This window comes from Cucumis sativus, chromosome 5, assembly GCF_000004075.3.
Source record: "Cucumis sativus cultivar 9930 chromosome 5, Cucumber_9930_V3, whole genome shotgun sequence".
Taxonomy (NCBI): domain Eukaryota; kingdom Viridiplantae; phylum Streptophyta; class Magnoliopsida; order Cucurbitales; family Cucurbitaceae; genus Cucumis; species Cucumis sativus.
In genome coordinates, this window is record NC_026659.2 from 11144826 (window position 1) to 11289004 (window position 144179).

General features: G+C 32.3%; 3 protein-coding genes and 5 long non-coding RNA genes across 10 annotated transcripts; 2 read left to right on the plus strand and 6 right to left on the minus strand.

The window, feature by feature from the left end:
• Positions 1 to 742: 742 nt before the first annotated feature.
• LOC101214585 (SNF1-related protein kinase catalytic subunit alpha KIN10-like) lies at positions 743 to 22066 on the minus strand. Of its 3 annotated transcripts, none has more exons than XM_004149584.3 (10): positions 22028 to 22066; positions 21738 to 21944; positions 19685 to 20052; positions 9031 to 9162; positions 8302 to 8487; positions 4225 to 4314; positions 3381 to 3470; positions 1912 to 2028; positions 1575 to 1784; positions 743 to 1133 (listed from the first exon to the last, which is right to left on the minus strand). In XM_004149584.3, exons 2-10 carry the CDS (start codon positions 21931 to 21933, stop codon positions 1020 to 1022), a joined length of 1503 nt encoding a protein of 500 aa, XP_004149632.1. In that variant the 5' UTR covers positions 21934 to 21944; positions 22028 to 22066; the 3' UTR covers positions 743 to 1019. The 3 variants fall into 3 exon arrangements, with proteins under 3 accessions (XP_004149632.1, XP_031741194.1, XP_031741193.1); XM_031885334.1 differs by having other exon boundaries at positions 3387 to 3470; positions 21738 to 21951; positions 22028 to 22064; XM_031885333.1 differs by having other exon boundaries at positions 21738 to 21951; positions 22028 to 22064.
• An 8838-nt stretch (positions 22067 to 30904) lies between these two features.
• On the minus strand, positions 30905 to 60082 carry LOC101212902 (acetolactate synthase small subunit 2, chloroplastic). The gene is made up of 12 exons (XM_004149579.3): positions 59699 to 60082; positions 49428 to 49641; positions 49225 to 49308; positions 49023 to 49091; positions 43448 to 43531; positions 40010 to 40165; positions 33973 to 34059; positions 33506 to 33610; positions 33260 to 33382; positions 32585 to 32737; positions 31492 to 31557; positions 30905 to 31412 (listed from the first exon to the last, which is right to left on the minus strand). The coding sequence occupies exons 1-12, from the start codon at positions 59941 to 59943 to the stop codon at positions 31329 to 31331; spliced, it is 1470 nt and encodes a 489-aa protein (XP_004149627.1). The 5' UTR covers positions 59944 to 60082; the 3' UTR covers positions 30905 to 31328.
• Positions 60083 to 66069: 5987 nt separating this feature from the next.
• Positions 66070 to 67700, plus strand: LOC105435396. Its single transcript, XR_969396.2, has 3 exons — positions 66070 to 66223; positions 66636 to 66749; positions 67392 to 67700. It is a non-coding gene; the product is annotated as an uncharacterized LOC105435396 (long non-coding RNA).
• Positions 66427 to 71418, minus strand: LOC116403684. Its single transcript, XR_004216484.1, has 2 exons — positions 70796 to 71418; positions 66427 to 67812 (listed from the first exon to the last, which is right to left on the minus strand). It is a non-coding gene; the product is annotated as an uncharacterized LOC116403684 (long non-coding RNA).
• Positions 71419 to 79319: 7901 nt separating this feature from the next.
• Positions 79320 to 85547, minus strand: LOC101213139 (LRR receptor-like serine/threonine-protein kinase ERL1). The gene is made up of 27 exons (XM_004149580.3): positions 85277 to 85547; positions 84838 to 84976; positions 84616 to 84687; positions 84447 to 84518; positions 84296 to 84367; positions 84138 to 84209; positions 83930 to 84001; positions 83761 to 83832; positions 83596 to 83667; positions 83432 to 83500; positions 83253 to 83324; positions 83074 to 83145; positions 82905 to 82976; positions 82749 to 82820; positions 82544 to 82615; positions 82384 to 82455; positions 82238 to 82309; positions 82054 to 82125; positions 81914 to 81985; positions 81750 to 81821; positions 81575 to 81646; positions 81425 to 81496; positions 81261 to 81334; positions 81062 to 81184; positions 80640 to 80978; positions 80157 to 80527; positions 79320 to 80057 (listed from the first exon to the last, which is right to left on the minus strand). Exons 1-27 carry the CDS (start codon positions 85395 to 85397, stop codon positions 79677 to 79679), a joined length of 2985 nt encoding a protein of 994 aa, XP_004149628.2. The 5' UTR covers positions 85398 to 85547; the 3' UTR covers positions 79320 to 79676.
• A 24057-nt stretch (positions 85548 to 109604) lies between these two features.
• LOC105435397 lies at positions 109605 to 111500 on the minus strand. Its single transcript, XR_969397.2, has 3 exons — positions 111012 to 111500; positions 110697 to 110744; positions 109605 to 109833 (listed from the first exon to the last, which is right to left on the minus strand). It is a non-coding gene; the product is annotated as an uncharacterized LOC105435397 (long non-coding RNA).
• A 3947-nt stretch (positions 111501 to 115447) lies between these two features.
• On the plus strand, positions 115448 to 119818 carry LOC116403725. The gene is made up of 6 exons (XR_004216556.1): positions 115448 to 115663; positions 116081 to 116313; positions 117124 to 117190; positions 118328 to 118432; positions 119497 to 119574; positions 119767 to 119818. It is a non-coding gene; the product is annotated as an uncharacterized LOC116403725 (long non-coding RNA).
• A 6503-nt stretch (positions 119819 to 126321) lies between these two features.
• On the minus strand, positions 126322 to 129042 carry LOC116403743. The gene is made up of 4 exons (XR_004216577.1): positions 128545 to 129042; positions 128409 to 128457; positions 126989 to 127321; positions 126322 to 126871 (listed from the first exon to the last, which is right to left on the minus strand). It is a non-coding gene; the product is annotated as an uncharacterized LOC116403743 (long non-coding RNA).
• Positions 129043 to 144179: the final 15137 nt, after the last annotated feature.

Consider the following 144179-nt stretch of genomic DNA (forward strand, 5'->3'; position numbering starts at 1 on the left):
TATAAAAAAGAACTTTCATATATTCTCCTTCTAAAAGGATATTTTTAAAAAGTGAGATTCCTTGATTCGTGAAAAAGATACTATTTTGCTGGTTATATATTTCTTTAAACAGTTGTTGGTAAAGCTCTCTTTAAGCAACCAATATCATTTTCATTGTCCACATCTATCTTTCTCCTTATTATAAACAAAGAGTTTCTTTTCTGGTAAGTTCATTACCTTTTTAGACCAATGTGATGGATGCGATAAAGAGATTTAAAGAAGATTAAGTAAGACACATGACCATGGTCAATTACTTCATGGAGAGCCTGTTTATATCTTCATTAGATTCGAATAAAATTTAGGGGCTAATTATTTTTAGTTTGCATAAAATAGCTAAAAAGAATACTAGTTCTAGGGAGAATGACTTTTAAATTGTTGAAAGTATTATACTCGTTTGAATCTTAATAAAATCTACTATCTAAGCTAAAAGCTTTTGAGTTTTACCGAGCTGGGCTAACAAATTTTATGTGTTATTTTTCTTATTGTTTCCTTAGCACTATTCCACTAATTTTTAACTAAAGTAACACTAAGGGAAAAATCCTACTATTTTACTTTTTCATATATAGAGAGCATCAACATGAGGGGACTCAACCCTTATCTGAACTTATACTAAATCCACTAGTCACTTGAATCATTCTAATATGAGAAGAAAGAGATGAGTATTGCTAGATCGTAAAATTAAACCTCTTAACTAACTTATCCAGGGTCATAATATGCCAAATTTATTATGTTTCATAGGCCACATCTTCGCTAAACAAGAAATTCACCATTAAGGCACATCGAATCCAGGTGAGATATTATTTTGGTGCCCATTTGATGGAACCATAGTAACAACACCTAAGTTACAAGTTAAAGTCGCACGCACTACATAATTGATCTCCATTGAAGGTATTTATACATATATTTTTCTGTAACTTTAAATTTCAGTCTAGATCCATAATTGAACTGGAAGGGGACAAGAAACTAAACAATTTCATAACTTAAACCACTCGAAGTTGGGAAATGAAGGTGGCACAAAGGTTCAAGAACAAAAACTGAGGGCCTTGAATCCTTTGCAGATCAAGTAGATACCTTTCTTCTTGTACTTTATATAGCTGTGTTATAACAAAGAGACAAAAATGCAAAGGTTATCATCATAATTGTTTCAATATCTTACCTTAAAAGCCAACCTTTCCTTCTAGGCTTCGCTACCTTCTTCAAGTCGATCTATCTATATATAGTATACATGGATGGCTAAACTTAACTAAGTTTATCTAAATTCAAATTTTACACATAAATATATATATATATATATATATATAAGATGGTTTCTATTAGTTATTTATGTTGACAATATTTAATTTTAATAAAATGATTTGTTTATCAATGTAACAAATACCTAGCTAGCTAGACATGCAACAGAAAAACCAAACTGAAAAGATAGGTAAGAGCTTGTGAGAAGAGATCAAGAAAAGTATTTGTATGATAACGTTTGTGTCATGATATAATGAATAATTTTAATATATACTATGAGAATTAAGTGAGGATGGATGTACCTGAACTTCAAATTTGACCACATTTTGCAATATACTGAGATGATTAACCTCCAACATGATTGAATGATTAGGCATGTGTTGGTGATGTGTTGAAGTATCAGATGTTAGCTTACATTTCATATTGTAATCTCCAATCTTCTTCCAACACACATTCAATTCTTGCAACACTTTAAGCACTTTCATCATTATATCACGTGGATGGGCTTTAGCCTATCAAATTAAAAGCAATATATAATCAATTTTGTGTTTATATAAGTAGCTTTTGTTTTAATTTAGAAACATACTACGATGTAAATTAATATGGTATTAACTTCGTAATTGTTGTGGAAACACAAACCTGTAATCCAAGAGCCCATTTTCCATTATTAGGAATTTGAGGTGTAACAGCAACAGCTTGATTATGCATTATAGGAATTTTGGGGCCAACAATTGGATTCTTCATATGCTTAGGTTCCTAAACAATAACGACACTGCAGTTTGAGGCTCACACTTCAAAATCACAAGTAAATTTTGCCAAACATATAGGATAAAATAATAATCTTTCCTATTTCAATTTTGTTTCTATATTTTTTTGTAAAGCTAAACACTTTGTTGGCCTCTCAGGTTTAAGCTAATAGGTTTTTGAAGATACTAATTGATTTCTATTTAATTTTCATGTATATAAGATTATAAAATAAACAGAACAGACATATATATATCTATGCAAAATCTATTCTAACATATTCAACTATCAACCAATTTTTCTTAGAAACATATGTACTATTAAAAAACAAATGTCATACTTGGAACGTATGTTTGGTTGAAGGAGTAGAAATTACGAGACTCCTTTGTTTGTTTAAAGAGTTAATGGACTCCACAACTAAAAAGATAAATCAATGTATGCGTTTTTATTAAATTCTTACGACGTAGACCTAGAACTAAATAACTATCCATATATCAAATAATTTCAACCTTTATCCTAGCTATTCAAATCAAATTGAAATATCAAAAAATATATAGAAAATAACTTTAAAATTTTTAATTTTCCAAAGAAAATGAGGAAACATATAGCGTGGACGGAACTTTTGAAAAACCTAATGCTCAAAATTGTTTTGAGATAATGTGAACAAGAATTCATAACATTTAAAAGTTATTAAGGGTTTGCATTATCACTTAGATTTGAATTCTATCTTCAAGGAAATTTCATCTAGTAATGTTTTTTATTTTAACAATGCTAATGCTGTTTGGAAGGCATTGCAAGAATGTTAACAAAGGAAAAGTAGGTCTCACATGATTTCAATTATGTAAACTTACATGAATATAATTGGACTCGTATCCTTAAGTGTTTTATAATAGCTTTTTTTTTTTGTTTTTCTTGTTTGTGTTTTCTTTTCAAAATTTATTGACTTCAATGACTCATTTGTGCAACTTGGTACTTAGTTACTTCTAAAGGCGGAGCCTAATTCCTTCCACATTGACATAGTCATTGCCTTCTAGCCAAGCTTAAGAGGTAGAGTAGTGTTGTGTCCGTACTTTTTCTTTAAGCCTCTTAATTAACTATTTACATCAAAACTACTCCGAATGTTACTTGTTCGGGACAAGTTCTCTTCATCAACGATTGCTAAAGAGGGGCTTAAATTATGACATGACTTGTATAGTTGTGTGGTGTTGGAAATAAACTTTACGAGGTTGAAGGTAGTTTGAAAGACAAATTAAAGTAAGAAGATCAGGAGGCTACTTGACAAGCTTTCTTAGTTAATAAAAGCTATGTTACGTATTTAATATATGTTAATGAAGTCAAAACAATAATTAAATCAAAATTGATACCCTTACAGTTGATTCCTGAATCTCAGCACCAAGATAGCCATTGGAAATAGGGAATTGATTGCCCAATAGCAAATAATACGTCACAGTTCCCTAAAACAATGTGAAACTAATCATTACTTCGAATATTACAAAATTATAGCAACTAAATCTTTTACAAATTAAATTATTCAAAAAATGAGAACTAGTAGTAAACTATGGTAGAAAAATTACATTCTAAACAAGAGGATGTTGTCAATCTAATATCATACCGTACTATATATTTTGTTTAGTTTAAACAAAAAATTATAAGGTGGACGATCAAATCATTGACTTTTATAATGATAGTTAGTGTCTGCTCACTTGTCCACTAACTTATGCACCCATTAATCAAACAATAATATAATAATAGTTATAATTTTGTTATAATTATTAAAACGAATGATTTATGTCATCTAGAATATTGCATGTGTTCAATTTTTTTACAAAAGTAAAAAATTATGTGTGCTTTCTTTCTTTAAATTAACACAGGTTTATATATAAGAAAATTAAATACTACTAATTGCTAAAACCATGCATACACAATAAAAGATATCACAAATTCATCAACATCAAATCAACTCTGCTAACTACAAGAATATTCTTAATCCATACTTTGTTGTAGGAAGAGGAAGATGCCATTGTTCAGCACTTTCATTAAATATTATTCACATTTAGATGTCGGACAAGATCAAACATAATCATTTAATAAAAGTTTCAAACAGCTCTTGTGGTTGAGATTCATAATTTATTTATCTATTTTAATATGCATGATTAGTCACAATAATCATATATATATGTTGAGTTTTTTTTATTAAAAGAAAAATACCTCATTTTGGCTTTTGCTATGAAGAGATTCAATCAACTTATTCTTGCTAAATCCCATCATAACTACTTTTTGAAGAACATCCTCATCGATCTGCAAGAAACAATAAAAATACAACTTTAGGCAATAACACAAACTATGTTGAGAAGGGATAAATTTATTAAATAAACTCAACATCTTCAAATAAGTAGTATAATATATTATAAATCCTCATGTAATAAGGCTAAAAATAACTAAATCATTATTATGCATATTTATTTCAACAAAAGATTAATGCAAACAACTTAAGAAATAATAATTTTGTTGGAAACGTGGATAAGTTGTCTTAAGGTTATTAAACACATTAGAAAACTAACATTAAAGATAATGAAATAAATCTAATGTCAAAATAGAGCACAGAATTTGGTAATTTAGGGTATGTTTGTATTTTTTTTTTTGAAAAGAAGACAAAGTGCTCAGTAGTACATTTAAGGAAACCCATCATAGAAATCCTAGAGCACTATCAAAACACTGGATTTTATTAATGAGAATCAAAGCGGGATTACATGTAGGGCTGGAGGTGAGCCTAAGAGAAAAGCTCTTAGATGGGCAAAGTTTTGAAATTGAGAGCTATAGTGCTAGGCTTGTAATCTTTGAAAATAGGGTGCCTACTACACCAAAGGCCTAATAAATAACAAGTTTTCCCATGAATTTAATGTACTCTTTGGTTTATATTGTTGAAGATCCGGTTGTTTCTTTCAATCCAAATGCACCAAAGGAGGGCCACTCCTGCATTAAAGATGATGATGTTTCTCTTGTTTGTTGGCTTAATCCGACAAGGGATTTGACATCATTTTCAGCAACGTTATAACCAGTTTTCCTGTGCAACATGCTCCAAAGGATCTTGGCTGATTTGCATTGAACTAGAAGATGGTCTCAATTTTCATCACTTGAGTTCCATATAGTACACACCAATTTTGATTGAGGCATGTGTTTGGTAGCCTTTTTTGGAGGACTTCCATTGTGTTTAAGCCTTCATGAATAATGGACAACAAGAAGAACTCCCATTTCTTGGAGATTACTGATTTCCGCAAATTTTTGTAGAGTTGGTCATCAAATCCACTGTTGTTGCTTTGAGGGTAAGTGAACATAGCCTCTTCGATCGAGGCCGTAGTGAATTGTTTATCCCCTTTCAGCCTCCAATAAAGGTTTGCTCATGCCCTTACTTTCACAAGGAATTAGTAGGGATGTTTTGATTTGATTCCAAATGAGGGCCTTTTGATCATTTAAAGGTCTTCTAGGAGATATATGTTCCAATCTCCTCTATTGTTTTCCCAAACTTCCTTGACAGATGCACTTTTCATTTGTGAGAGAGAAAATAGTCTTCTATAGTGAGTGAATAAAGGGCCACTGTAGTTCCATTTCCTGTGACAAAAAGATAAGAGTTCACCATTGTTCACCTCCCAAGTGTAATGGTTTTCAAACCAACTGAGCCATTTTGTGATTGAACACCATGGGGATTTAGAGCTGCTGAATTTTCCTTCAGTTGAGATTGTACCGAGATGTGAACCTTTATATTTTGCCCGAATGATTTTTCTCCATAGGGCATTTGGTTTGGTTTGAAATCTCTAGATTCATTTGCAATGGAGGGCAAAGTTAGCATCTCTCAAATTTGTGATCCTAACCCACTCTTTTCTTTTGGTGTTGTGACCTTTGACCAACTAATAAGATGAGAACTAGTGGTTTCATTGTTTCCTTTTCAAAGAAAGTTTCTCCAATGTTTTTCAATAGTTTTGTATACCGTCACTGGAGCTTTGAAAACTTAGAGTTCACAAGTGCTAAGTGGAAATGCTATAGAGGGATGATTTTATGAGCGTGAGCTCTTTTAGGAAATGTGAGAATACTTCCAGTTATTGAGCTTTTTATGGACTTTCTCCTCTACATTTTCCTAAAAGGCTTTTGCTTGAGGTTTACCTCCTAATATAACAGTCAAATAATTATAATTACATTGTACTTATACGTAAACCACAACCAAAAAAAGAAAACAACAACAACAAGTTAGCTTGCTTTTAAATATAAACAGTGAAAAATAGGAATTAGACCCATCAAAATTTGCAGCGTCCATAGAAAGAAAAAAGATGAAGAATTATAATAACATTGGGTTTTCCAATTAAGGAAAATATAATCTATAAGATTTGCATCTCTGGAGACAATGTGTAGGACATTTCGAGAGACGACCAGCAGAATAACTCATAGAACCAAAGCTAAACAATCTTAAACAAATATAGTCTTAGGAAAGAATGTAAACAATCTTTTTAAAAATCCAACTTGGGAGAATTTGGGAAGAAGAATTTTACTAGAACTTTTCTAAGAAAATTGGAAGAATTTTCCTTGGGATGGTTTTAGAGAGAATTTACAGAGAGTTTGTTCTATGGGGGCTCTCACAACCCTTGTTTATAAAAACTCCATTATCGTTACTCATAATCTGCAAGCACTTAATCTTATTTCTTTTGTTCAGGATTTTCATTAAGTTAGAGAACAACTAAATTTAGATGTAACAACTTAAAGTGTGACTGATCGTGTAGTTGAAGTGCTTGAGAAGAAATAAGTGTTTAATGTTTTAAGTATATTGAAATCGTAATGATATTTTAATTTAGGGAGTGGTTATGACATGAGGTTAATGTTGGAAACAAATGTCAATCGTTGTTGTGTCGTGATGAATCACTACTTTCAAAGTAAAATTTAGTACAACCTCGATACTAAATCGCACATGTCGGTTGCTTTTCAAAGTTAACACAACTTTCCAACTCAAGTGTGCACTCGCTGGAATAAGGAATGAAATTTAAAAAAAGAAAAAAAATCTAAAAGAAAATCAAAAGTTTAAGAAAGAGGAGAAGAACTCACCTAACACCAAAATCTTTTTCACAAATATATATAGAAAAAGAAAAACGATTCTAGATCTAAATGTACGTTTTAGTCTATAATAGTTAGTATATTAAAAACATAACATTATAACCATAAAGTTGTTACAATACTTGTAATCATCAAAATAATAATAATTATTATTATTATTATCATATTTTTAATTAAAACTTTAACAATAAATCATTACAATCAGTTGGTCAGCCCATCTCAGTGTGTGCCAAAAAAAAGCGGGATGACTATAGTCACTAATGAGGAAAATCAACTAATTCCAACAATGACTATGACGAGTGGAAAATTTGCATGGACTACCGCAAGCTGAATGCAACAAGTAAGAAGGACCTCTTCCCCGGTCTTTCATTGATCAATGCTAGATTGACTTGCAGGAAACAAATATTATTACTTTCTTGATAGATATTCTAGACGGTCGGCCAAATCAAGTTACCACATTGAGTTGTCCTTGTATATTTAATGTTGATGATCTCAAGCCTTATTTTGCTCCCAATGACTTCTAGGTGGCTTCCTACTCGCCATCTCGTGGTCAAGTCTAATTTAATTTAATGGGGTGGAATATAGTGTAGTGTGAGGCCTTATTTTTGTAACTAGTTAATAAAGTTAGGTAGTTAGCGAGTTAGTGAGCTAGTTTGTTTGTTATAACATTCTCTCACATTCTTGTAATCACTTACATTATAATTAAATCTCATCTCCTGTCGGGAGGAGGACAATCATTTTATTTAAAATTAGAGTTTTGGTATTACACCAAAAACTATAAAAAGACAAGACTTAAACAGTCTTCCAAAAAAAATCGTAGAGACGATAAAACTGTAAAATACTAAAATTATATTAGAATTATTAAATAAAGCATAAATAATAATTTAATGTCTTGTACAACTCATATCAAATGCTAAAACTACTATAAGCTAAGCATAACGTTGACTTTAGGGTTTCTATAATTGTGTTTATTGGTATATATATACTAACTTTTAAATTTAATAAGCCTTCTTAATAATATTTTCATAAACCTAATCTTCCTCAATTTTAAAATGATTTGAGTTCATTTATGTATTATTCTACATATATTAAACCAATATTTAAAGTTGTTGAACAAATATCAACACGAATAGCAGTATTTATATCGGAAAGTATATATAGAGAGAGAAGCAAAATAAGGTAACTAACCTGTTCAAGTTGACGTATAGTAGAAAGTGGTTTGACAGCTAAATATCGAGGAAGATGAGATTGAAACCATGGATGTTGGCGAATTTGTGTTATGCTTATTCTTCTAAGTGGATCAACTACAAGCATACTTGAGATCAAGTTACTTGCCTCAGCTGATAAATAACTTGGAAGCTTATACACTCCATTCTACGAAAAATGAATAACATCAAAGAAATACTCAAACCTTGACTCCTTCTAACCAATATATTTTAATAAAAACGTATGTCATTAGCTCATAAATAATGCACATATATTATTCATTTATAACTGTTACTATTTAATAGTAGAGATCTATATCACTGATTGAAGTTTTTAGTCTATCAAGATGTATTAATGATATGTTAATTAGCGAGTACGTGATCAATTCCCACCACTATATATCTTTCTAAATAGCAATAAAAAAGCAACTATGATTTAATCAAGAAAAGTACTTGATATATATATATATATACTCACAGTTGATGGTATTTATTTTGATAATAAAATGTAAATATATATGAAAAAGAAAAGGGTAAAAGAAGTGAAAAGATGATGTCAGGAATTCCAGGAGATGGATGTTATGTATACATTAATGCAAAACAAATACAGTAATTGAGATGTGTGTATCGAATGGCATCCTACACATTTTATGTTGATAAATTAAAGATTTACCCTTTTTGTGTTTTTATGTTGATGGAAATTAAGATTTACCTTTATTTTCTGAACAAGAATATGAATGTTTTCATTATCGAAAGGAAGAGAACCACATAAAATAGCGTACAATATAACCCCACAGCTCCATACGTCTACTTCAGGCCCTGCGTATAATTTTCCAGAAATAACCTATAAAATGGTAAGAAAAAAAAAAGGGAAATTGTTATAATATAATCTTCATTATAACTTCTTTAAACTATATATTTTACCATTCTTATTTGTGGTTTTTTTTCAAGTTCAATTTAAGGAAGTTTTGAGTTGGAAATTAGAAAAAGAAGTATATTTCAAAAGCTTCATCCTTCGTATGGGTATGCAAAAATGACCATAGCTTAATTCAAGATTTTAATTTTATGGTCCTTTTTGTTGAAATCCGGACTAAAACGAAAACTTTCCTAGAAAAGTATTTTTTAAGCAAAACACTTTTTTTTTTTTTTCAAATTGTCCTTTAATCAATAATTTCTTTCAGTTGCGTTTTATCTAAAATTGATTTTAGTTCACAATTTTTTTTCTTTCTCATAAGTAACTATTGATCAATTCATCTACAGTCACCATTTTAGACCATAGTTTCTAGCCTGTTTGTTTTAGAACAATATTAATTCAATTTAATTTTCAAGAGGTTGTCAAGTTTATGTTTTTGTTTTTCTTTTCGGTATCTTGTTCTCTATATTCTCGTTTCTTGTCTTTTTCCCTTTTTTTAGAACAAAATACGGAATTATGTTTGATAACTATTTCCATTTCCTATTTTTTGAGAAAAATAAAATGAAACATAATTTTTTTTATAATTATCTTTTCTCTAGTTCGTTGTATTATTTTTTCTAATTTTTTTTTATTTTTTTTAGTTTAAATATTATTTTATTAAGTTAATTTTCAAAAATATAAGATAACATCAAAATATTTATGGTCCATATAACAAAATAAAAAAAGTCATGATATTTTTACAACTTTTTGGTTTGACGGGAATAATGTGAACGATTTTTCACTCTTTTTCTTCTTCTTTGAAATTTATTCATCTCCTCTTCATATTATTATTTCTTCATTTTACAATATTATAATTATTTATGTAAATATTTACTATTTTCTTTTCCAGAATTTCTTCCTTCTTCGTTTTTTTTTTTTTTTTCCTTCTTGGTACAAGATAAAAAATGATATTGGTACATAATCTAAAAGATTGTGTACCATTATCTAAACAATCAATTGTCTATCCTAAACAAATAGAGATAGACCAATATCGCTAATAGATTGGTTAGATTTGGTACAAGATCATTTAGACTGAGTACAAGATCGTTTACACTAGATATAAGGGTACAAGATTATTTAGTGTAGGTACAAGGAAATTGTAAGGCCCTGATCGCTTACCACCAGTGATAAGGATAATGCGCTAAGACTGGTGAAACACGTTTTGTGAAAGGATTATGTGGAGAGAGTTACATGGTGGACAAGTTGAACCACTTCACCCAGAAATAGTGATGTGACCCATATGTCAGTAGGTCGGCGATTGATTGGACCAAACCACCCAATCATAATTCAGGATAAGGTGTTGACAAAGGCATGTGACATTTTGGGATTGGACCACTTCTTGCCACTGACAAGAGAAATCATTCTGGCATGAAAAAACTCACTGAAGAGATCTATCAATAGAGAAATTCAGGTCATTTGAAGTTGCTTTTACCCTGAATTTATCGAGAAAGAACTGGAAAAATATCCAAGGATTCAAGACGCAGAACGAACTCATTTCTGACAAGGATTCTGAGAAGTGTAAGAGAGACTTTTGGCTGAGGAAACTGGCTAAGAGCTAGTCGACAGTGACTGTGAGTGGTTCTACTTATTAAAAAAAATCTCAAATGTATTTAAATCCTTAAACCTATTTCTATGAAAACAACGATGATGTGAAGTTCCTTTAGCTTTGAAATTTTCAAAATGCATGATACGTGAATGAACTGAAAAACTAGAATGAAGAAACAAACTACTTATGCGGTATAGTTAGTGAACTTTCAACAAAAATATATGTTTTGAAAAGCAATTCATCTGAACTTTATATGGTGATATGACATAACATGTGACATGTGACCTAGGACATTTATGATGTTGGTATTATTCAGAAGATGGAAATGCTTATGTGATGTTAAAACTAAAATGAAAATATCTATGTACCCTATGTGATATAATGTTTTATCCTTGTTGTGTGATCTATGATAAGATGCTCTATTCTTGCTGCATGATCTTGAATAAAATGTTTTATTCTTGATGTGTGATATGGAATAGAATGCCCCATTCATTATGTGCTATCTTAAATGAGATGTCTTTTGCTTGTTGTGTGATCCAGCATTGAAAGATGCATTATAAGAAAATTGATGGTACTTGCCAATGCGTTGAGATTTCTCTGCACGGCTATAACCTAGCAAAAAAGTATGGTAAACACTTAAGCGAAGAAGGGTACACAAAAACGTAATTGAATATGCAGAACGAATATGTGGGATAAACATCTAGTATTCGAAAGGGCATATGACGCGATAAACTTTGAAATAGTTGATTCACATTCTACTATAAAAGCCTATCCTGACAAATGGTTATGTGGGGTTAAGGCAAAGCTTGATTTATCAAAGTACTTGACAAAAGATCCCACTCACTAAACGTTTTCGTCTAACACTTCAAATGTTTTTTCTTATTTTTCCTCCCCCTAGGTAGTGAAGGATATCCGACGTTGACCTTGTTGTTTTGATTTGATCGCCTATCGTGCCTCCTTAATCGCATCATTTTGGTAGTGACCACTTTTATCTCACATAATATGTAGAAACTAGGCGAGAAAAGTCAAGTCATTGTTTTGAGTATGTATTTCGTTTCTTTTAAAAGACTTGTGTACTAAGAATCAAATGTATCCTTGCGATTCATTATCAATGAAGTTTTCTTGTTTTATTCAAGTTCAAATTTCGGGTTTAAATTTTATGGTTTAAGAAGCTGTTCCACTTACTAGGTGTATAGTGTACTATCTCACAGGAGATGCTCATTGAGTGACTAGGCAACACGCCTCCGCTTGGTCGTTTAGGTTGGGTATAAGGGAACAAGACCATTTAGACTTGCTACAAGATCGTTTATACTTGCTACAAGATCATTTAAACTTGGTACGAGATCGTTTAGATTAGATACAAGGGTACAAGATCATTTAGACTTAGTACAAGGGTACAAGATCGTTTAGACTTGTTAAGAGATCGTTTAGTTTTGCTATGAGATCGTTTAGACTGGTTACGAGATTGTTTAGGCTAAGTACAAGATCGTTTAAACTGGGTACAAGGGTACAAGATCGTTTAGACTACTTATTAGGAAATTGTCTAGACTTATTACGAAATTGTTTAGACTGGATACAAAATCATTTTTTCACGTATGTGTAACCAATTAATCGCGGGGTATTTTTGTTATTTCACGTTATGAGTTTGTGAGATTTTTCCTTTTTTACAATTGTTCTATACAGTGTAAATATTTTTGTGTTTTTTTCTATTCTTGAAAAAACCTCATTTAATTGTTTAAAAAATAACCAATACATAGAATTCATTAAAATATGAAGAAAAAAAACTAATTATAAAACATTAATATTATCACATACAAATAAAACCCACACCAAAATGGATGACTATATTACAATCATTTTTATTAATCATATGGTCTTAAAATTTGATTTGAAATATTATTTCTCATTCAATTTATCTCTCTTAAACGTTTGTGATTTCAAATTCAACTCAAATATATATATATATATATAAAAGGTAAACTGCTAACTAATTTCCATGATACTAAATAATAAATTAAAATTTAAAATAACATATAAACATATCTATTGCCAAATTTAAAATTTGAAATTTGAAATTTGAAATTTAGAATTTAGAAAATTGTAGGCTTTCAATATCTTCAGTCGAACAGGTGGGAAAAATCACATCTCTTCATCTATTACAAAATTGAAATTGAAATTTTAAATTTATTTGATTTTTCAAAAAGTGATTTTCTAAAAAAAATTCTAATTGTTTTATTATTTAAATTAATAATCTAAGTAATTAATAGTAAAATAATAATAATAATAAATCAAATCCTAATCAATCCAATTGAATTAATTTGAATCTCTATTAGAATTTTCTTATATTTAAATCTTATTTAAATACCACTTATTTCTCAAAAACTTGTTAAATTTTGTTTAAACTATTCAAATTTTCGATCACCCTGTTCTATATTTTTTTGTACCATAATGAGCTAGTAGAGGGACCTAGTGAACCTATAGATCATGGTCTCCAACGATTCGAGATTAACTGACTAAACTCTTTTAGACCAAGCTAGTCAACGTTCATTAACTAACAAATCATTCCACTAAAGTTCCGTAGTTGTACTCCCCTCATTATAGATATGTTTATATCACCTGATATAACCATGATTAGTAAGTTAACCCTTCACAGGTTGTTCGTAATCTCAATTGGGTCAATTTATCATTTTACCCTTGAGATTACTTCTTATTCCTTAAGTTTCACTGATCCTCTAATGAACAATTGGTTTAAGGTCTAACCTATAAATTGAATATCTCTCTGGCCAATGAAAGGTTGGGCCCCTTGTTCAAAACTTGAATTTAGTGCATAAAGGAACAACCTATCTACTGACTCTAATGAAGTCAGAAGTGAATTTCATCTTGCACATTATGTCCCCAGCTATCCATCTGATCTTATCCCTGAAATGAGAGGCTTATTGAGCCAGCACTGATTAGTTTCCCTCACCTATCCAGATCTAAGGATAATTCTGTATGAACAAGAGTTCATGGTTATGACCTTACTTGAACAAAATTTGTTCTATAGGTTGTACATTTGTGTCTTTGAGTTCTAAGGAGTTCATGGTTAGCTCAGGATTAAGGTTAAGTTATCTAGGTCATTAAATTAAAAGAAAGTCAATTTTAAAACTCCAATGGTATTAAAATGTAAAAAGTGAATATTTGATGGTCTGGTCTTATGCAAACTATTTACATAGGATGCTCTCATTTTCATGTCTCTACATGAACGATTCAGGATCACATCGTTTGTAATAACTACGAAGCAAGTCGAATCCACAGTATTACCAAAATAAGATGTCCAACCTTATTCATATACTATAGACCGTTTAGGCTATGAACTTGATTTTGATCCACATTTATGTCTCTACATAAAGCTCAAGTCTATAAGATAGCCTTGGGACCTTAGTTTATTAGATTCAAGATTATAGTATTCTATTTTACTAATAAATAATTCAATAATTAGATTACTGAATATAATTTACAAACTACGAGTTTTAGGACATAAATTCCAACATATTGCACTTGAGTTCTTATATTACATCTTTTTCTAGAGTTGTGTTATTTTTTTTCGCATAAATTTTAAGTGAGGTTTGGGTCAGCAGGTATGGTTGAGAGGAGAAGGATATCAATTGACTTCACGCTACCTCTAGGATCAAGAGGGGGTGGTCTGGAAGGGGGTGTGGCAGCTTGCTATCAGACGAGTAAGTTTCTTGGGAACCTTAAGAACAAAGGTTTAAGTTATGTTCTAGATAATCTAATACCAGTTTAGAGTATGAGTCAGAAAGTTTAGTATTGTGCATATGAGTTAGTGGTATCTATAACATGTCTCATGAGTTGATGGGTTATAGGAGTCATACTTCAACGACGTAGTAGATAACATAAACGGAATCTGAACGAGGCTCGAGATTCTATCGAAAGACAGTCTGGGAGGAAATCTAGTACCACAAGAGTACATATTGTGGCCACGGATGAACAATACTTTAAGTTTTCCCAAACGTTTATGAGAACAATGTGATCAACACCTTGTGATCTTGAAAATAAATATGGTATTCAAAAAACTTAAGAGTTTAGGGGCCACAATGTTTGAAGGTTCAACGAATCCAGCAGATGCTGAGTTATGGTTGATGATGTTGGACAAGTGTTTCAAAGTCATGGATTGTTACAAAGAGCGGGAGGTTAATTTGGCCACCTTTCTATTTCTAAAAGAAGTAGAGAGTTGGTGGAAGACTTTCAAAAGCATTTTCGAGGATAAGTACTATCCTAGTACTTATTTTGAGATAAAGAGAGATGAGTTTTTAAGTTTGGAGCAACGAATCTTTATGTGGCTAAACATGAAAGGAAATTTCCTAAACTTTCTAGGTATGCAGAAGTGTTAATGGCATTTGAAGGTGATCAATGTCGAATTCAATAAATTCTTACTCCTATTACTTTAACAGAAACATGGACTAACTTCTCTCAGTTAGTTGAAACAACATTACAAGTTGAGTAGAGTTTCTTGAAAACCAAACCAGCGGTGGAACTAAGTCAAAGAATTTCTATAACTGGTAACTTCAAATGACAAGTGCAACGATGGTTTACACATGGTGTGTCAAGTAAACGAGAGTTTAAAACCCGATATGATGAATAGACTTCTGGACAAATACAAGAAGTGTTTATCTAAGACAGTCATCTAAAACAATATTGGTACCTCAAATAGAAAAGGAATCAACAACAAGTAACCGTGATAGACGTCCTTGTGAAGATTGTGGTAGATTTCACAAAGAACCATGTTTAGTAAGGACAAAAGGATGTCACTACTGCAGAAAACTAGCACACTTAATGAGATAGTGTCCTGAACTAAGGAAAAATTTGTAAGGAAATCAAAAGGAGGAATCTCAATCAGTAAATCAGCTGAGAACTATAATGACTACGGGGTGTAGAACCCAGTGATACGAAACAAAATGGCGTAGGGGGATGACCTCGACAATAAGGTAATGCTTTTGTAATAATGTAGTAAGAGGCAGAGCATGCACAAGAAGTAATTATTACTGGCAAGGTTCTTATTTAAATAATCTTATGTATTCCTTCATTTAGAACATGCTAGAATGAAACATGTATTTGGGTTAAGTTGGATATGAGGTTATAATTCTTACTTGAGAACTAGATGAGGAGTAAGTATCCAACATTGTTTGGGTTAAGGTTTACTAAATTTCAAAGTATCCAACATTGTTTGGGTTAAGGTTTACTAAATTTCAAGGATGAAATTTCTTAAGGGGAAAAGAAATTATAAACCCTAGATCCAAGAATTCCTAAGTTTTCTAAGGAACTTAAGAGGTGAATAGAGGCCGTGTTTAGTTGGAGAAACACGATTTAAGTTTGGTGTTGCAAGAAAACTTAGAAAGGAATTTTACTAAGGTTGATGGTTACTAAATGTTATGCAAGGTGTCATTATTTTGGTAATTATAAGTTAAAATGACAAACGTTAATTGTCATCGTAGCCCAGGTAGGCTTAAGAAATGTTTAAGATTTGACCAAGTGTTGGCTAAGCTTGTTGCTTATTTCTAGGTGACCAAAGCTCGGGATTGGGCTAGAAGAGGTAGTCTTATGTGGCAAGTGTCAAAATAACCTCCTAAGACATTGAGGTAGGTGGCTCAAGATCATGCCAAGTGTTTTTGGAGTAGGCGATCAACTAGGTCTAAAAACCTCCAAAGATAAAACAATGCTAGGCAAGCTACTCCATACGGCTAAGGGCATGCTAGATGAGGCCTGTTTTGGTAGACAAGATTGGCTAGGTGAGGCAGAGGGTGCTAGAAAAGCAAGCTAGGAATTTTGAAAGTATCAAGAACCTCTAAATAGGTTATCTTGATGCCAAGCCTTCCCACGCAATTAGATGAGCCATGCGGCCAACACAAGCCACGCAAGTTGGGCTATACAACATGATAAAACATGCGAGGAAAAAGGGCTAGGCAATATGAACTTTCCAAATAACTTCTAAAGACAAGAGGTTGGTCGGCCATGCGTATGCTACGCGATTTAGGCAAAAGGTGAAGTAAAGTACAAGTGGCATGACATGAAAAACATCTAGGTTTTGCCAAGTAGGAAATGTAACTTGAGCAGCATGAGGTGGAAAGTGACAGGTATGATGTATAGGAAGTGAGAAGGTGTTAATAAGTAGCATGCAAGAACTTATATATAAAGGGAACTTTAGATGATTGGTGCTCATAATCCACTCCTGTCAATTGGGTAATTGAATTGAAAACTCTCATAAATTAAGTATAGTATCTAGGAAATGACTGCCAAGAAGGGAAGACGCCAAGAAGGGAAGACGTCAAGAAGGAAGGCATTGAACTGAAGAAAACCACAAAGGTCAATTTAGAAGGAAAACTGAGTAGTGTTGATTATATTTAAGCTACATAACTCAATACTTGGAGTGTTTGGCTGAAATTTTGAGGTAAGCTACTTCGAAAGTTTCTAAACACGTTTGTAGAAGAAAGTTTCTTTATTTCAGTTCTAGATTTTAAGTTATTAAGCTCCAAAGGCGAATAAATTTTCTAGTCGAAAATCAAGTATCTAGGCAAGGCCAAGGGTGGGTTGAGTGCCAAGATGACAGTGTGAGATGGGCATGGAAACTGGGCAAGAGAGGTTATTTAAGTTTCAGAGCATGCAAGAAGCATGTCCACAAGACAACCAAGTGATATGAGGAGTGCGCCTAGGCCATACAGGGTGCCATGTGCATGCAAACAAAGGACGTCACATGAAACACATGGCTTGAGCACGGCGAGGCATTCCAACACTTTCGAGGTTAGCAAGCGGTCAGGCCCCTGAGCCTGCACGTTCGTGTGCAGCCTGCCTCCATGCCATGTACACCAGTAGTGCCAAAAAGCTAAATTTTTTGCCTTTTTTAATATTTTTTGAAATTTAAAGCAAAGTTTGGATATTCTCTGGACCTAAGGGATTGATTTGGATTTAAATATAATTATTTCAAGTTAAGAGAAGATTGAATAATTTTATAGGCCAAGAATCTAGCTCTTATTTGTGAATGACAAAATGTATTTCAAATAAGGTTTTCTATGTGAATTTATTAGCCAAATGTTTTAACATGCTTGAATTTAATATGATCTACAAGCTATTTCTAAAGCCTGTCATTTAAATAAAGCATTATCAAGCTTGAATTGTTCAAGTGTACTTTGGTTAGCAAGAGGAAATGAGTTTATAAAGGTTGTAACAAGGCTTGGTTTATGGTTTTAGATATTGTTTTCAAAGCCTATTATTTTAAACATGTTTTAGTCTATATCAAGTTATCTTGTTACTACTACAATTTTATGAGATAGGATATTAGGCACCAAGAAATTTTGAGATAGAAACATCTATCTTTAAGGATTTGAGGTAGGGACGTCTATCTCTAAGGTGGAGTTGGGGATGTCTATCTTTGAGGGATCGATAGTATCAATCTTACTCTGCTATCTAAGGCAAAGGATTATGTTGGATTTGGTATTTATTAACTCTACCATCTACTAAGGATTTGATATCTAGTACAGATGAGAAAAAGCCTAAGATTTAAAAATTATTTGTATAAATGCTTTACTAAGTTTATTTTCTTGAAACATTTTATAGTTCTACATTGGTTTCTAAAACCTAGTCACTCACTAGCTGGTTTTTTAGCTCACCATTTCAAAATTGTTTACCACTTTCTTGGTAGAACTTATGTTCACAAGGCTTGAAACAATGTCGTCAATTCTGCTAGTGGATCCCGTCTTTTCTTCAGTATGTTGTTTAGGTCATATGTACTTTTATGTACATACAGTCATGTAAACATGTCTAAGTTATGGTGAGTATTATGTTGTGGGAAGGGAGGGTTTGTTCTTGTACTAACTATGAAATTTATGGTTTGTATTAATAGTCTATATAAAACTTATCTTGAAAATATGTTGCACTTGAGTTCCTATGCTACATCTTTTCCTAGAGTTGTGTTATTTGCTTTCGCATGAATTTTAAGTGAGATTAGGGTCAACAAGTATCGTTGAGAGGAGCACGATATCGGTTACATCACGCCATCTCTCGAATCAAAAGGAGGTGTTCTGGAAGAGAGTGTGACAGAAACTATCTTTCATAGTTTCTTATTGTTACCCAATTTTTAGAAATGTTTCTTAAATTTTGAAAACGAGAAACAAAAATTGTTATCAAACACGCTTGTGTCTTAAAAAGTAAAAAACAAAAACAGGAAACATGAACGTTATCAAACAAGCTCTTAGTTTCTTAGACTTGGAAGTATATATTTGTTTAGTTCATCAAATTTAACTACATAATAGTAGGCTTTTCAATTTTCAATTTTCGATACTAGGATGATGTGTTCAAAACTATTAAAATGAATTAATATATAAAATTTAATTTGATGTATAATAAAATCCTACTGTTTGAATTTTACATGGAGTAGAACCGTGTTTTTTCTAAAAATTAAAATTAAAATTAAAGAAATTTGAAAGCAACATTAAAAGGAAAAAAAAAAATCTTTGACTCTAAACTTTTGGAATTGGATCAACGACTTTAGTTTTCAACGTCAAAATGTTCATAAACTCAATAATTTTCAATAAAATAAGGTTAACCATTAAATACATTCTCGTCAAAATTCATGCATTAAGGAAAAAAAACCTACCCCATCCATTTTTCTTTAAAACAATTTGATATTATATATTAATTGGTATTCACGAGACCTTCCTCCCTAGAGATGAAGGGTTTCAATCCCCACTATAATTATTATACAGAAAGAAAGAGTCACAGACACTTGTACGTACCAAGAATTAATAAAAAGTTAGAATGAAAGAATAAAGCCAGTTTGATGCCAATTACGATGAAATGGTGAAGAAATATGGTTACCTCTGGTGCAGCATAGTTAGGACTCCCACAACTAGTTTTGAAGAAATGGCCATCATACATGACACTGCTAAAACCAAAATCAGCAATCTTGACATTGAAATTTGAGTCCAAAAGCACATTCTCAGGCTTTAGATCTCTGTGAACGATCATATTTCTATGGCAGTGCTCCACTCCACTTATTATCTGTTGAAAAATTCTGCGAGCTTCATCTTCTTTTAGCCTACCCTTCTCCACAATATAATCAAACAGTTCTCCACATTTCACATATTCCATCACTACATATGTATCAGTTGGTGTCTCGATAACCTCATATAGTTGTACTATGTGTGGATGCTTTAACAACTTCATTATTTTTATTTCTCTTCTAACTGCATGCATGCATCAATTTTATTAACATTAACGTAAATATAAATACATATACTTTCAGTTTCAGAATACATGTAATTTCATGAATGAAAAAGAAAATACTTTTTCAAATTAACACATTATTATTCTATATGTTTTTTTTTTACTTCAAACTGTGGTGAGGAATCAGCCTTCAATTTCTTTAAAAAGTAATCACCACTCATTCATGAAAAGAAATGAGTGTAGATTATAGTTTTGGTCATCAAATTTTTTTTGGTTTTGTACTTAATTTGCCCCACACTTCAATCTGAAAATTCTTCTACCTCGGCAAACATTACAGAAATTATTTATTTATCTTCAAATGGGAGCTTTGACTCTCACTTACTGTGTGTAATGATTAACTATATACTTTTATACAAAATTGGAAATGAGAGTGTGTGGTTAAATTTTAAAACGCGAAAAGAATTAAAGGTCTGAACCGTCTACAAATATATTATTTCAAAAAAAAAAAAAAATTATAAGAGATTTTCCAAAAATAAAAACAAAATATTTAATAAAACTAAAAGATAAAATTCACTAGGATCCATAAAATTTTTGTCAATTTTTTTTAAAATATATAAAATTAAAATTAATAAATTAATATTTGTGATGAGATATAGTTTTTAATGGTGATTTGACTTTCCAATAAATTTTCAGAATCTTCTTAGTTATATGCTTTTATTGACGTTGTGGGATAAGTTAAGTTAAGACATTTTAAATGAAACTTGCCAATTTAGACCATACTTAATTCAACAAAAATTACGATTAAAAGATATAATTGCTAAAAATATTTACAAAATATAATAAAATTTTATATTTTATTAATTATAAAAAGTTGCTATACTTTTTCTATTTGCATACCATTTTTAAATACTAATAAAAGTTTATTTAAAATTTAAAATTTTATTATATTTTAAAATATGAACATGCTCCAATATTCAATTCAGGTTTTCAGTACTGATCCTTTTAGAATTCATAGTCTAATTCTAGCCCCAAGATCATATCTTTAGATTAAGAGAAAAAACCATTTACTTCATACATTCTATATAACCTTGTGGTGTGTTCTCTTCTTTTTGCATTTTTTCTGCTCTAGTTGATAAATAATAATTAATTAGTATGTGCGTATACTACACCAACAAAAACAATAGGTAGTTCAAATCTCCATACCTCAATTTTATATTTTATCTTTCAGTAGTTTATTTTTATTTTTGAAAAGAAACAAAAAAAATATTAAATAAGTTTAGAAGGGAAAATAGTATAAAAATACTAATTAGCAATAAATTAAACCCTAATTTTGTTTATCGGTATTACTCTCTCTCTTCTTGTTGTTCATAACTATTATTCTTCTTTTCAATCCAAGTGTAGCTTCGATTTTAAGCTATTCAGCCACAAAATCCTTCTCTACAACACACACTACTTCACGCACAACTTTTTCTATACCTTTTCTTATAGACTTTCTATTCAGTTTTCAAAAACAAAAAACAAAAAGAGTAAAAGGTTTTTAAAAACTTGTGTTTTTGTTAGAAATTGACAAATGTTTCTTTGAAATTGATGAAACCCAGAGTAGACAAATATGGATGAACTAATATTACGAAAAAAAGTTATGGAATATATAGGATGTATGGGATAAATGAAAATAGGAAAAAGATGAGAAGAAAAGAAAATGGACCTTTATGTTCAAGACCCATTTTAGCAATTTTGTGATGATTGAGAATCTTGATGGCAACTTGATGTCCAGTTAATTTATGTATTGCAGCTTTAACTTTTGCTGTTGAACCAACTCCAAGAATTTTCCCGACCTTGTAGTTTTTCAGAAACACCTCAATACTTCTCTCTTCATATTTGGATTTACCCTTCTTCTCCATTTAATTAATTCCTATAAACTAGCAGAAACAGCATCATCAATTTATAAGATCGACCATGTTAAGAAATTTAAAGAAGAAAGAAAGAAAATGGAACCTGTGTGGTAGTAGTAGAGAAAATTAAGGGAGTCCCAAGTCCAACTATGAGAAAAACTCAGCGGATTGTTATTTATTAGTTAGGGACTTTTAAGGGTAATTTGGGTAATTCATATTTGATGAAAAAGAGAAATACATTGACATTTTTATTTTCTTTTTATTTATTACTTTGTTTTTATACCAAGAAAATGATTTTTATTCAAAGTAATTATTCTATCAATCCTTTGCACTTTAACCTTACTCTAATTTTGTATTTTATTGAGCCTTGTTTTCCATCGTTATCATCTTTCTTCTTTGTCATGAAAAGTCAAATAATCACGGTTTGTTTACCAACACAATAATCTCAAAATTAGGAATACTTTAATACTAGATTTCGAGATGGAATATACATATATATTCTATTCATTCTCTTTTTTTCTTTCTTCTTTCTAATTTATTCATTTTCTTGTTCGGATTTCTTCAACTCCTCGACCAAAATTTCTTTCTTCTTTTTCTTCCTCTTCTCTTTCTTTCTTACAACTCCTCTTCTAAAATATCAAGATCGTTTAATGATTGCTTACTTATCCAATACGATCATTTAACATGGTGTGTTATTTCTCATTGTTAAAAAGAAATACACGATCGATCAAACATAATTTTCTACACGATCGCAATCTTGTATCATGATCGTTTAGAAGAAGAATTACATGAAACATTTTTTCCATCGTTAAAAAAAACTACAGGAACGTGTACCATTGCTTACACGATTGCATATCATGATTGTTTAGAAGAACAATTAGACAATAGGGTATTTTTGGTATTTTTCATTGTGGTCGTGTGAGTTTTATTATATTTTAAAAATTATTATTTTCTTTGGTTCCTTATATATTTTTTTAAAAATCTCTATCACTTGCATGTATAAAAGATATCATACCATTTTTTAGTTTGGCCAAAATGAATAATTGAGTTAATAATAATAATAATAAAGAATAATACTATATTTATTAATTAAAGGTTTTACTTTATTTTAAGTTTAAAAATATGAAAGTATGAAAACATAAAATTGAATTTCCAAAAGAGTTTATAAAAACACATATTTGCTCGTAGTAAATTTATGGTGACACAATTTCATACTACGATTGTCAAAATTATAATATTAACAAACAAAGTTACACGGAAACGTGTTTGTGACTCATTCATGATGATGAGTAACCATGATTTTCTAATAAACACGAAATATATATATATATAAGAAAAAGTTAGCTTTCAAACATTACTCTTGAAGAGGCCTTGTCTACGTGTCATGAAAGTCAATTAAAATAACATCGTTAATTATTATGCCCGCTAGTTGCAAAAAGAAAATAGAAAAAAAGAAGAGTAGATTATAATAGATAGATTGATGTTATATATTTAAAATAATTTTTTTTAGAAGCCTTGTTACCTAAAATAATTTATCTAGAAAATGAGTAAATTTAAGACCAAAATTTTGTCCAACACAATTTTATTAAACTGCTTTGACTAATAATGTTTAAAAATATTTTATGCTTAATGTATCAGTTGACCCATTAAGTAAATTGGTTCGGTATAAAATTGAGACACTAAGAGAATGTTAGGTATACATTTTCAAGTGTCTAATTTAAAATATAAATGGAAGTTTTTGACATCTATTCAAAATAGTTTTTAAACTGTATTTATACATTTTTCATCAAAAGAGTTTAAGTAAAAATAAATTTTTTGAAAACATCTTTTTTTGTTAAGTCAATCCAAACTAGTTTAATTTATCATGCATATATACATGCATTTATATAAGTATGTATATTTAATTAAGAATTTAGATTTTCAGTAAAATATATATTAATTATTTGGTTTTGTATAAATAATTAATACGAAAAGATAAAGTTAATTATATGTTGGAATATAATTATAATGGTCGAAAAAATAAGATAGTTATTAATGACAGATGATTGATGTTGATAAGTGGGAAGAGAATCATAGTATATATATTATATTATATTATGTATATTGTAAAAGGAAAATAAAATAGTAATGATAGATATTATTATTATTATTTAGGTTTATAAATGAATGGAATGGGTAAATTCAAAACAAAAGATAAATAAAAAAGGTGGTAGAACTCTTCTTCTTTTAAGATAACCCTAGCCGTCAACTCTCCACGAGATTGGAGATGTCCAAGCTGTACCATCGTTCCACTCCTATTTGGCATACTGTTGATTTCCCTTTGTTTGATGTTGCGTTTCATGATCGGATTGTGGTGAGTTTGATGAGTTTTTAGATGGATTTTTGAAATACTAATTAAGGTTCCAAAGTTAGTTTATTTTTTGAATTAATTTAAATTTTTTCTACGGAAGACTTTTTGGATCTAATTTGTGGACATCCCTCCCGGCTGCAAATTAGTTTTTATTCCTTATTTGGATAAGCAAATTGGAGAATTAAAGTTGGATGGTAATTGATAATTTTATTAGATAAGATTATTAATTAAATATGTTATGTCTAGGTTGGATTGAGAATTATTTTGCAAAAAGAGTTAACTCTAAGCTTAAAGTAAGTGATTCTTCGACTAGATACCCTTAAATTGGACACTAATAAATAAATAATTATTCTTTCTAATTATGGTACCATATAAGCATGCTATTGTATGTTGGAATAATTTTCGTGTTATGTTAAAGGACATTATTTACTTTGAGAAACTGTGGACTATGATATTATGATATTATGCTAAGGCCTATTGATTAAAGATGTCCATTTAACCGAACAGAGAATCTCCAAATATACTGGGAATGGGGGAGGGAGTTGAGATTTTTTTTTTCTCGTTGACACTGGCCCCGTCCCGTCCCGCCCCACCCCTAAACCCTAAAAATATATTAAATATATATGTAAATATATATGTAAAAGATAAAAGAAAAACATATTTTGATATTCTTTCATTTTCTTCTTTTCTCTATTCCATTTCTTCATTTTTTTTCTTAATTCTAATTTTTATGTTGTCTATGTATATATTATGCCTTAAAACAAATATATTGTTGTGTCTTAAAGATGTAATTGAAGACTTTGTTAGAATATTTATGGATTCATGTTTGATTTTTTTTTAATGAATTTTAAAATTTTATGGATAGAAATTTTAAAAGTATCTTCTAATAATTGAATTTTTATTTTTATAAACAAAGAACTAGAAATTGACATTTTAATAGTTTTAAATAAGAAAATTGATAATATTCTATCGAAAATAAAAAAAAAACATTAAAATATTTTCACGCGGGAAACCCAATCCCCACGCAATCCCAATGGGAAAATTGGCGGGGATGGGGAATGAGATAGGGAGTAGGGACGAAAATGGGGAGTGACATCCTCAACCTCGCGTCGTGAACATCTCTACTATTGATTGATGAATGCATACTAAGATTACCAGTGAATTTTAAATCTTTTGACAAGCTATGTACATCTTATGTTTTGTTTTCCTTCTAGATCACTATCTACACCATGAAAAACGTGTTTTGGGATCACTACTGTAATGACTCGACTCTTCCTACTAAGCTAAAAAATGTATTTTCTTGAAAAGAGAAAAACTAACATTTTTATGAAACTAATATCAAATGTATTCAGAAGACGTAGTATTTGCAAATTAAAAATTTAACTAAAATTGTCAAAAATAAAATACTGAAAAACTGATACATAGACGCAGAAGGAGAATTGTGTACCCATATGACATGTCATGAGCCCTTCTTGTCGCTCACTAGCTTTTCACTTCATTTATCTTTGCATGAAATGTTAAACATAGAAAAATTATAAGTATATAAAATATACCTAGTAAATGACCTACTACTAGTCTCGTTAGGTGTCTGTTAACTTTTCATTAGGATCCCGTGAGGAGGTACCCAAAACTATCATGTTCCTGAAGAAACACACGCAATCTAGTGATCCTAAAGGAACACTCTCATATGTCGGTGAATACGAAGGAACACCTATGATATCGAGTTGTAGTGATTCCGTCGAACTACTCATATACATGATAGGACATAATGATGTTCAACGCATTGTTGTAAATCTATAAAAGGTGGTTATCTTGAGGGACAACCATGTAGGTACAACCCAAAGTCAAAGTTAATAGAAAACTACCGTATCAATATTAGTCGTCAACTACACCACATTATGCATCTTAGCTACATCAATGTATAATAAAAAATATATGCATCTTAAATTCATGTTTGAAGGTCTTATAGTAGAATCTCTAAATAAGAGACTAGCTTAAAAATGCATTCCCTAAAAGTTAAGCTTTCCAAAATCAATAACTTTATTATTAAATTTAACTTGAATAAAAAATTTAAATTATTTAAGACAAAAAAGACGGAGAAAAAGATGCGAACGAGCGGCACAGGGGACGACTTGGCTTCGTCTGGGTAGAAGGAGACGGACGCCGATGAGGTTGCAGCGATGTGGAGCTCAGTGGCAATAGTGGCAGCGCTAGGGTGAATGGTCAAGGAAGAAGGAAGATGAGTTTTTTTTTTCTTTTTACTTTGCACCAATGAGGATTGAGAGGAAAACTATTTAAATTAATAATAATTATTATAAGAATTATTATTTTCCTTTTCCTTTACCTTTTACCTTTGATAAAAAAAAAAAAAAAAAAAAAAAAAAAAAAAAAATCTTTCTTCATTTACCTAAATAAATTAAATCATCTCTCTCCAATTAATTGTTTATCGAATCAACTTTTTATATTCCTCCCTAAATAAGTAGGAGAATTTTTAAAAAGAACAAATTTTTACAAAATATTTACAATCTATAGCAAAATTTTTAAATTTTATCATTAAGAGTCAATGATATGCTATAGTAGTCTATTAGTGACTATAATAGATAGAATCCAAAATTTTATTATAACTCGTAAATATTTTAATTTATTTTGCTACTTTTAAAAATGTTTCAAATAAATATTCATTTACTATAGTTATATTTTATCACAATATAATTATTTTCCTCTTTTCTCCTTTAATAAAATATTTTATTCAAATAGTTATATTTAACAAATACTTAAATCTTTTCTCTCTCTTCCATCACATCACATCTTTTCTCCCAAAATACAATTATTCTTTCCTTAGATAATCATATTTTCATAAATAACAAAATTATTCACTTTCATAAATAATTATATATACTTATATATAATTAACCAAAATTCTCTAAAATCCATCAATTTAAATATCACCCAACACAGATTTGCTCTAAGCTAAGCATACTTAACTTTGGAGTTTCTATGATCGAGCTTGTTGGTACATGTTTTGTCATCACTCACATACATCTTAGAAAAATACAAAGTCGAGTCATTTCAACATGTTTTGTCCTCACTTACATGCATCTTAAAAAAATTCTTAAGAGGTCACCCAACATAGAATTGTTTCAAGCTAAGCACGCTTAACTTTGAAGTTTCTATGATCGAGCCACCAAAAAGGAAGGTGCACCTTGTTGGTATAGGTATTAACTCTATTAAGTTTTTCTTAACATGACTTTCATGTTCTTAGGATCCCTCTCATTCAGATGTGATACTGGTTCAATCATATCTCCCTCCTAATCTTGGGCGTTATAAAGAGACCATAATAAATAGAGTTAAGAAGATCTATAAGACCAAGAAGATCAACTATTTCTGATGACTATGTGGTTTATTTGCATCAGTCAAAATTTGACTTAAGTATTGATAATGATCTGGTTTCATTTTCACGAGCCATTAAAAGAGATAATTATGCCAAATGGTTAGATTCCATGAAAGAAGAGTTAAAATCTATAAATGATAATGAAGTCTAGGATCTTGTAGAATTGCCTAAAGAAAATAAAAGAGTTGGGTGTAAATGAGTCTTTAAAACCAAACGTGACTCAAAATCGAACGATACAAGACTACACTTGTTGCCAAAGGTTATACTAAAAAAGATGACATTGACTACAAAGAAACCTTTTCTCCTATCATAAAAAAGAACTCATTAAGAATTATTATGGCTTTAGTAGACATTGAGCTTCATCAAATGGATGTGAAAACTGCCTTTCTAAATGAGAATTTAGATGAAGAAGTGTTCATGGATCAACCGGAAGGTTTTATGATTGAAGGAAAGGAACATATGGTGTGTAAATTAAATAGGTCAGTATATGGACTTAAACAAGCTTCCAAACAATGGTATCTTAAGTTCAATGATACTATCGCATCTTTTGGTTTTAAAAAAAATATCATTGATCGATGTATATGCCTAAAGACCAGTGGGAGTAAGTTTATAATTCTTGTTATATATATTGATGACATCTTGCTTTCTACGAATGACTTGGGTTTGTTATGTCAAAACAAATAATTTCTCTCTAAAATTTTTGAAATGAAGGAGATGGGTGAGGCATCCTATGTGATTGAAATTGAAATATTATGTGATCGAACACATAGATTGTTAGGATTGTCTTAAAAAGCATATATTAATAAAGTTTTAGAGAAATTTAAAATGGACAAATGCTCTTCAAGTGTAGTCCAATTTATAAGAGAGATAAGTTTAGTCTCATGTAATGTCCACAAAATGAATTGGAACGAAATTAGATGGAAACCACTCGTTATGCATCTATTATTAGAGACTTATTCTGTGCACAGACTTGCACTAGACCAAACAACAGTTTTGTTATGGGTGTGCTAAGCATGTATCAAAGTAATCCAGGAATGGATAACTGGAAAGTTGCAAAGAAAGTTTTAAACTATCTTCAAGGAACAAAAGATTATATGCTTACTTACAAGAGATTTGATCATCTTGAGGTGATTGGATATCCAGATTAAGATTTTATCGGATGTATGGATACACGAAAATCCACTTTTGACTATTTGTTCCTATTAGTTGAATGAGCAATTTCATGGAAAAGTGCAAAGTAGTCTATTATAGCTGCATCCACTATGGAAGCTAAATTTGTAACATGCTTTAAGGCTACAATTCATGGTTTATGGCAGCAGAACTTTATCTCAGGACTTGGAATTGTCGACCGTATTGCCAAGTCGCTGAGAATTTATTGTGATAATTCTCCAGCAGTTTTCTTCTAAAAAGACGACAAGTATTCTAAAGGTGCTAAACACATGGAATCAAAATATTTTGTCGTTAAGGAAAAAGTTCAGAAACAAAGGGTGTCATTCGAACACATTAGCACTAAACTTATGATTGCGGATCCATTGACTAAAGGATTGTCACCAAAGATGTTCAATGTTCATGTTGACCGACCACTATTGAAATCAAGATTATGTTATTTGATACTCTAAGCTCATTTACTTATCATTTCTAATTTTATCTCATGGTTCTATTCTTATGATTAGTATATACATAAATTAATTATATTAAACAGGACATTGTTTTTTATAAAGACACTTATTGTTGAACCATTATTGATTATCTTTATTATAGATCATGTTAATAGAAGAACTACTTCAGTAATATATGGAAGAGAGTACGTTAATGCAATGATAACTACATGATTCTTTAATAGTTTTTTTTTACTTGATATGATATGTTATGAAGTTCAATTTTACGCATTATGCCTATGAACATATATGATAAATTATGTCAATGAGCCAAGTGAGAGATTGTTAATTTTTTTTTTAAATATGATATTATTAATGTGGCTAATGTATTATATCATATTTTATCTTTTCCGGACCTATTATTTTATTAGGTCCATTAGGTAAAAAGATAATATCCTAATTAAACACCGGGTGGTGTCTATAAATAGAACTTTAGGAATTGATTCTCTCACTCGCTCATTAAATAGTTCATTCTTTCAATCAAAAAATCTAATTAAAATCTAAAAGAAGGCAAGTGAGAGAAACATAATTCCTCAAAAAGACTATTAATGGATCAATGTATGTTATTATTTATCTAAATTTAATTTGTAAAATCATCTAGTTCAAATATCTTGACACTTATTGTTATATATAATGTTAGGATTTTATTGTATAATCATGAATTAAAGTTTACATATTGATTATAAAGTTCAGGTTTACGGATTTAATTTCGTTGGTTGTGATTTGATTGAATCTTTAATCATTTTCTTTTCTAACGACATTACTCTTATCTCGATGAACAAATTGGCAACGATTTTAGAAAATTTTAGTAATAGATTTCAAACTTTGGTCAAAACCTTCAATTCTAAAAATATAAAAAGTAAAAAAGAGATTGTACATCAAGAAGAGGAGTTTCAACAGCAAAAAGTTCCAAGAAGAGAAGAAATGATTGAAGGTTTAATTTAGAGCCCATTTATATGTTTTGATAGAGAACTTGATGTTAGATTTATTTTACTTTTTGTTTTAATTTAGTTTTAGTTATTTTTCCTAACTTTTTAGTGATCTGAACAAAAGTTTTATTTATTTGTTTAATTATTATTATTATCCTTATCATTATAAATTATTTTAAAATAAAACATTTACATCAATAATAAAATGTTTCGTATGTAGTAATAAATCTAAAGTGAACATAGTAGAAGGATATGTATGTAGGCATACTTTGAATAGACTCAAATTACAAATAAAGTGACCAATTTCATTTGAAAAAGAGACCTCTTCCTCTTTAATAACACAAAATGTCAAAACTCTATAAAGTTGCATGATTCTAACACTACGACACTTTCCCAACTAAAAAAACTGCGTTTACTAATTGGAAATATATATTTATATTTATATATATGGAATCTCGTTTTTGTTAAAATATAAAGCCGTTCAAAAAACTTTGTTTAAAAATAATAGATCAATGTTTTGATAATTCAGAGTACTATGCTACATTTTTTTTTTCAAAATATAATATGATCATAGTTTTTTAGAGGTATTAAATAAATGTGTTGGTTGGAGAATTGGATCTTGACCTTGAAGTTTATCACCATACTAATTAAGTTACGTTCAACAAATAGTGGAGATTTACTATATTAGAATTTTAGAAAATAAATAAAATATTAACAAACAAGATAAATAAAATAGTTCTGTCTGATCTCAAAAGAGAAAAAAATGTGCAAAACTTAGATCCCACGTGGTGAAAATTACTTAAACATCAAAATATCAAATAAATAAGTGAGACATCAATGGTTTCAACAAAAACTAAACATTTCTCACACCATAACTACGATGTTGACATGAATTTCTACTGCTTTAGTGACCTCCAAATAACATTTGGCAGAAGGGCCTCCGAGTATCTTCAACAAAACCATGCAGAGACTCTTTTCTTTTTCGTACTGTTCTTATATACACAGATCTTGCATTCCATCCACAACGATATTTGTTGCATAAGAGTCCAATGTTTTGTGCGCCTCACCCCTCAGCCTTAAAGAGGAAATGAGTATCCACGAAGATATTTTGAGTCTACTCCTGATTCACGCACCAACGCTACTCGTCCCGTTCTCGCTACCTGTAATGAACACTCAGAAAATTATGTACCTACGAACTCAAAATGATAGGGTGAGTTCACTTGGATCTTCTTTACAAACCTCACAAATGCCATAAGGCTCTAACAACCTCTGGAGTGCAACCATCTTATGCAAATCTCCAGTAAGCTGAAATGAGTATCAAGTAGATTCGTTACTACAAAGTGTTGCTTTACAATACACACCATTTACTTTATTAGATCAAATTTTGCCTTAAAAACCATGTTTGGTTGAATTGAAATATGAAGTAAAATTACACGTTGGAAAACTGACAACATCTACAACATGGTCCTATTCTTCTAGAACTGTTTTGAATATTTTCTTGTTTGTGTTTGAGAATTTTGATCTCACTTTTTATTTCATCTACTATGCTTTGTATTTCAATTTAAATATTTTTGTGATTAGATTTGAGGAACTTTGGGAGTATAAGAGTCTTTTTTTAATATCAACAATTACAGGTCAATCGGCTGGCTAACACATCTAATAACCTAATCACAGTACATCTAATAGCCAAATCATACTATATCTAGGAACCAAGAAGCCTCCTAAGAGATTAAATCTAAAGTAGATGGCCACCATAGTTTGGAGCTATTCTGTCTAAGTTCTTGACTTTTTTTTTGGTCCCAATGACCACCACCTCGACTCACCCACCAAAGATTCGTAGAAATTAAGTTGTGTCGGTCAAAGCCAACTCAACGTGATAACCATTTGATTTTTAGATGTTGGTTTTTAAAAATTAAGCTTACAAATACTACCTCCATCTACTTTCTACCAAAAAAAATCTATTTTTGTTTTCAAAATTTGACTGAGAATTTCTTAAGTGCTACCTTAAGAAATGTAATAACCATAGTATATAAAAATTGAGAGGAAACAAGGATAAATTTTTAAAATAAAATAAAACTCAAAACAAAATTGTTATCAACTAGGACATAAACAATTTACTAATTCGATTTTAAAAAATGTATAAATTTTATCTCTAAATTGGATGGTGGAAGTAATTCAAACCCTTCGGGTAAAATAAGAACAGCCCCCACATTCAAACCGCCCTTTTTACCATTCGCAAGAACTTGTTTCAGTTGCATATCATAAGGAATTCGAACAACTGAAACTCAAAACTAGTTGACTCACAGAACATGTCAGTTTAAGAATTATCTACCTCTAGTGTAATCGTATGGTCGGAGACATCAACTGCCTTGGCCCTAAATATTTGGGCAATATCAAGAACATCACGCCTAGCAGAAGGATTTGCAGCAATTTTAATCAGCATCAGCTCCCGCTCTGAAAACGGAATGTGGGTCAGATCCCGAACCTACAGAGGAGTAACCAACGACCGATTAGATTTGGACTGTTAAGCATAAGCTCACTAACCTATCTTATTTATCTTTCTCTAACAGGAAATAACTATTCAAATGGGATTCAAAAGGACAAGTAGTTGAAAACATCAACGTTGGTAACTACATAAAATTTCAAGAGGATATGATGAAAGGCAATTTTGCAGAGGACAATTTCTTATAAGCAAGGCAAAAAACAAAAGATTAAATCTCCTTATAATTGGGATAGAAGAAAGAGATGGAACACAATAACATCAGAATTTCTCCAAAGCTCTAGCCTCTAAGCATGAGTATGGCTTAAAACATATAGATCTTGCAAGCAAAATACAAACAAGAATAAGATCGTTCGAATCATGTATCAATGCAGCAAAATTCTAAATCTGATCGCAACCTATAGAGCCAGTATTCTGAAATAACCTGAGGAGAAATCTGCACTCAATGGGTGTAAATATGGGTACAACCGCGCAATGAGTTTGGGGGAAAAAGTTGTGATAATTTACCTCATGAACATCGGCCAGCCTATAAAGATGCTGTACTAACTTGTAGATTGATTCATCTGTACCGGGAACAACCGTTGTTATGCGTGAAATGCCCTCCGCTTCTGCATGACCAACAGCTAAACTCTGATAGCAAGGGATTCGTCAGATTTGATTAAAAGAATCCTAGGTGGAAATATAAAAAGAAATACAATTCTGCTATACTCAAAACAGCAATACAATTGAAAGGGGTGAGAATTTTAAATAAACCTGAATATTATATCCCCTTCTTGCAAAAAGTCCGGTGATAATATAAAGAACCCCTGGAGAATCATTTACTAGCATAGATAAAGTATGTGAACGAAGACCATCCACCTGCAATTTGTAGGGGTTAAATGTTTCCAGTAAGATGAGCTAAAAACATTTAAATTTCAATGTGGCAAACAGACACCGCAGAACTCCCTCAAACTAAGACAACATACAAATTCCACTATAATGCTTATAGTGGTTTCAAATAAAAGCAGGAGCCCTTAAACTATGCTAAGAAAAGGCAAATTAGGATCTTGCACCCTACCAAATTAGTAATTGTGAACAGTAAATAATGTCACTTGGTCTAACACGAGACTTTCCAAGTGGTCACTCAACATATATAAATAATATAACTACCACTACCTAGACGTTAAGAAGAATGAATCACATGAATAATTTTGAAACATAGAAGGCTGATTTTTTCTTACATCTTCGTCATTGAGAACTCCCCAGTGAGCATCAAGAACTGGTTTGATAGTAAAGTCATCTGACTGCTCCACAGGATATACATCACCCTTCACAGTTCATAGAGAAAAGAAAACATTACTCTTAAAAGTTTACTTCCTCATATCTGTAATAGACATACAGAGAATAACATAGCGACCTGATAGAAATTTTCTTTTAACAAAGAAAGAGAAATAGCCAAACCTATTAAATAGGTAAATTTAAGTTGTTTTATATACTTTTTTTAAAGAAACGAGCCTCATCATTGAGAAAATGGATAGGCAGTACAGATAGATAAAGTTTGGGTAAAGTTTCCATGTACAACAAGAATCAAACACTAACATATATTGGACATTGTCTTAAATGCTTTGTTGATGGTTTACCGCTCCAAGGGCATTTTAGTATTTTACTTTACCCTTAAGTTTATTTCCTTTTTTGTACTATGACTTGCAAGAGCCTATAAAGTTGTTTTCTTTTGTAACTTTCATTGTGTTAAAATAATAAAAGAGTCCCTATCATGGTGTTTTTCCCTTGTTCTAGGGTTTTCAATGTAAACTTTGTGTTTTCTTTTCTACCGTTCAACATAGTATCAAAGCATGGTAACCAAACCCTAGCTACCACTGGCGAAAAGCAACCGGTGCAATATAACCTTAGTTTTCCACCAATCTTGCTTTAGCCACAGCTACCGCTGCCAAAGTTGCTGTAGCCGCTAATTTTTTCCACTGTCGTCACTGCCACTGCTGTCCAACCGCTATTGATCGTTATCTTCAATCCTTGCATATTTGTCCAATTCTAGCACCGCCACAACCTTTAGTGAGTCATCCACCTACTACAAAGGTAAACTCTCTGTCGTGGCAATAAGCTTCTTGCAGCAACCAGATCAGTTTCCTCATCATGCGTCGCCTGGTTCAGTTGGTTTATCCTCGGTAATGGTACAATAACAGTTGGCTAATCTTCAAAAAGTTTTCAGCAACAAATCGTTGCTCTTGAGGAAACTGTAGGTGCTTCCACAAACCTAAATTCCAATATAATGAATTCTTGCATTCCTTCCGGTCTACTGATGTATCCAGAGAATCTGGTGACCTCTTTCCCTACTTTAACTACTATAAACTATTTGTCTGGCTCTGAAAATTCCAAACGGTTAATTGCCGAAAAAAGTTGAACGGTCAAAATTATTTTTCCTGGTCTGAGCCCATTAAAATGATTCTTGAGGGGCATCACAAGCTCGGATATCTAACTATGAGATACTGAGACTTAGACCAGAGGATCCTCAAAAGTGCATTTGGAAAGAAAAAGACTCTCTGCTTCGATAGAGTGTAGTAGGATGGAACCTCATCTACGAAAACTGTTGTTCTATGTTGCGACTACTCGAGATATCTGAAATGCAGTTTAGAAATTATATTCCAAAAGACACAGTGTCATCTTTACACTCTGCTTAAACAGCTCATGAGGGCAAATAGAGGACAATGGGTGTCACTTCATACTTGAACAAATTGTCCATAATCTGACAGGAGATGAATCTGTGTCATGAAATTACCTGTGGTTGTCTGTGTGAAGGTTTTCAGTATTCCAAGATTGAGGAAGTTGATCATGTTTATGATTTCCTAGCTGGTTTGAACTCCAAATTCGATGTAGTGTGAGGCTGTATATTGAGATAGAGGCCTATACCTTCTTGCATGGAAATGTGTTTTGAGGTGCTTTTAGAGGAAGATAGTCAATGTTATGAACATCATGACTGTATCTGCTACCAATTTTGCTATTTTAGTGCAAAATTATCTAGTTCTGATAATGATAAGCAAAATGGGAAACAGACCTCGATGTGTGAACATTGCAAGAAACCCTAGCATACGGAAGAACAATGCCGGAAGTTTCATGGTAAACCACCAAATGACATAAGACACCCTCCAAATGACCAGCCCAACCCTAGTCGAGTTCTTATGAGTGTCAATGAATGCCGCAAACAACAACCTTAGGTGAATTATGAAAGTGACCCTAGTGTCTCGTCCTTCGAGGCTGTTGTTCAATCAGGTACCTCTTAATCCTCAAGTCTCCTCAACATGAATGGTAAGAAACCATGGTTACTTGATTCATGGGCTACAAATCATTTGACTGGCTCCTATGATAATTTTCTATCACATCTTTCAAGTGCTGGTAATGAAAAGATTTGGATTGCAAATGGGTCCTTTGTTCCTATTGCGAGTAAGGGTAATATATCTCCCTTGGATGATTTAACTTTACAAATGTGATGCATGTACCGAAAATATCTTACAATTTACAATCTATAAGATAACTTAAGATGATTGTCAAGTTGCTTTCTCACTAGATAATGATTTTTTGAGAAATTAAGCTCAGGGAAGACAATTGGCACTACCCAACACAATAAGGAGCTCTATCTCCTTGACGATGATGCTCTCTTTGGGGATTGTTATAGGACTAGTTTGTTGTTTTCTTATTTTTCAACTTCAGAAAAAGATCATATATCGTGGCATTTTCGCCTTGGTCATCCAAATTTTCAATATATGAAATATTTATTTCCACGTTCATTTAATAAGGTTGGAGTTGGTTATTTCTTCTTTTGTTTGTATTTTCATTGTATTTAAGATTTTTTTTTTCTCATTTGCATTTTCCTAACTTGTATCGGGTATTTCTTCTATTAAAAGAAACCCTTTTCTTTCAAAGAGAAATAAGAGAAAACTCCTTTTTATGCAAGGTATCAAAGCAGTGAAACCCTAAAAACCCTATTTTTCTCAAAAACTAAAAAACCCTACTTTGTACCGCCACCGCTGACTTCCAATGTCACGCGCAATTCCACAACGCGTCCTGACCTTTGCGATGTGGCACAAATGCGATTTGAGCACAAATACCTTTTTATGCAAGGTATCAAAGCAGTGAAACCCTAAAAACCCTATTTTTCTCAAAAACTAAAAAACCCTACTTTGTACCGCCACCGCTGACCTCCAATGTCACGCGTTGTGGAATCCTGACCTTTGCGATGTGGCACAAATGCGATTTGAGCATTCCAGACACCTCAATCATGAAATGCCAGAACACTCACTCTTATCCTTGAACCTTCGCTTTATCGCCTAGTTCCAACTTGAACCCTTTACTACTAAGTGATAAAAAAATTCACAACGTAAGATAACAAACACAGACTTCTTTTATTGCTTGATTAATATGTGTTCCAATACATAATACATGTTTTCTTTACAACCAAGACTGCAAGCCTTCAACACCTAGCACAGGTTCTTCAAGCTTAAACCTAGAATGCCTGGCTAACACCTCAACGTGTAGCAGCTCGCCTTACCTTCCTCAACTAAGCCTCAATGCCTTGTAACCCGGGTAAGGAAAACTTAAACCATAAGTCAAATACTTAGTGAGTGATGTTTTTAGAAATACATTTTGGGGCATACAACATGTAAATACATTTTCAATAATAGGCTCTCAACGGCTCATTTAAAATCATGAATCACATGTTAACTTTCTTATTCCTTTCACCAAGAACATGAACCATTCTCACGCATAGACTACTATGATAACGCATTATCATCATCATCCCCTGAGAATTTATCGGTTCATTTCCCATTGCTCAAACTGTTAACTCAATGCATTGGTCAACTTCTCTTCATCATGTGTTTGTAAACCCCATGGTGGCCTTGACTCATTGTGTGCACATAATAGATAGCTCATTGATAGGAATAACAGCTAATGGTTTCTCGCATACACAACATTCAATAATCAATCAAAACTTTAACTCAAAACATAACTTAAAAGCTTTCTCAAGAAATCATGCTTCTCACAAACATTAACATGAAATACAACATTACAAGACAACATGAAACTTAGAAGGAAAGCTTTAAAATCTATATTCATCTTTGAAGAAAATCACTCACAACACACTGTCGCTTCTTTCTTAGAACGCCTAACACCTTCTCACCTCGTGACTTTTTCAATAGAAAAACCCCTATGTAATTTCTCTTAACAAAATCTCAGAGTAACATTCCTTTTTTTCAGACCTTTCAATCCTATATATACTAATACCTTGGATTAGTCACTTCTTAAGCTTCCTTAACTCGCCAGCTCCTACTTGAAGTGCTACACATGTCAGTTTAATAATTCTCCTAGCCATACTTGTGTAACCTTGACACGTAGCCCAATTAAGCACAATTAGGAAATTTCCTAAAAAATTCCTAACTCTTCTCGCCTGGCTTCATCTCACGTTACAATTAAAACACCAAGCTTAATCTTGAATTCTTGATCATAATCTCCTTCATCGCGTTGCCTAGCTTCAACGCGAACCACCAGAACGCGTTCAAAACTCTTATCTTCCACTGATAATCAAAACTCTTACTTCAAAATGACCCTTCTATTCCAGACTTGGCTCTCACATCCAACCTCGAATCTCTGATCGACATCGCTCGTCTTTCAAAGCTCGTCGGCAACCACTTCTCCATTGAAATCGTTGCCGAGATCTGTCGTGTCAAGCCACCGCCGCCTTCAAATTCTCTTCATTATTATTTTTCTAGTTTCTTTTCTTTCCAGAACTTGTGTTTTTTCCTCTTTAGTTTGTTTTCTTCCAGTGATATGGCAGACACCAAGCCCACTACCGCTACAATCTTAGACAGAAGTGTTTGGATATTTATTGGACAAGGAAAGATTGGTTACATAACTGGAGAAAAACTTCTCCTAGCCCAATTGATCCTTCATTTGCCGAGTGGGATGTTGAAAAGGTCTCCAAGTAAAGGTTTGATGTTCAAGAAAACTGAAAGAAAATGCATTGAGGCTTATATCAACTTTGATTGAGCAGGATCAAAAATCTACCTCTAGGTATTGTACCTTTATGTGGGGTAACCTAGTTACTTGGAAACGTAAGAAGCAAAATGTTGTTACTAGAAGCAGTGCTAAAGCTAAATACAGAGCTGAGTACGAGTTTGGAAATCTGTGAAGAAATCTGGTTGAAGAAAGTTGTCTGATTTTCACCAAGATTGTGTTTTACCAATGAATCTCTATTGTAATAATAAGGCGGCTACAAGCATAACCAATAATCGTGTACAACATGATAGAATGAAACATATGGAGATTGACAGACACTTTATAAAAGAGAAACTGGAAAATGACAGTATCTGTATTCTATATATTCCATCTTGTCAACAAGTTGCTCATGTTGGCAGCTAAAGGGTTACTTAGGCCAAGTTTAGACCGGTGTGTTAGCAAGTTGGGTCTAGTTGACATCTATGCTCCAACTTGAGGGAGAGTATGGGAAATAAGGAGCTTTGTTCATAGATTATAGCCTTAAAGGTATTTTAATATTTTACCTTACCCTAAGTTTATTTCCTTTTTTGTATCAGGGTTTGCTAGAGCATATAAAGTTGTCTTCTTTTGTAACTTTCATTGTGTGTGAAAATAATAAAAGAGACTATCATGGTTTTTTCTTCCTGATCTAAAGTTTTTCACTTAAACCTTGGGTTCTCTTTTCTACTGTTTAACAAAACAAATTGGGTACATGTTGAGCACTTGCTACATACAATTGGGATGTATAGAACACTTTGAAACAACCATAAATTCAACATTGGTTGGATACTACAAGATTTCAAAAAATTATTTGCTTTTTGGCAAAATAAATATAAACATAAAAAGGAGTATTGGTGAAAATAATAAATTTGGGATTGAAAAACCAAAAACTTGTTTCTGTTGGCGAGTAAAAATCAAATGCCTCTAGTAGGCGGATCCAAACTCATAATTGAAAATACACACACATACATATACACTTAGATTTATCTTGTTGAAAGTTATAACATATTTGTTGGTTATAAATAAGATTTACTTGTAAAATTATCTAATCCGTTTGATTATAAATACACACATCCAAACTCATACAAGAAGGCTTTTTACCTTACAATAAAGTAGGCATACAAAATATTCTAATCCGTTTGATTCTAGAATACTAAATCGTACTTTCAATATAGAATATGCAATGAGATATCTCTGGTCAGGACAAAAACCAGAATTTAGGAAACCACTTACTGATGAATTGGATTCACTCAGTTCACTGTTGTATACTTTATTTTCAATTCCCATGGAAGCATTAGCAGGCCTCTTTTCTTCAAGATCTGGATAAGAAGCTGCAGAGTATCGCCAAAATGGAGCAGATGCACCTAGCTTTTCTCTCCTTAAAGCAATCTACATGTTGAAATAGAGTTTCCATTGTTATTGATCCATAATTTTTTTTTTTTTTTTCAAACGGAGACAAGCCTCTTTATTAAAAATAAATGGGACTAATGCTCAAAGTACAAGAGTAAAATAAGAAAAAGATAAAGCCAACCAGACAAACTAAACAAAGATGAACCCAGACAATACAAAACAATCTCTTCTATTTATCAAGTTTGGCTTGTACCTTATTGATCACTGGTTACCAAAAAGAGACTTGTTTTGGGTACCCCCCACCCCCCAAAGGTTAAACGTTCAGCCTTACAATGCAAACTCGCAGCTGTGGCAACTAGTCATTTTCATCGATACTAATACAGCACAAAGTCAATTTGTCCCAATTCACCTTCTGAGCTAAGCACCACTCTTTTTTTTTAAAAGGAGACAACCCCATTTATTAGTAAACAATAAGAAAAAAGCTCATAGTACAAGAGTATTATACAATGAGCAAACAAAACAAAACCAAAAAGGATCAAGACGTGCACCTGGATATCTCAACTAGGTTGACACCCCTTAACTCCCACATCATATCCAAACAAAATAGAGGAATTTTTTGAGAAGCTTGGCTTTGAGACGAACAAAGTGTGAAAATCCCATTCAGAATTTAAGACAATCAAATCTACCTTCATCTTTCAAAATTTTGTTAATACTTGCTAAGTCAATCGGATTTGAGAAATCCTTGATAAAAAGGGCATTTTGAACGATTGAAGGTCCTTCCATAACTTCAATATCACCTAAGATTAAGATAGAAATTTCCACGAGATTCATTCTCCAATTCAATTGTTGCCAAAATAAATCTATTGAAAGTAGAGACAAAACACACAAATTATTTTCTAATGATTCACAAAGGTAGAGGGGGAGATTTTATAGGCAACACAAGCCTAATTAGAAGAATTAAATATTAGGGCAAAGTAAATCTTAACTACCCATGGGCTTTCATAACGACCTAAGCCCATTATTTCTAACAAAATGCCCATTATTTCTAACAAAATCCACTGAGGTTTTTCCTTACTAATTTTGGCTTTCAATACAATAATCATATTCATTGTGTCTAAGAATATGCTCTCGAGTCCATCGAAATAATTCCCAATTGCAACAAAAGCATCCTTTTTCCAATAAACAAGCAGTAAATTATCGATGGATAACCATCCTCCAAACCCTTGAATAACTTCTAGTTTGCCATGTTTAAAATTGTTCCATTTTTCAAATAGAATATGGAAAGGCCCAAAACACTGCTATTTACCAAGATTCTCAATCAAATTGTCAAAATTCCCTCGGTAAGATAGATTAAGGCCTTGTCTGCAAATAAAGGGTTGATGCAGATTTTGGTTTACAAGTGTTCCTCCAAAATTTTAACGATATCCTTTGAGTCACTATAAACAAATAGCCGGGAAATGATCCATAGACGGTTGAAATCTTCCACAATAACCTCGTTATTTTTGTGAACCCAAAAAGAAGAGCTCTGATTATTCAAATGATGGAAATTTTATGGCCTTGAGAAAGTGCTCTGTTGTGCTGCCGTCCAAACAGAGGCTCAACGAGACTGCTCTTCTAGCTTCAGAACCAAGGAGGCTTTATCTGCAAAAAATGAACTTCAAAACCGTTAAGGAAGTTAGGCTGGAAGATAACGGCTCAAAAACCGATTCTTATAATCCAAATTTGATAAGAATCTTTCCGACAGCGAGAAAGGACAACCACCCCTCTTTATCAACCCCTGAAGAAACTTGAATGGTTGAGCTTCCACCTGAAGCTGGCCAGAAGTTGCAGCATAAGACCCAATCGCTTTCGGATCTAAACTTTGGAAGTTTCATTCTCTCACGGTCTAACTCACCAAATTTATAAAAGAAACGATCTTTAGGACCCCTGACTAGTTCTACAATCACGTCAAAAAACCTGTTCAGATGGGCTACTGAGATGACTAGAGAACACTGAGCCTTCACATCTTCCACGTGAATGTGTTTATTACCCAACCAGACATAAAAATGCGAATGAAGAATTTTACAGCTTGCTACTTCCATTAAAATGTAGATAGGCAGCAGAGGACAAGGACTCCAGAGAAAAAATGGGAGGTGAGGCCAGACAATAGAAGAGGAAAGGAAGAGACAGGAGAAATTGTCGGAAAGAAGCAGAAGTTCAAAAGAGAAGATGACGAAGAAGGAGAGAGCTGAAAGGAGGTTTAAAACAAGATGCATAATTTTATTCGATCAGAGCAACGAACACTACCAAAAATTAGCAGCAGCCTACAAAACTCAACTGCTGCTTCATCTTTCAAAACTTTATTAATTCTTGCTAAGTCAATTGGATTCAACAAATCCTTGATAAAAAGCACATTTTGAACGACTGAAGGTTCTTCCATAAGTTCAATATCACCAAAATTAAGATAGAAGTTTCCATGAGATTCATTCTTCGATTCAACTATTGCCGGTAAATTCCCAGAGGTTTTGCCTTACTTTAATTTTGGCTTTCGATACAATAATCATATTCAATGTGCCGTTTTTTGAATATGAATATTCCTTTAGAATCTGATCTTAACACCCTATTTCAGACAAAGCAGACTTAATTACTGAGAAACGGGCCTTGTTATCACCCTCACAAACTCAACACTGTGAAATTCCAGATCACTTGAATTCAATTGTTGAGAAATGTGGAATTATTTTGGTTTGAGTACATAATCTAGACTTGATCTTGTTTTATCAGCCAATTATTTTTTAATTTTGTTTTAGTGGATCACGATAGGTTTGACAAATGCTTCTATTATTCTGACCCTCTAAAGTCCTTATGAAATATTCTGGTTCTAGTCACTCACTCAAGAATTAAGGAAAACTTAGGAGGCATGTGTTTTCAACAATTCTCGCTGGGCATAAGAGAGGTCTCCATTCGGAAAAGATTTTTAAAGTTTATCGCTTTCTTGTGATTGAAAGATTCCAGCAAAGCTTCCCGGTCACAGAACTATTTTTTTCCTCTAATCAGACTTGAAGCTGCATGGTTGTTTGCTCTCCCATGGCGTTTCCACCCCATCCATTTTGAAATTTTTAGTCTGAAATTTTCAACTGATTTTGGGCTTCTTGTTCAAAGATTTTTAAGTTTGCTTTGCTCTCAGTTTTCTATTGTTTGCTGAGGGTTTTGATTGTTTGGATCACTGTACTTTTGTTTGTGATTGTGCTTTGAGCATTAGTCACATTTATTAATACCTTTAATAAAGAGGCTTGTCACTGTCTCAAAAAACAAAATTAAAAAATTTAAGATTAAGTTACTGACCTTTCCAGTTCTAGCAATTTCTCTAATTCCAAATTTGCTTAAATTTCTTTGGAAAGCAACCATCTTCCCTGGATCCCCAGTTACCTACACAAAAGAAATAGCTTTAAAACAATAGAAATATTAAGGCCTCAAAAAAGGGGGAAAGAAAGGCAAATCAGGGATATAATTGATATATGTTGATTATTTCCTTTATTGTAAATATTTTCATTTTATTTAAGATATATTTGTATATTTCTATTTTCGTACTTTGTATTGGGTATTTATTCTATTCAAGAAAACTCTTCTTTATCTAAGAAAAATAAGAGAGAATAACAAATTTTACACATGCTATCAGAGAGGAAATAGCAATAAAACCCTGAAAACCCTATTTTTTAAAAAACTAAAAAATACCCTAGTTTGTGTTGTCATCGCCACTGCAAACCCCTGTCTAGTCTGCTGCCACCTCTGGTCACTCAGGGCTTGTCAGACGTCACATCTCTGCCAGAATCTAAAACCACCAAAGCAATCATCCTTCTTCGCTCGTTTTCAGCCCACAAGTGGTGCCGGGTTTTGGCTCGGATTTTGCTTCCATCCACAGGCCAATCACATCTAAGCAACCACCGATGTATTCGCCATCTTTAGCCGTATTCTGCTGTCGGTCGTCGTTCTCTGATTGTCACCGCTGGATTTCACCTCTTTCTCTTGTTTCTCTTTCCAGATCTACCTCTTTTCTCTTGAGTTGTGTTTTTTCAGCAATATGTCAAACACTAAGTCCATTGCCACTAAAGTCTTAGACAACCGCACCCTAGCCTATAGTCCCACTATCCAAATAACTACCATTAGACTTAATGGGGATAACTTTCTTTGTTGGTCCCGAGGTGTTCGGATGTATATTTTTGGATAAAGGAAGATTGGTTACATTACTTTGTTGGACCCTTCATTTGGGTGGGACACTGAAAGCTCCATGGTTATGATTTGGCTAGTAAATTCCATAGTTGAAGACATCAACTGAAACTACATGTGCTACCCTTCAGTCAAGGAATTATAGGATAGTGTTACTGAGATGTATTTCAATTAAGGCAATCAGTCACAAGTATTTGAGTGGGATCTTAAACTAAGTCACAAGTATTTGAGTTGGATCTTAAACTAGGTGATACACGGTTGATTATTTCCTTTATTGTTAATATTTTCATTGTATTTAAGATATATTTCTGTGTTTATTTTTTTCCTTATTTGTATTTTCCCACCTTGCATTGAGTATTTCTTCTATTTAAGGAAAGAAAATGAAATAAGATAACACCTTTGTTTTAAAGCGGAAACAAGCCTACTTATAAAGACTACAAAAACCCTAGTTGACCCACCCGCAGCCGCCGTCACTTGTCAACTCTTCCTTGTTCGTGGTCGTCGCTGATCCTTCAAATCCTCGCCCGGCATTGCATCTCTATCGGAGTCATCGCCAAAGCTTGTCTGAAGGAGTTGTTTTTTGCATAAGGTTAGCTCTGTCCATCGGCTGGTCAAGTCTACAGCCAAGGTCATTGGTTCGCCATAGTCCCTGTTGTTTCTTCTTTTATTTTTGGTGATTTCTTTCCAAATCTTCTGTTTTTCTCTTTGGGTTGGTGTTTTTTAAGCAATATGCAGACACTAAGTCCATTACCACTAAAGTTTTAGACAATTTGCCTAGCCAACAATCCCACTGTCCAAATAACTACCATTTGACTTCATGGGGATAACTTTATTCATTGATTCCAAAGTGTTCAGAAAGGTATTAACAAGGCTTTTGAAAAGGAGAAATCCTCTCTCCTCTCTCCTCTCTCCTCCCTCCTCCCTCCTCCCTCCTCCTACATCCATCTTTTCAACAATTTGTCTACCTTGTCACGACCATACTTAGGTCTAAACATTACTTCTCACATCACTACACCCCGCGACTAACCTTCGACTTTTGTCGCGTGCTTCTTCCTCGCCAACTAAGTCCCATCACGTCGCTTTCTTTAACGCGATAGCACTTGGACTTTGAACATTCTTCCTCACAGAATGCCTTTATTTTATACTTGGTCAAACTTACCCTTCTGGCAGAGCTCTTGACAAGGACTCCCATTTGGATGAGGGCCTCACATAAACAGTCTCCTAGGGCCTGCTTTGAACATTTTGAAAAAACAATCACGAGCTATGGATTTAGTCAAAGTCAAGTCGATCATGATATGTTCTATAACCATCCACAGATTGCAATCGTTCAGACGAGTGTTGACCTCCACATTCTTCTTCAACAACCTCAACCGGGCAGCCGAGATCCGTGGAGATAGAATTTCTTGATCTTTGGGGTGGGTTGAAACGTCCTTCCTCTTGCTGGAGTTGGTGTTTTTTCGGACCATAGCTCCCTTGGTCGAGGAGCTTTAATACCAAATTGATGCCTTACCAAATGAGAGAATTTTATTAATGTTTAAAAGTTGTGAATACAAGAAGACAAAATACTCTATTTATAATTAAAAAGCAAACAAATCCTAATCCTAATTAATAAAAGAAACTAATCTTAATCCTAACTAATAAAAAGAAACTAATCCTAATCCTAATAAATAAAAGAAACTAATTCTAATCCTAATAGAACAAGGACTTGACTGGGATTTCTACTACATCACCAATCTAATGCTCCGACGAATGATTATGAAGATCCAGGTAACATATCCTCTATTCCTATTTCCCATAGAAGAGGTACTCGTAATTCCACCAAATATCCTATTGCAAACTATCTTTCCTACCATAGGTTGTCTGATAGTCATAAAGCCTTCACCTCTAAGATAACTAACCTATTGGTTCCAAGGAACGTGCAAGAGGCTCTAAAATGACTTGAATTGGAAATTAGCAGTGATGAAAAAGATGAATGCTTTGAAACAAAATTGTACGTGGGATATTGTTGAATTACCAAAGAATAAGAAAATAGTGGGATGCATGTCTTCACTATAAAATGTAAATCCGACGGTAGCATTGAAAGACATAAAGCCAGACTTTTTGCTAAGGGGTTCACTCAAACCTATGGAATTGATTATGAAGAAACATTTGCCCTCGTTACTAAAATTAACTCCATTAGAATCCTCTTATCTATTGCAGTTAATTCTGATTGGCCCAATTATTAGCTTGATGTTAAGCATGTCTTTCTTAATGGAGATCTTGAAGAAGAGGTAATTATGGACCTACCACCTGGCTTTGAAGTGGATCTCAAAATTGGTAAAGTTTGCAAGTTATAGAAATTGTTATCCGGCTTTAAGTAATCACCTCGAGTTTGGTTTGAACAACTTGGAAAAGCAGTCACGAGTTATGGTTTCATTCAAAGTCAAGTTGATCATACAATGTTCTATAAACATACTGGTAATGACAGATAGTGTATGTTGATGATATTATTCTTACAAGAAATGGTGAAACAGGGCTAACTATCGTGTAAAATACCTAGCTAATGATTTCCAAACTAAGAACTTAGGAAGTTTGAAGTATTTCCTAGAGATGGAATTTGCTAGGTCCAAAATGGCATCATGGTCAACCAGAGAGAGGAAGTATATTCTGGATCTACTTGAAGAGATGGGAATTACTTGGGTGCAGAACAACAGAAACTCCTATTGAGCAAAATTTAAAATCGCAAGTTGCAACAATGAAGGAGGTAAAAAACAAAGAAAAATACCAAAGACTAGTAGGAAGACTTGTATACCTCTCTCAAGCTCACACAGATACTACCTTTGCAGTTAGTATGGTAAGTCAATTCATGCATGCTCCTAGATTAGCTCACTTTGAAGCAGTTTATAGAATCCTCGGATATTTGAAAGTTACTCCAGGAAAGGGCATATTATTTAAGAAACACGGTCACCTCATGTTGAAGTTTACACTAATGCCAATTGGGTTGGTAGCACCACTTATAGAAGATCTACGTCAAGCTACTGTTCCTTTGTTAGAGGGAATCTAACATGGAAAGGTAAACAACAAAGTACGGTGCCTAGAAGTAGTGCAGAAGCATAATTTAGAGCATTATCCCATGGTATTTGCGAGTGTATATGGATAAGAAGATTGTTGGAAGAACTCAAATTCTCTCAAACAATGCCAATATGTACTTATTGCGACAAGACAGTCATCTCCATTGCTCACAATCCAGCCCTTCATGATAATACGAAACTATTGAAGTTGATTGACACTTCATAAAAGAGAAGATTGATGCTGGAGTAATCTGCATTCCCTACCTTCCCACAACTGAACAAATTGCCAACGTGTTAACTAAAGGTTTCCCAAAGTGACAGTTCAACAGCTTAATTGACAAGCTGGCAATGAATGATACTTCACACAAGCTTAACGGGGAGTGTTGATTATTTCCTTTTATGTTAAATATATTTATTGTAATTATTTTTGCTATTTTTGTATTTTTCCTTATTTGTGTTGAGGGTTTCTTTCATCTAAGAAACCCCTTCCCCCTCAAATAAAACATGAGAAAAAGAAACATAGCATTAACCAAAGAATAATATGCATCTCTAATCTTCCGACAAGGGAACAATTTGCTGATGTATTAACAAAGGTCTTCCAAAGTGCCAATTCTATAAGTTAATTGACAAGCTGGCTATGGATGATATCAAGCTAGCTAGAGGGTAAGTGTTGATTATTTCCTTTATTGTTGATATTTTCATTGTATTTAAGATATATTTATTTATTATTATTGAAAGAGTTGAAAAGATAAAACACACCGATATATGTGGAAACCCTAGTACAGGAGAAAAACCATGATGGAGACTTTTCTTATTATTTTCTTATGAAACAGAAAAATACAAAGGGGAAGAACTAATAGGCAACTAGAGCCTAAACAAAAAAGGGAAAGAATAACTAGGGTAAAACAATTTAAATAAATGCCGGTTTTCAACACACAACAAACCCATAAATTCTAACAATTATATTTTTCTTATTTGTATTTCCCTACTTTGCATTGGGTCTTTCTTCTATTTAAAAAAATGATTTTCCTTATAAGAAAAATAAGAGAGAAGATACATTTTACAAAATACTGCATAATAATACTTGAATATCTAGGATTACATAACGTTTCTTTCTTTCTTTTTCTCATTTCCTCCTCTCCAAAGAACCAAAATTTACTGAGAAAGATGAAAGAAGAAAAGGGCATCCAAGAAAAACAATCCCACAAAAAGAAAGTAATGCTAAAGAAAGAGACTCAAATCAAGTAAATAAGACCTAACAATTACTTACAAAATAACTATACCACCAACACCCAAAGAAAAACATAAACATAGAACTTAGTGAAGAAACGGACATCACAAGGGCCCCACTCCACTCCTTAGAAGGTTCTATGGTTCATGTCCTTCTACAAACCCAATAACATCAAACAAACCCCAACTTACCACAAAATCTCCCCTTCTCTCAAAAATGCCAAATGGAGAAGGAACTCCTTGATCATCTCCATGTAATTATTGTGTCTGACAACCTAAGTTTTTTAATTATTATCCATACCAAATCACTACAGCAGTTTAAAAACTTGAAACCCAAGCAATTTAAGAAGCCAAACCTAGCAACAGATTAAAGTGAAATTTCACAATTGCCAAAAACCAAATTGTATTCTCACCTCAATTGTTACAGAATCATCTGAGATATCTACAATTTTTGCTCTGAAGACATCCACTAGTCTCTTAATCTAAAATGCAAACCAAAGCGAAATCACGAAAGATTGAAGAATGTTAACTGAGTGTAGCAGAAATAAAGCAAATGACAAGGCTTTGTGCACTTTGAGATAAGGGAAATGAAGACATAAATTGCCTATAAACTACCTCAGCACGATATGTAGGCTCAGCATTTATTTTTATAAGCATCAGTTCACGTTCCACCTGTTGCACACTGGAGAGATCTTCAACCTGATCAAAAGATTAGTATCCATGAGGTAGTTACTAATATGGTTCCTACAAGAATGGAAAGCCTAAATAGATGCAAACAAATCATAATTAAAAACAATCCAAAAAGATAAGACTGTAACCTTCAGAACATTTACAAGCTTGTGGAGCTGCTCAATAACTTGTTCTAACACCTTTTCAGTCCCAGAGACAACTATAGTTAAAAGAGCCTTGTCCTTGTTCAGGCCGACCGCAAGTGATTCGATGTTATATCCCCTTCTAGCAAAAACTCCAGCTATACGATTAATCATTCCACTTTCATCACCAACGAACACAGAAATTGTATGTCGTCTCACCCTGGGAACAAGATAGGATGCACCTCATAAGTATTTACATTAAAACAGCCATCTAATGAATTAAATTCTACAAACAATGTCATTATCATCAGTAACATAATTCAAACAATGTCATCACAACCAAATTTGGGTAAATTTTTCAAATTTTCAAATTTTGATCGTCTGATTGATCACAGCAATAGTCAACATCAAACCAACATATAAGATAGGTCCACTATCCATCAAGACCACAACAGCATTGAATTTTAGTCTGATTGGATGGAAATGATCTATGATACAGTGAGAACATACACTTTATAGTTTTGTTTCAATCACATGATTATCAGTTATTATTTGTTCAAGAATAAAATTCACTAAATGGAACTACCACAAAGAATAATATGATAATTTCAGAAGATAAAACCAGATGGCAAACAATTTTCTTTTGAAACGAAGACAAGCCTCTTTATTACTAATAGTAAATGAGACTAATGCTCAAAGTACAAGAGTATTGTACTAGGAGAAAAATAAGAAAAAGACAATGTCGTCCAAACAAACTACCCAAAGATGAACTCGGCCAACAATACAGAAGGGAAAACGACAAAAAAAAAAAAAACAATCACAAAGAACAAGCTAATAAAGTGAAATCCAACAGAAAAATTGAAACTAAACATAACCAAAATGAAGAGATCTGAATACAAATCATAACGAAATAGCTCTCTCAAAAGAAAAACATTCGAATTCAGAGACTAGTAAGAAGATGCAACTGGCAATCTCAAAGCTATCAGGCCAAAGTAGTCCAAAACCCAGAAGAGGGTTGAAAAAATCTTTCAAAATATCAACATCAGCAAAGTGGGTTTACTTGCCTCCCTCATGAAGAGAAAAACCTGAAGAGACAAAAGATGGACCAAAATCTGGAAGAAGACATTTAAACGGTTGAGACAAGTTTGGCTTTCTAATGATTTGGCTTCCACTACCCAACCAGTGAAACTACATGTCTACATGCCATTCATTTGACTGACACATAGCCTTTTGGCCATACCAGGTCTCCAAAAGCTGAAACCCCTGGTTTTTTGGATGCAAATAGGGTAGAAGAAGAACAGCCACATTCCAGCCCAGATTTTCTCATAGTCTACCTTCTTCTTCTTCCTCAAACTCTAATATTCCACGAAGGACTTCTGAAAGCAACAAAAAAAGAAAGAAAGAAGCACCCCAGTCAACAAGTTGCTCTGCCCACCTATCAAAAGGAACCCCAACGTTTTAAGAAAATTTACAGAAAAGGTTGTACTTCCTTTTGCAACACCCCATGGTAATTCTTCAAAGACAAAGTTTGATGTTCTAGTTGATAACACATCTCTCAGGCGTGTAGAAGTATTAAAAAATATTCACCAAAATATTTCTTCCGTAAGCCACTCAAATAGATTCCAGCACCTTTTTCAACCATAACACATTTCGTGATGAATAAGATAATCTCCAGATAATAGGCTTGAGAACTATTTGAAGAGCAGCCATATATTCTAGCAATGAATTCTTCCAAAGATGAGTTGCACGAAACATTATCATTCGCTCCTACCGAACTAAATACTTCTTGTCAGTTACCATGAAAAGCCAACCATACGTTACCAAAGGAACCAGGAGCAAACCTTTTCTTCAACACGTACCTCAAATAGTTATACCTCCAACCTTTTCTTCAACACATACTTCAGATGGCCAACAATTAAGTCCAACAAAATGCAGCATATGCTTGATATGTAATGCCTTTTTCTTTTAGGGAAACGAGCCTCTTTATTGATGATAATATGTGAGGCTAATGCTCCAAGTACAAGAGAATTATACAAAGAGCAAAAGAACTAACGAGAAAGGTACATCCTATAACCTTGCTAAAGCTCATCAAAACAACAAGCTTAGCACAAAACTACAACCTACTCAAAACCTTCAAAACTGAAACAACAAATGAAAGCTTAGCACAAAAGATCTAAAACAGTCTATCAAAGAGAGCCCAAATTAAGCTGAAATCTTTCCCACAAAATGCTCCAAAATGAATGGAAAGGAAACACCAATAAAAAACAGCCAGCCTAGCTATAACTTCATTATGATGGTGCCACAAAACTGCAATAAAATCTTTATTTGATCTTCCAGTTGGAAACCTTTCTTGGGCCCTTCATATTGTTGATTTAGCAAACTCAAGTTTGTGATTTCAACCTTAAGTTTGAGGGAGGGTATTGGAGATACTATTTGATATTAAAAAAGAAAAGATTATATGATATTATTCTGTCGATTCTTTCCATAAGTGTATTCCTCATTTAATATATTTAGACTTGTAGCTTTACTAAATGATCGATGAAATAGAGATTAATTCCATAAAATCAACATGATATCAGAGCTCTAGGTTTCTTTTATCACATTGAATCTAGCCCCCACATCCCCATTCGATGTCTGCCTCCGTTGATCATTCGTCGATAGAGGCAGAGCTATCCCCCATTAGCAGCCGCCGTCCCTTAGATTTGCAAATCCACCATTGCCACCGCACCTTAATTCCCTTTGTCGCTCAAATGATCTGTCGCCATCAAACCCCATTCGTCTTCTTTGTTTTCACCACTATCTGCCCCAATTCATTTTCCATTCAGTTTCGCTCAGCCTCTCAGCTCTTATCAATTTGGTTTGTGTTCTATTCACCTCTAGATTTCGAATTCGTTCAATTTGATTCCAACTTGCTCTGATTTGGTTTCCGCCTCTGGTTCCAATTTGCTCCACTATCAACCAGTTTCGGTTCAGATTTGTCTCGCACAGCTCCAATTTTCATTTGCTCTGTCCCACAGATCCAGTCTCGTTTCAAGATCTGTTCAGCTCGTCTCTGTTCGATTCCAATCTGTTCGCTCCAAATCCAGCCAACCTTCCCCTCATGCCTTACTTTGCATTCCACCATCTCTCTATCAAGCCCAAGAGTTCTTGTTTCATTCTTCGCAGGTTCTGTTATAGATCTCTATACGAGGATCTATGTTTCTATTTCAGAAGTTCTTTGTTTTGTTCTTCGTGGGTTTGTTTTAGCCTAGAAGTTTTTTGTGTTTGTTCTCCGTGGGTTTTTTATCTACTGATTTGTTTCTTTTCTTAGCAAACTCAAGTTCGTGATTCGAACCTTGAGTTTGAAGAAGGAGGGTTTTGGAGTATTTTTAGGAGATGTTATTATGATATTATTCTGTTGATTCTTTCCGTAAGTGTATTCCTCGTTTAGTATATTTAGACTTGTACCTTTGCTAAATGATCAATGACATAGAGATTAATTCTATAAAATCAACATGTATGATGTTGAAAACCCTACCAAGATGACAAACTTTCGAACAAAACTGTGGAAGAAAGAAGAGCTCAAGCCAGACAAATGACATTTCTTCCAATGTTTCTATTGCAAGCAATAAATGAGCGAATCACCGACTTACGTGGAAACCCGAGTATCAGGAGAAAAACTACAATAATTTTGTTCTTACTATTTTCTGATAAAAAACAATAGGTACAATGAGTGAGAATAAATAGACTACACAATGAGATAAAAAAGGAAAAAGATTTAGGGCAAATCTCCCATAATCTCCCAATAGGCAAAGCCCACTAACTCTAACACCACCCTAAGTTGGGATGTAAATATGAATGAAGCCCAACTTGCTAACACAAAAGTCGAAGTTTGGTCAGACTTCAGAGAAACCCCTTGGTGAGAACATCAACAACCTGTTGACTCAAAGGGATGTACATAATGTATATGCTCCCACTGTCAAGTCTTTCTGTGGTGAAATGTCAATGAATCTTAACATGTTTAGTTCTATCATGTTGAACTAGGTTGTTGGCGATACTAAAGGCGACTTTATTCTCACATAATAGCTGGTGTCACATTTTTTATGAAGATCAAACAGGCCTTTCTAGAGCCAAATTTGCTCACATATTCCTAAATTCATAGCTTGGTATTCGACCTCCGCTGCTCCTGGGCACAACACTTTGCTTCTTACTTCTCCAAGTTACAAGATTGCCCCATACAAAAGTACAATAATCGAAGGTAGATTTCCTGTCAATAAAAGATCCTGCCCAGTCGGGAGTTAGTGTAGGCCTCAATTGTCTTTCTGTATGTTTTTCTAAACATCAACCCTTTACTAGGTGTTGTTTTCAAGTATCTCAAGATTCTATTGACAGCTTCCATTGTTCCTTATAGAGAGCCTGCATAAACTGGCTGGCAACACTCACAGCAAAAGAAATATCAGAATGAGTATTAGATAAGTAAATCAATTTACCCATATAGCGTTGATATAGTTCTTTGTCAATTGGAACTTGATCGTCTGAGTTTCCTAGTTTATAGTTGAATTCAATAGGAGTTTCAGCAAGACAACTCTCCAACATACTTGTCTCAATTAGCAAATCAAGGATGTATTTTCTCTAAGACACGAAGATGCTTTCTTTAGATCTGACCACCTTTATTCCAAGAAAATATTTTAGGTTTCCTAAATCCTTAGATTTCAAATTCATCACCGATTCTCTGCTTGAGTTGACTGATTTATGCATGATCATCTCTAAATAAAATCATGTCATCAACATACACTATCAGAACTGCAATCTTTCCAGTCTTGAAAACCTTTGTAAATAAAGTATGATCAGAGTGCCCCTGACTGTACCCTGGAACTTGACAAAGGTAGTGAACCTGTCAAACCACGCTTTGAGTAACTACTTTAAACCATATAAAGATTTTTGGAGTTTACAAGCCTACTAACCAAACTGGGCTTCAAATCCAGGCGGGGTGCTCATGTAGACTTCCTCCACTAGGTCTCCATTCAGAAAACAATTCTTGACATCCAACTGGTATAGAAATCAATCTTTGTTTACAGCAACAAATAGTAGGACTCTGACAATATTCAACTTAGCAACGGGAGAAAAAAATTCAGAATAATCAACACCATAGGTTTGAGTAAACCCCTTTAAAACTAACCTTGCCTTGAGTCTATCAAGTGTTCCATCTGTTTTGTATTTGAGAGTGAACACCCATTTGCATTCCATAATTTTGTGTCACTTGGGTAGAGCATAAATCTCCCAAGTTTTATTCTTTTTAAGAGTCTTCATCTCTTCCATGACAACACTCTTCCATTTAGGACACTCTAAAGCAGTGTGAATATTTTTCAGTATTATGGTAGAATCAAGGCCTGTTGTAAAAGCTCTGTGGAGAGAGATTATCATAGAAAACATAGTAGCAAATGGGCTATTTTGTACAAGGTCTGGTACCTTTTCTCAGTGCAGTGGAATGTCAAAGAGATGGGTCATACTCATCAAGTTTCACTATATGATCCTGTTCAGCTTCATTATTAGTGGTTTTTGCTCTAACCTCAATCTTATCACCACTGTTCTTTTCTTCCATGTTTTCAGAAACAGCAACATCAAACCTGTCATTCGCACTCATCTTATTATTAGTACAAGGTTCAGTAGGGTTTTTTGTACCTTGATCTCAAGGAGATTCAGAGTCTTGGACTAAAGCCAACTGACTAGTAGGGGACTCAATTTCCTTTCTGAAATTCTTCCTGTAGTATGTTTCATAGGGAACTTGGTTTGTGGGTAGGACTATGGGATGAGGATCGCAATCAGACATGGTACTAGGAGTAGGTTCAACAAACTCTAAGGTACGGTTAGACTCTTCACTCATACTCTACCCCTAAAGATGATTAACAAAAAAGAAGGGTCGGTCCTTACAGAGAGTAACATCCATAGTGATAAAGTATTTCCTAGAAGGCGGATGAAAACTGTTGGAGAAGTTGAGAGTCCCGCATTGGAAAAACCAAGGGGACTCATACTCCATATAAGGTAGATGGGCTACTCCTCTCATTGCCAATTGGTTTTGAGATGGAACCCCATACTACCAAATTTAACAAAAACATTTATAATTGCGCTGATGAAGGGGATACTCAACAAACACACATGTTTGAGCCCTAGGGATAAATTTGGTCTGATTAGGGCCGAAATTGTGGACATATGCAGTACACCCAAACACACAAATGGGAACCTCAGAAATTAGACAAAGTAGAAGGGTGGGACTCCTTAAGACAATCTAAGGAAGTTCGAAGGTAGAAGACATGAAAAAGCATTCTATTGACAGTTTTTTCACTCGGCCATCCCATTTTGTTGTAGTGTGTAGGCACACGAGCTTTGTTGAACAATCCCCTTCGAGGCTAGAAACTCACTAAGGTTATGGTTTTGGAATTCTCGCTCATTATCACTCCGAAGAATTGCAATATTTTGTATTGAATTGCATTTCAATGGTGTGGTAGAAGTTTTGGAAAACAAATGAAATCTCATATTTTTCTATGATAAGGAAGACCCAGGTAAGAGGGGTACGATCATCAATGAAAGTTACAAAACCACCGTTTCCTATAGGAGGTAGTGACTTTGAACGAACCCCAAACGTCATTATGGATAAAGGTGAATGGTTGTGTGGGTTTATATGGTTGCGAGGGAAATGAAAGCCAATGTTGGTTTGCCCAAATATGCACATCACAAGATAGAGAGGAGACATCAATTTTAGAAAATGGATGGGGAAACAAATATTTCATATAATTAAAGTTTGGGCGGCCCAACAAAAAATGTCACCACATACAATCATGTCCAGAAGTGCTAAAATAGGAAGCCAATAAACTAGTCCTAGAGATACTACTACTAGAGGTATCATCATCAAAGATGTAAAGTCCCCTGCTATGTCGGGCAGTGCCAATCACCCTCCCTGAGCTCACATCTTGAAAACAAACAGATTCAAGTAAGAAGGTAGTTTTACAGTGCAGCTCACGAGTGATTTTTCTAATAGATAGCAAATTGTAAGAAAGCTTAGACACATGCAAAACATTCTGAAGAACAAGTCCGTCAGATGGAACTGTTTGTCCTATGCCAAAAATCAGGGCGAAAGAGCCATCGGCTATCCAAATTTTCTCATTACCGGCACAGAAGGTATAAGAAACAAAGTGCTCCGAAGAACCTATCAAGTGATCTGTTGCCCCCGAATCTAAAATTCGGCTTCCCATCAACACTAATAAGGCCAAGGGTCTGAAGCATACCTGACTGAGCAATGGAACCCAGAGTTAGTGTCTTGGTCTAGCTTGTAGTAAAGCCATTTGACTAAGAGGTGCAAGCAGTGGCAGTCTCACTAATGTGGGCACGCCCTGTGTTTTGTTTCTCAATGGAGGATCATTTCTTACCTCCTGGAGAACGACTGTAGAGTTTCCAACATTGATCCTTGGTGTGCCACGGTTTCTTGCAGTGCTCACAAATAGGGATTGGTTTCCCACTATTCTTTTCATTATCATGGGTCAAGCACCGGTCCCTAAAGGCAGCAGAATCGGTGGCAAGGGTAATCAGTCACCCATGGCATTTGTACCGTTTTCTTCAAGACGTACTTCAAAACACACTTCCATTAGGGAGGGAAGAGGCCTCTGTCCGAGTATACAACCACAAACAGTATCAAATTTGGGATTAAGCCTTGCAAGGAAATCATAAATACGGTCAGCCTCCTCAAGTTTAGCATATTATATACCGTCATTTGGTGTGTCCCAAACTGTCTCCCTGTACAAATCCATCTCTTGCCAGAATAGGGAGAGCTTATTGAAATAGGAAGTCACGTCCAGGGTCTATTGTTTGCGATCTTGGACCTGTTTTCTCAATTTATACAATCGAGAGGCATTCTGACGCTTTAAGAAAAGTGTCTAAGTTGTAGCCCGCAAATCTTTTGCAGTGGCTGCACACAGTAGAAGCTTGCAGATTTGTGGTTCTATACTATTAATCAGCATGGACCGAATGAGTGAGTCCTCCCCATTTCAAAGTCGTTCCAAGGCATCACCCGATGGAGGACGGACAGTCTCTCCTCTCAAAAATTCAAACTAGTGGCAACCTTCGAGGAACACCTTGATTGATTGAGACCACGAAAAATGATATTCCCTATTTAATTTCTCCTAGAAAATTCCCTATACATGATCCCAAAGAGCCAATTATATAATTTAAAGGCAAGGTGTTACCGAGCTCTTGGAATACATCGACACTCGGTTGGTCTGGAATGCATCAAAGACTCGCCAACTTCAACCCCCAATCTGTTATGGATTTGGTCAATCCCGTTACCACAGAAGTAGGGCTGCTATAAAGGATCAAATGACAACATGTCAACTGACGGATTTGGTGGTGGCTGTCCATAACCGAAAGGCAGAGGTGGTGCATGGGGCTGCAGCTGATCGAAAAGGATGCGATGGCTAAACAAGGAATCACATGTGGGAGAAGTTGGGTTGGGCACTGAGATGATTGGACAACGACACATAGGCCCACACGCCTGACAGTGATGACAAGTGAGGCAAATTCTGGCCACTAGGCTACGTAGATGACTCGAGGGTAGGCCCATTGTAACCAGTGAAGCAACTTTACCATGGCAGCGTCCACGACAACGGCATCTAGTTCGATCTAGGTTTCTCCAAGGGGTGTAAACAGGTTGGGTTGGAGGACATTCTCAACTCAACCCATATTTTTGAGTTGGTTGGGTTGGCAACCCGAATAACCCAAATTGTATAACCAACCCAACCCATAAAATATGAGTTAGATTAGGTTGGGTTGTCAAGTTGTATTGTTTTTTCTTTAAAACGATGACTTTCAAATTTGATACATGATCTCGAGCCTTAGTTGCACCAAGATGTCCTAGGATGAAAGAATTTTGCCTTTAATTCATTCGATCTCGGGCTTACATTGCCTTAAGTGCCCAGGATAGCCTAGGATGAAAGAATTTTTCCTATAGTTATTGGATCTCGGGCCTTAGTGGCACCGAGATGGCTCGGGATTATACATATATTATTAACTCAGGTTGGGTTGGGTTGAACCAATATTTTCAACCTCAACCAACCCGAAAAAACCAAAATTTTTAATCCAACCTAACCCATATAATATGGGTTTGGTACTCTGTGTTGTCCGTTATTTAGGTTGGAGTTACACCCCTAGTTTCTCCTAAATTGTTCGTTGTTGCTGCTCTGATACTATATTGAAAGCAATAAAAGAACGAAACACTAATTTACGTGGAAACCCGAATGCCAGAAGAAAAACCACGATATTTTTGTTCTTATTATTTTCTGATAAAAAACAATAGGTACAATAAGGAGAATAAATAAAATACATAATGAGATAAAAAAAAAAAAAGATTTAGGGTAAATCTCTCGTAATCTCCCTATGGGCCAAGCCAACTAACTATAATAGTTTCCATGACCTTTTGCCGTGAAAGACTACCCTACCAATCGTATTGGTCACAAGTAGTTCCAAGCTTGCTTAACTACGTTTTGTGTCCATAATGACAACATGGCTCCCACAATGCCGTGAGAAGCAACCTTCTAACTACACATGCTTCACTATGCTTGATTCGTAATGCTAATATCCAGATAAAGTTAATCATAATATTACTTCACCCCAGAGTTTAACTTGTCTTCAAAAAGTGATCAATCAGTAGGTAATTACAATGAACAATCCACTGAGATTTATTGCCAGTGTTTGGAATCGAATTAAAACAAAGGTCTTGCAAAACTACTAAGATAGAGATGGAGCTATTTGTAGATAATACCTGTTTTCATTGAGAAAAATTGAAAGAATACACTGGCTTCTAAAAAATAATAATAAAAATAGCAACAAAAAGAGAGGCAACTACAAGAAGGGGGATCCAATCAAATAAAACAAGACTTAACGAGTAATTACAAAAATCCTAGACACCGAGACCTGGAGAGAAACAGAGAATCTAACAAACAATCATTTAGCATGAAATTATCACATAAACGCATTTTTCCATCCATTCCTCATATGGAGATTCCTTATATCCCTTATCTGCCCACCCTCTCCTTTCTAAGTTCAAAGATGAGATGATTTTCTGTCTCACGACATACTGATCGATGAGGAAGACACTAAAACATTAACAATAAACCTAACGTCTAAACTAGAAAAAACCCACGAGTAGATGGGCAATAAGAAACAGAATCTCTACACAGAGCATGGAGCATGGTGAATAAAAAATCGAAAAGAAAACAAATATCATATTAAAAAAAGCAATAGGTCAATACCCGGATACAATCTTTGAAGAAGAAGAAGAAGAATTTCTAGAAAATGAGGGACCGGGACTTGTTTCAGCGATGCTTTGCACAGAGAGAGGCGCTTTCTTGATCTCATGGTTGCAGGTGCGGGATTTTGAAAGGGAAGAAAACGGTATAGAAAAAGGTTTGGAGTAAGTAGGGAATTTGAAAGGGAATTCGGAAGAAGTGGGTCTGATAGAAATGGAGGATACTGAGTCCAGTGAAATGGCGGCCATTGGAGAAGTAGAAGGAAATAGTCAGCAATTTGTTAATAACAGTACCGACCTAAAGTGGAGAGATTTTTCATCCAAAGATAAAATGGAGAGATTTTATTTATTTATTTATTTCGCGGCTCTGTTGATGCCAAGCGGTGAGAGAGAAATTGCGAGTTGTGCGCTATCGTTATGCCACTTTTCCCTTTAAGTAGTGGCAGATTCAATAACAACCTAAAAAAAGTGGTAAGAAGCTTTGTTTCATAGTAGATCTTGAGAACGGCTTGAATCTATTAGGGGGTGTTTGATGTCACGAGTATGTTTGTCCAAGGTATTGTTTGTTTATGGTCGAATGTTCGAACATCCTCAAACCACTTTATCTTTATGTGTTGTAGTTAGTTTAGTCTATTGTTTTCATTTTGTTGTCGTCGACCTAGAGTGTAACGTTTCAGCATTTTCATATGCAAGCTTGTCAAAGTTAAAAATGTTTAAATTGTACTATAGGAGAGATATAGTAATTGAATCTCCGACCAAACCTTGTTCTACTTTTTGTAATCCAAACTTCGTCTTCAATGTTTTTTTAATGATATTTTCAATGTTTTTCTTTCTCTCTCACGTTTTATAAAATCAATTTCTCTCCAAATGTGAAGGGAGACTACATCATACCGCAAGTTTGTCCATGACTTTCGGATTTCATATGACTCACTTGTTCACCGAGTTAGAACAAGTGTCACACAATCGTCATTTTCTTGTTTGAAAAGTTGCGATTGTGACATTTGTCACACAAGTTTGGCATCAAATGCTCTGAGACTTATTTGATGGAGTTCTAATGCCTTCAGAATTACATATGTATGGGTCTGTGCTGCAAGATTTGTAAATCTAGATTTATGTGTTTGTTTTTAATTTATGTGTTTACCTAATCTGTTTGGTTTTTTTTTTCCTTCGTCAAGTAAACATCCTAAATTGATTTTAATTGATTTTGTATTCATATTTTGTATCTTTAACCAGTTTTTTTGACTTATTTGATTTTCATCACAATAATGTAAAAACAAGAAATTTAACATTCAGTAACAAAAACAATTGATTACAATTGCATTAACATGAATGGTCTAATTAAGAATATTACAAATCATTCACAAAATATAACGAGTCATGTAATCGGATGGGGTTTATGAACGTTATAGTTAAACAACATTAAAAAGGTTTATTTCAAAATAAGCATAACCAAAAGGGTTATGCAAAAACGAAAATCAAATAAAGTTACATTTAACCATAGTTATGGTTGTTTTTCTATGATACACATGCAATGTATTTTAAACCATTTTTATCAAAAGAGTTTAAATAAAAAAATAATGTTTTCTTAAATCAATCAAAATAAGTCTTAAGTCTTTTAGTTAAACTGACCGGTAAAAAATGTTATTAAACTAAAAATAAATCATGGTACATGTGATATATATTTACAATTTTCACTATATTACCAATCTAATATTATTTAATTTATACTTGAGATCACTGTAAATATAAATAGGTGATCAATTTTTATTGGAAAACAAAATAAATAAAATCTCTTTAAATAAAGATGAGAAAAAGATAATAACAAAAATATGATCCAATAATAATTATTATTAGAAAAACTCTAAAAGAAAAGATTATAGAAGAATAAAAAATGTGTATTTTAAAAAATACTATTGTGATTAAATAAAGTGACATTTTCAAAAATAACAAAATAAATTAATATATTTACAAGCTATAGCAAAAAATTTTGTTTCTATCAATGATAGCGAGTGATAGACTTTTATCACTAACTATCAATGTCATTAATAGAAAGATATCATTGGCTATCAAAGGTTTGTTATTGATAGAATCTGAAATTTTGATATGTAATATGATCAATTCAAGTTAATTTTCATCTTAATAAATATAACACTCATATTAAAAAAAAATCATAAAAATCAACAAAGCATACACAAGACATTAATTTAAATATAATAAATTGTATTTACTAAGTAATGTTATGTATCATGTCTATCCAATTTTATATATTTAAAATATCAACATAATTTTATATATTTAAAATATCAACATACTTTAAATAACTCATGAAATTCAAAATCATGCATTAATATCATACATTATAATATTTATAGTCTATAGTATACATAAAAGTATGGATGAGGATAAACTTTTTGTTTTCAATTTTGCCCTTCTTCTTAGTAGATCTGTTTGTTTCTTACTTGGGTTTTATTGTAATTTGCTTTTGTTCACACAAGATTTTCGGAGAAATTTGATTCGTATAGTTGAACTTGAATTGATGTTATATTTTTATTGATTTGATGTTATGTGGTTCAATCTCTAGAATTTGATATCCTCGAATTCTCTCTCGATTGAATGCTTACGCTTGATTTCAGGAAGCGGAGCACGCAATGTTCTTGAAGCTAAAGTCTTGGAAGAAAGTTTGTACCTTCAAAGGAGCTGCAATCTTCGAGGCCGATCAACTTTAGGAGTTAGGAAGTCTTCTAGCTCTTGGGAGAATTCTCTCTAGATCTTCTGGAGTCAAAAATTTCCAACCCTTATAAATGAGAAGGACTCCTATATTTATAGAGTTTCCTGGTAACTGTACTAAGATTGTGTTGGAAGAAATAAAGTTGTTTAGTTTTTCCGAGTTATTAGTGGAGTTTTTATATCACATAGCATGTTTAATTTAAGAAGCTTTAGTACTTTGAATCAGACTTCTTGATGTTTCTTAAGTAAGCTTTAAGGTTAAGTCAAAGCTAGAGTTAAGCTTAGGCGTTCTGGCACCTTGATAGAGGTGCTAAAGCTGCTCAAGTCGCATTAGTGTTGTCCAAGTTGCACTCACATCCAAGAACGCGATGGGGGACGCATCCCAGGTAGGGACATGACACAGTGTCACATATCTTTTGGCTAGATAATTTTTTTTATTTGTTTTATAAAAAAATTTGGATAACGCTAAAGGTGATATATTGGCTGCTTATCTTCAAATTCTTAATATGGAGGCATCTGTGAAGGCTTTCAATCATACACATGTGGTGTTAATGACCAAACTCATACTTTAAACTCATGTTTTGCAATTAATTTATTAAGTCAATCAAGAATATCACTCATAAATCTCAAAGCATGATTAGGAACTTCTAGCTAGAAACTCATGATTAGAAATAGTCATTTAAATGCATTTATTCACTCACACCTTGTAGCTCAATTCCTTAGCTTAAGAACTCCTTTCTCCTATTCTTGGTTTGAAACAAAGCAGTTAATATTACATATTAACTTTCACATATTTAAAAAATATCAACGAACCTCTTAAAATTCACCAACCACTAAAAAAACCCAATTTTAGCATCACACTATAGCACATGCCATGACACTATCATGGACATGACATGTGCACACAGGCAGGCCATAGCATGACCCTAAGCAGCACTGGCTAACCTGTAAAATCCCAAATGCTAGGAAAAGCTCGAGTTTTTTAAGAACTTGGAAGATTAGGCTTTTGATTGGAGTTAAGATAAAGAAGAAACTCAAGAAGTGTCATTGAAGGTGTGTCATGATTATTGGAAAAGAGAAAAGACAAGCTAGGGTGGTTAGGATGTTTTTAATGTTAAGGTTAACAAGGGAAAATTTTTGCCCAAGTCCTTGCTAGGTGAGATGGGCATGGGTAGGTGGCCAAAATGAAGTAAAGAACCTCCAAGGATGATGCTAGGTGAGATGGCATAGTTGGGCGACCAAGGTGTGTGTGGCTTGGGCAAAGAAAACCTCTATAAGAGTGACTTAGGTGGCCATGGTGCTTCTAGGTGAAAAGATCTTTGTCATGAGAGATTATTTGAGTGTTATGAGGCCTAGGCGACATGATATTAGGCAAAGAGCCTTGCACGCAAGGAAAGTCATGTAGGCATGAAGAAAGGTTAACATGGTGCATGGTTAAAGCATTGAGCGACGTGGTGAGACTGTGGCCAACCTAAGCAAGTCGGTTGGGTGCTTTACAAGTGACCTCTACATGCATAGCCTAATTTTCCAGCAAGTAGGAGGTGTCAAGAGGGTTGCATTCAGGGTGCCCTATAAATAGGTAACTTAAGAATGGCATTGCTCACAATCTACATGTCTGTTTTGCCTCAAACAACTTTCAAATGTTCAAAAATTGAGTCTATTTTCTAAACTATGGCAGCCGGTCAAATTTAAGGTGAGGAAGATTATGTTTGAGCAAAGAAAAGAGAGAAATGTCATTTTTTTTCTGAGCAAATGAAGCATGGAGCACTTTTCAGAAGCCATATAATAGATCTCTTGGAATTTTAAGTTGACATTTTGAAGTAAGAAAGTTAGGACATTTCTAAGCAACTTTGTAGGAGAAAGTTGTTTCAAAAAAGTTATGGATGTTTAGTTATGAATTTTCAAACCGTAGTTAAGTTTCTAGACAAAAAATAGCTTTTAGGCAGTGCTAAAGGTTGGTCGAGTGATGTGTAAAGCAAGGTAGCTGGGCATGAGGGTTGGAAGAAAAGAGGTTAGTGGTCTGTGTTGGATGAGTGACCAAGGAGTGCACGGCACGACCTGCGAGCAAAGGATGGGTAACACAAAAGGAGTGAGCGGCCTAGGAGGCAAGCAACAACTCTTACGTTCAAGAGATGCCAAGTGCACGACCATGTGAGGTGCGTGGCATGCCCCGTGCGTGAGGTTAGCACGTGACAAGGTTGGGCAAGCCCTGCGCATGCACCAATCTCTCTACCACCCATGCTTACATGCCAACCTATGTCAATTGTTGTTTTTGGGCCATTTTGGTGGTTTTGAAATTTTTAGGTAAATTTTGATATTTTTATAATGATCAAGGAAAATTAATTGGACTTAATTATATTATTTCAAGTCATGAAGAGATTGGAAAAATTTATAGACTAAGAACCTAAGCTTATATTTGTGAGTAAAAAATGAATTTATTAAGTGATTTTGGATCATATTTCTCAAAGTTATTGTTTTAAGTATGATTTGAGTTAAATGGTTGAATTATCTGGTTTATGAACGATTTCCAATACATGTGATTTTCTTAAAATATTTGATCAAACGGGATTACTGAAAAATGTTTTTGGCTTTCAAGGATTAATGATTTTGTCAAGACATGGATTACGGTTTATGGTTTGCCTAATGCAAAAGTTTCTTAGCTTCAACATATTGAAATATTATTTGTAAAGCTTATGATTTATTCAAGTTATCTCAAAATTAACCCTACGAGGTAGATGATGAGGTGACACAGAGGTAAGGTAAGGATACTTATCTCCAAGGAACAGAGATAGGGACGCCTAGTTTAGAGGAATAGAGTTGGGGATGTCTTTCTCTAAGGTGATTTGGTATTGATTAGCTATGTCATCTCATAAAGAGTAGATTCTTGGTCTTAGATGAGGAAAAACCAGTACCTATTTATTGATTTCTAAAATGTTTGCCAAGCTAATGTATTTATGATATCGTTTATGATTACTATTAAAATGTTTGTAAATGTTGTTTTAAAATCTATCACTCATTGGGCTCATTTAGCTCATACTTTCAAAACTGTTTTTCACTTTTCAGGTAGTGGTCGTGTTCTCGGAGTCTAATCCATCGTTGTCTGTTTGTTTTCCACTTTTAAAATCTACAACTGTTAGATAGAAAATCATATAAGATAACAATAAGTATCAAGTAACAATTATACAACAATTATGTAATAACTAATATCATTGACAATTAGTATATTATATAGTAACAAGACAACAACCATATATCAATCAATATCAAATGAAAATTGCCAACATGAGCTTAGCTTTACAATCTCATAGCAACCAGATAGCAATCAAATTTAAGGATATTGGTTTATGCATATATATATATATATATATATATATATATATATATATATATATATATATATATATATATATATATATATATATATATATATTAAAGTTATAGAAGGTTAAAATAATTATTAGAAATATTATATAATTATGTTGGAAAATTGCCAAAATTAGGCCAAATGTATATAAATAAATGAATTAAAGGATTGATTTTAAAAAGATTAAGTTTTAGGACAAATTGTATGTGAAATGTCTAGATTACCCTTTTTTAATTTTTTCTTCTCTTTCCCTTTCCCTTCCCTTTTCCCTTCCCTTTTCCCTTCCCTTCTCTTCAACCTAAAACCATAACCTAAAGAGAGAAATAAAAAATCATCCAATCTCTAGCCTCTCAATCTCTCTAATCTCTTTCAAACTCCCTTTCTCTCAATTTCTTTTGCGATTTCATAGCTAATTTTGATCGAGTTCTCGTGTGTCCGGTAAGAGTTTATGTTTTTTGTTTGGTTCTCTAAATTGAATGCTTATATTGTAGTGTTAGTGTCTCATTCCTCAAGTTCATTATCATTTTCACATATTCATCTACTTCCTTGTTATTTTTCTTGATTTTTCTTGCTTTTGTTAAATATAGTTTTGTCTTTCATTGCTCAAAACCCTATCGGCTAAACAAAAAAGTTGAATTATGTAGGTAGTAATATCTATGAGAAATTGTTTATAACCCATTTAATCTTGTTTCTTGCTCTCAACGTTTTACATTCATTCCAATTGTCTGTAATGTGATGACTCCTCCTTCCTATTTTTATCAATGATTAAATTAAAAAAGCACATTTCCTTAATGCTATGAAAAAAAACTACTAAGCAAGAACAACTTCTGAGTCTTTTGTTATTTTTTAGTTTGATATTGTGAGAAACATGACCGGTCTTTGGTGGAATGGCTAGCAATGTGCAGCGGAGCCCTTGGTTGGATTAGATACATGGTGAAATTTGTGGCAGTTTTCATCTCATTCTGTATGTTTTTTTTATAACCACGCACTTTCTGTTTAGCGATTGTTTTGATTGTATTGTCTTTGTTGTTGTGCATTTTCATTGAATGGTTGAATGACATTGGGTGTTGTCTTGTGTAATTATCAATTTTTATGTTTAGGTAAAGAGACCCTTTAAGCCTTTTTATATTATGTTTGATTTCTCACGCCTTCATTTGAGTGCGGTTTTGTGGATTAATAGACCCCTTTTATTTTCTTGTTAAACAATATTTTTGAGGGGGAGAAATATAATGTATTATAAGGGTGTGCAGTATAGAAATATAATGCATTATCAATAACCAAGTCTTTTATGTTGATTGGGGGTGTCCAAAATTTATGTCTTTTGCCAAAAAAGAAAAAAGATAGAAAAGAAGAAAATCTTAAATACAGTGTGCTAGAGATATCAGTGGAAGTAATTGTGCTTAGTGTCTCAACTCTCAATTGGCTACCTTTAAGACAATCATTGGGAGTAAGAAAGATTGGGTAGTATATGGATTCAATTGCTTTATGTGGTATCGTGATCATCAGTTTTACTTCAAATTTTCAACAAGTGCATGTGAGTTCAGATTTTGTGCTTTTAGTTGTTTGCAAGATCACAACATAAAAAAAGTTTCTTGTTTTAATGCAGGTGGAAGATGGTCTTTTCCTTGATTTTATGTGAGGATGGAAGTCATGAATCTGCAACTTCAAGACTTTCCTTCTCCTTGGTTTTTTTCTTTTTATTTTGTAATCTTTATTGTAAATCCTACTTGTATTTTTAATTTGTAAAGCTAACCAAAGTCATCTCTGGAAGGAGGGGAAACTTCTTTTATTTGTTCTACTTTGTATTCTTTTCTTTTATGGATATCATTTGGTTTGGACTTCAGGCTTTTGGTTTTGGTTATCAAAATCAATGTGTACGTTTTGATTTAGTAACTTGGTGAGAATATGTTGTTTTTCATGGTTCTCAAATATTGTCATTTATAGTGATTATATGCAATGTCTAGGCTTGTCGAAGTAGAGTCATTCCCTGATTGTCTCCCCCTCAAGAAATGTAATGTCAAAAAGCTCTGCAACAATGAAAAGAATCACTATAAATACACACTAATTGATATAATTGTTTCTATTGCTAAATTCATATTAAAAAAAAGCATGAAAGAAGATGAAATCACTATAAATACACACTAATTTACACACTAAGCTCTGCAACAATGAAGATGAAATCAACAAGCATAGAACCACTTCTAGAACGTGCGAGATGCGTGTGAGATGTGTGCGAGATAAAACATAAGGGCTTAATAAACTTAATAAACATGCACAAAATCACTTTACATAACTTAGAAGGGGTAGCAATTTGATTGTAAAACTCAAACTGAAAGTTATAAGTGAGAGATAGTTGCGAGATGTGTGCGAGATAAAACATAAGGGCTTAATAAACTTAATAAACATGCACAAAATCATTCTAAATAAGTTAGAAGGGGTAGTAATTTGATTGTGAAACTCATAGTGAAAGTTTGAAATGTGCAAGATAGTTGCCACATGTGTGCAAGATAAAACATAAAGGCTTAATAAACTTAATAAACATGCACAAAATCATATAATGACGATGATGAAACAATTTCATGAAGAATTATTCAATAATAATGATGATGATGAAATTATGGTATGATGTAAAATACGCACCAAGAACATCAATACATTATAATATCATAACAAGGTTCGTTCTACACAACATTGGCCAATTGAAATCCTTCAATATTCACTTATCTATTTATTCAACACTTGGCCATATAAACCATAATGGAACCTCTAAATTCATAAACCATTATAGCGCCAAAAAAAAAAAACAAAAGGATAGAAAACCAAAAACTTGGGGAAAATGTAGGACTAAGTAAATATATTCATTCATACAGAAAGATGAGCATAGGTCACTAACACTACAATTTCCACATTTGGGTCTAAGGGGAATGCAAGTATTTTGTCCAAATCCAACATGTTCACATGTCAACAATGATTAAAAAATTGAAGAAAAAATCAATAAATGGAGATGTAATAAGAAATTACAGGGAAGAATCCACACAGCCTAGAATCCACACAACCCAACAAACTTCATATCATAAGAAGCAAAAGAGCACAAGTTACCAATTCATTAATTGCTTAAAAAATAGGTAGAGCAAAGCCCAAAAAAAGAACATTAACAAAAAAAAAAAAAAAAGAATAGTTGCAAATTTAGCAATTAAATTCAAATTAATCAAGTATAGCACAATTTTAACAAATTTGCAAATATAGCAAAATTTTAAAAAATTTTCAAATATAGCAAAATTTGTCAAATTCTATAAATGATATAAGTCTATCACGAATAGATCATGTTGCAAATATTGGTCTATCATTGATATACCATATGAAGTCTATCAGCGATACAAGTTTATCAGTGACAGTTTTGCTATATTTGCAATTTTTTTAAATGTTGCTATATCCTTAATTACTATTGCTAAAATAGTCATCCATTGCAATTTTCCAAAAAAAAAAACAATTGAACTTTGTCAATTTGAAGTATACTTCAACTTTGTTAATGTAAACCATGTTGCACTCCTTGTGCTATGATAGATGCAGTAGGTTGTTTTTCCAAGGGATAAACATCCTACCCCATGTGTGAATGTATAGATATAGAAATGCACAATTATGACTAAGAATATTGTTGTGTATGGGTAAACTATATGGTACAGTATGTTTACAAGGAAATAGTGCCATCAAATTCATCGAATCATGGTACCCCAGAGAGCAACTATTTGTAAAAGAACATTACATACAAGAAGAGAATTAATTGGAACTCATTCTTCTTTTGGCAGCTACCGTTCTAATCCTACCCGAGTTTCTTCCGAAAAAAGATAATTGTTTGAGTTATTAAAGGAGAGAAGAGAAGGATCTAATGAACTTTGAAAAATAGATAAAAGTAAAAAAACCGAGAAAAAGAATGATGATATTAATAATAATAATAATAATAATATTATTATTAATTGGATATTTTAAAATAGATTAAATATCAAAATAATATAATTTCGAAGACTCGCCCTATATTAAAAAAATAGATAAAAAGAAAAGGGCCAGTTAGACTCGCCCTATTACAAAAAAAAAAAAAAAAAAACTAAGATGTTTATTTAACAAACACAAGATAATGTTAATATTCTTTTAAAATTTCATTAAAAACCAATGGGATGCTCTAAATAAAACTAAAATTTTCTTTAAAAAATATCAGATTTCGAGTGTATTTTTTTCTGTAGAATTAAGAAAAAACACACGAGAATAATAATGTTAATAATTACTTTTTATTAAAATTTGAAATTTCAAAAGTAGAGTATTGGTATAACTTGACAAAATAAATATAATAAATAATAATTTTAATAACTTTTTAAAATTTCGTTGAAATCTTTTGGTATTTTAACCAAAAGTAAGATTTTGAACTTGAAGATATAGCCAAGATCAACGAAATTTTTATGGAAAATCCCCACTTCTTCCATAAATATCTTCTTGATCTCAGCTATATCCTCGCACTAATAGGTATATTATTTATTTATGTTAAATTCATTTTTTTCTAAATTATTTACATATATTTTGACTAGAATTTTATTTTATATGGGGCGGTTTGGAAAAAAAGATAAACAAGTATATTTTTCTCCTATTATGTCCTATATATAACCAACAATATTATATTATCATGTTTTTTTTTTTCCGGTAGTTTCATTGTCTTGGATTGACAGCTGAAAAAAATTGAAAGACAATAGTAGAATCGTCTTCAACTTATAATTTTTTTATCAATTGAATCTATTGTATTAGTATTTTATTCTAAAAATTATTTTTTCGTTGTTTAAAATGTTTGATGATTATACGTATTAATATAAATTATATAGTTTAGGCATAATTATATTACCTTCCTTATTTACTTTCTATCGTTTCTGTATTTATGCACAATTTGATCCCCACGTAAACACACATAATATTTATCAATAAAATATTCTCCACATGGTATCAGAGCTGTAGCTAGATCTACTGTACCTGTCACCGTCGTGGCGATCTCTGCCGTGAAATCCATTGATGACCAAATCCTTCATCTCATTTTCGTTTGCCGTCAATCTCTGTCTATAGATCTCTACTCAGATTCGACCATATTCGTTCGCCGTTCAACGTTCGACGAAATCTTATTCTCTGTTCGCCGTCGGTCTCTGTCCATAGATCTCTGCTCGCTCCTCGTTCAGATCTGAAGAACGAATTTCACAATCTGCTTCGCGTGTCACGATCATCGTTGATCTCTGCATCTATCGTTCGCAACTCACGAATCTTCTTCGTGATTCATAGATCACGTATCATTTACGCGTCGTTCAGTTGCAAATCTTGCTCAGCAGCGTCGACGCCCAACCACGATTGCTCGCAACCCAGATCCGACGAAGCCCAATCGAAGAAATTCGATTTCGTCCACGTTAGTCGCGATTTGTGGTTGGCGCTTCTGCTTCCGTTACTCTTAAAACGTGCGATTTCAAATATTTGACCCAATGGAAAGACACCGTATTATTAGACCCATTGGCACAATACTTGATGGAACAAATTATATCACTTGGCAAATCAAATGAAAAATTTTCTAATTGGACAAAAACTATGACGCATTGTAACTGGCGACATAACCAAACCAACTAAACAAGGACAAGGAAGAAGATAGCAAATTCATTGAATGACTCAAAGGGGATAGTAAGAATCATTAAATTATCACCTCGCTTGATAACACTTTTATTCTTGCTATACATGCACAATTTGATGCTTTTGATGATACTAAATAATTATAGAATTTTTTGTCTACACGTTTTAAATCTATTGGATTAGCCCATTACTATCAACTGCATAGTACACTTGTCAATCTCAATCAAGATACTGGTCAATCTGTTAATGAATAGCTTGATCAGCTAAAACCAACAAAGATCATCTCCGTCTTATTAAAGTCCTTATGGGATTTTGCCTAGAATATGAATCTGTCAGGGCTGCCTTACTACACCGGAGTCCCTTGCCCTCATTGGATGCAGCTATCCAAGAACTTATGTTTGGAGAAAAGTGACTTGGCATTAATTCTACTAAACAATCTGATGTTGTCCTTGTCAACACTTATATGCCCAATAAAGCATCAAATGCCTTTTATAAGAATTGTAAGCTCTCTGGTCTGCCCTAAAATAAAGTGCAGTTATTGCCATAAACGTGGTCATATATCATCAATCGTCTTCCTTCTTCTGTTCTTCAGAACACCTCCCCATTCGAAAGACTATATGGTACTTCTCCCAACTACTCTAATCTTAAAGTTTTTTGTTGTGCCTGCTTTGTTCTTTTGCATCCTCATGAACACAATAAACTCGAACCACATGCCCGCCTCTGTTGATTTCTTAGTTATGGCACCAAACATAAAGGATTCAATTGTTGGAATCCTCTTTCTAAACGACTCCAAATATCTCGACATGTCACCTTTTAGGAACATACTATGTTCTCTCGTTTGTCCTCTTTCCACGCCTACCTCTCCAATCCTCATTCTTTCTTTACTGATACATTTGTTGACCTTTTTCCTCTTTCTGAACCCACTTTGGATACTAAGCTTGCACAATCTACACATGCTCCTGCAAATCTAGAACAACCGCTTGTCTTCGATGATGTTCCTGAATCTACTCCAAACACCCATCTTCGTCGTTCTACCCGGGTAAGAAAACCTCTGACTCATCTCACTGATTACCATTGTTTTTTCACCATTGTTTCCCTTGTTGAACTCACCTCTAATCAAAAGGTCAATACTAACCCTTTATGACAGAAAGCAATGGATGAAGAATTACAGGCTCTTGAAAAGATGCACACTTGGGACTATGTTGATTTACCTCCTGGTAAAAGACCCATTGGATGCAAATGGATTTATAAAATCAAAACTAACTCTGATGGAACTATAGAACGCTATAAAGCTCGTCTTGTTGCAAAAGGGTACTCACAAGAATATGGGATTGATTATGAAGAAACATTTGCCCTTGTAGCCCGAATGAAATCTGTTTGCAGCTTGTTAGCTGCTGTTGCTGCCAAGCAGTGGCTTCTTCTTCAGATGGATGCCAAGAATGCCTTCCTTAATGGGACTCTTTCTGAAGAAGTGTATATGAAGCCACCTCCTGGCACTTCTCCTCCTCCTAACAAGGTGTGTCTTCTTCGTCGCGCATTATATGGTCTAAAACAGGCTCCACGAGCATGGTTTGCTACATTTAGCTCCACCATTACTCAACTTGGATTTATCTCCAGCTCTCATGACAATGCACTTTTTACACGATAGACACCCCATGGTATTGTTCTTCTTCTTCTTTATGTTGATGATATGTATTACTGGTAATGATCTACAGACCAATTTGACCTACAACATTATCTTGGTCAACACTTTGAGATGAAAGACCTTGGATCTCCCAATTATTTTCTTGGTCTTGAAGTCTCTCGAAGCTCAGATGGTTATTTGTTGTCTCAAGCAAAATATGCCTCTGAACTTTTAGCCTGCTAAGGAATTACTAACTCCAACACAACTTCAATACCCTTAGATCCCAATGTCCATCTAACTTCGCTTGATGGTGTTCCCCTTGAAGATGTGAGTTTATATAGGCAACTTGTCGGCAATCTTATCTATCTAACAGTGACTCGTCCAGACATCGCATACGATGTTCATATTGTTAGTTAGTTTATGGCTGCTCCTCGAATCATCCACTTTACTGTTGTTCTATGCATACTTCGCTATGTCAAGGACATGTTGGGACATGGTCTTCAGTTCTCCTCTCAATCTTCCTTTGTGATATCTGGCTATTCTAATGTTGATTGGCTGGGGATCCCACTAATCGACAATCTACCACAGGTTACTGCTTCTACTTAAGTGATTCTCTCATTTCGTGACGTAGTAAGAAACAAAGTGTTGTCTCTCATTCCAATACTGAATTCGAATATCGTGCTCTTGTTGATTCTACCGCTGAACTTCTATGGCTTTGTTGGCTCCTTGCTGATATGGGTGCCCCTCAACAGGGTCCCACCTTCCTCCATTGTGACAATCGTAGTGCCATTCAGATTGCTCACAATAATGTCTTTCATGAGCGTACAAAGCACATTGAAAATGACTGTCACTTTGTCCTTCACCACCTCTTAAGCAACATCCTCCTCTTACGCTTCATTTCTACTACTAAACAACCTGCAGATATCTTCACCAAAGCGTGACCACCTAATCACTTCTGTCATTTACTTACCAAACTCAAGTTGATCGTCACTCTACCACCTTGAGTTTGAGGGAGGGTATTAATGTAAATTTTATAGTTTAGGCATAATTATATTACCTTCCTTATTTACTTTGTATAGTTTCTCTATTTATGCACAATTTGATACCCATGTAAACACACAAAATATTTATCAATAAAATATTTTCATAATATGTATGATATGTGTATTATCCTTCACACTACCTATCCAGTCCCAACCGTTTTTCGTTTAAAAAGCAACAAAATATGATTCTTTATGCATTTAAAAATCTGACAATATGGAACTTCGAAAATAATAAAATTGTAATTTTTAATCTTACAAACGATCAAAATTATAAATTATAAGTTTTTGTCTTTCTAACTACCGTTATCACTGGAGATTACCTATTATATTTCACTAATGTCCCTGCAGTTATAGTTTCCAACTTACAAAAAAAATAATAAAAAAACTAACTAAACAAATAATATCATTTACAATCATTTTTCTCTTGATTTCTTGTACTTTGGAATATTGGATCTTATTTAGTGTTAGGATATGTATTTTTTAAAGATTAAATTTTAATCTCTGTACAACCAATAAATCAAGTATAGTCATATTTTGTTTTTAATTTTAAGATGATGTTTTTAATTTTTGTGAAATGCTATATTAAATCTGTTTAGTTATTTGAAATTAATTTCTACTGATTTGTTTAAAATAATTCCAATAATTTTCTTGAAACAAACGTTAGGTGAATAATATTTCAAAAAACATATAATAAATTTGTTAGTAATTAATATATATATATATATCAATTGTCATATATGTTATTGATTCACGCATTCTTCTTGTTTTTTCTTGTTTTAGAAATATAAGTGGAAGGTTGAATCTCCAAAAATTTTGTAAAATAAATTTAATTTATATTTATGCTCTATTAATTTCAATATTCTATTTTTATTTTATTTTATTTATTAAATTAATCAAATAAATAAATAAAAAACAATCACATTCTTTCCTCTTAAAAAAAGAAAAGAAAAAACGATAAATACAAATTAGTAGAAAGGAGAAACCTTAGGAACATATTAACAATATTTGTATGAAACTATGGATCCAATCAAATTTAATAAATAAATAAATAATTTTATACACTTTTTACTAAAAAATCTACTACACTTGATTATTTTCAGTCGAATAAACATACTTACTTATAATTTTATACTTCTATATAACTTATATCGTTAAATTAAATGCTTGGAATTTATTTATTTTGAACTCACGGTAAAACCTTATCTATTGTTTTTGTTTATTTATTTTACCGAAAATCTTATTTTTGTTTAGAAAATATCAAAAAAATTTAACAAAATTCTAAAAGAATTATTAACATTATTATTTGTTGTATTTATTCATGAGGTATTTATGTTGTCAATTTATATTAATACTCTACTCTTGAAATTTTAAATTTTAATGATAAAAATTAATTAACATTATTATTCATGTGTGTTTTTTTAATTATACAAAAAATCCACTCTTGAAATTTGATGTTTTTAAAAGGAAATTTTAATTTTGTTTAGAACATCCCAACTTATTTTATAGAAATTTTAAAAGAAATAATAACATTAATTTATTTGGTAATGATTCAAATATTTTTAGAATTCTAATTTTGTTAAAGTGAGAGAATTTAGTTTTTGAAAAAATTTAACTTAAAAATTGTATGAAAATTCTAAAAAAAAATAATATGAACAAAAAAAAGAAGCAAAGGGATAAAAATGTATACGAACAATTGGAAAAAGAAAAAGAAACAATGAAATTTATATGAAAAAAGAAATAGCGTTGGGCGAGTAGGAGAAAAAGGAAGGGTTAAGAAGAAGAAGGAGAACCAAGCCGCAAGCGGTCGTCACACGCTTCTGTCAACTTGTCGTCGCAAGCCGTCGTCTTCGTTTGGCCGTTCTTGCAAGCATCCGCCGCATCGTTTTCTTCTCCGCCGCGTTCGCCACTGCTTTGTCCGAACGCTGCCCATCACGACCCAGCCGAACGCGCGCGTCTGCCTTCTTCTTCAGTCCGAGTCGTGCGCGAGCCGTGAGTGTCCTCCGCCCTTTGCGAGCCGTTCGCAAGCCGTGTGCGCCTCCACCCGCCGATTTTTCCAGAATCCGAGAGCCATGGCTTCCTGGCTAAAATTTGTAAAGTAATGATCTGTGTAAACAATCTCAGACTTGAATTGGTTTCAACCTCTTTTATTAGTAAGTTAAATTGAAAAGTCGTGGATGTCACCATTTGAGAAATTTTATTAGATTATTAAGTTGTTTTTGTGACTATTTAGCATTTGTTCATTGGAAACGTTGACAGTCTATTTGTTAGCTAATTTTTTAAGTAAAAAGATTATATTACTAGACATTTGAAAATAAATAAAATCAAGAGTTTGAATCTTTCACTTATTAACCATTAATATTATTTCCTTATTAAGCATTAACATAGCTATGATGCATATTGTGATCGTTAGGGATAATTGATATTGATGGTTATGAATGAGATGTATAAGATATGAATGATTAAGATACATTATGATTGAGATATGACATTTATGATATGCTACATGTATAGGCTATGGTGTTTTGTTAGTTTCGTACCCAATGTTCCTCGGAATCACTACCGATATATGTTTTATGAGCGGTTCAATATGGTCACTTACAACTCAATTCTTTTTAAGTGTTCCTTTTGGCCATCGAAGACCTGTTTCTCTTAGGTGTTTCTTTGGGTCACCCAAAGACGAGTTTGTGTTTCCTTCGAGATCACTAGATAGTGTGTGTTCCACCCCTAATGGAAAGTTAACATCGGACCCCAATGGAAAGTTAGCTGGAAAATTAAGGTGGTTCACTGCGAAAGTTTAGGTGCTTCTGCGTTTATGTTTTTAGTATTTTGATTTATAGTATTTTATTTAAAATTTCAAAACTCATGTTTTGATATTTTCTATTATTTTAAATAGGTCTCGAATTAAAATTTGATATTTTACTTTTATTTCTACTTAATTTATATTTATAAACGAGTATACGAGGCTTTTATCGAAAGACTTAGTATCTTCTTTTATTATTTATTTTCTTTCGAGAAAATTTTGGTTTAATTTAATAGTAATGACATCTTCTTAGTATAAGAGTCCTTACAAGAAAGCTAACTAAGATTGAAAAAAATGGAAGATAATCATAAGACAATTGAATAGTAATAAAAAAACTGTCTGAAAAAATAGAAGGTAATTAGACGACAACTTTATATCAATTAAATTTCATGTGCACTTTTGAATTTCAATTCTTCTCTTAAATTGGGTTGGGTCCTAGTTTTTCTACTTTTTTTAAAAAAGATAGAAATTTAGGCTATAGACCTAATTTTTTTAAAAATGTTTTTGTCAACTTTGGAAATGCCCGTAAAAGTAATTAATTTTTTATTAGTAATCTGAGCCTAATTAAACAAATTAATACACTTATATGAACAATTAATTTCAAGGAAAATTGCAAGTAATTTTAAGAAATGAAAAGTAATAGCAAATCAATTACAAACTTGAACCGCACAAACGATAGAGAAATTGACGTGTTTTGTGTAGATATTGATACTCGATCTCAGGTATATCATGCCCCAAAATGCCCCAATATGAAAGAACATGATCGTGTAGATACTCTCGACCGGAATAGGTCTAAGATAACCCCAAGATCCTTCAAATTCCTTTTCACCTTCAATCTCGATCAGAATAGGTCCGAGATAGTCCCAAGATCCTTCAAATTTTGTTTCTTTACGTTTAATCTCGGTCGGATTCGAGCCCAAGATTAGTCCTGAGATCATTCAACTTTTCTTTTTTACCTTCAATCTCAACCAGACTTAAGCCCTAGAGTGCCCAAGAATCTTTAAATATTCTTCTTTGTTCCCAGTCTCGCTCGAAAACTTTCCCAAGTTGGTATGAGTTTCATCTTAAAGACTACTCTGTCCTTCAACTCGACCAAGAAAGCTCCAAGATATGTTTCAGGATGAAAGATTTCTGCCTTTAGTTATTCGCTATTGGGCCTTAATTCCACTGGGATGGCCTGGGATTAATAAATCTCAAAGAAGATAAAAATCGTAAGGGCATATATGAAATTTATGAAAATATGATCGTGTGTCAAGGGCTTTTCTTGTTTTGTTATACAAGCCGTAATATTTTTGGGTTTTGTTACATGCAAATTACTCTAAAAGAAATCCTCGATACAAATAAAAGAATGGGCTGTGGTTTTCTTAAAAATACAAAAAAACTGGTAATTTACACTATATAGAACAATTTTGAAAATGAAAAAAGCTTATAGGCCCACAATGAAAAATACCAAAAATGTCTCAGTCAACATGCAATTAATCGGTCATAGACCCGAGTGTAATTTTTCTTTTAAACAATCATGTTAGGCGATCGTGTAAAAAATGATACACGATTGTGTAGGTAGTATCAACATCAGTCACACGTGCGCGTGTAATTCTTCTTCTAAACAATCATATGATATGCGTTCATGTAGGAAATGATACACGATCATGTAGAAAATTATACATGATAATGTAGTTCTTTTTAATGATGGAAAAATGCTTCAAATCAAAACAAACGTTTAAATGATATCAATGTGATATTTAAATTATCTTGTTCTTTTGAAATAAGAGCTATAAGAAAGAAAGAAAAAGAAGATGAATAAAAATAGAAGAAAAAAAATTGGGAGTGAGATAGAGAAATTTATTATAAATCGCAAAGAAGAAGAAAAAGAATGACGAATCGTCCGCAATAACAAGAACAAATCTGAAATTTATGAAAAATTCAACTTTTAATTTTGTTATACGATCATAAATATTTAAATGTGACGTGCAAACAAAAGCAACCCAAATCTATAAGGCCTAACAGTTAGGTAAAAACTTCTCCAACCTAAATTTGTTCTACAACCCAACCAACAAAAATCAATGCAAATAGGGGCATAAAGGTAAAATGATTAGTTCATAAATTATATACATGCATGTTCAAAAGTAAGTTAAAACTTTTCGGTTGGTCTCAATCTCAACCTCAAAATCAACATCTCTACATTTCAACCTCAATAAAAAACACCGACGAATTTAGTTTAATATTTTTAAGTAGTTTAGTAGTAATTATGCTTGAATTTTAATTTTTTTCCTTATAATTCTACCGAATATTTAGATCTTCAATTTTACATAAAATTAAAATTGCCTTCTATTTTTTAATTTACTATGTATTAAGATGGTTAGGAGACCATAGATGTGGAAGTAAAAATAAAACCCTAATAAAATGGTGCTAAATAAAAACTTCACAACTCACAAACTAAAATTTATTATTACTTAAAAATACTAACAAAAAGCAGCGATATAGGTACGAATGGGAAAGAGTGTAATGAAGTGTAAGGAGTTTGAGTTTGTTCATACAAATATTTCATATTTTTGACATTATACTGAATACACAATCCATTCTACAGCTGCATAAAGAAAAAACTTAGTATCTAAATATATAACTAAACCGCAGCTAATCTTTTCCATTCTCCCTACCACAATATGAAGCTTTGGAAAACAAAACAAAACTACACAATTCTTTTTTCTTTGCTATCACTCCATCCACCTAACCCCCCTTTTCCTTCTGTATGCATTCTTAAGAGCAACGGTTAATCTGTTATTGATTCAAACTGTGTTGTTCGGACATAACTTCCCCAAACTGAACAAACCACCGAGCATCCGAAGTATTCACGTCTGACTTCTGCTGCTCCTCCTGCCCTCCTTTCGCGTTTCGATTCTGACCCTTTTCAATCACGTATTGTGCGTAATCCAACGTTTTCGTGGGGAATGAAGTTTGTTTCACAGTAGGTCGTGGTGGCTGGAGGGAGATCAAGACTCGTGAAACTTCATGCATGGTTGGCCTTTCGGAGGGATTGTGTTTTGTGCAGAGGAGAGCGAGCTGGAACGTTTTTCTAACATGGGCTAAATCAATGCAGGTGACTGAAACCTCGGGATCAACAGCTTCCATCACAGTATTACTATTGATCTTGGACAATATCTGGCAGTTCGTAGAGATGAGAAGAATAAATTCAGATTCAAGCAAAAAAAAAAAAAAAAGGAAGTAATTTATGTTAGAAGTGATTTGATATGAACAAACCAGCTGATGCAAATTGGATTCATCATCCACAGCTTTCTTCCCAGTCAGTAGTTCCAGAAGAACAATGCCGAAGCTATAAACATCAGACTTTTCGTTAAGCCGGGAGGTCCGAGCATACTCTGGATCAATGTACCCAATTGTTCCAAGCACATAAGTCGATGCATGTGTTTTGGCAGTTGGGATACATTTGGCAATCCCGAAATCAGAAAGATGAGCCTCAAAGTTTTCATCCAGTAGAATATTTGAAGACTTGACATCCCGGTGAATGATTCGGGGGTTACAATCATGGTGAAGATACGCAAGCCCTTGAGCAGCTCCAACTGCAATCTTTAGACGCGCTTCCCAATCTAGTTTAACCTTCTTACCCGTCCCTATGGATTAGTGAAGCAAAACATGATCGTCAATATTATCCAACTTTCTGTTGAAAAAAATAAAATAGTCGGACTAAAAGAGAGCAATTCAAGTTGAAAGAGTAATGCTAACCGTGAAGAAGATCCCAGAGTGAACCATTTTCCATGTAGTCATAGAAGAGGAGATTCCCACAGGGAGATAGTGAATAACCATGAAGGCTAACAAGATTTCTATGTCGGATACTACCAATAGTTCCGAGTTCAGTCTCAAACTCCCGAAAATTGTGTGCATAGTGATTGTAAAGTCGCTTAATTGCAATAGGTCGGGAATTTTTCAATAAACATTTGTACACAGTGCTCGAAGCTCCGTAACCAATAATGTATTTCTCGCTTAGATTCTCAGTACTTCTCATAATGTCCTCGAAGGTGTGAATAGCCATATCCATATGAAGTACCACAAGATTTGGAGGACCTGAATTGCAAAAATAAGGAATGGTGCATCATTCACTAAATACAAATAACTCATAAATGAAAAGTTGTAGAAATAATACTTGCCTTGCCCAGTCTTGCCAGAACCCTTCACCAATTGCTTCGATTTGTAAACGGCAATCATAACCATTGACAACAGTATTATGAATCCAAATGACATACAAACAACCACTGTCCGAGACAACATTGCTGCAAGTTACATGAACTTCATCAGGACGATCAGTTTATGATCTAGAATATGCCATAAGAGAGTTTTTCAAAGTACCTCGAGATTTCTCCATGTAGGGCCCACAGATCGAACCCAGCCAGTTTCCACACAGCAGCGGATTACCAATAAAGCTGATGTGAAAAATTATCAACCATCAAATGAAGAACAGAAGCTCAACAAGCACAATAGCACTTCAATCAAATAAAACTCATTTCTTATACCTATTTGGTTCGAAGCGAGAGAAATTTTTCATGGGAGGTAAGATACCAGATAAGTTGTTGTATGACAAGTTCCTGCAGAAGTATAAAGAAAGGAAATACATTAGAACCAAGCACTAAGAAATTATTGATAAAGGATAAAACAGAACTTACAAATTGGCAAGACTAAAGCAATTAGTCAGCCGATCAGGTATTTTCCCTTGAAAATGGTTATTGTTCAAAATGCTGCAAAGAAAACAAAACTATATGTAAATATATATATATATGTACTAATAGAAGGGATTTAAAGGGGAAGGAAATAACACTATATGAGTATCGGCAAACATACAGGGAGATAATATTCTGCAGTAGACCCAACTCCATGGGTATGCTACCCGAAAGGTTGTTGAATGACATATCACTATCAAAACAGACAAGTACAAAAAGTTTAAAAAGACAAAATCACTAGACTATCATAATACTTGAATTAAACTCACAATTAACAACCCTTACATCATCTGAACACTTCGAAGATTCCCAAATTCTGCTGGCAATGGCCCAACAAGTTGGTTATTGCTCAAGTTGCTGCAAGTGGTTCTACATCAGAAACATTACTCAAAGCTTGAACTCTATCAATAATTGAGGTGTCTTACAGGCTAAGAAGGTGCTCCAAATCACCGATAGAAGCAGGAACAGGACCCAAGAAGTGATTACAAGATAGATCCCTGGATGAAACACAAAAAAAAACCAACTGAAAAAACAACTTTGGAAACAACAAAAACAAAACACCTACCATGAAGAAGACAGTGAAGGATCAAAGTTTTTATGTAAACTTACAATGTATCAAGGTTTACTATCCGTCCCAGCTCAACAGGTATCCTGCCTTTGAAGTTGTTAGCTGAAAGGTTCCTGTAAAAGAAATTTATTCAATGAACCATCTCCCAATTTAAATCTTACATGAACTCGAGCTCCAAAAAACTTACAAATAAGTCAAGCTCTCCAGATTTTGGAAACCCAAAGGGATTGATCCGTTAAGATTGTTTCCATGAACATTGCTTTCAAGAATAAAAACGGAATCAACATATAAGCATACAAAAGATGCAACTTCATGAAATTTCAACGGAAGGCAGTAGGATATCTTACAATTGATTCAATGCAGTGCAAGAACTGATGTTGTGAGGGATAGGTCCTTCAAGATAATTATTAGCAAGATTTCTGGATCATAGCAAAGAAATATTTGCATCAAAAGTTTGAAAAATATATTGTAGACAAAAAGGCAGTTATATTATTCACTGTTGTGAGAGAATCGAAACATTGAACGATCAGAAACTAAAAAAATGTAACTCACAGTTCAAACAACTGATCCAGCTTCCCGAGTTCAGAAGGAATTGTACCAACCAACTGGTTATCATTTAGTTGCCTGCGTAAAGAATTGATTTTAATTGCTAAAGTTGTCTAATAAGTACACAAAAAAAATGTTGAGTTAGAAGCAACACAAACATACAAGTAGCTAAGCTTCGACATATTGCCCAGCTCGGGAGGAATTGGCCCAGTCAACTTGTTTCCATGCAGATACCTAAATCGAGAGAAATGGACTGTGAGGCACGTTACAACTTACAAAAATCTCGAGTTTGCTTTTTTTCCTTTTGCAACATTCAGAAAGAAAAACTCACAATTTTCCTGTGTAGGACAAGTTGCCAAGTATTGGTGGTATTGGACCGTCAAGCTCATTCTCACTCAAATCCCTGATCCATGGAATAAAATAAAAATGAACTGATCGAACATACCGATAATTTCTTATGTTTATCAACAAAACCACGAGACTAGAAAATGCATTTGAAACTTCACTTACAGAACGGCAAGGGCCTGCATCAATCCAATGACATCGGGAATCTTACCAGTTAACCTATTTCCCTGTAACGATCTAACAAGGAGAATATACAACTGATCAAAACTGTAGGTTAAACTGAGAGAAACCAACTCATGGAGTTCCAATGTGACTAAAATCACAAGAGTTCAAAGGAATCTTACAAAGTGGCCACTTGTAGAAATCCAATGTTGTATGGAATCTCTCCTGAGATCTGATTGTAAGATATATCCCTGAGATAAACAAGCAATGCCAATAAAGGTATCACAACTGGTTCATGTGAAGAAAAACAAACATACATCACAGTAAAAACCACTCTAAAACTTACAGAATTTCAAAACTGGTACAGTTGCCTATGCTATCAGGTATCGAGCCAGTCAAATTGTTGCCCCTTACATCGCTGAAGATAAGACAAGCACACAGGCACGACAGTTAAATAACCATGAAGAAATAGGCCCCCAAACTAACGAAGGTGACTATAATCCGCACTTACAAATACCACAAGCCAGTCAATTGACACATATCCGAGGACAACGATCCTGTCAAAAAGTTCCCTCGTAATCCACTGGTAGCAATATAACAAAATGAAAGTTAGAACTACCGATGGAATGGTCATCCATTAGCTTCGATGTCAAAGAAAGCGTAAGTGAAGAGATATTTACAGATATTGCAGTACTTCATTCCAATAGATTAATCTAGGTATCTCCCCAGTAAGCTGGTTTCTAGCAAGATCGCTGCAACCAGTCAAATCAGAAAACAAAAACAAAAAATTATTCCCAGAAATGCATCATAATATCCAATGCTATGGAGTCTGTACTCAGTATAACAAAACTCGTAGGAGAACCACAAGTAAGGGAGTGAAGAAATTACAGAGTTTTCAGATTGGGAATCTGTGTTAAGGTCGAAGGGATCGGACCGGTCAATTGATTGTTCTTCATATTCCTGCAATAGAGGGAAAGACTTCAACATCCAGAAAGCTATAGTTTAAAGAAATGTTTGGCAAACAAAAAGACAACTCTAAAACATACAGAAACTCGAGCTGCTTCAGCTTTGAAACCGTGAAGGGGATGTCTCCATAGAGCAAATTATCAGACAAATCCCTGTATTAAGATAGCTCGAGTAATGCTGTAAAATTATGCCACTTTCAACGAAGTAAAAGTTAAGGAAGAGAAATCTTACAAATGGACAAGAAGACCACAGTTACCAATCTCATCAGGGATTTGGCCCGTCAGTTTATTCCCTTGAAAATCACTACCATAACACAAAGCAACAGTGAACACCAAGAAGCAAATACGTTAAGCTAACAAACAAGCAAAAAGAGTATTAAACAGAACTGATTACAGCATACATTGACTGTAAGTTCCTCAAATCTCCAATGGATGGTGAAATCTCCCCACCCAGATTCAAGTTGGATAAGTTCCTTCATACCCAGAAAAGAAAAGGGGAAACAAAAAATAACCCATCAATAAAACATTGAGCAAATAGCTCCCAAGGCTGTTGGTTGCTATATCATTGGCGGAAAGAGGAAATTCAAGGAGAAAAACAAAAACGAAGAGAGACGAAAACTCACAGAGCAGCAACTGAAAGGCTAACATTGTCACAGAAAACCCCACGCCATGAACAGAAATCATGGTTATGATCATCATCCCAGTCAAGCAACACATTAGCTACATTGCTAAACGAGGCTTTGATTGACATAAGCGCTCGTCCTATAGAAAACAGCAAAGTAATACAAAACAAAACAAGATTAGCAACACATACCAAAAGCTAAATAAAATATTCAAAAAGTCGAATAAAGAGAAGAACATTGAAGGATAATAAAAAAAAGAAAAAAAGAAACAGAAAACAGAAAATCCGAAGCCCGAGAGTGGACGACACGATCATAAGCATGCATTCGCCCAAGAACGAGGTGTGTTAGTAAAATGGAAACCAAGAAAGTGGGAAAAGCTTAAAAATGAGGAAGGTTTAAGTTAAAATGACAAACAGAGGAATGAAGAAAAGGAGAAGACCTTCATTGTGGGGAAGTGAATAAACAGGGGATGAATATAGCAGTGGAGGAGAAGAAAGGAAGAAGAGGAGGAGGAGGACCATATGGAGATTCGGCCATGGGAGGAAGGGGATGAGCTTCATTTGTGAAAGAAACCCAGAAGGGAAGTGGAAGAAGAGGAAGAAGGCAGAGCAGAGTAAATGCAAATAAAACAGAGAGAGAGAAAGAAGAACAGGGTTTTGTTGTGAGAAATTTATGATGAGAGAGATTGGGACATTGGACAGAGTGAGTTTTTGTGTGTTAAGAATTGCTTCCAATAGTTAATCAAAATGAGCTCACACGTAATTGGTTTAACTTTCTTCCCTCAACTTAGTTTGGGACTTTGGATCCACACTCTATAATTATTAAACTAAAAACCTTATAAATATGTTAGTTTGAGGCAAAGAATTAGTTATGAAGTCAAAAAAACAAAAAAATCTTGATAAATGTACAACCTTCCTTTTCAGTTGGTGGAAGGAGGCATTTTGAATGCAAGCAGGTTATTATAGGTTATTTTAATGGAATAGTTGCAAATTTAACAATTAAATTTAAAATAATTAATTAATCTCTATTCATTAATTATCAGTCATTACATTAAAGACTAACAGTTGCACTCTTTTTACTGTAGATATATTTTTGTGCATTAAATACAATCAATCAACAGTGCAATGACCCTTCACAAATTGCTTGTAAGTACCGTTAGGCCAAAAATTATCATTTTGCCCTTGCAGTTACATTTAACTTCTTAAGTACCATTGATTCCTCTAATGAACAATAAGTTATAGTCTCACTATAACTAAACACCTCTCGAGCCAAGAGAGGGTGCATCACCACATTGTTCAAACCTTGGAATAAGTCTTTAAGAGATAAATTTCTCTACTTACTCTACCTATAGAGAAGGAGTGAATATCTTCTTGTGTAGCTAGGTTCCCAGCTACCTAATTTGATGAATCTTCGAAATGGTAAGCATATTGAATTGGTGACATAGATCACTCCCACCCATGCAAATCAAATGACTGTCTTTATAGACAGAAGTTCACAACTCATTTATTATACTTTTTTTTTGTTAATCGTGCCCCCTACATATGATTTCTGGATACGCTTTGTAACACTTTAGAATAATTGTAACAACTGCAAAATAGGTCGTATTCGTAGTATCGCCCGGATAAGATATCCAACTTTATCCATCTACAGACCATTTAGATTATCACTTAAACATGATTCATTTGTATGTCTCCACATATATGTTTAGGTTACATAACACATTAGTTTATTGGTTTTGTGGTTTAATGCAGCTAAATGTCAAATAAAATAAAATAAAATATTTTATTAGATAAATAAAAGGAAAATTACATCAGGTGACAAAAACCTTTAGAAAAAAAAAATAGTTTATGATAATTCTTTTTTGCATATTGCGAATATAGCAAATATGACAAGTAAGTACTGATATCAGACAACTATCAAACAACTATCAGCTGGCTGTTGGAGGGTTATCAACTTTTAAATTTGCTACTTTTGTAATTTAGAAAATGTGGAGGAGTTTGGGAGAAATGTTGGGTTATAGAAATGTTAGTGTTATGATAAAACTAGTGTTATAATAGTATGTGTTTAGAGGAAGGGTTATGTACGAAGGGTTATGAGGTGGTTACCATAAGATGTGTTTGGGAGAGGGTTATCTAGATATTGTTATGAAATTTATTTCTTTTATACAATTTTTTTAAATTTCATATATTTAATCTACCAAATTTTCCTATTTTTGTATAAAGAAAATTCAGAAATTTCTTTAAATGTGATGTCCATTTTTAACATTTTTTACGTAATTGTTACGTGCAAATAAATTATTAATTTTTATTATAAATTCATATTCTAACTCTAATACACAAATTTCGTATATTTAATTTACCAAATGATCATAGTTTTTGGAAAACAATTTGTCTTACTTTCTTTAATTACGACGTGGAATTTTTAACATTTTTTAAAAGTAATGTTGAATAAATTACTGTTTTTCCTTTTAAACATAAAATATTATCAATTTTTTTCTTACCTAAACATTTTATTTTTTTTTCTCTTTTTAAAGAAAAGATTGTTGTTCCCAACAAAAATGATAAAAAAAATTATAATGAATTAACCAAAGATATAAATATAAGGAAGAAGAAAAAGAAAAAAACAAGTATAATTTGGTAAAAATTTTAGATTCAAAATTGAATTCAAATAAATCTTAAATCAAATGTCGCCGTTAAACTCAATTTTTTAAAGTCAATAAATCTTCTTAAAAGTATTTTTTAAAGTTTAAATACTTTTTAAAATATTTGTTATACATTTTTTAGGTTATTTAAGGATTTAAAAGTTATTTAATTTAATATTAAACCGTCTAAATTGTTTTCTTTTGATTTTTATAAATTTAATAAAATTTATTTTTTTAAGAAAGTCATTTAACTTAAATTTATCAGAAATAGTTTAGATAGCGTTAGATTAGTTTTAAAATAAGATATTTGAAAACAAATAAAAGACATGAAATAATAAAATTAAAAAAAACAAGTTAAATATGAGAACTAAAGGCGTAAATTAATCATAATTAATATTTAATTAAAATTAATTTCGTAAATAAAATAAATTAAAAACAATATTATTTTTAAGGTTATTAAATTAATTAAAAATAAATGACATTCGATAAATAAAAGAGTAAAATTTTAAAAAATAAATAAAATAAGGGGTTGAAGAGGTAAGGTTACGAGGATTAAGAAAGAAGATAGAGGAAAGAGAGGTTATGATAAACCTAAACAAGGTTACGATAATCCTTCCTCAAACAAAGATTGGATTACCATAACCCTAACCGAATAATGATAACCCTTGGGCCAAACAGCTCTATAGTGACATGATCAATTATCATAAATCCTTTTGTTATTTTTGCAAACGTCCCTAAATAAAATTAAAAGCTACAAGATCACGAAATTTAGGACATCAACTCCAACAATAGTAACATAATTCATATTTCATATCGTAACTACTTTCTCTACGGCGATAGCTCCAAATTGTATTAGCAAAAACCGACTCAAGACACAATATATTATTTCTATTTGCTCCATGAACAGCCAATTAATATTGTGAGTTTTTAATGTCTAATTAACAAGGCTTTCCAAAACGCAATTAAAGTAAAGCAGAAACCAAGATAACGTTGAAGTAGAGCACAAAATTATGGTTCTTATAGCTTCAACTATGTTTACCAGCGATTGCATAGTTATAACTTCATAATGTGTTGTGGATGTTTTGCAAGTTCATGCATAGCCCATTTTGTTACAACCAGAGTAGTGTCTGAGGTTCGAATGATTTGTCTTTCAAAGCAGCATGGCTATCTGATCCAGGTCAAATAAAATTAAAGTGGGTAGAACTTCATCTCCATGTAAGAGAAGGTAATTAAGAAAAACTTTGTCCACTTCGTCTCAATGTAGAAAAAAGAATAAAAAAAGATGAAGAGGGTTAAAAAAGGAGAGAGAGAATGAAAAAGTGGTAAAGATGCGATGATGGAAAGGAAAGGAAGAGAAAAAAGCCGTCATTCGTACAAAGGGCAGCGTTTCCCGATGTGATTGTGTAAATAATATTTGAAGAGAGAGAGAGAGAGAGGCGCTTGATAGTTGATACCCTCTTTTTCCCACGTGCTTCTCTTCTCTTCTCTTCTCTTATTTCCATTTGCATTTTCCACTTCCATTCAAATAATTAAGCTATGAGTATGAACAAAACTTTAAGTTAATTAGATCCACAATTCTTCCTCATTCCATTTCCTCTTCTATACTTACTTATTTCCGTCTAAACTATTACTTTTGAATTCATTTCATCTTTTTATTATTCAATCTTATTTTCTCATTTACAACTTTTTTTTTCTTTTTTTATATTTGTCATTTTTAGTTTCTTGGGTTTTAATATATAATGTTTCTGACCTTGTACTATTTTTTATTAATACAATATTCTTTTTGTTTCTTTTCTAATTTCCTATCTTTTTCTTTTTTACATATTTTGGATTTTAAATTAGAATTACAAATCCTTACTTTTGAAGCATGCATAATTATGCTTACAATGCATTGTCTACCAAATTATGGTTACAAATCTTTTTATTATTATTTATTATTATTATTTGTATGGATATATACATTGAGTTTTTTTACCAAATTTAACAATCAGATAAAATATTTACATTTTATAGAATAATTTTGAATATGAAAAAACTATGCAAACCCACGAAGTAAAATGCAATAAATCGACTACACACACATGATACACGATCAGGTAGATTTTGATACACGGTCTCAGTCATATCATGCCTCAGATGAAATAATTCTGCCTTTAATTTATTCTATTTTAGGCATACAATGCACCGAGATGATTCTAGGTGAGAGATAGAACTTTATATCCACACGGTCATGTATATTTCATTGTAAACAATGACTTTCAATTTTAAACAAACGTGTAAATCATGGTACATGATCTCGAACCTTAGCTGTACCAAGATGCCCCATGATAAAAGAATTCTACCTTTAATTCATTTGATCTCGAGTATACAATGACCTAGGATAAAAGAATTTTTCTTTAACTATTGTATCTCGAGCCTTAGTGGCACTGAGATGACCCAAGATAAAATAATCCTGCTTTTATTTTTTTATTTTGGACATACATTTTCCTGAGATGTCTAGGATGAAAGACTTTTACCTTTAGTTATTCGATCTCGGACCTTAATTGCACCGAGATAGTCAGATTATATATTTTAACGTTTTGTGTGTAGGGTTGTGAAGATTTTTTAGTACAACAAATAGAAACATAAAAAAACAAAACAAAAAGAATTTCATACAAAGAGGAGAGCATTTTATGGAATACAATATATATATAATGGATCTCAAACAAAAAGAAAAGTAAAACTCTACAAGAAAAGTATCACCTTGGTGTTTGAATAAGGAACGATAATCCAATCTCCCACCCCACTGCTCACAACTATTTCACAATTATTGAATCTTAAGTTCAACTTTGAAGGAGATAGGGTGGGGACTGGGGACTGGGGACTGGGGACTGGGGACCCTAACCAATAAAATTCTTCCTCCATGTCCTCTGTGATAAATTTGAATAATGTAGCCTCTAGGGTTTAATCACTCAATAATAATGACAACCATTTTTTCTTATTTATATACACATTTTGTTTTTTCTTTCTAATACCTTTTGATGTGTACATTGAGTTCGATTAGGAGGGTAAGTGAGAGGTGTGAGCATATCATGTGAGTCAATGTTGATGTGTTATGTTATAAATGTCACTTCAATGATTTCACACCCACAAACATGTCTACTGCTACTGTACGACTTCCACAAGTCATTAAAAGATTAATCAACTTATTAATTATTTTTTGTATAGACTCTACACAATTTTTAGTAGCAAATTAGATAATCAATGCAGCTAATATAGAAAAAACGAATTAAGTTGTTAAAGATATATACGTTTTTTTCCAGAAAATAATAATAATCAATAACAATGTTTTATTATGGTAAATATCCCTTTATATTTGGGTTCCATTATTTATATGTTTTTAATCTAAAATATTTAAAAGTGTAAAAGTGAATATTGAGTGGATTTGAAAGAATAAACGTATGTAAATAAAAAAAATAATCACAAGCATTCACTTACTTTATGTAAGTTATGCTTAGATTATTGGTTGCCAAATAAATGTTCCACATAATGATATCAATCATCTATACTTTTTAGTTCTTGAGTTATTCATATTTATTGTATTTTGACGAAGGTTGGGTACATCACACAAAACCTATAACTTTTGATATTATGAAGCTAAGTTTTAGGAAACTTTTGTTTTAGAAACAAAAAGTCATGAAGAAATTACCGATTCTTTTTGCCAAATTTACATTTATCTCTTTGACCAAAAAAAAAGAAAGTAAAATGAAGTATTAATATAATTTTGTGGATGAACTAATTATTGTCACAAATAGAGACTGTTTTGCTGGTGAAATCAAATATTATTTATTAGAAATCTCAAAGATATTGGATCATGGGAGCAATTCATGATGGAATGTAAATTGGGATCATCAAACTTAAAAACAATAAAAGATAAAGATTTTGTATTACATTACAAATTATATATATAGTAAAATTTGACAATTGATGAAATAAAATAGGAACTTTACAAGAATAGTAAAGTTTAACAAATATTTATGTAGAAAAACTAAGTGTAATAAATTTTATTTTTCAATAGTTTATTTTATTTATAAATATTTCTTAAAAACTTAAATTGTCTTGAAAAATGAAAAGTAAATAAAGATGATTTTTTTAACACAAAGTATGAATAGTTTTTATGAAACATTTATTTAAAAACATTGGCATAATGTATTTATGTTTTCCATAACTCAAATTTAAGACACTTTTAAAATTATATGAAATATGTTTCTAAATATGAGACAAAGTTATTGTAGATTTGACACAAACATATGTATTCATATTTATATATACCCTTATATATAACTAGTGAGTAGAGGGAGTGATGATTTAATTCTTACTGAAAAGTAGGAAAATTATTTTTAATGGTAATTTTTTTTATAAAAATATTTACAAATATAGCAAAAATTTATTTTCTAATAGATTGCGATCAATTTATACAGATATTAATGTAAAATTTTTCTATATATATAAATAAATGAACTCATTTTATTATTTGAAAACATCTTTCCATGTTATATGAAATTTTGGAGTTAGTGTTTGGTTTTTAAATGGGTGTAAAACCTTGACACATAATATAAAAAATGACATTATCTAGAAAAATGAAAGTATTTATTTGAGTTGTTTTCAACTTAAGAACTACTTCAAACTTTTTATGATTTGTGAAAAACTAAGGTTTCATTTGGTTTGTGATTCATTTTCATTGGTATGTTTCAAAAAATACAAAAAATAAAAAATAAACATGGTTGGTATACTTATTTTTAAAAATAACACACAAAATAGTTCATTTTTTTAAAACAATAAACTATCGTTTTCTTTGATTTTGGATCTTGTTTTTAGAAATTGTGAACATGAGATACACAAAGAGACATAGAAGTTGGTAACCTTTGATGATATACCACCTACATTCGGAACATAGTGTGCCCATAAAAGATAATCCACTGCTATTAAAGAGGGAAGCAATTTACAATTTAGTATTATTTGCAATACTCCATAACTACAATGACTCACGTGGAGCTATACACGATGATAAACTAGGATTTTTCTACATGTGAGACTCCTTCTCAAGTGTACTTAGACCATCATCTTTCGCGTGCTTAGGCTCCTCCTAAGAGTGGTAATATTAGTGACTTCCACTGCGACTTTGATAATGTGTGTGAGGTTCCCTCACTGTAATATCTTTCCTTCACGCCAATGATAACTTGCATTTTTACAAGTTATTGAACTCTTTTAGTTGGAATAATAAAGGAAAATTAAGGGATAGTTTGGTATTTTGCTAAATAATTCATAGAAAATACTAAACTTGTGCGTCATGACTTGTAATAATTACATTCTTATATTCTATGATCTTTTGATGCAGGATTATAAGGAAAACACAAAGACTATGATGCATAGTACAACACGAGCGCATCTTTGCAACAAACCAAGCGTCATCAACACATCTCAAGATCTAGAGCACGAACACAATACAAGGAGCTTCAAGCAATGCAGTACTGAGCAAGGATATGCACAACTTGAAGCTTGAAGAAAACACTACATGGGAGAATGATATGTCCTTATTTCTGTTTCTGTTTAAAGATGAAGCAAGACATTGGGCATACAACTTAGCCTGAAGAAATCACTACATGGGAGGGCATAATGAATAAATTTATGCATAAATACTTCCCGCCTATTGTGAACGCCAAGAGAAGAAGGGACATTATGAACTTTGAATAGAAGGAGCCTGGAACCGTGAGTGACACATGAACCAAATTTAAGGGATTAGTGAGAAAAGTTGCTCGCACAAGGGATTAGAAAAATGTGAACAGATGTAGATGGGCTTGATGCAATAACAACACTTACCACACAAATGGCCACAAAGATTAATCTACTCAAGACCATGACTCTTAACCACGTAACTGTGGGAGGAGTTAGTAAAAGAAATGCAATAGACCGATGATAAGAGATTATATTGCTCGTGCAGTAATGGATCATTACAATATTATGACTAAGGGTACAACAACATGAACCAACGTGCTTAACAATAGATTGACTCAATAATCAGAACTAAATTGTACAATAACAATTATCATACCATCAATAAGGACAATTCCACCTTTGTCAATATTCACGTGCAATTCTAGCTTCAAACATCCTTGAGTGTTGCTTTATCTCTTATGTTCGGTATGTTATATCATCACCCGATAGTTTCCCAAGGTGCATCCGAACACTTGCCACATCTCCAAATATATCCACCAACTCAGAAAAAAATGAAGTCTTCTTTTTCCCGCACAATCTTATACACAAAACAAACTTCTAAGAGAACCAGCCGTTGGTTTTACAACAAAGGATCTGTAAAATCTCACACACTCTTCTTGAAGAAAGCCGAGATAAATACTTTGTAAGATATATTGCCAAGAGGGAGAGAAAATTAAATGAAACTTCTTACCTTTATTCAATTTGATGGACTAATTTTTATAGTCTAAAAGGAAGCAAAAATTAGTAACCCACTAACTTAGTGTTTGCTAAAACTTTGGACATAATTAAAAAAACAAATAACCAAAAACAATAAATAGAAAAACAACTTAATTCTTCCACCTATTTAGGAAGATCATGGCAAATTAATAGCCCACACTACCCCTAATTCTGACATGATTCTAAGTTACGAACACTAAGTAGTTGACGCATAGCAGCTAACTTTACTCCCGTCAATGCTTTAGTCAGAACATCGGCTCGTTGTTCTCCATTGTTGACAAATTCAACGATAATTTGTCCATTCTCGACACACTCTCGAATGAAATGAAAACGTGTATCTATGTGCTTGCTGCGACCATGAAATACAAGATTCTTCATGAGAGCTATCGCAGATTCGTTGTCCACAAATAATGTTACCGGCCTTGGCTCCATTCCGACTATCTCGCTAACAAGGCATCTTAACCACAATACTTGGCAAGCTAACCCAATAAAAGAGGAATATTGTAACAACCAACCAAACAAAGATCAACCTCCATATTTAACAGAAATAATTAATAATTCTAATAAAAGTAGTAGGACCATATTGTAACAATCTCCCCTTTGGGACCAACTTCCTTTATTTGAGAAGCAACCAACGAACCATCAGATAGCCATGCAGACAAAGAGACATGAACCATCCAAAAATATAATAGAGAAGCTAGCCAAAAAAAAAAAAAAAAGTCACATGCCACAGATTCAAAGCAATCTCATACAAAAGTATATAGATATTCTCATTCACCACAAAAACGAGAGAACAAACCTAAATCCATAAGCCAATAGAACTCATATCATATAACATGCCAAACCAGATCATATGAAGGCCTTGTAGATCATAATATGAAGTCAATTCAACGTATTTCTCCTCCTTGCTTGCTGACAAATAAATTTAAAATGGAGAAATAGATGTAGTAGTATCAAATGTCAACCGTAAAAGAACTTCAATGTTATGTTCCCCCTAACTTGTACAGATCTTCTCAGTCAAGTGACATACAATGCCACAAATAAAGTGTTCAACACCACACAACACATAAACTGAGTACTTTTTAAAAGACTTTCTCAACACATAATTTTGATGCACATTTGGTCACACTTCTATTGTTAAAAAAATACACCAATATTATGCATCTACATGCTTATATGGTTTAGATCACACAATATAACAAAATAAAAGCAACTCCGTCAATTTATTAATAAATATTAACTAAACCATAATAACCAAATCTCCAAAGCCAATTACATTTCTTTATGAATAAATAGTGTCCACATATTTCTTAATAGACATTAACCATATAGGAAATTAAGCTCCAACTTTACCTTTAATAAAACAAGTCAACCAACCTTAGTAACAAATCTCCCCCTTTAGCTATTTTTCAAGGAAAAACAAAACACGTGATTAAGAACCCATATTAACACAGCCGAAACAACAATCCAATGAGCTTTGGCAATATTGACCATGAGAACAATCCAAACAAACAAGAGCAAACTCATAGCCATAACCACATTCATTCTTCCCATTTGCTTTGTCTTACAAAAACAACCAAAACCAACAACAAATCACCAGCAGAAAGTGATAACGTGTGGAAATGACCGTTATTATAGTTCTTTTTGTTAGAATAATGAGGTTAAAACACCTAAGGGATACTCAGAATGCATAACTTATGATGTAAAGATAAAAATACTTAGAAATATAGCTTGCATATATAAATGTCGTTCTTGTTTTACGCGATTATCATGTTTCATTAAAAAATGGTCGTACCATTAAAAATATTTACAACTCAAGACCAAAATAAATCATAAAATATCATTCATAAACTCTAATGTCAATCCATTTGTCTATACATGTATTAAAATACAAAAAGAATAATTATATCTTTTGATTAATTGGTTCAACTTTGCAAGTCCTACTATTGTGATCTTTACAAATACAATTGGAACATCTTGATGAACTTTTAAATTCACTTAAAGATGAAGTTCTTTGTTTTCTAGGTCTTCCAGCTTGACGTTTAACAATAGAAGGTAATGTTTTCATGATATCATCTGCAATTCTCAAATTCAAATTAACTCAAACAGGTCAAACACACCCACCGTATGCAACTGATGATGTTTCTCTATGATAAAACTCAACTACATAAGAATATTTATTAATATATATGTGTCTATCCGAGACAAATAGAGAGAGAATTCTACCTTGTTTTTTTCAAATAGACACAAATAGCAATCTATCTATGCCTATCCGAGACACACACCCATAAAACATAAGAATAAACAATTTTTATCCTTCTCCTAAATTTTGTCATATATATATACATACCTAAATTACTCAAATTGAAAGGCATAAATTAGAGAAACCATAAAATTTGAAAAGCTAATTATTTAAGTTAAACACAACATCTTAATAGGAAATACTTGATTTTTTTTTTAAAAATGAAACATAATTTATAAATAAATAAAAAAAATGAAAGGGAAGGAAATAGGAAAAGAAAAAGTTAGGGATTGTTAGGACAGAAATAGAAGGGGCGTGGATGGATATCATTTGATGATGTAGAGAGTAGTGATTGGTAGTTGGTTTTAACTTAAAAAGAGAGAAGCAAATGGGTTGGTGTGATATGAATCTATGCTTTTACTTTTAACTAAAAATACCTATTTTTGCCAAATCCCTTTTCTTATTCACCACTTCCAACTAACAACTAAAGTTGCCTAAATTACAAAAATTCTCTCTTTTAACTTTCTCAACTTCAAACATCATTTCTTTTCTTTAAATATTAATTCTAACTATAAATATAATTTAATAATATTGGAATAGAGCAATTGGCAAAATAGATGGAAAAGTCAAAAGCTAAAAGTTAAAACACAGAGAAAAGGCATTGACCACATTCTTTCATTTCCCTTCTCTCGTATAAAGCCTGTTCTCTTTCAATTTTCACTATTATTCTCTTTTTTTTTTTTTTTTTTTTGTCCAAAAATATAATTCTCATTTTCAAATATGTACACACCTCCACATGGGAGACACAAACCCAATAATAAATAATTACTAAAGAAGATGTTAGTAATGGGGTGAATCTTATAGTCAGTGTTTTTGTTTTTGTCATTATATAAGAAATGTATAGAAATAATGGTGAAATTTTGGTTATTTTGAATTCAAGAAGTAAAAGTAGATATAAGATGTGAATAATTATTATTAAGTTAGGAGGGGTGGGGGCAGAGATATTATAAAGTGGGGATTGTAATACATATGGAGACCAAGGGTAGTTTGGGCAATAAAAATCACTTGCTTTGCTTGCTCCTGCCTTAGCATTACATGCATATACCTTTTTTTCTTTTATCTTCTCTTCCTTTTTCATTGGGACTCCAAACAAATACAAAACATCCTTTTTTTTCTTATTCTAAAGTCAAAAGGATAAGCACAAAAAAGATCACTTCCTCCCTTCCAACTTTCTTTCTTCATGCAACACCTTTTGCTTCTCGACTACTTATAAACCTACACACTCTTCCTCGTTCTAGTGCAATATTTTAACCTTTAATTTATAAAGGGATTATTTCATTTGGGGGGATATTAAAGTTGAAGATAGCTAGATGTTTGATTGTAAAGAGAGAAGTGATAATGTGTGAAAGTTGTTGAATTGAAGATAGAGAAGTTGGTGTTGTTTGTAGTTGTATTTTGCAGTGTAATTTTGCTATCAAGGACCTCAAAAGAACATGTTAAAGTGAGTGTTTGCAGTGTGGTCCCTGTCCAATGTTGACCCAAAACATAAATATATATATTTGGGATCAAACATATGTCAAGTTATTTTCATGCTTCTTATTTTACAATTACTTATAATGTGCATATTTCACTCTTCTTACAAACCTTCTTCTGTACTTTCCAACTTACTTCATTCTTTATATATATTTGCACCATAAATTCTTATAGAAAATCAAATATTAAATCTATTTTTAAAAACTACAGTAACATAAAAGAGGAAGAAATGGAAGAGATAGTGAAAGTAGGAGGCAAAGGCCAACAACAATAACAACACATGAAATGGTGTATAGAAAAGAGGAAGGAAAACGAAAACGATATATTAAACTAAGAAAACCACACGCCAACACACGATGGAATGTCCCTTTCTTTTCTCCCCTTTTCTTTTTATGGAACTTAGTTATTCAAAATTACTTCTTCTCATTTTTAAAATGATAAATAACAAACACTTCATCCAAATAAATTCTAATAATAAATTTTAGGGATAATAAATTTTGATAAATTAACCCTCGAACATGAATATGATGATTAAAGACGGAGAAAAATCTCTATCCAATTATGAAGTTATCCAATAAGAGTAAACACAAGTTGGTTGATCCTAAAATTGAGACGGAAAAGATGCTTCTAACCTTTACATATTGACAACGGTAAATTTGTAAGACGAGAAGATTGAATGTGATCTATATGTACAGTAAATAAAAAATTTGAGTATTAGAATAAACTATATTGATGTATTCTAAAGTAGGATTTTCATGCAGGGTGTTGTTGTTTAAGTTTTGGAGTGATATCAACTAAGCTCTTACGATAAATAAGCATGCTTCTCGTCAAATTATAAGGCTCAATCTTAAACTCAGCTTTGGTTAGGCCAAGAAGCAGATTGGTTTATAGACTCTAAAGATGATGGTAGTTTGCGGAGAAGGCATGGTTTACTCAAAACTCAATTAGCTCACTTTTTCATAAATCTGACTTAGTCGTTGGTCTATTTCCTATTATTTTCTTAACTCTCCGTAGCTGTGGGTTCTACGTTTAATAAAAAAGAAAAAGAAGGTATTAGAAAAATAAATAAATAAAATAGTTGAGGGGGGTGATAAAAATGGAAAATAATAATAAAGGTAGAAAGGAGAAAGAAAAGTAAAAGATGAAAGGAGAATAGGGAAATGGAAGAGGAAACAAGTTTTGATAAAGGTGGGAGTGTCAGAATGAGAGGGGGATTGTGTCTCCCCATCAGCTACTGTTCCGCCGGCACCTATCTGCTCCCTTCCTTTCCTAATCCCTACTTTTTCTACTCTCTTCTCTTCTCTTCTCTTCTCCTCTTCCCCTCCCCCTTTCCAACTCGTTTTTAGTTTGGTCTAAACCTTCAAATTCAAACAAAACTTAACATTCAATATATTAATCCTTCAAAAACTTATTATGATTTATGTGTACTTATTATGTACGGAAGAGACCAAATGGTAATAACAAAATTGATATTTGACTATAAATGATTTGTTTGAAGGGAAGGGAAAAGAAAAGAAAAGAAAAGGTTGATTAGAATGGAGGAGAGAGGAGAGAGGAGGAAAGGATGAGAGAGGCAGTATGTGAAAGAAAAAAGGGAAAAGAAAAAAGAAGTAATAATAAAGAGTGTGTGGCAGTGGTTCATTAATGAGAGGCCTGTTAGGTCTCGTGATACCTATCATCCTCCCCCTATTCTATTTCTTCATAATCACCAACTTTTTTCCTTCTACTCATTTATTCATAATCATATATTTCTTTTCTAACAAAAACATACATCCATCAAATTCTATTCTCAATCTCATACATTTTTCTTCAAATAAAAACAAGACAAGAACATATTATATATATATATATATATATATATATATATATATATATATATATATATATATTTAAGCAAATTAAGAGTCAAAATTATTTATAATTACTTATGTTATATATATATATATATTATGCCTACAAAAAGAGTTTTTTTAAGAAAAATAATATAATTTCAAAATTATTTATTTAAATAATGTTCTCTCACCTGACTTTCTTCTATTTTTCATTTCTTTTTTGTGTCCCTCCCTTAAAATTGATTGTTAGGTACTCCATTTTAACATGCATTGGAATAAATAAGGATGCAATTTACGTTCTCTCTTTGGGCCCATTCTCTTTCTCTCTCTCTCGTTGAGCAACTCACTCATCAACACTCCTACATTTCCTCTTTTTTTCTTTTTCTATTTTTTAACTTAAATTTTACTTTCTTTATTATATTTTAATTTTATTTTTCTTTCTTATATCTAAAATTTTATTTTTCATTTTTTTAATTTAATACTCATTTATTTTCCCTCTTTAACAAAAAAAAAAAAAAAAACTATTTTTCTAAGGGGAAATATTGGTTCAATTTGATTGTTCTCGAAACTTATTAAACAAGTGTGTTATTTGTATTTTTAAACTATGATTTTTTTTTTCATTTTTTTAAATTTTCCAATTTATTTTTATGATTTTGTCTTACATGATGTATTTGTATGGATCAACCATTAATCAAAATTTTATTACTTGAGTGTGCAATTTTATGTTAGAAATTCGTTCGGTTTATAGTAATGTCATTCTCTATAGATATTTACTGTTGTAGTTCATTCGTTTTGTATTAATTGAAGGCCGTGAATTTTTAATAATTGTTTTTATTAAAAATAATTAAATATAAAGTACAATGTCTAATATAATAATTTAACGATTATATAAATTATGATAAACAATAGTGTAGTTCATGATGAACGATGATTTTGAAAAGTTTTATGGTAAACGATCATGTAGTTCATCTCTGCCCACGACATATTGAAAAAAATATTAAAAGATTGATGACTGGTTGAAAACAAAGATTATAATAGTAGGAGTATTACAAAAAAAAAAAAAAAAATTGTAGAACAATGATCAAGATTTCAAAAAAAATATAAAAGAAAAATCAAAGAAGAAGAAGAAGAACACTACCGGCGACAACCATTGTGAAAAAGATCAAAAGGAAGAAGGAAGAAATCGGAGTTACACGAAATTCAAAAACGACAAAAGCAAACCTGAAATATTTTTCTCATATAGCCTAATTTACCATAGGATATTAAAAAAAAACACAAATTGTTAATATTTTACACAAATATACCAAATAGGCCACAATATTACACAAAAATAGGTCCAAATTACCAATATGCTCATATAGTATTTATTTATTGTTTTAAAATATACATAAATATTAATTATAATGAGAAGATCATGACTCATTCAAATAGGGAAGTGACCAAACAGTTTTCTCACTTTCCATATTAAAAAAAAATCAAATCACACTTTTCTCACTTTCTATATTAAAATAAATCAAATTCCTTTCACATTATATCTTTTATAAAACATCCACTAAAAATATTATATCTCACCGGTAATATATAAAACTAATATAAATATAAATTAAACGTGGTATATATTTAATAATAAATCAATTAATATATAGTAGTATATATAAATATAGTATAATAAAATTAGTATAATTGAATATAATATATGTTATATATATTATAAAACATCAACTAAAAAGTATTATATCTTACGGGTAATTTATAAAACTAATATAAATGTAAACAAGATGTAGTGTATATATATTAAATCACATATACAAACTATTATATATTGCGATAATATTATAAAACTAGTATAATTATAAATAATATGTGATATATATTTACTAAATCACATCAGAAAACCATTAAAATGAGGGGTATATCGTTAAAATATACGATATATACGCAGATGATATACTCTCAATGATCTAATAATTTAGTTTTGGTGTTTAACTATTTAATTTTAAACGGGTAAAAAAACAAATGACTTATCTTAACTTCAGGTGATGGAGAATTGTAAATGTTGGCAACTTGTAAAGAAGATGCAGCTTACGGTTATTACAAAATTGAATACAAATTTGACTTTTGAAAAATTGTGAAAATACGGCAATAAGAAATTAGAAATTTATGATTGAATTTTTTAAAGCTTCAAGTGATGGACAATAATGATTGCCGACGATGGAGAATAATAGGTAAAAAGATAGTCTTGGAAAGAAGATATCATACCGTTATTACAAATTAGAATAAAATTAATTATATTATAATATATTTTGATTTATAGTTAATTGAAAAGTCCCTTAAAATTTACTACCATATTCCTTAATCACATTCAATTAAAGAAAGATATGAAATTCATATTAAATTCAAATAATTTTCAATAAGAAAATATTTCAAATAATATTATGAATAAAATTTCTAATTAATAATTATTGAAATGTTTGAATTGTCCATAAAATACTATCTTTCCTATTTAAGAAAATAATTTTCAAAGTAGGACATTTGTGAAATTTCTTGTTTAATTAATGCCTTTTGTCTAAATTTTTCTTTAAAAAATAGTCAATTTCATGAGTTTTTTATTTTGTTATACGAGTCGTAAATATTTTGGAATTTTGTTCCATTTATGTAAATTAACATTTTTTTATTCATTTGAATGCTATTTTTCTTTTTAATTTTTATTATAGGTAAAACTCAAATTAACATACCTTCTCTTCCACCATTTCAGAGTCAGAAGTTTCCATTACAATATCAAATACAATAGGATCATGTGTAAGTCTTTCCCCCTACAAAATTTTATATTAATTAGTTTTAAGTAACTTTATTTATTTGCATTATATATGATTAAAAAACAAAGAATAGATTTTACCTCAGACTTTTAATCATTAAGACACTATTTGTGTACTTAAGACTTCAGTGTCAATATATTATTCAACTTCTGGCATCACAATGCTTATTAATTAGGAATAAAATCATCGCCAATGTATCCAAATATATGTGTATGAGAAAGGTCTATAGATGGTTATTCCAACCCTGGAAATTCATATTATTGCTTTGGTACATTTCTATCCTACAACGTTATATTTGGTCACTACATCAATACATGTGCAGTATTCTCTTGTATATATTTGCACAAAAACAAGAAGAAACAAGTACCTCTACATCATCAATTAATATCGAGTTCTCTTTGTTTTATGGTACTACTCAACTAGCGGAACCCAATACCCATTGGTTCTTACGTCTTCACCACGTCCTCCAGAAAGTTTCACATGAACCAAATTTCGTTCTGCATAGTGAACAAACAATGATTTCCACCAATGTATCATATATAATATCATATGTCAGTAATATAACAACATGTCGTTCTATATTTATGCTACCTTATTATATGCACAATAGACATCGTCACATATAGTCATGATGTTATAAAATTCACCAATCATATGTTGAGAAAACCAAATGATCAACCAAGACAAATGCACTTATAATGTTTAGACAATTATCTTCTGAATTAAATCTCTAAGTTATAATCCGATTTGATTGCTTTATACAGAACTTACTACTATTCCAGAAAAGACACCAAAGGATATACCCGCAAATATACATACCCAATGGGATGAAGATACATAATATTATTTGATCCGTGAAATAAAAAGCCTATAAATTTATCGTTGGTATATTTCCAAAATACTTTTTTTACTACAATGCAGTAATAAATTTATAGCTGTATACTATAATTTCTTTTTAACACAAACACAAAGTAGCTAGTAACTATCAATCATCTACTACTTATTTTTATAGAACATGAGTGAATTCTATCTTATGAAATTATGTTTCCAACTTTTCATTTAGTCAAGTCTCTAGAACAGTAGGCTTATATTGTAGATCGTTAAATCTTACTTGCAAAACTATCATTTGAATATATTAGTGTAATAGAAAAAGGAGAGATTAAAGTAGTAGTAAAGTATATAGTAGTTGAAACGTACAGTTATTCCTATAAGATTTTGGGGGCAAAGAAGGTGAAGGCTCTTTAATGTTGTATGTGAAGAAGTAAAAGGGTAGTTGTCATTAGTTTTGAAGATAATGGAGCCATTTTAACATTAGAACATTTAGGATTTGAACGAAAAACTCAATTTCACCCTAAAAAATTCTCTTGTATTCATGTGGTTTTGAAAATAGAGGGGTGTGGTTGAATGGAAATTATGAACATGGAATGGAGTAGGAGTAGGAGTAAGTGTAGACTTATAATTGTGTGGCAGTTAAGGGTTGTCATTTTCGGGTTTAATTTTGTTGTATTATTTGGTCACCTTATATTAATATCACCAAAGGAACACAGCCTATATTCTAAAATTTAAAAGAAAAAAAAATCATTTTGTATTAAAAATGAATTCAATTCTTTTTAAAGATTAAACTACAATTTTTTCTTAACCTTTTGATTCTTAATAGATACAAACTTTAGTCACTTTAGGTTGTAAATTACAATCTCATCAGGGCTCAAGTTTAAATTTTAAAATGATAGGAATTTGAATTCTAATTTGTTAAGGAAATAATTTCTCTTTTTATTTTCATATTTTCTTTTAATTTTTCAAATTTTAACTAATTATACCAATTTTATCATCAATTGAAATAATAACAATTTTTTTAAGTAAAAACATAAAATCCAGATTTTCTTAAAACATATTAAAAGGAGGACACATATTCAAATAAAAAAATATTTGGCTATTAACAAACAGTTACAATTTTGTTAAGTATTTAAGTCTTAAAAATTATGGATGGTTTATTTATTATCTTTGTTCTTAGTATAATTCATATACGTCTACAATTTTATTTATTTTAGATAAATACGTGTTTATAGAAAGGAGGGCAAAGGGGTATTGATGAAGGGAGAGAAGAAAAATATGAAAATTAGAGAGAGAAAAATATGAAAATTAGAGAGGTAAGTGTTAGATTTATTTTAAATATAATATTATTATTAACGTGATCCATTTTATCTTTTTAGGGTCATTATTTTATTAGATTCATTAGGTAAAGATGTAATGTCCTAATTAAACATCATGATATGGAACTGCCTCATTCAAGTACTTCATTCTTTACATGAAGAAAATTAATTATGTTAAGAGAGACCATGTGAGAGAAATACAATTTTTAGAAGATTATTCATGGATCAAGGTACGTGATTCTTTATCTAACTTTAATTTGTAAAATCATCTAATTTAGAGATCTTGACACTTATTATATACATCTAGTTTAAAAATCATGAAGCTAACGTTTACACTAAGATGATATTAATTAAAAATCATATGGTTTAAACATCTTGACATTTAATGTATGTATAATTATGAAACTAAAATTTGCACTATGATATTAATTATGATTTTTGTTAATATAATAATAAGCATATGATTTAACTATTTTTTAAAAGCTTTAATGGTCTTTCTCAAACTTTTGAAAGGTTAGAAGTATTGTTTTTACACAAACCAATAATGATTTCCAACCAAAACAAATAGTAAAAGTATTTCTTTAACTCATCTAAAAATTTAAGGCTGTTTTTCAAACTTTTGAAACTTTAGAGACGTTTATGATATAGAGTCAAAAGTTTAGTGACATTTGTTTTATAATTTATCTTAAATATATTTAGTAACGACATGATAATCAAGATAAAGAAATAATGAATAATGAAATAATGAACAAACTTTTCAAAAGAAAAGAATAATGAAGTCTCATTTGTTTTTATTTGAATTTTAGTTTTTGAAAATTAAATATATAAACTCCCTTTCTTTTTTATCTTCTTGATAATGTTTTCAAAAATCAAATCTAAATTTTCAAAACCATCGATTTTTTTTTTTATGCAAATCAAAGTAAAGAATCGAGAAGAATATGTTTAGTTTTTAAGAATCAAGAATTTAAAGTAAAAAAGGAATATTTATCAAATGAGAGATATGATTTCTTCATGTAAAAGTTATATATATATATCACTAAACGGTTAGATACTAATGAATTTCTATAAACTTTTTATTAATAAAATTTAAAATTTTACTATATTTTGTAAATAGTGGAACAATTTTATCAAATATATTCTTTAACCTCCTCTATTTTTATTAATTTATGATGATTAGAATGACACATGAAAAATTATGATAAAGTTGGGAATGCAATGTTTTTATGAATTGAAATTGAAATTCTAAAAACATAATGGTGTATAAAAGTGGGTAAATGGTATTAATTTCATAAGATCTTGAATGGCAATAACAATCTGAATATTTGGCTGTTGGAAAGTCCATTTCATAATTTAAAATTATTTTAATGAATTATTGAGCTTTTTTCATGTTCCATTTATTACAGAAAAGGGTTTTTTTTATGTATATATGAAAATTAAATGCGATGGCTATATAACTAAACCCTATAATCTCAATAATTTCCCCTACCAAACTCAATTGTTGGGAAGGTTAAAAAATCTTTGAAAACAATTGTGATCTTGGTAGGATTGTATGATGAGTTCTTTCGCAATATTTAATATACAAAATTATGCATCAATATATATTTTTTCCCAGGAAAAAAGAAATCATCAGTTTGTATGAATCAATTTAGGCATTCTATTAAAATTTGGGTAAATATTTTGAATTACTAAAGTTGTATCTTATATCCATTTCATTTTTCGTTTTGGGTTTTTCAAAACCAAGTCTAGTTCCTCCTCGATTCTAATCATGATTTGCATCCTTGAGTATAATAGTATAATTCATCCTTGAGTAGGTTTCGTTCGCTCACCTCCACACGTTTTGTTCCCTTAGCTTATTTATAAAGAATTATACTATAAATTACTTTTTTTCTTTTACTTTGGTGGAGTTTTTGAAGAAGAATATGAATTAGTAATAAAATGTCATGCTTAAGGCCTAGAATTTGGTGGTCGGATTGGCTACATCATGCTTGTCTAAAAATTTTTAAAGAATCGAAGTTATCCCTACAAACCAATATATGTCATTTCAGTATGTTTTGTCCTCACTCATATGAGTTACACGAAAATTTTCAAATGGACCATCCGACATATAATTTCTTTAAGCTAAACAAGCTTAACTTTGAAGTTTCTTTGATTGAGATATTGAAAATGAATGTACACCTTATTGGTATGTGTAGTAACTTTCAAATTTTTTAAACATTTCTTAACCATACTTTCATATCCTTAGAATCCCTCTTATTCACATGTGAATTTGATTCATTCATGTTCATCTCCTAAACTCGATGCTGAAGGGATAAAAGCTCTATTGCAGCGGAAGAATTTAAAGAACCGTTACTCAAATTAATTTGCGAATCTTAAAATACCAGTATATTGGAAAAATTTTAGAATCAAAATTCTAAATAAACACTAAGCATGCTTTTAAATTAAAGGATACGGAGAACTTACTTTCGATGACGTCTCTAAATCTACAAATCACCGAATTGAAGACACCATCCGTCAGATATCTTCCTATCCTCTAGGATGGGATTGGTTTGTGGGAACCAATTGAGATGGGAAAAAAGTTTAGAAAAACTCTTTTTTTTTTTTGTAGAGAGAAAAAGCATTGACTTTTTTGTTGATGAATTTCGTTAAAGAAAACTGTTTTTTTCTAGATATTTATAACTCTCTTTCCTTGTTGAAATAGGAAAAGAAGTAGAAAAGAATCTTGAGATTTTATTATCAAATATACTAATTAATTAACAATTAATCAATTAGTTAATAATTAATTAAATTATATTAAATTAATATTTCATTCAAATCTTATTTGAATAAACATCTCTCCAATATCTTATAGATTTATATTAATATAATTACTTAAGTCATATTTAATTAATATTTCATTCAATATCTCTACAATATTATCTTATTTGGTAGAGAAGTTCAAGTCTGTCCCCACGAGTTTAAAGAATTCCCGCTAAAACTTGCCTATGAGGTGGGGGTCTTGATCGTTGATGATGCTTTTAGGCATCCCCCATAACTTCATCACATTTTTGAAGAACAACCTAGCAGCTTCATCAACTTTCACATCTGGTGGACATGGAATAAATGTTGCACTGAATTTGTCCACTACTACCATGATGCTTCCGAACCCCTAGGACTTAGGTAATGCTACAATAAAGTCCATTGTAACACTATCCTAAGGTATTTCTGCTACGGGCAAAGGTTCAAGTAACCCCGCTGGGAGTTGCTGTTCCTCTTTGTCTTGTTGGCATACTAGACAAGTCTTGACATATGCTTCGATGTCATCTTGCATTTTCGGCCAATAATACTTGTCATGATTTAGGGCAAAAGTTTGGTTCATACCTAGATGTTCGACCCATAGAGAATGATGACACTCCTTCAAGATATCATTTCGCAAGGATCCCTATCGTGGCACAAATAATCGATTCTTGATCGTCAAGAGGGTACCATTGCTCTACCAAAAGCGTCTGGTCTTTCCCTCCTTGGCCAACTTTAGTAAGTTCTTGGCTGTTGGATCATTCTTCAATCCTTCCTTGATTTTGTCAAGGAAGTCACTTATGGGCATGCTTGTAACTATAGCAGCCAATTCTGTTTTCTAGCTTACGACGTCATCGACTGCATTGGCGTTGCCTGGTTTCGCCTCGATCTCTTGGTCTACTTTTCTTGGCAACCCAGTCGTTATAACGTCCTTTTCCTCAAGGACTTCGTGTACTTCTGGGATTGTAGGTTTATAACCTTTCTCCTCCGATGGTATTTCTTTTGGGGTAACTACCTGACGTTGAGTTTTAGTGACTCCTCTCTTGTTTTGCATGGCCGACAGCCTGATCACCGGCTTTCCCTTCTTTAGTGGGATGATTGTTATTTTACCATCCACTATTGTAAGAGTACATCCGGAAGAGTCAACGATAGCAATTACCCAATCAAAGAACTCTACGCCAAGCACGATATCAAAGTTATCCATGGGTAGCACGGTGAAGTCATGCTTACCTTGCCAGTCTCCAATCTTGACTATCAGGCCTCTTGCTACTCCTTCAATGGCCTTAGCTTCGGAGTTTACCGCCTTTACAGTCCCTTGGTCATTCGCAAACTTGAGGCCTAGTCTCTTAGCCTCATGCACATTCATGAAGTTGTGGCTTGCGCCTGTGTCAAACATGGCAACAACCTCTCTCCCATTTATATTTACATTTCCATGGAGTAGGCCTCCTTTGGTTGTTTCATTGGCCTTCTTTAGAGCTTTAAAATGTTGCAAGGATCCGATTTGTGGGGTATCATCTCCTTACTTCGGCTCAAGCAATTTAGCAATGAGTGCATTCATTGCTTTTCTATTCAAAGAGGAATGAATTTATAAGTTTAGTTCAACGTGACATGACTGTTTACCAATGGAGTCACTGGAGGTGGTGGTTAGAAATTGGTCGAAAAGGATCATCAGAGGTGGTGTTCGAAAGTTAGTCTACGAACTTTCTAATCCTTGAAACAAACACCCTTTGGGGTAGAAGACTAGTGAAAGTTATGTGAGTTATTTAAAGTTGTAATCCTTCAACTAAAACTAAAACTAAACATTGCCTCAAACACTCCACTCCTACCCCTATAAACTTTTGTTAATTACTTGTAATGTTTATGGTAGCATGAACATCTTGCTTAACATTTATATTAGATGACACAATCACCTTTAAAATTTTACCCACTTTGAAGATTTTAGCCCAATCTTGAGTTTAATGGGCAAAATTTGTTTGTTTTAACTATGTTCACATGACATTTCTCAAGGAATCTAATTCATGGAGTTGAACTTGTCTTATATTGTGTTTGTGTTGATTTGATGCTATGTGGTTTGATCTCTACTATTTGATAATCCGATTTTCTTACGGATAAACGCATACGCTTGTTTTGAGAAAGGGAAGCATGTGATGTTCCTGAAGTTCGAAGGGATGGTTGGGTTCAAGAGTTAGGAAGTTTTCTAGCTCTTGGGATAATTATGTAACGACCCAACTTTCTAACTAAGTCGAAGTCGTTAATTTCTAACAAAGTCCTGAGTTTACATAAAAATCTAAATTTTGAACAAATTCAAAGTTTCAAAAAGTAAAATTTATATCTGGGCCCGGTTTAAAATATCCAAAACTTTCAAGAAGGATTTACAAACCATCATTTCATGTATGCAGTTAAACTATAAAATGTTTCTAAACAGTTTCAAGTACTAAAAACAAAACACGAAAAAAAAAAAACAAACAATAAGCGAAAGTAAAATAGAAACATTCTTCCTTCCTGCCCCTCGTCGGTCTGCCACCCTTGTTACCTTTGCCTGAAAAATTAAACATAAAGGAATGAGTATAAACATACTCAGTAAGAGACCCACTACTGGTCTTGTTAGGGGAAAATAAACTATTAGCTCTCTATGGAATACCCTGCACAGTCACAGTGTTATGATCCCGAAGGATTCACACAATCAGTCTAACGCCCCGAAGGACACATAATTAGTCTAGTGTTCTGCAGAAACACATATCAGTCTAGTGATCCCGAAGGATACATATATCAGTCTTGTGATCCCGAAGGAGGCACATAAAGGTGGTGATCCCGTAGGACACTGACAAGGTAATTGTCCAATAGGAAATTAATAATTTTCCCTTAATTCAATCTAAACATCTTAACAGTCAAATTTCAATTCAGTTAAATGTCCCCATCGCTTAAAACTCTTCACTTAACCCTCAGTAATCACCTTACTCTAATTTAGCCCAAGGCCAGTCAGAAGCATATAAGTACATCAGTCAACAAACTAAATAATCATAACATCCACCTCAGTCTACAAGGACACAATCACGACCTTTCCTCAATTTACAGAAACACAACCATAACCGTATATCATATATTCAGTCAAAACAACCCAACAGTTCCATCCTACGTTTATATAAGAAACATCTATAACTTTCTGTCATTCAACATCCATATGTGTATATATACATATCCAATCAGTCACAACATGCACTCAATACCAAATCCACATCAATCCATACATAAATATATATGTAGCTAAACACAATATACACTAAACAATGAGTCTACATCCAAATGTATATATCATAACCATCCTCTCTACTAAATTTCGATATAACCATACAATCCAACATAACTCAAAACTATAGGTGAGTCCAGTAGAAAGTCCCTTACCTCAAAGTTAGGGAAGCTCCTTAATCAACTAACGTCCACGAAACAATCCTAAGCATAACAATACGAAATTCGATTACTTTCACGAAACATATCTCACTTACTTTCCTCAAAGTAAATTTTAGCTTAGCGAACCGAATTCAAAATTCACAAATTGGTTGTGAATTCAAGTGACCCAACGTTACCTTCAACACCTTAAAGAATAATTTATCAAATTAGTCAATTAACCCAACTGTAACGTTTGAACACCTTGAAAACATCACAACCCATACTTAAATTGTTTTGAAAACGACTACAATTTCATAACTTTAATCTTACCAACCAAAATTTGATGACTCGTGGCAAGGCAGACAGCCCAATCGAATGGCGTGGGTTTACTACCTGCGGCAGTATGAGGAAGAAACTCAACGCGTAGTTCACGAGTGGCTACCTTCAGGGAGCAGACCGGTGTAGACGACTTGGTCGAATGTTGAGAAGCGCGAGCGAAAAGTTGGATCTGAGGTCCTCGGTTTGGTTCACGACAGGCACCCAACAACCGTTGCTTCACGGTTAGCGGACGAAGAGCTGGCGGCGCTGGTGGTTGGCGGACGGAGACGCAGCAGATACTCCCCAGCCGGTAGACGAACTAGGCAAAAATCGTGAGATCGGAGAGGCAGACGGATAGGCGGCGACGTGAGGTCGGGAAGGCAGACGGCTAGGCGGCGGCGTGAGGTCGGGAATTGCAGACGGAGAAGAAGAGAAGAAGGGAAGCAGTGGTGGTCGGCAGTTAAGGCAAGGAGAAGGGAAATGGAAAAAAATGGGGGGGGGGGGGGGGTGGGGGCTGCGCGCGATGAAGAAGGGGAAATTTTATTTTATTTTATTTATTTAATAACTAATAATTAAAATAATAAAATAAATATATATTATAAATTTCAAATTTCTTTCTCACCCATAACTTCTTTTCTTTAAAAAAAAATTAAATCTTGAATTAAACAAGATTTCTTAAAATAACATACGTTAGGGTTTGGGGTGTTACAAATTATCTCTAGACCTTTCTTCTATTATAAAAATTTTATAACCTTTATAAATCAAGAGAAGTTCTCTATTTATAGAGTTCTGATGAACTTTATGAGTTTGGGTTTAGTTGGTCCATGTATTAGGTCCATGAGCTCAAAAATATGAATTTAGATTCTATTTAGTCTTTGGACTAAATTAAACTTATTTTTTTAAGCTCAATTGAACTTTAACCCAAGTAAATAATATTTAATTAGATCAAAATAATTAACTTGATGCAAGGGTCATAATGAAAATATGTGACACAAATTTTATGTCTTCAATTTTAAGTTTGGACACACATGTTAATTTTTTAATTAGTCTAAAATTCAATTATTTGTGTTTTCATCCTTGATCTCTAAATCTCTTTGTTTTTTTTTCAAATCCTAAGAATAATTAGAAAACAACCTCAAATTTGAAAACATAATTTAAAAACTACTCTAAATAACGCAGTTTTCGAGTGCATTTTATTTCACAATTTATATCTTGCACTTATTTCTTTTTATGTTACTTTTAAATAATGAGAAACTTCTAAAACTTGTTTTTAGGATAGTACAATACACAGACGTTAGTTACATGTGTCAAGACCTTTATTTCTTTTGAAATTATCTATATTTTCTTTCTTTTGATATATATATATATGGGACTTTTAAAAAATATAACTAAAAGCGATAAAATATTTACACATTATAGAAAAATTTTGAAAACGAAAAAAATTCACATGCTCACAATGAAAAATATAAAAGATGCCTCGAGATTTATTGGCATCCAACGCCCATAATATATTTGGGAAATGATCGTTTATATTTGACTATTCTTTACTACACGATTGTTTAGCTTTGACTACCTAAACCTAAACGATTTTTTTCAAGATTTTTTAGTACACAATCGTTTAGATTTAACAATTTAAATTTGGATAGTCGAATCTAAATAAGTTTTCTCAATATTTTTTTTTGTACATCATCGTTTAGATTTGACACATGATTGTTTAGATTTGATTGTTTAAATTTAGATAGTCAAATCTAAATGATTTTTTTCAATTTTTTTTGTGCACGATTATTTATATTTTTAGAACACGATCGTTTAGAGTTGATTACTTAAATTTGCAACCCAAATCTAAACGATATTTTAAAGATTATCAACAATTTTTTTTATTAAATTTTTAATCTTTGAATTTAATAAATGTTTTATTGTTTTCATTGAGATCAAATTAAAAAGTGCAAATATAACGTAGTTGTAAAATTGAGCAACACTTAAATATAAATTCAATGTTTTTAACTAAAGATATGATTTTAGAACTATGTTTATTAGATTTAAAGTTGTTATAAAATATAGGTTGACTTTATTTTATTTTTATAAAATCATTTAGATTTAGCTACTCAAATTTAAATGATTGTGTACCAAATATAAACGATCGTTTTTCAAAAAATCTTGAGATTTGGCAACCCAAATTTAAACAATCAATCTAAACGATTGTGTATAAAACAATTATTAAAAGATCTTTTAGATTTGGAAAGCCAAATCTAAACGGTAGTCTAGAAAATAATAGTAAAATCTAAATGATTGTTTTTCAAATATTAAACGATGGTTTCTCAAATATATTACTTGCGCTGGATGCCGATTAATGAGGACATTTTTAAAATTTTTCATTGTGGGCCTATGAGATTTTCCGTTTTTGAAATTATTATATACAGTGTAAATATTTTGCCGCTTTGTTCTATTTTTTAAAAGACCCAAAAAAAAGTATACAAAAGACAATTAACAAAGATGTGTTATTAAGATTATCAAATTGTTATGAGGATTAGTATTACAATAAACAGAAAACCATACATAAATATAGATATGAGCCCAACAAATTCATATTGTCTCTTTAAGACAATTTTACTCACCGTAGTGCCTGAGTATTTAGTTTAATTGCCTCCCAGGATAGACTAGATGACATTTCTTCTAAGTGTAGTACCCTGTATAGAAGATCAACGAACGAAACCTTGTGAATCTATCGAACGCCAAGATTGTGGATATGGAGAGAAATTCGTTTGTCTCATGGTTGTGTTCCTTTTGGCCTTGAACACTGCCTAGTCTCATGAGTGTTTTAGAGATTTTTGCCTTAAAATTCTCACAGAAGCGACCCCTTCACACTCACATAGGTGATTCCTTTATAGAACATTGTATATGCTCTTTTTATTAATAAATATCAGTTATAGAAATAATTAAAAGCATAAATCTTACCCTAAAACCATACTAGCACTACCTCATCATTTGTAGAGTGGGTCAAATCATTTAATATAGTGCTCATTATGTTATGTAGAGATCGATTTATATGATTTTTCAACAAACTCCCTAGTTAGGCCTATAGTAAGTGGATTCACTATATTATCTTTTGACCTCACAAAGTTAATTATGATAATTTCAATAGAGAGTAGTTGCGTAATTGTATTATGTCTGAATCATATATGTCGAGGCTTACTATTATACACAATATTTTGTGCCCTTCCAATAGCAGCCTTGCTATCACTATGTATACATATTGCACGCACCAGTTTAGACCAGTTGGGAATATTTTCCAAAAAATTCTGAAGTCATTTTGCTTCTTTCCAGCCTTGTCTATTGTGGATCGTGCTATACATGTTTGTTTGGAAGATTTCCAAGATACAACACCATTTCCAAGGGTAAAAATGTAACCACTTGTGGACTTGGAGTCTTTAGTGCTCGATATCCAATTGGCATCACTATAACCTTGAAGTACAGCAGGATATCGAGTATAGTGTAATCTATTATTTTTAGTATGCTTTAAGTATCCTAAAATTCTCAATATAGATTTTCAATTATCTTAACATAGCTAGATTACTTGTATAGCGACTTAACTTGCTTATAACATACGCTATATCGGGAAGTGTACAACTCATAATGTACATCAAACTACCAATGAAGCGAGAGAGTATTCTAATTGTGCTATTCTATCTCCATTATTATTACTTAAATGGAAACTAGCATCAATTGGGGTCTTTGCAATCACAATGTCATGTTTTGTATATTTTTTCAATATTTTATCTACATAATGTGATTGAGACAACACTAACCATTGTGGGGTTCTAGAAATTTTAATACCTAGGATAACATCTACGACACCCATGTCTTTCATCTCAAATTTATTGGCCAACATTTGTTTGGTTGCCTTAATAATGTTGATATTGCTACCTATAATTAGCACATCATCAACATATAGACACACAATGACATGATTATTCTCATTGCTTTTGACATATACACATTTGTCACATTCATTGATTTTAAACCCATTGACCATCATTACACTGTCAAATTTTTCATGCTATTGTTTTGGTACTTGTTTTAGTCCATAAAGAGACCTAATTGAAAACTTTCTTTTCTTGATAGAAAGAAACAAACCGTTCAGATTGCACTAGTAGAAAAATGGTCTACTATGACAGTTGTATATATCCCAAATTGAAAGGAGAAAATAAAAAATTGTCACAAAAGCTAAAAAACCGCATTTTTGGCGGGAAGACGAAATTTTTCGAATTTTACTTTTCGCGACAGTTATTTGGTGTCATAAAAGATACAAAAATATTTTATTTAACTTATTAAAATAAAATTTATTTTAAATAAAAAATTTATTAAAATCAGATTTTTTCCTAATTCTAAAAACATTAAATAATTTATTTATTAAAATAAAACATCTCCAAAACTTTTTCTCTACCTCCTCCTCCTCTTCTTCTTCTCTTCTTCTTCTTCTTCTCTGTGGAAGATCCACACGTCGCCCCTCTTCGATTTTTCCTCCCTTCCGCTAACTATCTCTCTCCCTCTCTCATGTACGCCGGAAAAGACTAGACTTATGGTCAACAACGCGCAAAATCCCTCTCTTTCTCTCCTTCAGCCGATGCAACCACCCAACACCCCTTGCACCGCTGAGCTCACTGGTGAATCTCAACCATTATTTCTATTGTTTGTATTTATACAGTATATTAACTTCAAATGCTTTCATTTTACCCATAATGTGATATATTGATGGTTCTTTTTATGAAAAACATCCCTCATAGTTTTGCTTTTATATGAGATATGTGTTTGTTTTGTCTACCATCCTATTCAATATTGTTGTTTACAATCATTTTTCTAATTTGAATCTACATTTTTTCTTTATGGTTGGCTATGTGATGAAACATTTTGGTAGCTTACAATGTGTTTGATGAAATGCCTCAATGAAGCATTTTGGTAGCTTACAATGTGTTTGATGAAATGCCTCAATGAAGCATTTTGGTAGCTTACAATGTGTTTGATGAAAGGCCTCATTGAAGCATTTGGTTGATTTTTGATTGATATTTGTTCGTTCGAATTAGGAAATCAAGGTCAAGGGAGATGTCATGGCTATGGGCTGAAGCTTTGAGAAAAAGAGAATGAAAAATGAAATGTGAGATTTTAAACTTTGATAGTGTGTAGGGTCTTTTTGTTTGTCTATGCATTTTCCAAGTGAATTTTAGTACTTTTGATTTTTCTATTGATATTTTGTTTATGGTTGCTATTGAGTTGCTTTGATTGAAGGATAGAGGGAAGTGATTATTGATAATTATAGGTATGTTCTCTCTCCCTTTCTTACAATAAGGTAGCAACAAAAATTACTACATGTTCTATATTGAAAGGAAAAGCAAAAAAATGATGGTGAATTAAGATTTATTTTGTATGGTAGAATTTTATTTGCCACTTACCATGCTAGATCTTTCCAAGAGGAGTAAATTTGAAAATGTCGAAATACACCCTCTGCTTGAAAGATAAACCGCGATGTATGTTATACACATTGGAAATGTATGAATGTGTATGTTGAAACTTAAGCCTATACACTTTCCAAGAGAATTTATGTATGTTATCTATTTGGTTTTTGGCTTTAAGTTTTTGAAACTTAAGCCAATACACTTTTTTTACCTCTACTTTTTATCAACGTTTTTAAACTATATTTTCTTCCTATGACTACCTTATGACATTTTGAATAATTGATTGAATTGAGGATTAGCATAAAGTTCTCTTACTTCAAGGACGTTGTCGTTATTTGTTCAAGTAAGTAGTGTCTACCTCCCTACCAAAATACATATTCAACTATTGTGGTTTAAAGTATATTTTGTATAATTCTAGTCTCGTTGAAAGTGTTTTAGTCTAATTAGTATGGTATATTAGTAGTATATCAATGTTTGCTTGAATTAATATCATCCAAAATCTTCATAGTAGTTCTTTCCTTACTTTGAAAGATCTTGTTGTTCCTTTCCAACAATAGTGTTGGAAATTGGGGGGAGGGGGGATTAAGGGCTTTATGAGAGTTATCAACTCAACTTTGTCAAATTGTCATGTAAATGGAGTACGATTTAATCATTGAACATTTTTTCATACTTAGGGCTTGAAGAATCCTCGAGAGAGTGACAATGCTTGTTGAATTTTTATGAAAATGCAACATTGAAAAGGTATTACTTATGAGTATTTATGTTCAATCTTATTTTGTTGTGATCAATTGAGATGCATAATATGCACTAGAAATTTGTTAAAGTGCTAGACTTATATGTTTTTTTGATAGGGTTGGAAGGGCTCCAAGGTACATTTTTAACTATTGAATTACAATGAAAATTGTTTGGACTTGTTAGTTCAAAGTTTAAATTCAAAGTTTAAATTGAGTTTAGCTTGTGAAACTCAAAGATTTCATTTGTATACTGGTTATATATGTTGGTGTGGAATAGTTTATCTTGCATGTACCTAACAAAATGATTATGTTTGCTTGATTATATTTCTATTTGTCAATTTTCTTAAAGGTTTTGAGTGAACTCAAGTTTATGGTAGATTGTGGTACATTAAAGTTTATTGAACTTATTTTTCATTGTCTCATTACATAATGTCCTATATAAGGTGTGTATATATATATCTTGTTATATTTTTTTAATCTTTCTTAAAGTTTATAAACCATGGAAAGTAAGTTGAACAGTAGTTTCTCGTTAGCTTTTGTTTCTAGAGACATGTCTTTTATGTACATAGTTCTCTTTAGGTTTTGTTGAAATTGGTTTGTTGTGAATATCTATGGATTTTATGAGAGTCACCAAAAAAAAAAAAAAAAAACACAATGGTTTGTTTATCCCACATTGTTCTTGTAGTGTACCATTTTGATCAATTATGTTAATAACATGTTTTGAAATTGGAGCTTCTGCGTTTTGTTGTGTCGTTTGTTTATTGATTAATGGTAATTTGTAGTATCAAGTCTACCCTAATCTATTGGCATATTTGAGGAGATTGTTGATTTTTCTTCCCCTGTATTTTACTTCTTCAAGTTAAACTAAGTGAATAATGAATCCCATTTCATTCATTTTTGTTATTTGGTATCTCATCGTATATTTTTTTTATTAAAATGAAGTTTGTTTAATGATCAACATTGAAAATGTATTGCTTATGGGTATTTATGTTCAATCTTATTTTGTTGTGATCAATTGAGATGCATAATATGCACTAGAAATTTGTTAAAGTGTTAGACTTATCTGTTTTGTTTTTTTTTTAATCGGGTTGGAAGGACTTCAACGTACATTTTGTTAAAGAAAATTTGATCTTTATATGGCTAGGTTGATGAGTTTCCAATTTCAAAAGTCTACCTAAAGCTCTATTGTTTGTTTAACTCAAAGGTAAAAAAAAGTAAAGTATGTGGACTTGCACCGAATAGAGCCATGGTAAGTTTCCAATTTCAAAAGTTTACCTAAAGCTCTATTGTTTATTGATGAGTTTCCATAGAATTTTGAAAGTTTGAGAAGAGTTGTGGAAATTTGGGACAATACCACCCTCCTTACTTGTATTTATTCTCATTCTTATTAAGTTTTTCTAACTACGTTTCTTTGGTCCCTCAAGGATATGTCAAACTGTTCAACTTTAAGGACTACAAATTGTCATACATGTATTGTCGTAGCGTTTTTGTTGTAAGGACTAAGAACGACCCAACTTTAAGGACTACAAATGGTTATTTTGCTCTACTTTAAACATTGTGAACTTTTCATTGATGAAATTTGCATACCTTGGACATTTTCTTTTTGAAGTACCTTTCTTATCATGGACAACAGTGCAGTAAGCCTAGGGAGGAGGAAACTTCTTTGGCCGGTCTCACATTTTTCAATGTAATAGGTTTTAACTTAAGAGTAGAGTATGTACAGATTCTTAGAGCTAGTATTGACAATGGGATAATAAACTAAATTTCATCGAAGAAGAGTTAACCAAAGAATAGCTAATGTTTGTTACTATATTTAATTTTGAGAGTTTTATTGCAAGAAACAAGGGTGAGAGAGTGCTTTGCATTCTTATACTTGAAGCTTCGATCTCATCTCACTTCTTGTTTTTCTGCTTGTCATGCTAAGCTTCGATCTCATCTCACTTCTTCCATCGTGTACATGTTTGAAGAAACCTCAACCCAAGTAACTAGGAAAAATTAGTTTGTGGAATTACTTGTGAGAACAGGATTATATATTTCATGGTTGACATTTTGCACGTACAAATGAACACCATCATTTCTATTCATGAAAAATATTCAGGAGTGGTTGTATATATATTGGTTTGATGTGCCCTAAACCTCAACCCTATCTAGTGCTTTATGCACACATACACACACACTTGAACTATCTGTATTTGTCTCTTTTTGTCTCCATGAATAATGAGAAGCCAATACAAACAGATGAATTCTCTGTTTGGTTCTCTTTCTCTATCTCGATGTTGGGAAAAAGCTAAATATTTGAGGCATTGATTTCAGGAATTGGTGCAAGGGTTTGATCAAGAGGTTGCTGCAGTTGTTGTGGCAAGATTAACTTCATAAAAAATGGAGATGGAGGTATTCTTAAATGCTTATATCCCTAAAAATGCTTATATCACTTATATTTATTCGTTTACGTCACCAATAATTCTCTTCAACATTTTACATTCACATTACTACATGGTAGTCCTCCATTTTCTTCTTTGTTGTGGTAATGTTGGTTCACAAATGTATGTGTTATGGATGCTTATATTCATGTTGTCTTTGTAGGTTCAACCGGAGTCGACAACTTCATGAGTTTTCTTTCAAAGAACATTTTCAGAGACGAACATTCTCGGTTGGTCGTTTATGCTTCTGCAGAAAATCTTGTTAGATGTATTCTAATGCTATTTAAAATATTTTTTGATTAAGGGTTGGGATTCCGTACTTGTAAATTGTTGACACTTGATTGGAAATGTACGAATATTATAAATTGTATTATATCGTATATATATTAAAGTGTTGGCTACTTTTTTCTATATGAGTGTCAATATTATAAATTCAAAATTGTCATTCTCAGCTACATTATTGTCATTCAAATGATTCGTGTAGTGGTGGAGCGACAAGGAGAACCGGAAAAAACTGTAGTAAATTGAGAAATTTGCAACATAAAATAAATGATTAATTGTTGTCAATCCGAAAACGATGACAGTTGTTTAATCAAATAAATTGTCACGATTACCCTATATGTGACAAAAAAAAATGTCGTCAATAGCAAAACAATGACATTTTTATACAAAAAAAACTGTCGCGATTAACATATTCATGACAATTAAAAAATGTCACAATAAATGAATTCGCACATTTATTTAACCGTCGTTAATACACAAATGATGATAGTTATTTGTTGTCATAAAATAAAATATGACAATTATTTGACGTCGTTGAATTCTGATTAACGACATTTATTTCATGTCATAAAATAACTTATTTCCATGACTCCCGCTTCTATGACTGAAAATAACTGTCGGGAATTTCGTTTACGACAGTAAATAACTGTCGTCGTAGACCACTTTTGTACTAGTGTTGTTGTATGTAGATCTCTTCATCTAACTCATGGTTTAAAAATTCCATCTTGACATCCATCTGATGTATCTCAAATCTATGTAAAGTTGATATTGCTACGAGGTTGCGAATTGAATTAATTCGAGTAACTGGTGAGTAGGTATCAAAATAGTCAAGTCCTTCTAGTTGCTTGTAACCTTTGGCTACAGGTCTTGCCTTATATTTATCTATTGACTCATCGATCTTCATTTTTTGTTTGAAATTCCATTTGCAACCAAGTGGTTTACTTCCTAATGGAAGATCAACTAGCTCCCAACTATGGTTATGGATTATGGACTCAAATATGGAGCTTTAGGAGAGGACATGGTCTCTTTAAATGTTTGAGGTTCGTTTTCTAATAAATAAGTTAAAAAATTAGGCCCAAATGATTTTGAGATCCTCAACCTTTTACTTCGTCTAAGTTCTTCATCCTTCATTAACTCAACATTTGATCTATTATGATATTCACTTGTTATAGCATCAAACAAACGTTTTTTTAATCTTGCTTCGCAAGACATTTTATGAGGAAAAACATTCTCAAAGAATGTTGGATTCCTTGATTCTACGATTGTATTAACATGTATATATGAAATATCTTATTTATGAACTATAAATCGATATGCACAACTATTACTAGCATAACCAATGAATATGTAATCAACAGTTTTTTGTCATATTTTAATCATTTTAGGTTTATCTAGGCACAACAACCTTTGCTAGGCACCCCTACACTTTTAAGAATTCGTATGAAGGGTGTCTTATCCTTTCCATTTTTCATAAGAATATTCTATGACTTCTTATGAGGTATTCTATTTAATAAATAATTTGCTGTCAATAAAGCTTCTCCCAACAAATTTTGGGGTAAACCTGAAAATGTAAGCATTGTGTTCATCATTTCCTTAAGTGTTTGGTTTTTTGATCAGCAATTCCATTGGATTAAGGTGAGTAAAGAGTAGTAGCTTGGTGAATAATGCCATGTTCGGAACAAAATTGTTCAAAAGGAGCACCATATTCACCACCTCAATCACTTCTTACTACTTCAATTTTTATGCTAAGTTGATTTTCAACCTCTTTTTTATAAAGCTTAAACATTTCAATTGCCTCATCTTTGCTTTTGAGCAGATAAGCGTAACATTATCTTGTGCAATTATCTATAAAAGTAATAAAATATTTTTTTCTATCTCTAGTTTGCACAAATTTCACAAATATCCCTGTAAATTAACTCTAAAGTTTTGGTAATTCTCTATCAGTTGAATGAAAATGTGTTTTAGTCATTTTTTTATTCCACACACACCTCACATTTATGATTTGTCTCAAAAGTTAATTTTGGAATCAAATTCATATTAATTAGCCTTCGCAAAGAATACAAATTGACATGTACTAGTCAGCCATGCCAAACAAATGACTCAACATTATAAGCAAAAATATATATATTATCATTAATAATACTTTTGGGTACAGCTGTGAGTACATTTAATTTAAAAAGACCATCACTCAAATAACCCTTTCTTTTAAGTGTAGCACTCCATATAGAAGATCAATGAACGAAACCTTGTGAATCTACTGAACTTCAAGATTGTGGATATTGAGAGAAATTCGCTTATAGAAGACACATGATTATTAATATGAATCTTCACTCAACCAAAAGGACTTATTTATAGACTTATTTGTGGCCATTTGAAAAGTCAAGTTCTTTAGTTATTAACACTTTTCATGAAATGATGTATCCACCTATGATGCATCCATTCGAAGATCACAAATAATAACCATTTATTCCAACACGATGTTCTACCAAAAACAGATGTATTTGCTTTGTGTTCGAAAGAACCAAAAACATTTTTAAAAAACTCACATTTTAAAAACCAAAAACCAAATACAAGATGTTGGAAATGAGATAAAAATTAATTAATATTTTCAAGTGTAAATTAACACTCGTTAAAAAAATACAAAATTATTTCAAGATTTTTTGAATTGTTTCCAAACTTTCTCAAACCAAACAATTATGGTGTTTGGAATAATATGAGAATACAATAAGGCCATATGGGCAATCGAAGTCTAAACCTTCTACCTAATCATTTCCCAGTAATTATAAAAAACTTGTTCGCCAGCAGCATTATTCAAATAAACTCCATCTTGTCTTGCACTCCAAATACAAGTTTGGTTTCCACAATAATTGGTCACAAAATCAGGAGCACTTTTAAAACTATCAAATTCCAAATACCCTACTTCCCATTCCAATCTACAATGAAAACTGGTCGTGGCAATCCAATTCCCTTTAAACGACCAATCTTGTTTTTCGTCTGGAAACAATATATGCAATCCCAAATCGTCATCTTTCGAGTAGCAATGGCTGTCTAAAATGAACATACGCAAGTCGTTGTGAATCTCGACAGTAAAACGTTCAAACATGACGACAGGATTGTTTGGAACCGATAACTTTGGTGTCGGAGATTTGTTTTTTGCCTTTTTTTTGGCCATGGACGTTCTTAAGGGGGCTAGGAGCAAGATAACTAACAATAAGGTAAGTCGCAGTGCCATTGTTAAATTTATGTTTACCGATGGATATTATTTGTTTATTTTATAGTGTATCTGTGAACGTTTTGAAATAGAGGGAATTTTACATTAGTGGTTGCTTGAGAAGCAATGTTAAAAATAGTAGGGGAAGGTTAAAAATAGAAATTTCTTGACTTCGTCAGGTGTCTTTTTCTTTTCCTTTCTATTTCTTTCTTTCTTTCTATTTTGTTTATTATTATGATTATTATAGTTTGTTTTCAAAGGGATGGCATTTAAGAGATGAGCTTAATCAGAGTAATAAGTGTTTGCATAACCGTGTGTTTTGGGTTGGATTTTTTGAAGTTTATTTTCAACAATTTTCTTTTATAAAAAAGAATTTGAACATAAATTATTTTAAACACTTTTTTCTGATCAATTCAAATACACCTTAACTTACATATATGTATGATCAAATGTTTCAACTTTTGAATACTTACAAAAGAAAAAATGTAACAGGTAGCAAATTAAATATGGACAATACGAAATCTTTGAATAGTTTCTTGATTTTGCAATTAGAATTTCTAATTATTTTTATTACATACAAATCCTTAAACAATTAATTGATAGAGAGAGAAGCACCGACTGGTCGACAGAGGTAAGCAAGGGAAAGATGGAAGGATGATCGGCGACAATATGGTTTGGTGGTGGTGAAAGAGAAATGTTGAAGGAAATAAAGATAGAGAGAGAAAGAGAAAGAGAAAAAGAACAATCGACAATCAGTGACAGGACGTGCGGTGTCTGATGGAGATAAGCAGCAAGAAGATGGAGTGGTGGTCTACAATCAGTGTTGGTAAAATATAACAAGTTTGAGCGGGAATGAGATCCAGTTTTCTGTTCTGCATTCATTCATCAAAGTATGCCTTATTTATATACAAGTAACTCATACAAGGAAAAAACTAACACCCACCATAATAGGAACAAAATTGTAAACAATATACAAAAGCAACAATAAAAGAAGAATAAAGTAGATCTCCTACTAACAACACACAGAGCCGTTGTAGGTGGTAAACTCAAACATTAGAGACTTGGCGCACTTGTGATGACCTGGAACAGGTTGACCAGGTAGGCTTCCTAATAACCTCCTTCAAACTTGGTGGGAGTTCAATGAGACCAAGTTTGAACTGTAAACACTGAAGTTGCGAGTGAGTAAAAGCCTTAGGGAGACAATAACCAGTTGATCAGATGTAGGAATATATCAAACTTCTAACGCACCTCAGAGCATGTGATCATAGATAAAATGGACATCATCTAGATAAGCTTCGTTTAGGCATGAAAGATAGGGTTTAATTTTCAGCAAGAGCATGAGTATTCAGGTTAAAATACCAAAGAACTAGGAGTTTGAGAAGACGGGAAGTTGAGCTTCATCAAGACTCGTCAAAGCCAACGCGAGAATGAAAGGTGTCGAAGGCGAAGGAATAAGACAACGTGTTGTGAAGAAAGGCAACGTGGTACAAAAAGATAACGTGAGAATGGAAGCTGTCAATAAACACTTGACCAATTATCAGGTGACAAGCTAGACAAGAAGGAGTTGGTGAAGTGTTAAACCTGAATGATTAGTTAGCTAAACATAGGTTAATTTTAAGTTAAGCATGTGGTTTAAGAAAGAATACTGAACTATAACGATGCAATAGATGTTGAAAAACGAACTAGGGCTAAGTGCAGATCGTCCATAAATTAAATAATAAAATCACGAATAAACATACCTTTATAATAAACTTATCCAAATTGAATTGTCTTTGTTCTTGATTATCCAAATTGATTAGAACGATCCTCCAATTCGTATCACCAAAACTTTATGAAATCACAACCGTCATACCTTTATAATAAACTTATCCAAATTGAATTGTCTTTGTTCTTGATTATCCAAATTGATTAGAACGATCCTCCAATTCGTATCACCAAAACTTTATGAAATCACAACCGTCCTCTGACACTATCCACACACGAACTAGAAATTTGACTCCTCGAATTCGAGTCGGCTAGAACTTCACAAAGGAAATTTTTTTACTCTCTATTCTCTCTCTATGTAGAATGAATTTTATGTCTTTGTTTGCATGTAAAACAAGGCGCCTAAGTTTTTATTTATAGGCTTCTTAGGGTTTCGTAAGAAGCTTTAAGATTTCTAATAAGTTTTCAATTCTCCAATTGAACTTATTAATTACCTAGCCCAAAAATAAATTCGACCTAGTTCGTTTTGTGTGTGATCCGTTAGGCTAATTTAATATAACAATGGATTTAATAACTTGTTTTATGACCCATAAATCATAATTGGTCTCTAGGAAGACATTATGACTACCAAAAATAAATTAAGTCGATGATCCAACATAACCTAATATAATTATTGCTTTTAATCATTTTATCACGTGATATTTATAAGTGAATATAAGGCATGGACAAAGTCATCTTATCTAATTCAATTTTTTTCTCGATCAATAAGTATATTAAAATATTAAGTGATGTGGAAATGCATGGTTGTTTTATAAATGAATTAATAAGAGTATTAATGTCATTTATAGAACAACCATGCATTTCCACAATCACGCTTAATCGAGGAGGTCAAAGATATCTCTCCATAACAAGATGGATAAAGTCCATATTGATTAATCATTGTCTTATTTATTGAAATTCTTTAACTTATTGATCACAAAATTGAGCCACTGAAAAAAGAAGTTGCACTTAGGTAAGTGTTGACATTCAATTGTTTTAAGCCTTTCTTAACCATATTTTTATTTCTTCAGGATCTTTCTCACATTCAAATGTGATATCGGTTCATTTACGCCTCCTCCTAAACTCGAGGAGTTGGACATTATTTTTTGAGTTGTTTGTGTGATTGTTCCATGAGTTGTTTCAGCTAACTGTCCTTTATTCAGCAGTTGTTAAGGGAAGTTACAATTTTCTTGCACAATATTTCCTTCCTTGTTAACTTATTTTGCAAATTTAGATCGCTGAGATCTTTTCCTTTTTCAATGCTTTGCTGATTTAGTCCAAGGATATTTTCCTTTGCTCCACAATGCTATTTGAGCTCAAGATGCTCTCCTTGCTAGGGTTTCACACATATTGATTTATGAGATTGATAATGGAGTTTTTGACCATGTGTTGTGTTTGCAGACATGACCTTTTTGTTTGAGTGTGGCGACAAACTTCGAGCATTTGTTTCTACTAAGATTGCATTGAAATTGTGAACCAATATAAAGTTGAATCATTCGAGAAGTAATTCTGAAACTCAGAGGATTTAAGGGCACACATTCTCATGACAAGGAAGTTCTCGTACACTTAGAAAAGCATAAATTTCTCAAGTGAAGGGAGTTTCACAAGAAGAAGAAGGAACAATAACCTCAAGTAAGATGAAGTTTCACATACATAAGGGAAGGCCTAAGTCTACACTATTAACATCATCATACTTAGATGGAGCCTAAGTACACAAAGAGAGTCAATTCTCGCATCTAAAAGGAGTTTAGGTGCGTAGATGAGCTAAGCTCTATGGTTATCACTCTAAGATCGTCTACAGATAATTAAGTGCAATGTTGTGATCGCTTAACTTGATCATATTAATGGATGATCTTTCTTTGGACATACTACCTTCTAAACGTAGGTGTTGTATCACTAAACTAGGTGTGAGTCACTAGTGCAGCAGGAATTTGCTGATCAGCTTGACCCTCAGCAGGTTGATTACGACCTGCTCCTCTACCTCGACCTCTACGACCTCCTCTACGAACACCCCTCTTTAGCGGCATAATTCCTATTATCCACCAATAACTCTCTTTTAGTAGTTTTAAACAAAAGAGTACTTCATACAATATAGTTTAACTTAGGTAAAGTCATGCAAATAAACCATACATATAAGCATAAAGCATACCTGACGAGAGACGAAGGGTCGCGTTAGCCATAGAGACACAAAACATAGACTTGCATCACAAGTTAGTCTACAGAGCCTAAAACTTAGGCTCTGATACCAACTGTAACGACCCAAAAAAATACAATCGAGGAAAAAAAATTTAAGTCGGGCTCGATTTCAAATATTCAAAACTTTAAAAGTACTGTTTACAAAAAAAAAGTAGTTCGTAAGCTCAGTTACATCACAATGTTTTAAACATCAAAAACATAAAGCGGAAGCAAAAATGACATATTCCCTATGGTAGTCACGCTTCCTTCCTGTCCCTCGTCAGTTTGTCACCCTTGTTACTTTTGCCTGAAAAATTAAACGTAAAAGGGTGAGTATAAACATACTCAGTAAGAAACCCGCTACTGGCCCCGTTAGGGGAAAAATAAACTGTTAACGTCCTATTGGGATACCCTGCACAGTCATAGTCTTGTGATCCCATAGGATACACATATCAGTATAGCGCCCCGAGGGACGTACATTTCAGTCTAGTGTTCTGCATAAACACATATCAGTCTAATGCTCTCGAAGGATGCATAATAATTGATGATCCCGTAGGACACCTACAAGGCACACATCCCAATAAAAAGCTAACAATTTTTCCCTCAGTCCATTGTAAACATCTTGACAGTCATTTATAACACCGTTCAACTACTTCCATATATATAGTCCTTTCACTTAACATTCTAACAGTCAACCTATCTCACTTTAGTCCAAAGACCGTGGGTAACATTTTAACACACAGTCAATCAAACTACAAGGTCATAACACCACTCAGTTCACCAATACGAAACCACACTTTAATATAACCTACACCCAATCATATCAAAATCACAAATTTACATCCACATTTTTATACAACACATTCTACTATTATCGTCCTGTCTACATCCACATCTACATATATCATCATGTCTACATCCATATCTACATATATAATCCCAGACAAACACCATATGCATTCAACATCAAGTCTACGTCAATTTATGTACATATACAAATTCAGTAATTCACAGTACACATTCAAACATCCATACATAAATATACCGGCGGTTGAGTCCAGTAGTAGAGAATCCCTTACTAATACATAATTCGACCTTAGCGTTATCTCAATTAGGTATACTCATACATAAGTGTTACTCATCTTAGTTCAGTCAATTCAATCAAACGTATACCACCTATTCTTCAACATAACAGTCAACCATCCTCAGTTCAATCAACAAACATTTTTAATTTAGTCATTCCATCAACACACATAAAACTATCTAAAGCCATTAAGTCCCTTTAACCACATCGAGTTACACTCATACCCTTTAAGTTGCTCAAGTCCATACATATCAGTTAAATCGTTCTAATCAATGAAATTCACATATGGATCCAGTAGAAAGTCCATTACCTTAACCTTACTTAACCTCTTTTTTCAAACTACAATGCAACGAACGAACCTAAACACAATAGAATAGAAACCCATTACTTCCACAAGCAATTCCATCCATTCAATCATCCACTCTAATGTAAATTCCAAAACTTACTCAAATTAAATAGAGTATTGGACTCGAAGCAACTTTGGTGAACCCAAAAATTCAAACACTGTCCACAATTGACACCACAAAAACCCAATATTCTTCGTGGCAATGCAGAAACGTTAGTGCACCAGTCGACCCAAGCAACAGCGTGCAAGGCAGATTAGAACGGCTGATTTCGCGATGAAGACCGGCACAGACGAAGGTGTGGCGACTTCGCAGATCTGGACGACGGCTTGATTTCAGACGGAGGCGCGACGGTTGTGGGCGGAGAGACACGACGGTTGTGGGCGGACAAGGTCGGACGGAGGCAGGGGCAAATGGACTGTGCGGCGGCTGTAGTGGACGAACGGAGAAGAGGAGAGGAAGGGGGTGGCGACGGCTGCAACGGAAAGGAAAGAGGAAGAAGATGGTGGGTGGCTGATGCTAGCGCAGAAAGAAGAGAAGAGAAACGGAGGAAGAAGGAGAGAAAAAGAAGAAAAAGAAGAAAAAGAAGAAAAAGAAAAAAAAAGGGGAGGGGGTGCAGCGCGCAGGAGGAAAAAGAAGAAAAGAAATTCAAATTTCTTTTTCCTTTTTATTATAAATATAAGCAATATTTAATAACAATATATTATTATTATTATTATTATTATATTATTATTAACTTTTCCACTTTCACTTCTTTTCTTTCCCATTAAATAGATTTCTTTTCTAAGCCAAAAGCAATAAAGTAACACCCAACAAAAATTAAAAGTCCTAAAAGTAGAGCAATCTGGTTAAAATTAATTACATTAGAGTTTGGGGTGTTACAATTGGATACCGAGAGACACTAGTCCTTAATCACGTAATACTACATAACTCATAAGTAGTCTTTTTTAGATATTACTCACCTAGTTATACTTGATCATATGAATCTCTAAAAAGCAGTTATGTATGACATATATGCCTTCGAGAGAAGCATGCCTTAATCATAAGTATGTCTTAGTGAGTTAGATTGTATCATAGTTGTCTCTCTACTTATACGAAGGGAAACATAGGGACATTCTTGCCTTCATTCCTTTAATACAAGTTAGTTGTGTTATTGTCTTTTAATCAAGTTAGTTACGTTATTGTATCTTTATCTTCACTTTGCCTTTAGACTCTCGTCGTATAATTCGACAATTCTTACAATTGTTATTTTTTTATTCTTTCAACTCGCCTAAATGAATAGTGAAATCTAGAACTAACATCTAAAACAATTCTCTGTGTTCAACCCTAGATCACCCAATTAAACCTACTGTTTCGCTTGCACTTGGGCAAGTAGTAGGAAAACTTGTACTCATCGAGGACTTAGGAATTACGTGATGAAAAGGTACATTGTGAGCATTTCATATTCTATGATCATGACCCATGACCCATGACCCAGAAATAAAGCATATGCTATATAGAGAGTTACGATGAGCGCATCACGCGCAATGACCAAACTCAGTGACATATTGCAATTACGTTATACACACACGAAATTAGTGAGTCCAAAAGAACAACTAGAAATCACAAGCATTCTTTAACAGTATCTACACACAAACTAGAAATTCGCCTCCTCGAATTAAGATTTGCTAGAACCTCACAAAGTGAGATATTCGACTCTCTCTATTATCTCTTTGTGTAGAACAAATTTATGTCTTTCGCTTCTCTATAAAATAAAATACCAAAGGTCTAGGTATTATTTATAGGTTTCTTAGGGTCTCCTAATAAGCTTTGGATTTCATAATTATAAGCTTAGAATTTCCTAATAATATTCAACTTCTCCAATTGGCTTATTAATTACCTAACCATGAGACAAATTTGACCAAGTTCTTTCGTGTGCGATCCATTAGGTTAATTTAATATGAAAATGAGCTCATAACTAGTTTTATGGCCCATAAGTCATAATTTGTCTCTAGTAAGACATTATGACTACTCATATTAAATTAAGTTGATGATCGAACATAACCTAATATAATAATTGCTTTAATTCTTTTATCACACGATATCTATAATCGAGGGGCTCAGAGATATCTCTCTATAAAAAAGAGATAAATTCTATCCTGAATAATCATTGTCCACTACATAATTCATAACGTGTATTCGAGTACCACCTTTCTAATTATCCGATTAAAGACAACGTTTGATTGTATCATAAAAGTTTAATATATTCTTATGTTTGACACTATGATAATCTTAGGTCTAAGAATCAAAACAATCAATTATTTGAGATTATTTATGACATATGTTCATGTAATAATCTAAAAAATGGTCAGTGATCCAATTCTTGTTATCTAATAAGAAAATATGATTATAATTTATGTCTCTACATATATAATCAGCGTATATGATTATCAAATTATAACTCATACTAATCTTAATTTATTATTGTTTCTACAATAATAGTTTATTAGAGACATTTAGAATATAATAACATATTCATGGATATTTATTATACAATAATATGCAATTGAATAATAATGAGAATAATAACTCTTGTAGCTATGATATAAAAATATATAAATAAATAAATAATATTTTTCAAAGTTCAAAGAAAAATGAATATTGACATGTTTTGAACGACGTGTGGAGATATTTGGTCACATCACACATCAAAAAGTTTTGCCAGAGTACAATAGTTGCAACATATACCTTTAATCAAAAGGTTAAAAGGTCACATTTTCGTTGAACTTAAAAAATAATAAAAAATAAATAACACCTGAAAAATGTTCAAGGTGGACTTAATAATAAATGGAGACAAATAATTAATTTAACCCATAAACCCAATTTGATAAGAGCCAAACCCTCATTACAAGGAGGGCACTCGGAGCAATTTCCAATGATGATGAAAAACAAGTTGACCAGCTTCATTCAGCATGTAAAGCCCATCTTGTTTGGCTATCCAAACGCATAGAAAGTTGGGACAAAATTGATTAACGAAATCTTCATCAACAAAAAATGCATCAAATTCCCTAAACCCTCTTTCCCATTCCAATCTACAATGGAATAATGTTGTTCCCATAAAGTTCCTTCTGAATGGCCAACTTTGCCTTTCATCTGGAAGAAGTATTTGTAACCCTAAATCGTTATCTTTGGACCAACAATGACAATCCATTATATACATTTTCAACTCGTTGCGAATTTCTAGGTGAAACTTCGGGATATATATAAGAGATCTGATTGATTGTTGTTCTTTACTTCCGACCGTCGGTCGGAATATGATAAGTAAGAGGCATGTGAATAATAATACGATTTGATGCATAGGTTTAATTTTTTCTTGAAAGAAATAATCTCAGCAGTAAAATGCTACTTTGGTTTCCTCTCAATTTCCAAAGGATTCAAGGATTCAATGTTCTTGGGAGTTACGTGTATGTGTTTATATATACAAGTTTTTGAAGTGGAAAAGACTTAAAATAGTTACGTTTGTTGAAAAATTGAAGGGAAATTTGATATCATGAATGATTTTGTTTCGTTTTTTTTTTTTTTCATAATATGCATAGAGTATAAAAAATAGTTTGTCTAAAAATGTAATGGTTTGATATATGTTGACTGATTTTTGTCTTGTAGTCTTTCTAAAAATTAGAAAAGCCAGCATCCATCCAGCTATAAAAGAAATACAAACAATTAAAAAGGTCTTTTTTTTTTCCCATTTTTTCAGGATAATAATTAATTAATAGAAAATTTGAAAGGTGTGATTGAAGGATAGTGATGTAGCATTTTCACTCTCATCCGTAAATGACTAAAAAAATGAAATTTAAGCTATACCGATCAATACTACCTATACTACTAAACAATACAAGGAAGCATAGGAAGCATGAAGATTAGTTTCTCAAAGTTAATTGTTTAGTTAAAGTAATAAATGAGGGTGTTCGTGTGGTTTGAGATTCAAGTGAATGAAGTGCGAGAAAAATTAATAAAGATAAACATAATTTTGATCCTAAACTCTAAATTCTATTAATGTAATTTTGATCATCGAATTATCAATTATATGATTTAACTTCTTAGGTACCTATGCTAGCCCAATTGACTAGAAAAGCTAATGAATGGTCCTAAATATCAAATTCATCAATTTAACTAGATGAGAAGATTCCTAATCAAGTTAACTAAGTGTATTACACTTTAGGGATTACATTAGGATAAACTTCTAATAAGAAAAGCCTAATTACAAATTTAATATGATTGTTTTTCTTAGGTCAATAGAACAATGCTCTTTTTTGTCAGCCACGAACCACAAGTCTATATAACTCATTACTACTTCGTGGAGATTAACGAACAACTGTATGTCACCTATATTATACATTAACCTAAAGCATGAAATTGCACAATCAAGCATTGGTTGTCAATCAATAACAAAAAAATGTAATTCATAATAATCAACAAATCAAGAGTAAAACCCATAGATAAAAAATCTCAACCATATTGTCAAAGTACTCCAAAAAAAATATAACGGGTTTCTCCAAAATCTTCAAAACTAGAAAGAACAAATATCTTACCTTCCCATAATGGTGGAAGAGATAAAGATCCCAAAGTTTTTGCCTGACTATAGAGATAAGATGAAATAAAACCTAAAAACTAATGTTGTAGATGGATAGAAGGTGAAATAAAGAAGAAATTAAAGAAGTTAACGTATGCCTAAAACGACCACCCAAATGAAGAGATGTGACCTAAAAAATGAAACTATAGATTTATATTTGCATGATGACGTTGTGGGGCTACCGATGTTGTAATGAAAAATGCAGATTTTGCATCCCTTTTAGTGGCAGTTTGTTAATTTTTGGGTATTTTAGCCTAATTTCTTCGTTATGACTCGAAATTGGTCCATTTTAGCTCCATTTTCTTCTTAACATTCGATTTTGCCTATTTACTACTTGAGACGTATAAAATAATAATGAAGTAAACACATAAAATATAGAATAAAATACACTTTTGTTTGAGGTCTATGTTTATTCGGTCTCAAAAGTTTCAAAACCAAGCACATTAGTCCCTCACGTTTGCAAAACAGTTATGAATGGTCATTAACTTAACTGTAATTGAATGAAATGGTTGTTAGACCGTTATGTGCTTATATGGAGGCTCTTTGTTCTGATAACCTATCAATTATATTGGATTAATTGGAAAATGAACTACAAATAAAAGTTTAAAAATTAATAAAGGCCACATGTGCCCTAAATTGCATTTCAGCATAGGCTCCCGAATGATAATTACTGTATAAACTTGCCATCTGCGCTGCAACTTGTGTCAACTTTCAAAGTCCATCCCCATCGCAACTTATCGGGAAAATTAAGGTTCATCATTATTTCAAAGCATTCACTTCCAGAGGAATTAGAGATGTGTTAACGTGTTTACCAATAAGCGATGTTCCTAATGAACAGATTTCAACAGAAAAAAAGATTTTTTTCTAAACAATAAACTGAGTTAATAACCACAACTTCAACCCAAATTAAATCATTTAAGCCATATTAATCAACTTTTAGGTACGATGACCTCTAAAACTCCACTTATCTCAAGGAGCTTCTGTTGGCATAAACACTTTAATATGCTAAATTGGTGGGATATAAAAAAGACTGAGTCCTTATTGTTTTGGTATATTCAAGACCATAGCCCTAAGTCTCTTTATATACTAGTTCAATTAGGATTTCCATTAAGTCCTAATCAATATAGGAAAAGGCTTCTACCCGTTTAATCCATACTCAATTAGGAATCTTAGGCCTTAATTAAATAGATCACATAATATGCATAACTTAATAAAATACTCAATGTGATAAATTATTAATTCACATACATAGCCCACAGTTTAATTAGATGTATTATTTAAATATGTCTAACAGTCTTCCACTTGGGCTGTGTTTGTATTTCTGATATAATTAAATCACACAAACTTTAAGTGCCCATAAACCAGTTATTTTAATAATAAAATTTCTCTTTAATTCATTCTGGTCCATCTCTTGTATCAAAATGGAACCAATGCGGCTTTTATCACTTTCTTTGTAACTAAACCTTCCTTAATTACCAATTCTAATACACTCAATGACATAGATCAAGTATGGATGGATTACATGGAAACTACATGCAAAGTGATCTAGATCACGTCTATTTCCAACTAAGCCAAATTCTTTAATCTGTTTCCTTAATCACTATGAACGCAATATCTGGATGCGTGCAAATTTAAACATTCATTAGGCTTTCAATAGTCGATGCATAAGGAACCTTCTGCATCTCATCAATCTCGAGTGTGGTCTTGGGGTATTGACCTAAATGAAATTTATCAACTTTAGCATGGGTATCTCCAGATGCATAATCTTTCATGTCAAATCTACTAAAAAAATTTCAATGTAGTTCTTTTGTGATAATCACAAAAAAATCCAATGTAGTTCTTTAGAGATAATCTCAAAATACAAAAGAAACATCACCAAGATCCTTCATCTCAAAATTCCTTTTGAGAAATCTCTTAGTATCATGCAATAAACCTACATCATTACTTGCTATGAGTATGTCATCAACATATAACAACAGGAAAGTAGATTTACTCCTACCGAACTTGTGAGATACACAATCTTCCACTATATTCACCTCAAAACCAAAAGAGGCAATTACTTCATAAATTTTTTGATACCATTAACAAGAGGATTGTTTGAGACCCTAGATAGATTTCTTCAATTTGCAGACCCTAGACTTTGAATTATTAGATACAAAGTTTTCTGGTTGTGCCATATAAATTGTCTTGTCAATATTTTCATTAAGAAACATAATTTTCATATCCATCGGTGTAGCTCTAAATCAAAGTGAACTACCAATGCCATGATTATCTTAAAAGAGTCTTTCGATGAAATCGGAGAAAAAGTCTCTTTGTAATCAATGCATTCATTTTGAGTAAAAAATAAAAGTCTCTTTCATATATATAAAAAATACAAGAAAAACTTTGAGCATCATTTGACAATTGGCTCCACAAACAACCATGTCTATAAAAAAAAGAAAAAAAAGAAAATCAATTTTAAACAAAAAAACTTTTAATATCCATTTAATTTATTAATTTACTTTTCACAAAATCTCAAAATATCTCATTTAATTTACTTTATTTATTTTAGAAAAGTAAAAATTTATTTTATTCACATAATATCAAATTATATTTTATTCTTATTAATTTTTTTTAATTTATGGTACACCTTGGGTCTATAAATAGAAACTTTTGTCATTTGGGAAGAAAAGAGAGTTTCTGAAAAAGAAAATTTTCTGGGAAAGAAAATTGCTTGGAGAAAAAATTCATTAGAGTGAGTCTCTAGGAAGAAAATTTTTAGAGCGAATATCTTCTCCAAAAAAGTTATGCAAAATGTGGGTTTTTCTTATTTTTTTCATTACCTTATTGTCGTTACTGATCTTTTTTATTTTATTTTTTTACTTTATCTTAAACAAATCAAATCCAATGTTGAAATAAACTTAGTTGGTGGTTGCTTTTGGTAAGGATTTAATGTCAAGTATCCCCATCTCATACAAATAGTAATTTTTTTTGGATTCAAATCCTTATTTTTCTTTTCTTCTCATTTTAAAAGATAGAGAGAAAGAAAATAAAAATATAAGAAAATTTTAGTATTTTCTTACTTTTTTTCCTTTCTTTTATCATCATTTTTTAAAAAATAAAATACTTTAGCCTTTTTCTTCTCTCTAAAAAATAGGGAGAAAAAAAACGACATCAGAAAAATGTTCGTTTTTTTATTTACTAGTATTTCATTACTTTCTTCTCGAATCTCAACTCTTAACCTTTATTTTCCTTCCTCTAAAACATTGAAGAAAAGAATGAGGAATGAGAAAATTTTAATTTTATTATCATTATAATTATTATTATAATAATATTATTGTTGTTGTTATTATTATTAGTAATTAATTATAATTATCATTATTATTATCATCATGATCATTATTTTTATTATTTTTATTTCTTTTATGGTGCCGTCACCCTCTACTATTTTTCTTTCTTTCTTTATTAATTCTTTTTTTTCTTTCCTTATTTTATCTATTGTTATTATGTTTCGTTTCTTTTACTTATTCACGTTACTATTGTAATATTTAATAGTAATATTTATTGTTATATTAACTTAAATGTAACTTGTTGTATTTAAATTTTTTAATGTTTTAAAAACATTCCAATTTAAAAAATTTTATGTTCTAAAATAAAAGTTCTTTTTAATTCTTTAGCAAATTTGTCTCTAATGTTATAAATTTTTTTATGCTTTTTAAAACTTCAAAATTTTATCTAGGATTTTATAAGGTTTCCTAAATTAATCTTTTCTAATAACTTAGTAGTTTTCTTTAAATAAAGTCATACGAGGGAATCTAGAAAATTTGGGAGTTCGATTTTTTAGAATTCTTGAGGTGATGGATCAATATTTTTGGGAGTCCGAGATTTAATCCCAAGAAAAAATGAATTTAATCGAAGTTTTAAAAAAATTTTATTCAAAGACTAGCCTATGATAGATTTTGAGAAATTGTAATAATTTCTCATTTTCTTAAGGTGAGAAAATTTTCTTAATATATAGTCTAATTAATGGAATATTATTCCACTTATTTTATGAGATCATTGCTTCAAATATTGGAGTAATGGGTAAAATAAGACATTAGTTTTAAAATAAATTAAAAAATATTTTTAATTCAAGATTTGAAATTTGACTACCATTTTTTTTAAATGAGTGTAAAGAAAAGCGGAAGCAAAATTGTAGTTTGTAGAGTCCCTATTATAGCAAGTCATGATCCTTCTTGTCGTTCGCCAACTTGCCATTCCCTTTACGTTTGCCCGAAAAATAATACATAAACAAGAGTGACTATAAAAATGTCTAGTAAGGGACCCACTACTAGTCCATCTACGGGAACTGTTAAATTCCCATTAGAGAGTACCCTTTAGTCATATAAGTTTTGTGATGTTGAAGGAACACACATCTGAGTCTACTGATTCTGTAGGAACACTCATTAGTTTGTTGATCCCTTAGGAACATACATTCGTCTAGTAAGTCTAATGATCCCGTGAGACCATACATCAGTCTACTGATCCCATAGGAACACACATCAGTTATATCAGTCGAAAGGTGGTGATCCCGAGGGACACTATACATATAGGGTACACATCCCAATAACTAAAGCTAACAGACACCAACAGTCCAAAGAGCATGTAACAATCAACTTGGTCCAACAATATGTTGGAATTTATGTCCTAAAACTCGTAGATTGTAAATATAATCCATTAACCGTTATTTTTTTTATCTTAAATGAGTTAGCACTAGAATGAGTTGAATTATGTTGTTTGAAGGTTAAGATGTGGTTGAGGAATTGAGATCAACTTTAAATCTTGGGGTAAGTTTGATTGAGTTGGTTGCCTAATTAAACAGTAAAGTGATAGATTGGAAAATTTATTAAGTTTAAATTTTGTGTATGTTTAGGGCGGAGTTTATTAGGAGGATTTGACTGTCAATCAGAGGAGTACTTTTCTTTTGCAAATCTCCAGGTAAGAGATTTCCCCTATATTACCAACTTTAAAGCTTCATGTTTAGTGGTGTAACTAAGAGAGATGTGATATTTGAGATAACTGTATACTTGGTTACTTCGGTAACCCTTTCATGATTGAAATGCAGCACCATTGGTGTATGATATGATTATATGTTATTTTGAGTTATGTCTGTTTAGCTAAGATGTTGGTATTATGTTGAGCATGTATAGCCTATAGTGTCCTATTATCTTGCTTGTTAGAGTCGTACCACGAGAGGTCCATTGAGGTCCCCTATATATACATATGCATGTGTGACTAGTTGAGATGTGATTCGACGAGATCACTTACAGCTCGACTCTCTTTTAAGGTGATTTCTTTGGGTCCACCGAGAGCCTAGTCCAATCCCAATGGGACCACTGGATAGTATGCATTCGGGAGCACAATAGCGTGTGGTACTTTATTAGAGGACTCTAACGAGAGACTAATAGACATATAGGAAGACCATAGTGGGCCTCTTACTGAGTATAAATTCATACTCACTCTTTTAGATGTTTAATTTTCAAGCAAGGGGAGAGGCAAGGGCAAAACTAGCGAATGATAAGAAGTGACCATGGATCATCATAGGGGACAGTTCAGTTTTTCTTCCGCATTTATATAATGGTATCTTTTTAATCTTTTTTTCCTTTTAAGTTTGAGTAATATATTTTTTTACATTTTTATTCAGTGGAACACTTCAGGTAGATTTATATTGCGTTGGATAGAAGACTGGAATTTTTATTTATTAATTTTTTCATTCGTATCGAAAAATTTTATATCCCAAAAAACTGTGCAAATTACAATCCAGAGTCCGGTCAACACAATTTGTTGAAAGTCTTGTTAGGGCCTTATTTTACTTCCCTGTATATTCATAACATACAAACAACCATTCCTCGTAGTAAAATCATCTCTCTTAGATGGCACTTTGAACATACAATCACAATAATCATCCAAAAACAAAAGACACTTGTAATTGTCTATTTTCAATATAACAATGCAACAAATCTCCTTATAACACCACTAATCTCTAACTCCCTACATTTCAAAATTCTTACAAAGCAAACACCATTATTCACTATAAACAAACAAACATCCATTAATCCTTCTCATTCATACCATTTCAACACAAATACATTATTATTACTGGAAACAACTTTAATATTTTTCTTCCACACCAATGGCATTTCAAAGACTTATGCCATTATTGTTAGTTCTCTTGTTGCTAACCTCCTTCAACGTGTCGATGGCAAAGAAAAAAAGGCAAAAAACAAAAACGAGAAGCCAGATTTACCAGATCCCAACAATCCTATTGTCTCGTTCGAAAAGTTTAGAGTTGAAATTCACAATGACTTGAATATGTACTTGTTAGATAGTCGTTGCTACTCAAAAGACGACAATTTCGGGTTGCACGTGTTGTTCCCAGATGAACAACAAAATTGGTCTTTTAAAGGGAATTGGGATGACACAACGACTTTTCATTGTAGGTTAGAGTAGGAAATTGGGTATTTAGAATTTGATAGTTTTAAAAGTGATCCTTCTTTTGTGACAGATTTTTGTTGCAACAAAACTTGCATTTGGAGTGCAAGACAAAGTGGGGTTTATTTGAATGATGCAAATAACCAAGAAATCTTTTTTGATTACTGGGAAATGCTTAGATAGGATAAGAGGCCAACAATTGATTGTCTGTGGCCTTGTAATTATTTTTATTGAATTTACACATTATTCTAATTCATATATTTATATATATTGATCAATGATTATTTTTTTACAATTACATATGTTTTGTAATTGTCACAAGTCAGAGTTTGATTCATATAAATAAAGTGATTGGAACTGTTGTTGATGATTTGTAATGTTGAAGTGACAATTATTGTCTCAGTGGAAATTGTTTTCCATCCCATATAGTGAATTATTGATAAATTTTGATGTTATGGGATTTGGAAGTTAACACTGTGATGCATGAATTCTCAACCAAACTTATAAAAATTATTGTGTCTTACCTTTTATTTTTTCTCTTTCTTTCTTTTATTTTGCAAAACTTACAAAAATTAAAAAAAATGAGAATGCAGCCATCCATCTAAACTAGTCTAATTACTACATTCATTTAGAAATTTATAAATTAATAAAGATGAGTTAGAACGGGATATATATATATATATATATTTTGATATAATTAGACTTTGATCAGTTTAATAATACTTGACATAAATAGTAGAATGTCAATGTATAATAATAATGCTCCAAATGTATCAAGAAGACCCAAAACAATTGGGATGAGTTAGAAAATAGTATATTTATTTTTTCAATAACCTTTGTCTTGACTTATAATATAATATTTTTCATATGACCCACCAATTTGAGTAACATTAAGATATATTAGAATCGTGATTTTGAGGTTGTAGCTGTAGATTATCCAAATAGTATAATGATATTTAGTAAACCAAAATCCAATCATAGAAGCATTATTAATTTAATTAATTAATTAAAATTGAGATAAATGGTCAAAATGGCAACATAAGTTACAAGTTTGATCACACTCTGCTCTATATTATCCAACTTAATCCTAAGATGAAATATGACGTTTGGAACACAATATGTATCAAAACTTTTCTTATCTTTCAATTTAAAAACAATCGTCCTTTTATAATTTGCCCTATTGAACCAATAAGTGGACCTTATAACCAAAGGTTTATTATCTCAATCACACATCTCCTCCTATGTGTCTCACTTAGGGTCTATTGAACAAAAGTTTAATTTCCTAAATTTTTAATATTTTGTTTAATTATTAATTTTCTTTTTTGAAATTAAATGCAAGGGATGAGAATTTGAATCCTTAAGACCTTTTATTCACATATATTACAAGTGTCGGTTGAACTAAGTTCAAGTGGAACGATTGTTCAATTATTTAATAAGAAGTTATTATTGTCCATTATTAATTCAATTGCATATTATTGTCCATAAATATGTTATTATATTCTAAATGTCTATAATCAATTATTATACGTCACTAAGTCTGGTCATTGCACGTGATGCACTCATCGTAACTCTCTATATATCATATGCTTTATTTCTGGACGATGGGTCATGGGTCATGATCATTGAATACACAAAATGCTCACAATGTACCTCTATATCACGTAATTCCTAACTCCTCAATGAGTACAAGTTTTTCTACTGCTTGCCCAAGTGCAAGCGAAACAGTAGGTTTAATTGGGTGATCTAGGGTTGAACACATAGGATTGTTTTAGATGTTAGTTCTAGATTTCACTATTCATTTGGGCGTGTTGAAAGAATCAAATAATAACAATTGTAAGAATTGTCGAATTACACGGCGAGAGTAAAGGGAAAGTGAAGATAAAGATACAATAACGCAACTAACTTGTATTAATGGACAATAACGCAACTAACTTGTATTAATGGACAATAACGCAACTAACTTGTATTAAAGGAATGAAGGCAAAAATGTCCCTGTGTTACCCTTCGTATAAGTAGAGAGACAACTATGATACAATCTAACTCACTAAGACATACTTATGATTAAGGCATGCTTCTCTCGAAGGCATATATGTCACACATAACTGCTTTTCAGAGATTCGTATGACCAAATATAGCTAGGTGAATTATATCTAGAAAGACTACTTATGAGTTATGTAGTATTTCGTGATTAAGGACTAGTACCTCTCGGTATCCAATACCCACACTTGCCCTCCTTTCGGAGTTCAAATGTTAGAAACACTCGCGATGAGGCAAAGTTCCTCTTCGCGTGCACTAGTTAAGTTCAAGCTAATATCCCTTTTTTGGGTAATTAGCAACTCCTGCTAGCCAATCAATAACAAAAGCGTAATTAACACGTTAAAAATTATAAGTGACTATTCTTATCATGACCTATCACCTACCCAAACTACTGATAACACATTGACTTGTAGAGGAAGAGAGAAATTGAAATGAACAACTATGTTTATATAAAACTACAAAGAATGTAGGTCATAGACCAATATACAATATATACAATATTGAAGTACAAAACATGAAAGAAACAACAAATGAAAGACAAAGCAAATGAATTAATTATTACAAGTTTAGAGATTCGACATTAGATAATCTTTTTCTCCATCTACACTCTTCAAGCCCCTTTCTGGTTTATTCGGGTCCCCCCTCTTGGTTGGTGGAGACAAAATGCTTGTATAGTCTGCTTTTCGGTGGCAACTTCTATTCCTCTAAGTGTGTCAATGTTGTCACTTGGCCTTGTGAGGTCACATCATCTCAACTACCATCCTTGTCTTGTAATGAGCTTCTTGTGTGATGTCTTGGTTCCTTGCCTGGGGTCATTTATCGCCAAGCTAGTTCCTATCGCGTAGCTTTTGCACAACATATCCTGTGTAATTTGCTCCTTTCTTCTTTTCGCACTTATTTCGTGTTTAAACATGATAACCGCGTAAACCATGAATGACACTTATGCAAGCTGTATTTCTAAATATTTATGCATTTACAACACAAGTCATGCATTCTGATCATCTTCTTATGCATTTTGACCTCATTATTCTAATAGGAAAGGGTTATAATAATGCTCATTTCTTATGCATTTGGAGAATCGTCCTCATTAGAACAAGGCAATTCAAATTTGAAACATCGACATAAAGGTATGTTTATTCGGGATTTAATTATTTATGCAAAGTCTATTTACATTCTAAGGGTCATTAGAGAAATTATGTTATGTTAATTCCACTGCATCTAGCCCTAGTTCGTTTTCCAACAATTCTGTCACAAATATTAGAGATGTCACAACATGAAAGTTGGTAACCTAGTTTAGTGATACAACAACTACGTTTAGAAGGTAGTATGCCCAAAGAAAGATCATGCAATAATATGATCAAGTTAAGCGATCACAACATTGCACTTAATTATCTGGAGACAATCTTAGAGTGATAACCATAGAGCTTAGCTCATCTAAGTACCTAATGTAACAACCCAACTTTCTAACTAAGTTGAAGTCATTAATTTTGACAAAGAGACCTTGATTGTCACAAAATATAGTAAAATTCTTTTTTGAAATCATACGATCAAAGGAAAACAACCTTAAGTCGGGCCCTTATTTCAAATTAACCAAAACTTTAAAAGTATTGTTTACAAAACAACCATTCGTAAACTCAGTTCCATCACAAAATTAATAAATAACCTCATGTACTAAGAAAAACAGGAAAAACATAAAGCGAAAGCATTTGAAAGATGTTCCCCTATGGCAATCATGTCTCCTTCTTGTCCCTCGTCGGTTTACCTCATTTGTTACCTTTGCCTGAAATAGTTAAACATAAAAGGGTGAGTATAAATATATTCGGTAAGAGACCCACTACTGGTCCCGTTAGGGAAAAAATAAACTCTTAACTTCCTATGGAGTACCATGTACAGTCACAGTCTTGTGATCGCGTAGGATACACATAATCAGTCTTACGCTCCAAAGGACGCATAAATCAGTCTAGTGCTCTCGAAGGATGCACAAAAAGGGTGGTGATCACGTAGGACACCTGCAAGGTAACTATTCAATAGGAAACTAATAATTTTTCCCCTCAGTCCATTCTAAACATCTTATCAATCAACCATAATGCAGTAAAATTACCTCAACACATAATCCCTTCACTTATTATCCTAACCGTCAACTTATTGCATTTTAGCCCAAGTCAGTTAATAACATATCAACACAACAGTCAAACAAACTAAGTAATCATAACATCCCTTCAATTCACTAGCACATAACCATACTTGGTATAATTTACACCTAGTCCACACGAGAGCCAACCAGTTCACATCCACATATTATATAGGCAATATACTCAGTTTTGCAGTCGTTTCAACATCCATATGTATATATATATATAGTTCCAGTCAAACACAACATACATTCAATCTCAAGTCTACATCAAACTATATATATCATAACTGACATCCATTCTCAGTTTAGGGATAACATACAGTCAACATATTCTGCTTTCTAGGTGAGTCCAGTAGTAGAAAATCTCTTACTAATACATAATCTGACCTTAACGTAACGATTTCTCAAATATGTCTAATTAAAGTTTGGGCTATGTATGTGAATTAATAATTTATTACATTGAGTATTTTATTAAATTAGGCATGTTGTGTGATTTATTTAACTAAG

Coding starts and splice junctions, on each gene's coding strand:
- LOC101214585 (XM_004149584.3), bottom strand. CDS start 21,933: ATGGAGAAGAAGGGTAAATCCAAATATGAAGAGAGAAGTATTGAGGTG. Junction 1,785..1,911: donor AATGGGCTCTTGGATTACAG/GTTTGTGTTTCC, acceptor TTAATTTGATAG/GCTAAAGCCCATCCACGTGA. Junction 1,134..1,574: donor TGGTCAAATTTGAAGTTCAG/GTACATCCATCC, acceptor GTTATAACACAG/CTATATAAAGTACAAGAAGA.
- LOC101212902 (XM_004149579.3), bottom strand. CDS start 59,943: ATGGCCGCCATTTCACTGGACTCAGTATCCTCCATTTCTATCAGACCC. Junction 43,532..49,022: donor ATGATTCTGTAACAATTGAG/GTGAGAATACAA, acceptor TCTTTTGTGTAG/GTAACTGGGGATCCAGGGAA. Junction 32,738..33,259: donor GGCTGGCCGATGTTCATGAG/GTAAATTATCAC, acceptor ACTCCTCTGTAG/GTTCGGGATCTGACCCACAT.
- LOC101213139 (XM_004149580.3), bottom strand. CDS start 85,397: ATGAAGCTCATCCCCTTCCTCCCATGGCCGAATCTCCATATGGTCCTC. Junction 83,833..83,929: donor AATGAAGTACTGCAATATCT/GTAAATATCTCT, acceptor TATTGCTACCAG/TGGATTACGAGGGAACTTTT. Junction 81,497..81,574: donor TGCTTTAGTCTTGCCAATTT/GTAAGTTCTGTT, acceptor ATACTTCTGCAG/GAACTTGTCATACAACAACT.